Source organism: Scophthalmus maximus, chromosome 22 (genome assembly GCF_022379125.1).
Source record: "Scophthalmus maximus strain ysfricsl-2021 chromosome 22, ASM2237912v1, whole genome shotgun sequence".
In the NCBI taxonomy this organism is placed as follows: domain Eukaryota; kingdom Metazoa; phylum Chordata; class Actinopteri; order Pleuronectiformes; family Scophthalmidae; genus Scophthalmus; species Scophthalmus maximus.
Window position 1 is genome coordinate 1,436,545 of NC_061536.1, and position 144,179 is coordinate 1,580,723.

The 144,179-nt window shown below is 42.7% G+C and overlaps 3 protein-coding genes and 1 long non-coding RNA gene across 7 annotated transcripts; 2 read left to right on the top strand and 2 right to left on the bottom strand.

Annotated features, from left to right (window-relative positions):
- Nucleotides 1-2,173: 2,173 nt before the first annotated feature.
- Nucleotides 2,174-69,548, top strand: col16a1 (collagen, type XVI, alpha 1). Of its 2 annotated transcripts, XM_047330059.1 has the most exons (67): nucleotides 2,174-2,444; nucleotides 6,730-6,844; nucleotides 16,209-16,277; nucleotides 16,360-16,477; nucleotides 22,050-22,173; nucleotides 22,934-23,215; nucleotides 25,234-25,314; nucleotides 29,097-29,165; nucleotides 37,404-37,436; nucleotides 37,598-37,642; nucleotides 38,052-38,090; nucleotides 38,196-38,258; nucleotides 39,065-39,109; nucleotides 39,207-39,302; nucleotides 39,581-39,619; nucleotides 40,460-40,504; nucleotides 40,605-40,640; nucleotides 40,740-40,862; nucleotides 41,531-41,566; nucleotides 41,951-41,986; nucleotides 42,278-42,406; nucleotides 44,396-44,431; nucleotides 44,521-44,574; nucleotides 44,821-44,871; nucleotides 44,964-45,107; nucleotides 46,214-46,249; nucleotides 46,922-47,029; nucleotides 47,335-47,457; nucleotides 47,547-47,600; nucleotides 47,697-47,738; nucleotides 48,115-48,150; nucleotides 48,232-48,285; nucleotides 48,386-48,454; nucleotides 48,547-48,600; nucleotides 49,015-49,041; nucleotides 49,930-49,986; nucleotides 50,140-50,184; nucleotides 50,323-50,394; nucleotides 51,164-51,217; nucleotides 53,526-53,579; nucleotides 53,809-53,928; nucleotides 54,193-54,237; nucleotides 54,329-54,394; nucleotides 55,029-55,073; nucleotides 55,704-55,748; nucleotides 58,226-58,279; nucleotides 58,372-58,425; nucleotides 58,552-58,605; nucleotides 58,694-58,738; nucleotides 58,850-58,903; nucleotides 59,006-59,041; nucleotides 59,128-59,190; nucleotides 59,283-59,354; nucleotides 59,451-59,504; nucleotides 59,639-59,683; nucleotides 61,598-61,642; nucleotides 61,871-61,924; nucleotides 62,026-62,079; nucleotides 62,185-62,235; nucleotides 62,602-62,691; nucleotides 62,829-62,864; nucleotides 62,977-63,021; nucleotides 64,133-64,327; nucleotides 64,519-64,582; nucleotides 64,783-64,959; nucleotides 65,054-65,131; nucleotides 67,558-69,548. In XM_047330059.1, exons 2-67 carry the CDS (start codon nucleotides 6,769-6,771, stop codon nucleotides 67,749-67,751), a joined length of 4,689 nt encoding a protein of 1,562 aa, XP_047186015.1. In that variant the 5' UTR covers nucleotides 2,174-2,444; nucleotides 6,730-6,768; the 3' UTR covers nucleotides 67,752-69,548. The 2 variants fall into 2 exon arrangements, with proteins under 2 accessions (XP_047186015.1, XP_047186016.1); XM_047330060.1 differs by lacking the exon at nucleotides 51,164-51,217 and having other exon boundaries at nucleotides 2,175-2,444.
- Nucleotides 69,549-69,788: 240 nt separating this feature from the next.
- col9a2 (procollagen, type IX, alpha 2) lies at nucleotides 69,789-87,682 on the bottom strand. Its single transcript, XM_035620616.2, has 32 exons — nucleotides 87,493-87,682; nucleotides 85,975-86,049; nucleotides 85,287-85,322; nucleotides 85,117-85,179; nucleotides 82,741-82,794; nucleotides 82,326-82,361; nucleotides 80,917-80,940; nucleotides 80,736-80,789; nucleotides 80,561-80,614; nucleotides 79,236-79,286; nucleotides 79,099-79,155; nucleotides 78,934-78,987; nucleotides 77,343-77,396; nucleotides 77,126-77,179; nucleotides 76,596-76,649; nucleotides 76,447-76,500; nucleotides 76,298-76,351; nucleotides 76,152-76,205; nucleotides 76,010-76,063; nucleotides 74,039-74,083; nucleotides 73,888-73,941; nucleotides 73,737-73,790; nucleotides 73,600-73,653; nucleotides 73,429-73,500; nucleotides 73,006-73,041; nucleotides 72,816-72,860; nucleotides 72,416-72,448; nucleotides 72,110-72,256; nucleotides 71,962-72,016; nucleotides 71,621-71,809; nucleotides 71,451-71,528; nucleotides 69,789-71,083 (listed from the first exon to the last, which is right to left on the bottom strand). The coding sequence occupies exons 1-32, from the start codon at nucleotides 87,562-87,564 to the stop codon at nucleotides 70,878-70,880; spliced, it is 2,076 nt and encodes a 691-aa protein (XP_035476509.2). The 5' UTR covers nucleotides 87,565-87,682; the 3' UTR covers nucleotides 69,789-70,877.
- Nucleotides 87,683-105,079: 17,397 nt separating this feature from the next.
- Nucleotides 105,080-127,341, top strand: angpt2b (angiopoietin 2b). 3 transcript variants are annotated; one of them, XM_035621179.2, is made up of 10 exons: nucleotides 105,080-106,176; nucleotides 106,346-106,844; nucleotides 111,985-112,140; nucleotides 112,800-112,921; nucleotides 114,909-115,141; nucleotides 115,617-115,741; nucleotides 120,234-120,335; nucleotides 123,360-123,526; nucleotides 126,320-126,450; nucleotides 126,688-127,341. In XM_035621179.2, the coding sequence occupies exons 2-10, from the start codon at nucleotides 106,527-106,529 to the stop codon at nucleotides 126,846-126,848; spliced, it is 1,515 nt and encodes a 504-aa protein (XP_035477072.2). In that variant the 5' UTR covers nucleotides 105,080-106,176; nucleotides 106,346-106,526; the 3' UTR covers nucleotides 126,849-127,341. The 3 variants fall into 3 exon arrangements, with proteins under 3 accessions (XP_035477072.2, XP_035477069.2, XP_035477071.2); XM_035621176.2 differs by having other exon boundaries at nucleotides 105,080-106,141; XM_035621178.2 differs by having other exon boundaries at nucleotides 105,080-106,844.
- Nucleotides 127,342-129,804: 2,463 nt separating this feature from the next.
- LOC118292313 lies at nucleotides 129,805-136,318 on the bottom strand. The gene is made up of 2 exons (XR_004786874.1): nucleotides 136,259-136,318; nucleotides 129,805-130,560 (listed from the first exon to the last, which is right to left on the bottom strand). It is a non-coding gene; the product is annotated as an uncharacterized LOC118292313 (long non-coding RNA).
- Between the last annotated feature and the right edge of the window lie 7,861 nt (nucleotides 136,319-144,179).

The following is a 144,179-nucleotide window of genomic DNA, read 5'->3' on the forward strand; positions in this document are numbered from 1 at the left end:
AAGCAAACACCTACAAGTCGATTATGATGAAAGAGTGTTTGTAAAGCAGCAAAGACAAAGTGTACCTGAGACAATGGTTGTGTGTGAGGACATATTCTTGGGCAATCAGCAATCGATGCTTCTGACAACTGTACCTTTGACGATTTTGCAACTGACTGCATTTGAAGAACGATCGTGTCACAGCGACGTGATAAGCCAGTCCCATTGCCAAGGCACCTTCAAACGCGGCTGAGAAATGTGACCTTCAATTCCAGAGCAACAGGGGATCCAATGGGTGGATCCCTCTTGTACCAACCTATCCCAAGATTCATTGCACACCGGTGACGAGCTAGCTAGGCTGTGATAAGTGCAGCAACTCAAAGTAGCTAATGGTGCAACCTTAAGGGTGGGACAACCTGGCGACGCGAAAAGCTATCCAAACATTCATCAAGCGCAAGCAGAAGTGCATACTAAGGGATCCTCTTAGTTATTACAATACATCTTGACAGGCATGTGAATATCTGAGCCAAATTTCATGGCAATGCATCCAATAACTGTCAAGAGAGAGCTTTTCACTCTGAGCCACAAAAGTGAACCTCAAAGCTGTGCCAGATGGAAAGTCAAGAGATCATCTTGTGACCATGAATGCATGTACCAAAACTTGTCCCAATCCATTCATCAGAACGGAAAACTTGGACCCACAGGTGGCACAAGAGGAAAAGCTAGAAGTAATTAGAATACATCTTTAGGGAACCACAAGTCTGTACAAATTTCATGGCAAATCCATCCAATAGATATATGTCAGTCTCCAGACTGCAAAGGATAAGGAACCAATTGGACCCCTGTCCTATCAGGTTGTGTTTTGTCAGAAATATGATCCAGTTAAAGGCACATTCATATGATGGATTGGAGACTGCACACACTTGAATTCTCGGCACTTGACCTAATATAGAAATTCAAACCACATAATTTATAATGGATGGTTTTTAGGGCAGATTATTTCACTGCTATTAAATCAATGGTATTTAAATTTCAACATTAACAGTTAAGTTGTCGGTGAATTTAAAATAAGGTGTTTGGTTGAACATAAAAATGATAATTTACAGCCTTTCACTGCTTGCATGTAAATGTGCTACCTGCACGTATACACTCATGCACACATACACATACACACACACCCACACATGCACTGACTTGATATGTTGCACAGACAGCAGCTGAATGACCCCGTTTCCGCTAATGCTGTTAGTTCACAGAGGTCCCGTTGAGGTGAAAGTGTAGTTCAAAGGTTGCATCAGGACTGGACAGCTGCGGTGTAAAACTCTTCCTTGTTCCTTTTATAAGCGAGTCAAAGAGGCCTTGCTGGGATTCACCAAGTTGTTGTTGCACCTATACTAAATGCTCTTTACACTTTTTTTCTTTTTACAAGGTGGAAGTTAAATCTAATGAGGGCATGAAAGATAATGGCTTGACAGAGGGCCTGACCTCTCCACAGACGACAGCTATAAATATCTTGAGGATGTGAGCACTCCTCGGTATCCTATCAGGCCACAGCAGCGGTGGAGGATGTATAAATCAAACATAAGTGATATTTACTTACTGACAATGAAGGTGGAATTTATGCAGCTATTAAGACAAACGTGTCTGGATGGGTAGGAGCTGCATCCGAGGCCACTTTATGGATTGGAAGCAATAAAACCCAGTGATAAAACGATGTGTAAGCACTGGATCTCCACTTCAATCAAAGGTAAAATATGATAAGTAAGTTCATTAATTTTGATGGGGTAAATTATTCTCAATAATGAACCAGCAGGGGCCACCATAGTTCAAAGTTTTTTGTCTTGCTTCCATTCCCTTTGTCTGAGGAATGGAAGCAAGTTTGGGGGAGTGAGGAGGAGAGGTTGAGAGAGGGGTGTACAGAGTGAAGGCCCGGAAGATCTCGGTGGAGATATTGGAGATTTGCCCCAAACTAATGTCCCAGCTCTGTGGACGAGGTGATTCCACTAAACTAAAGATTGCACTGGGGGATCTCCCAGAGAGACAGAGAGAGGGAAGGGGGCAGACGGAGGGTGGGAAAGGGGAGTGGGTGTGCTGGGGAGACAGAGAGATAGACACAGGGAAGAAACAGACAGAGGGAGATAAAAAAAAGTTATAAACGACAAAAGCAAAGAAAGAGTGAGGGAGGGAGACTTGGGATTCAGATCGTGCAGCAGCGGTAGAGGGAGGGAGAGAGAGAGAGAGAGGGGAGGGGAAAAGTTGGACACGCACAATCTTGCACAAAGTTTTTTTTTTGTTCCCTTCTCCTTTTCTTTCTTCGTGGAAGAAGCCTCAAGAAATAACAGTCAAGGTGACCAAACAACCCCTACACTGGATTACATGTGATTGAGTTTTCCTTGGATACATACACGAGTTTTGTTTTAAGGATTAATGTGGTCGCAAATTTGTGGATTTATCCGGAGTTGAAGGTAAGACTTTCATGGACTCGTGTGGTCCTGCTGGCGATGCTGGACGTGAAACTGGGAAAGTTCGTTGTGTAAACGTTATGCTGAAACTGTTGCAGAGGGTTTATTGCAAAATGTTTAATCTTGCTTTGGATGGCAATTTACGCATAATAGCCAACGACCAATTGAAAACCAGGAGCTCACTGCAAATTCATCACTGAGCAGACACGCATAGTCCCTGTGGGATTATCATAGTTTGAACAACAGAGCACTGTTATTTAAAGACAATCCCACTTTCTCCCACTGGAAATCATTTAATCTTCTGAGTGGCCTCGGTAGATTATGATAGTATTGTTCTAGTTCTTCTTTGGATTTTTAAACAAAAATTTAAATATGAACAGCCGTCGAAATCATGATTTTCCTAAGACAGGCCATAATATAACACCTAATGTGGCTGCGTTGTTACTCCAAATCTGTGTGCCTTGCATTCAATCCCAGTGTCATGCAAAAGCCCCCAAGCAGCACAGTTTTTTTGTCGGTTTTCTTTTCTACATGGATTCCACTGAAGCGAAGCAATGTCTGCGCGTCACTGATCTGAAAGCTGTATCCAGAACCCCACAACTCCTTTCCTAAACCCGGGGAAGAAAAAGTAAGTGCAGAGGAGGAAACGGCTTGACTGCCATAGACACATCTGCTTTGCTCATTACTCAGCCATCCAATGTTCGCTGGCCTTTGCATCCTGTCAGTACACCCCCCTTCCTAAAAACACCCTAGGGGGTTCTTGAAAGGTCTTTGTGTTTTTACTCTCCCTGGCAAAATTTGGAACAGCTCAATTTTGCATGTATTTACAATCACCCAAGAGCTGCTTCTTGAGAGACATTTCTGATCAGCTCACCTAATTTAATGCCCCACCCCCCGCAGCAACAGGGGGAACATAGCCCAGTCGACATTACAAATGTGTGTCCTTGAATTCAACTAAACATTTAGTGTTGCTCACAACCTTCTGCAGGCTGCACACGCGGCGCGTACATCCTTGCTTCCTGCGTTTTGGGCCTGCAGCAAGTTGTATCATCCACAGTTCGCCTGCAGCAAATTGTGTCATCCACTCGACTCTTTGCTTTTTTTTTTTTTTAGTTCAGCAGTGAAGTGAGCATTGGGCTATCAGAAATTTAAAGTCAGAGAGAGGATAGATCAGCAGGTCATATACCTGCTGTAGGCTGACACAACCGTGCACAGTATTTGTCAAATCCTGGAAAACATGACAGTGTATTGCCTGATGTCAACCGTCAATCTGTCTGTTGGTCTACTAACTTGGTCCAGACTCCAGACTGAAATGTCTTGACAGGTATTGGATTCATTGCCATATAATTTGGGACAGACACTCATCTTCCACTCAAGAATAATTGTGACCTTTGGTGACCCCCTGACTTTCCTTCTAGGGCCAACATGAAAATTTTACTTTGTCCAATATGTTTGTTTGCAACTAAATACTTACTAGATACTTAGATAACTAATGACATTATTACCAGTGTCAACTGCACTTCACGTTTAGTGCTAATTAAAAAATGTCCCAATGCTAACAGGCTATGCTACGTGTTAGCATGTAGCTCAAAGCACCGCTTGGCCTTAGTACAGCCCAAGTATAGTCACTAGCATTATTATTATTGCATTCTGTATCTTTTGTAACACACATATTTGAGTTTGTATATGAATAAATGTATGCATATGTGCCTGCCCACTTATTATGCAAGCCTTCCCAGTTATAGCTGCTTTCAAGTTAAATTCTATTGGAATTCTCCACGTGACCACTAAAAGTGAGAGAGGACTTTCCCTGTTGGATCTGATGTCCCCATAGACCTATAAGGAGAATTTTTTTTCCCAGCCCGCCAAAACCACTCTGTCTGTGATTGTTTGTGTGAGATAGTGCAGGGTAAATTGGAAGCAGATACCCTGTGAGTGAAACGTCTGTCAATCATCTTGCTGCAGTGTGCTGGGAAAGACAGCTGGAAAAGCAGTGGACCCTCATATATTACATGGCTGATACGTTAATGCCAGGTTCTCCCATTTATACAGATACAAAAAAGTGTAAACCATGGGCTGCTGGCTCACTGTTATTTAATCATCCGTGTCTGGGTGGCTAATAAGCAATTCTCTTGTCAAACCATAGAGAGGACATGTTTCATTTAACTCTGTCAGAGCGGGTTCCTCTACAAGGCTTGTGTTGGTGCTGTTGCTCAGTAAGCGATGGCAATGATGATGAAATGTGTGACAGCAAAAATTGCTAAGCACAGAGCACAAATTACATCCTTTGTTATGTAGGGCAGTATCAGTGCCACTTTTGTTCATGTACTGAAGGCATATAAAGTACTGGAACTGATAGCTGTGGTGGGAACAGCTAGAAAATAGGAGATAGGTCTGGACCCAGGACCAAAATGACTCATGGAACTACTGAACAGCTTTCAATCTTAATTTGAGGGAGGTTGTCTTTAAATGAACATAAAGAGTCACAGTCTTGGTGGTCACCACTTCAGTCCGCCAGCACATGTCTGCAATCTGCAGGGATCTTGTGTTGGAAGACTTTCAAATCTGTCATTGTTTTCTCTCCTGTATTGCTCCGTACTCAGTGACCTGATCAGCCAGCTTACCGGGCTCATCGCCAGCCCATCGGCAAGGCCCGGTGGCCTAACCCTGCACTGCCTCGCCTTTATCTGCGCTAGTCAGCTGGGTGGCCATGAAGCTGTGGATGGAGTGCACAGACTAAAGCAGAAAGAGCGACATCCATAGTATTTCATATTAGGAAGCCAATTAAATTGTTTTTGGATTATTGCCAAATGATAATAATAATAATAATAATAATAATAATAATAATGAGTGGTAACTTTTCCTTGCCTGTGTTCTCTGGCCTGTGGAAAGTGTCATGTACTGTGTGAACTTACTAATTAATGTGAAGATGTGGCATGAAGCCTTTAATAATGGCATGACGCCGTCTAAAGTTTAAATTAACTTTCCACCCGTTAAACTCTTCTTGCTTTCTACTTTCACCTTAAATGTGTCCATTGTTGTGTCCAATGATTGTGCGCATGGGTAAATTGTGCCATAGAGTGATTGTACAAGATCTTGCAAAGTTCCTGCCCTTTTATCAAAATAATAACCTGGCACTTTAAGACATACGATAAAAAGAAAAGCCACGACACCTTGAGTCAGCAACCCCCCCTTAAAAAAAACTGAATGCGCAATTCACAATGTGGGGCACGCGAAGCAATCCTCATTATTTCAGAACATAATTTGAAACACTGTCCTCCACCACATTGTCTGTTGGCAGCGCTCTGCAGGCAGTGAGGTCAGTGTGGTATTCACACCATGTCCTTAGCCGGCCAGGAGCACCATATTGTGCAACCCTGGGGGAGTGTGGGGATCATTTCTCCTGGCAGACGGGACAGGTGTGTGTACATAGACACAGTCTGCTCGCCTGGCTGCCTTGAGGGCCCCGCTGTACCTGTAAACACTGCAGAGTTATGGGGTCCTCACACATGCTGAGGGCAAGACCAGGTCAGATGGGATGTGTTTATGCTAGTCGGAGTGGGCGCTGTGTGTATGTGCTTGCATTCCTGTGTGTGTTAATGAATAAGGGGTTATAGAAAAGCCAAGGGACTGTGGAGACAGAATATAATGATTATTTAGTCGTGGCGCGCATATTGATCTATGGTGAGTGTGTGTGTGTGTGGTTGTTGTTAGGCCACGTAGAAGCATCTTGTGCAATACAACCGGCTACGGTGGAATAGTCTCCAGATGTGTTTGTGTTTTTTGGCCCCACTGTCTCTTTGACTCTGGACAAACCAGTCTGCATGTAAATGACTTTACTTTCATGTGCACGTTGCTTTGTTGTCTTGCATATGCAGTATGCGATTGTTTGCAGCAGAGTGTGCTTTATTTTTTCGTGTGGGTATGCCAGCGTATGAAAGAGTACTCTACTTAACATATTCACATCTGTTTGTGTGTGTGTGTGAGTGTGTGCTGCAGCGGCCCAGTCAAAGGCCAACCAGATGGACAGGATAATGACTATGATCACACTTTATAGAGTTACACTTCCTAATGGAGGACATTCTGGTTAATTCATATGCCACTAACAAAGCCCACATCAGACCACGAAATTAACACATCTACTATGACTGACTCATAAATATGCATCAGCATCCATGCATTATGTGCAGCTGTCGTTAAGAGTTAGAGGAATGGGTGTTATGCAGACAGAACACAGCCAGGATTTGACTTTTTTGACTTTCTCTTTTGCTGTTTGTCCATCCATCAGCTGTTGGCTGAGGTGAGACGTCTACGAAGGAGTGAAACCATGTGGCTTCTCTACTCCTCTCTGACTCTGCTGGCCCTCAGCTTCACATCATGTGACACACTGACGTCGGAGCAAGGTGAGTTCGCCTGTTTCCTGCCCCAGTAGTGGCTTTGCATGGTAATTATGTGAAATTAAGAATGAGCAAGATGCCTTTCTTGAACAAAAGGAAGAAAATCAACATTTTGGCAAAGTGATTCAGGTGACAAGATAGAGACCACTCCCATTTATGGTTGTTCTATTTGAAGCCACAGCCAGCAGCTGGTTAGCTTAGCTTAGCATTACTGTAATACCAGAAAGAGATGGAAGAAGCTAGCTTAAGCACACTTAACTTTTTTTAACTTGCTTGCTCCAGTCTGCTTAGTTAAGTTAAGTAGCTGCTGGCTACTAGCTGTATATTTAATAGACAGATAAGGGAGTGGTATATATTCTCTTGGTTACTATTACCACAGAAATATGATATAAGATAAGATTGAATTTGTTCCAAAATGAATGGAATAAATTAAATTGCATAATTTTATGTTATTTAAAATTAAATAATTACATTAGCCTACTTCAGAATCCTCTGTGGAGCACTGTATGGATCAAACATTACTGCTTCCTGACACAAAAGCTTTGAATAAAATCCCAAGAAAAATGCTCGCAAACAACTTCTTCTTAGAACGGTCCTCACATCTTCATTTAATGATTAAAAAAAAATAGTAAAGCAAAATGCCTTCTGGGACTCAAGCAATACTTTTGTGAGTTGAACGTTTTTTTTGTTTGATTTTCAAGTTTTAGTATGCCTGTCCAACTCATCATGCTTTAGAAACCCATCTGCGTTTGACATAAGTGTGTCCATCTGTGTGTGTGTGTCCTGTCCGTGTGACGGAACCCAAGGTTACCATGAAAATGGAGCATAAATTATAGCCTATGTGCATGTAAATGCTGGTAGCTACTGGTGGCTGTGTGGTTAGGCTGTTGCAAGGAGGCGTGTGTGTTTACCATGTGCGGTTGTGTTCCTCTTCATGAGCCATCAATCATACAAGCCTTTATTCTTTTGCACAGCAGAAAGATTTAATTTTAGATTGTCTATGTGACACTGCAAGAAGGTTGAGACGCTACCTTATTTGTCTATTGGTGCGTTGTAGAATAGGTTATGTGTATCCAGGTGTGTGTGTGTGTGTGTGTGTGTGTGTGTGTGTGTGTGTGTGTTACAGAAACAGGCAAACCAAGAAATCAAGAGGCAGAGAGAGGTGAAAAGAAATCTCTTGTATTGTCTTATTTGATGTTTTTTGATTTTGTTGTCATTCTCCTTAATCACATAGTTAGTGTATTCTCAGGGGCCAGCTCTGCAATATGACTTGGGGGCTGAGAAATCCTCCATAGCTTGTGGAGCTCTGAAGGGAGCTTTGTCAATGAGGGGTTCCCTCTTGGGAGAGCCTTTTCAAAGCTTTTCAGATGAGACTGAGTCAGCGTGCAGCTCCCCTGAGTCCTCTAACCCGGTGGTTGGAAGAAACTGCTTTCTCAAGTGCAGCTATAACACTTTTTTTCCCGCAACCGCACGCACGCACGCACTCACACACACACACACTATCACTATTCCTCTGACTCAACCAAATCTGTACTTACTGGTAATTTGCTGACATTACAGCAGAGGAGCAGGTTTAAGTAAAACTAGTGTTGAAGAGTCGAGTTGGGCGATTGCACTGCAGTTATGCAGCGTATCAGCCACAGAGACTAGTCCCTATAGTTAAATCAAAATGGTGAAAGGCCCTGCCTTTTGTAGTGCAAGTGTTGCTGATATGGGTGTTTTTGTGGACATCAGACCCTGTAGTCTGAAGTAATGGATTTATGTATTGATTTGTTTTGACTCAGGTTTTCTACTGTCTGTATTTGAGCTGAGCTGTATGATTTCTAGTGCCAATGGTTATCAGTAAAATGCTCATTTAAACGATACAGAAGTTAGAGTATCTGTTTCTGCTGCAGGCAGCAGCAAAAACAGATACAGTGTAGTCAGAAATGATTCAGATCGATTCACTTTTTAAAAATTTTGGTATGTTGCAGCCTTTTGCTGAAGTTGTTAAGATATTTTATCCTATCCTGAAAAAGGTCAAATAAAATGTTTTAATTGTTTGAAAATTTATTCAAAAAGGAAAAAGTGAAATATCACAAGTATTCAGACCCCTTTTTAATGACACTTGAAATGTAGCTCAGGAGCCCCCCACTACTGATTATCTTTGACATGTTTTGACACCTTGGGAGTCTACCTGTGATAAATCCAATGAATTTGATATGGTTTGGAAAGAAACTCACCTGTCTTCACAAGGTCCCATTATTTGAGATCTGAAAATGCATATCAGAGCAGAAACCAAGCCATGATGTTGAAGAGTCTGCCTCCAGAGCTCAGAAACAGGATTGTGTCAAGGTACAGGAAGGTTTAATGAAGGTAAGAAAATGACTTTGCCACATTTAGGGTTCCCAAGAGCACAGTGGCCTGCATCCATCCATCCATTCATCCTTCCATTATCCATTATCCATATTCTACTAGAGGTCGTTGGGGGGGCTGAAGCCAATCCCAGTGGACACTGTGTGAGGGGTGAGGAACACTCTGGACAGGTGCCAACTAATCACAGAGCCAACATACAAAGACAAACAACCATTCACACTCACTGTCAATTTAGAGTCTCCAATTAACCTTACCCCAATCTGCATGGTTCTGGACTGTGGGAGGATGCAGGAGTACCCTGAGAGAACCCACACAGACCCATACCAGCTCCACACAGAAAGGTCCACGTTCGAACCAGGATTCGAGAACGTTCTTCCTGTGAGGCGACAGTTCTAACCTGCAGCCCACAGTGGCCTCCATGATTCTTAAATGAAATACGTTTGAAACAACCAGGGCTCTCCCAAGAGCTAGCCACCCGGTCAAACTAAGCAATCTGGTAACAGAGGTAACCAAGAACATGATGGTCACTTTGCCTGATCTCAGGGGATCCTGTTTGAAGCACCTTAAGGACTCTCAGATTGATTATCTGTGGAGAGTCTCATTCATCCAGGTCATAGTTATCCAAAGGCGTTTAATCAGCGGCAACCAAACTCGGTTGGAGATTTCTCTACCAAGAGGTGTTTTCACTAAACTGAAGAAGTAGCTCCTGATTAGACCCCTTTGGATGACTCTCACACTTTGAGAAATGACATTCTTGAGTTCTCAGAGTTTGACCTTGATTTCAAGTTTCAGCCAAGCTGTGAAGCAAGATGGTGTAAGGATCATGCTGTGGGAGTGCTTTTTAGCAGCATTGACAGGGAGACTGGTCAGTTTTGAGGGAAATCTGAATGAAGGAAAGTTATGACATATCCTTAGTCAAAACCTGGTCCAGATTAAAGTTCACCTTACAACAGGACAATGATGTTAATGTCCTAGCCATTCAATTGGAATTGTGTATATTTCCATGTGACAATATTAAATCCAATTTTGCTCTGTTTTGGTCTCACCTGCACCTGTTAAAAACATCTGGTTCTTTATATTCACCAGCTAGTCACTAACCTTGACTCTCTGCTGTTTGGTGTAGGGCGGGTAGTGTATAGTGGGTTTGTCAGAGGTATTTAGTTTATAACAGTTGCAGACTGTTGGGCCCTGAAACTGAACAAAAACACTAAAGTTACTGGTCAGAAAACCAATCACTAAAAAGCTAATGTGAAATGCAGAATCCGGTGATACTTTTGAGATTGTTACCATAAACAACCCATATCACATTAAATGAATAGTAGTGGTTTAATCAATTGTTACGAAGTATAAGAATAGCTGATATGTGAAGGAGATAATACAATGCAATTTTTGCCGTTTAGATTATTGTGACAGTTTATAGAAGGCAGTGCCTGAAAAACAATGGAAAGACATGAACTTAAGCAAAACAGTTCAACTTGTAACTTCCTCAGGGGTGCTACTTCATGAATGAACCTGTCCCATGATATCTCTACTCTCCACGGAAAAAATGCGTTTCTGGAGCAATAACTTTGAGCATTAACTCACTATTTCAGAATGTAGTCTTGATTCCTATCTCAAGAAGCATAGACAGAAAGTAGATTATCCGATCTGGTCTATTGAAGCCTCACCAACCAATATGTATATGGACAGTTTGCACACAAACACACACAGTGCCAAAAACTTTGTCAAATAGCACAATCTCTGTTTAGAAGAGTGCAGACTTCTGGATGTCCTGTCTTCATTTATTGCTATGAAAATCTTGTAAATGTGCACGTCATTAACCCAGTCTGTGCCTGTGTGCTCGTGAGAGTGTATTGAATGTGGGCCAGAGGCCTACAAGGGAAAAAATGAGTGAGCTCATCCCCCTGTCAGTGCAGCATTTTAAGTCTTTCCACTCTGTACTGCAGTTTTATCTCTGTAAAACCACCAGGAATGTGCTCTCTTGTCTGTCTCATTTGGCCAAGAGGGCAACTGAGACACACACTCTGTCCCTGTCTCCTTCTCTCCTTCCTTTAATCACCGTTTCAGTTTGGCATTCAACCCCAATCCCCAATTTAAAAACCAGATAGGTTACATTGAATCATTGCATTGAATCATCAAGCCAGCATGCCCCTCTCCTTCCCTCATGTTCCATGTATTTAACAGCTCCTGGATCTAGAAGACTTTCCTTCAAAGTCAGACTTTGTGCTGATCAGCAGACCAGTCCAATTATATTGGAATGCCGAACAACTACCACACGTGCTCTTATCACACACCACACACTCTGACACCATGAGTCCCCTTCTGACCTCTTCTCCCAAATGAAAGCACTCTGCCAAGTGTTTGCTGCCACGAAAACAGAATTAAAACTCAGAGGCAGTTGGTTTTGGTAAACTCACTGGCCACTACTAGACACTCTGAGATAGGACTATTGATTTATAAAACTTCTAAAGTTTGTCAAATATCCACTCACAATGCAAAAAGGTCACACATTACTTATTGCAGATGGGATATTTCAGTTGGTCGATTGCACATATACAGTGTGTCACAACAAATGCCTAAGTGGTGTATCGATGTGTAGTCATTGGCCTAAACTTATATATGAGTTGCCTTACTTTCTGTGTACTGAAACCTTTAATCAAATCATCCAGATGTGTCCTTGTGTGACACCATTTACTTGTTTACTATCCAAGTTAAGTGTTAGTCTGCATGCATGAATAAGTAGTGTTTTATTTCTCTAAAGACCTCAAATTTCCTGAATTTTTATGTTTGGCAAGATGGGGACTTGAGAGAGCACACACAGCAGTGTGCTGCATGGCTGCCAGTCTAGTATCATTACCTGCTTTGGCAAGACTCGAACACAACCCATCAAAGAGGAAATGAACCCAGCCAAGACCATCCAATCTCTTTACGGCTACATGCAGCTACTAGCGGGATGCTGGAGTGACAGTCATACTTTGTGCTAATTAGCTTGTCAACAAGCAAATGTGTTGCTTTGATCTCAGCTTGAGAGGAAATGGGTTCAAGTTCTGCAGCGTGTCCTCTGCCAAAGAGCATGAGTACGCAACAGTCCACTAAAATATCCATCCACTGAGCTACTGTATGTAGAAATTGCTTGGTTTACCCACAAGCATGATAAAAACCCAGATGCATTACCAAGAAGACACAGCATTAAACTTTAACTCACACATTGTTCACAAGTAGATATACCAATACTGTATGTAAACCATTATTTTTGGTGTCCATCAGAGTGTTATAACTGTTTTCAGAACAGAAGTTCAGCTTTTATTAGGTTCTGCTGTAGCTTAGCTCAACATCATCATCCTCACATCCTTTGTCATCTTCTGCTAAGTTTCGCAAACCTCATTCCTTGTTCACGCATTGGATTGAACAAGTTAAGCATGTCCATATTTCAATCAGCTCTTTTCTGATGTTGTAGTTCGCGTCAGTAGTTACCAAGTAAGTGTTTCCTGTGCATCTTTTTTTGTGATTCAAATTGCTGTTGCTTCTTAAAGCTGCATGCATCAATATATTTATTAACAAAGGTTCAAATGAAACTATGTCATGTTAGCGGGATTTGTTGTACTGATGAGGCAATGGAAGTTATTATCAGACTCTTACTCTCTGTGAAACATTTTAGCATCTTTTAGCTTATTGTTTTGGTTTTTTGGCCCACAGCTTTTGCTCTGTTGGTACTACTGTACTGGGTGGCTGTGGCTCAAGGGATAGAGATTGCGATCCCAGCTTCCATAATGTTATAGCTTGTTATGCCAAAGATTTATTTTTTGCCAACTTACTGAGGAATGTTGAGCCACACATGCCAAGTGCAGCTCAGACTGATGAAAGCTGAGCCATCTAATGTAAAACATGAGCTTGACAATCTGTCTGAAATGGCAACTTGAAAAATGACAGAATATATTTGGAATAGATGTTGCCCCTCATGACTTAATTTCTTTAGCTTTGACTAGAATGACAAAAAAAATAGCCTCAAGGGTGATAGTCTGGAAGTTGAGGGCATGTGCTTTTCCTCAAGTAACATAACTACCCATTCGATTTCTTCACGCTCTCGCCCTCTTCTGTCCTCTTTCCCTCCTCACTCCACCTTTTTCTTTCTAACATTGCTGCCCACTTGCCTCCAGCCACGATCTCTATATTCCTGACAAAGCCTTCATCTTGATTCTGTCTGATGGAAATGGGGCTGTGATGAAAAATGAAGCAGCGCTGAAAGCTAGACCTTTATGATCTCTTGACTTCATGAAAAAGAAAGATAGAAAAAATGTATGGAGATAAGCTCTGGTGTGTTTGTGTGTGTGTGTGTGTGTGTGTGATTTAAAATGCAGGCTGTCTTTGAGGCTGCACAGAGTGTATTTTGAGCAAAGTTAGGAGATAAAGTTTCAGTATGGACCAGTCCAGTTATACAGTATGTGTGAGAGTGTGTGTACTGTATGTGTGTGTGTGTGTGTGTGTGTGTGTGTGTGTGTGTGTGTGTGTGTTTGTGTGAGAGAGGGCGAGGGGTGTGTTTGAAAAGGATGTGAGACAGAATGATATCACAGTGCTCAGAAGACTATAAACTTATGATTGATATTTTCTGTTCTCTACCTTCTTCAGAAGTCACATTCAATTCAAGCCATCTATGTGACTTTTCATCCTCTCGTGTTTCTCTCAGCTTCCCACATCACTGTTTGACATCACAAAGAATTTCTCAGCAACTTCATTATGCTGAATCACAGAAGACACAAAACCGTCGTTCAAAATGCATTATTATTTTTTATTATATAAGAAAACTTTTTCTTCAGACTTGTGTCTTCTTTAAATAAATAGTAATAAGGGCGCATATCTCATTACAACTTACGGAAGGAACACAAGCATGGAATTTTCTGGACTTGACATAAAAAATATATCACCAACATATTTCAAATTATCTGAATAGACAAAGCCATCGATTTTAACTTAAAATATATATGCATGAATCACTTTTAGGGCCATCTACTATACATAATAACCAATTTTGCTGATCCACACATCCACAAATGCAGTACCATTCACTCTCTGAAAATAGGCGTAGTGGTATAATGTGCCAATCTTCAGTAACTGTGTGGCTGGCACATGATGAGCAATAATATAACTTACATAACTATTACACTGGAGGGTATTTGACCTCATTATTATTATCCATTATCCATTATGATTATCCATGAAGGCTGTAATGGTGCGTTCACACTGGATGCAAAGCGGATTTTCGGGAGTTTGGTCGATCTAATGAAGAAGTTGTTTGCTGCAACATTTTGCTTATTCGCGTCGTTGGTATGAACAACGGAAGCATTTGCCCGTTCTTCCTTTCCCTCTCCCACAAACCTTCTCTGAACAGACACAGACACACACACACGCGTCTAGTCGTGTGTTTGCATTGACTTTGTATGTAATCTAGTGGCGGCAACAATTTGTGTCGCGTCCGGTGTGAACGCACCATAAAGCTGGATTTATGCTCAAAGCGTTGCATCGGTCCGCTTGCACAGTGGCTGTGAGGTCAGCGCTGGGCAAAAAGAGTTTATACTTAGGCTGCAGGCGCGCCTGACATAGTGCAGTCTTCCCCCTAAACAAAAGGTGTCGCTGCTGACAAAAGACTATATACACTGCCAGAATCGCCACAAGAAGAAGAAGGAGGCGTCACGCACCATAGCAACAGCGACAGAGCAGATGTTGGGACTGGGATTTGTTTGTTTGCTTTCAGAAGAGCGACGTAAAAGAAAAATATGGTCTTTTTGTCCTTTGAACGACGGCAGATATGTCAGGGGCGAATTCAGTGTCCTAGTGACACCCTTCCCTCATTATCCCTGAACAACACTGTCCGGCTCTAGCTTTCTACTATCATATTAAAAGGAATACACACGTCTCTCCTGAGCACTCATTCGAGAACATTATCACCTGAACATTCCTCAGCATTCAGAACGTAATACCACCCAGAACAGGTGACATTAGCAGTCATTTACTATTCAATAGCATCAATAGGAAATTGGAACTTTGGGCCTTATATGCTTAACTCTTAAACTTCAACTGTGGCATTATGCTGTGATTTTACCATCTGTGAATCTTTCCCTTATTGACGGATCATAATTGCCTCTACAGGCGGACTGTTTGCTGAGTTTTACCTCCAGCTCGTCCATTGCGCCAATGCTCCAGACAAGTTACATTAAATTGGAGGAGCACGACCTCGAGAAACGGCACCAATGCGCACGCGGCGCCCCCGGGAGTTACGTCAATTTGACGTCAACATCGCCCGTTAGACGGACCGATGTGTCAAGCATAAATACAGCTTAAGGAGAGGGGCCTGGTTTGTGTCATCCACAGTATAGCTTCTCAATTTTTCATTATACTGGTTAGCGCGGTTTCTCCTGCTTCAGTAAAAAAAACACTTTTTGAGAAGCAGTACCCATGTACAGTATGCCTGTCCTGGGGCTGTGGTCTTTGGCCCCAAAGAGATCAATTTACTTGAGATCTGAGTGATTCACAGGGTTCCGTGTCTACCTGTACTAACCGCCCCCCCTCTCTGTATTCAGGCAGGCCGCTCTGACAGGCAGCACTTTTCTCTGTAACCTCCCTTGACAGGGTGAGAACATATCCATCAAACGTAGGCTACTGCGACAGACAAGCTTGGTGCGAGACAACCTGTTTGACGAGGCTGTGTTCCCCTCTCTCCACAGCTTTGCCCTCATTTTATCTTTCTTTTTCTGTTTTACACTTCTTCTTTTTTTTTTACTCTTTCAACTCCACTCCACTAGATCAATATTTCTGTTACTCTCAGATGTAAGTAGCCTAGTGTATGTTTGAATTTGCTGGTCCTCTCACACTATGTCCATTTCACCTGGTATTAAATGTGAAAGGTTACATGCTACATGCTGATTACCTCTTTGAAGATGTACAGGACAATTCAGGGTTTTTTACTGTTTACACACCTACTTTTTCATTAACCCCCTGTGCCATCTATTTGTCTCTGCAGATGAACAATGCCCGTCCTTACAAGTGGATGAGTGGAAGTTTCAGCAGACGACCAGGCACAACATCACTGGTGAACAGACAAACTTAAGCAGGCCCACATCCTTCTCTGAGTTTTATTTATGTGGGTGCTGATGAATGCCATTTGTTGTCAGGTTTTAATCTGGTGAGGCAGTTCTCCCTGCTCAAGAGTCCAGATGTCAAGAAGATCCGCAACCAACGAGGAACCGTCATCCTTCGCCTGGGCAAGACAGCACTCCTACGCCCCACCGAGTGAGTTTACTGTACAACTCTCCGACACCACGTGCAGTTCCTACATACAAACACATTGTTTGCAGCTTTAGGAAGTAGAGGATGGATTGCAGGAAGGGAAATAAAGTGACTCTTCTGCTGGATATCCAAGATTCCTGGAGGCTTATGTCGACAGTCTCTTTTCATGCCTTGTACAAAGAGCGCCTGAACACCCTACGGCGAAGCAGCCTCTGAACTCTCACTCTTCACTCTCACTCTTCACTCTCGTCTACTAGCTGTAAAAAGAGTACACTTGGCAAACCATACACCATGGGTCAATCTCTGATTACATTTCCAGAAATCCCACTTAATTTCTTCCACCACGGACACTCGCTTGTAAAACTGAACTGTAACAGCCTTTGGTTTTCCGGCTTTGACCGCAAATACTTGTTCTAGCTAACTTAATTAAAAGTCTGTCATATTTACTTGTGTGCAATCTCTAGGAGTGATGCCTGAATTAGTGGGCATGATGCGGTTGTTTGTATTAAAAAATGAATAAGGCAAAGAGAATGATTTTTATTGCTGCAGTTGAGAGCCCAACTTGTTCTGAACTTATTTCTGGGCGAAGCTAGATCAACAGCCGTATAACCCAGCAATGCACCACTTTCTCACTCATGGTTTTGCAGTATGACATGGTGTAATTATGCTTTACTGGATTTGCATGTTGTTATAACACAGTAGTTGGGTGTAGATTGTGTTTAGCACCGCGTGACAAGTGCTTATTAGGGTTATGTGCTGGCTGTTTTTCCAGTCCTCTTTTTGATGTCGTTTTTCTCTTTCAGCTCTTGTGAATTATAACGGGTTTTCAGGCGGCTGAGCTTCTTTCAACCCACCGATTAAGCAGTTTTTCAGAACTTGCCAATTGGGTCAGCCTGGAGTATTTTATCACTTTGTCCACTGCTGTGCGCTCCTCTCGCTTGAAGGCCCGATAAATCTGTCTACAAAACACTCTTTTTGGTAGACGTTTTGTTCTAAATGTGTCACATGTATTGTTTGTCACAGGCTCAGTGTAGTTGTTCTTAGGAAAACGGGGGGAGAAGAGGACTCTAAAAGCTGTCACTTCTCAGGAAATCACATATCTTTTGAACCAGAGAGGAATTTTTTGTTTAGCCTCTAACCGTACCGAGAGAGGACGGGAACACCATTCTCTATTTCTTCTCTGATGCTGGTTTGGGATTTTGTTAGGTGCGGTGTTTATTGAAATTTTTATACCAATGAGAGCTTTGCTGTCAGTTTTATTAGTAAATGATACCACCTGGGTGAATAATCAATGTTAGCACATCAGCCCTGCCTGTAGGCTGCCTTCCGTTTTTCTTCTGTCTATACATAGAACTCCATGTCATACAAACAAAATCAGATGAGAAGCTTACTTTTTGGCCTTTGCCTGCTCTCCGTTGCCTTCTTGCATCACCGAAAATCCAAGTGGAATGTCTATCAGCATCATTTAGTCGTAATGCTCCTATTCGCCTTAAGTGAAAAAATTGCATGTGCGGTTGTGTTTCAGGCATTTAGAAAAGAAGAGTGTAGGCGGAGAACAGATGGGGGATTAAGGGATATCCTGGTGAGGGAACAAGGGTTAAAGGTTCAAATCTAGGCAATAAGCGAATGCATCAGAACAAACCCTCAGGCTTGTTCTTTGACATTTTCTGTTTAAGTGTATGTGTGCTTGGCTTTTTATGGATGTGCGTGCTTTATTTGTGTATGTCAGCATATGCATGTACTTCTTTAGTTAAATTGGTATGCGCATGTATGTACAGAATATGTGTGTTTGCAGCAGCACTTTCTCAGTTCCAGAGTATATACTGTATATCTGAAACTGCATAATGGCTCACCCCTCCACTATGTGCTTCCTGTCACTCATGCAGCTTTTTAATTCGGCGCCAGTGAGGCTGACTGAAGTGTGATATGTGTATACAGTAATTGGAAAGCACTGTAATAGGAAAACAGTGTTTTGCTTTGTATCAGAAGCTAATCCATTCAGATAATCCAAGCTAACACAGTGACAGCAAGATGAAGCTACTTGTCCCTCGGCCTGTCTCAGTTGTCTGCGTTCTGTTATGAAGTGATCACCAGTTGTAGCTGGTCACATACATTTTCATTTCAGCAAGATATGATTTGATGGTCTGTTTCTTTCATGAAACCGCTACGGCGTGTAGAAGAGAGAGTCATGGAATGAGGCCAAAATCACGACTCTTTTGAATGGCCGAAGTAAATTGCATTACGTGAATTTAATTGTCACATAGCAATAGTGGCACAATTTAGATTTATTTTACATTGAAGCATTTTGCTGCTGCTATTCCTCTCAAATTATTGATAACCACAACTTGTATAAAAGAAAAGAATTATATAAAATATCAACAAAATTATCAGCAAATGAAGGAACACAACGGTGAAGGCTTTGGTGCCTTTAAACAACCACGGAAGAGTCATAACAAAGCAAAGGGTGAATTTTAAAAAAGCTTCAGAGATAGCAATTTTATTTTTAGAGAGAGCGTAGATAGGGGATATGACATCTAAAGAGGGTTGATTAGTAATCTGACTAATGTGGAATTTGTGGAACAGCTAGCAAGCCTGTCTAAGCTCATCAGCATCAGCTATATAAATGCTGTTTTTGGTCTGTGATTTTGTATATTTTATGTCCACCTTTATCGACATAGATGTTTTTTTTAGCATATTGCTGATGCAGCATTAATGAATGCTATAGTTTCTGATTCAAACTTTGTTTGACAATGTCTGTGGATGAGTGTTTTTGAAGATATCGGGTACTTTTATGGTGCGTTCACACCGGATGCGACGCAATTTTTTTGTGCGGGTAGATTACATACAAAGGCAATGCAAAGACGTGTCTAGATGTGGATTTTGCATCATTGAATCGTGCGATGCGAATGGCAAGCGTAGCGCGACTCAGTGCGTAGACCCGAGGTATTATTTGTGTGACGCAAGGACGCGATAGCCAATTAGCATTGAGATCCTCCCTCCGTCACTGTCGTCAGATGGCCTGTCATTGTATCAGGAATGGAGGGTCACTTGCCGCTGTGTGTAGGGAGCCGACCGGGTTGCTGTTTGTATCGTGACGGGGTGAAGTAAGGGAGTGCTCGGTTGAAAGTGAACGATGAAGTTGGACACTAGCTTTAGCCCCTGTTAACACCACCGCTTTGTGTGGCTTTTCGGCAGTTTGTCGGAGAAAATGGAAGGAAGAATGGGCAACTAATAGCGCAAATGTTGCAAATAAGCACAAATGATTGCTTGCGACCAACCTTGTGCGAGTGTCCGGTGTGACCGCGCCATTAGTCAAATGCTCGTTCATTAGCGACAGCCTTGGTTGTTTTTGCAAAAGTGCGGCAAGTTTCCTGCCGGGGAGGGAGGGGATCCAGACCGTATACAGGCAGAGCAAATTTGAATGAGTTCCCAGAATTCATCTGGGTCCCAGGCTAGTATACGGAGAACCAGTTCTAATGACTTTGGTGGGACCCTTTCAGGAGGCTATGCTTTTTGACTTGAATCGAAAGGTTTGACCTCAAGTTTGGAAACTGGCAACACTAACACTAACATTGCCTTCAGCCTAAGGTGTGCTAATTTATATCTAGTTTGCAAAAGTTAGCAGGCCAATATAGTAAACTAAGATGGTGACATAAACATGTTAGCTGCCGTACAGCATGCTGATATTAGCATGAGCTCAATCAAGCTAGAAAGGATGTTAACTCTTATTATTGGGCAATTTAGAAATTGTACTTGAAATCAGCAACTAAAGACTTTAATCAGAGGACTAAATTACAATAATTCAATACTATTTGATATAGGGTTTTTTTTAAATTTTTACAATTTTCACTTAATAGGGTGATACCCAAAGTGTATTTTTTTTTTAAGATTTTGCTGTCTGCTAAGTTCATTTTCTTTGTAAAGTTGTAACATATTGTTTAGAATACTAAAAATCAAAGATAGTTTGGGATAGACTGCCTCTTCCCTGAATCCCACACAGTGCAGGACAAGAGAACCTACACCTCTCCAGGTGCTATTCCCATCTTAACCCAGATCTGCTTTTTCAACACTAGATTTCCTCTCCTATTCTTCCTGTGCCTCTTTGGCTTGCACCGACTTTCTTCCTTCTCTCCTTGTACTTCTCCTGAAGTACAAGTGACTTTCTCTCAGAGTTGAGAGAGGCTAGATTTGAATCTGTCTGGTGAATACTGAGTGTTTCACAGTGCAGTATCTCCCCATTGTATATTTGTGTCGGTGGGGGTGGGTGTTGTAAAATGTAAAAGGGCAAGTTACTGTGAGTTACTTTCAACTTAAAAGTCAATAGTTTGTAAGTGGTTTTGTGCCCTGCAGCTCATGCCACTAATTGAAAGCACAACTCAATTTTCAAAATTGGTGTCTCTCTTTCTTTCTGTTTTTTCGCCACGTCTCTCTTTTTTGTAGAGACTTTCTCTGCATACTTTAAAATGGATGATCCATCCAGTCATAGCTAATAGCAAGCTCTCATGCATTTTTACATAATACCTACAATGTCTTGGTCCCTCTCCACACTCCCTTCTTTCTCCCGCTCTATCTTTCCTTTTATTTATCTCTCTCTCCTGGTCTACTGGTTCAATGTTTTCTCTTTCTCACCTTTTCTCTTGCTCATCCTCTCTTTGTTTTGACATCCTGTAGTTGGCTGTTTTCCCTTGGATCTTCCCTCAGTCATAAATCACTGTCACCCCACTTCTAGGGGTGGGAAACCAGCTGCCAGCATCAACAATTAGGTGTGTGTGTCTGTGTGTGCGTGTGTGTGTGTGTGTGTGTGTGTGTGTGTGTGTGCGCGCGAGGGTGCGTGTGTGTACGCGAAGAGAGAAATAAATAATTAGAGCAAGAGAGATTATTTCAAAGTGCTCTTCATCTCAGTAAGCATGCATTCCACTGGTCTTGTTTGTGAACCCTTCATCTCTCAATACATCTGCACATGCAGTGAATATCTGTGTGCTTAGATGCCCTTGACCAAAGCTGAGGGATGAGGCTTGCCGGACCGTATCTGCTATGAAAATGAATGCCAGTGGGTTACACACAGCGAGTGTTGCATTGCATTGCTGGCTGTTGTTGTCAAAAAATGTGGTGGAAAAGGGGAAATGAAAAAAAAAAATAGTAAAAGAGAAAACATATAAAGAATATAAAAATGCTCACATTGGAGTGTAGAAGCAGACAAACACACTTTAGATGACTTTGTCACTGCACTAATATGGACATAAGAAACAATAATGTGAACCTAAAATTTACCTTAAGTTGCCAAAAGCTTAATTAGTCTCTTGCTATGGTTTTCTGTTTATGTAAAGAAATACTGTAACCCACAATACACATGTGGGTGGTGTCCACATGTACGTGTCTTATGACTATAGCCTCTCTTTCTTGAGGTCTGATAATGAACTAAGAAGGTGAAAATGCTCCGTAGAGCTGAAGGGAACTGCATAGTTGGATGATAATTCTCTGTGAGTTTGTCAAAGGTAGTTATGTAATCACAAATGCTGACAATTGCTGCTTTTAATGTTTTCTTCCCTGACCATTGTGAACTTCTGTGTTGCAGTCAGGTGTTTCCACATGGCCTACCTGAGGAGTTCACCTTGATCTTCACCCTGGCTTTAAAGAAGGCTGCCCTGAGGGACACCGCCTACCTCTTCCAGATATCTGATCAGCAGGGATACCCACAGGTGCACCTCATTCTCTGTTGCCACACTGTCTGGCATCTTTTTCACTCTACCTCCCATATAGTGTTCCCACCTTCCCTCTACTCTCTTCCTTGGTCTCTCACCTTTTATTTATCACACTTTTTGTCTATTCCTTCTCGCTGCTGCCTCTCACCTCTCTTTTGCATTGTCATCCACATCCCCCTTGATTTCTTCTCACTTGTGACACCTTTTCAATGCTCTCCCCCTTTTCATCCCACGCGTCTTTTGTCCTCTCTTATTCTTCATCCGGTCTCTCGCTCGCTGTCTCGCCATCGCTCCTCCCTCAATCATCTTCTGCTCTCCTCTTTCATTCACCTTCATTGTTATTCATGTGTGTTCCATGATGAAGCACTGGAGTCCCACAGAGTCCCCATAATCACTTCAAGTCTGTGACCAGATTTAAAAACTCAATGTGTATGATGGATGGAGCCCAAGCTGCCTCATTAGGAGTGATTGATTGGCTGTTCTGTGTACGTGTGTAATTAATATGTCTCTTCCTTTACCTCATCTGTGCTGCCGTGTTCGACAGCTTTGTTAGGGGGTCGTAGCATGTACATATTACTCTTTGCTGAAGGATTAGACTTCCAGTCGGACATCTTCAGATACAGTACATTTTCATATTCACTAGCCTGAGCTAACTAACCAGCATTCTGGACATACTGTCGTTAGATTAGCATTTCTGCATATTCAAACATTTCTTTTCTCCCACCTTTTCAACCCCGAATCTCTGCACAAAATACAGCTCTCTGTAGACCTCAGTGGCCCAGATGGCACCCTGTCCCTGCGAGCCAAAGGGCTAGACCCTGATGCTGACCTGGTGAACTGCGTTTTCACTGGGGTGGGGGTGGAGGCCCTGATGGACCTGCGCTGGCACAAGGTGGCCCTCAGCGTGCAACAAGGGGCTGCCACCCTCCACGTTGACTGCAGCTCCACTGAGACCAAACCCCTGGAGCCCCGTGGAACTCTGCCCTCTGATGGACACACTCTGCTAGGCATTCGGGCCTCTGATGCTGGGCCTGTGCAGGTATTGCAGTAGTTATAATAATTATAATTATAATAATAATAATAATACATTTATTTAGAAACAAAGTTTTGAGAAACAAGTTTTAAGACGTGAAATGCCAAAAGATACTCTACATTTTCTAGTTCCTGAGATGCAAGTCAAGCCTGACATTGATGGCTTGGACCGGAGTGAAGATAATTCCCTCTACAATCTACATAATAGTCATTGATTGTTTATTGTAAAAATGAACAATCACTTTCCATCTAGTGCTTTCCCACTTTTTCAAAGGGTCTGTTTACATTGAGTAGTGGAAGGTGTAAAACATAGACCTTTAGCTGTTTTCAGACATGAACTCTGGAAAATGCCCATTTATTTGTGCCTGGACATTTCCGGAGTTTGTCATTCACATATCATGAGCGCAGCAGTAGGTCGTCTGAGTCAGACGCATTCACACCAACAGGAACATTTCTGGAACATTCAGTGGCATCTGGGCAGATCATGCAGAAGGCAGGACATGACGATAATTCCCCAACAGAAAGCAGTGTTTTGTTTACAGTCATCAAAATGCCCATTCAACGCTCACCGTGAATCTGACAGAGATTTCCCTGCCTTATACCCACATGGGATCATGGGCATTTTCCAGAAAGTTTACAAGGGGGCTGTTCAGAGGAACTTTTGAAGACATTTGTGTTCTCACATACAGCTCCTCTAGAACATTTCTGGAAAATGTCTGGACTTCAATTCATGCCTGAAAGTAGCTTTTGATGTGTGCGTTTTCAGTGCTATGAGATAGATTGGGATTTTTAGAAACGCTGTCCCTATTCACAATATAAATAATTGATTAGTTGTTTTTTCTTTTCTTTTTCTTTAAGTATTTCATAAAAAATGGAAGCTATAATTAAAACTCTTTAAGTCTATGTGTCAAAAACTTGGAAAATAAGCTACATAATTCTCTGTGATGAAATATGTTACTTGACAGTCCCTTCTTAACAATTGAAGAGCTTCTATTCAAAGTTAAGCTCTACAATTTACAATGATCAGCCACGACAATAAAACCTGTTGTGGCAGATCAGTGAAAATGTCATCTAAACTTACTCTTAGAAAAAATATGACCTTACAGCACAACTGAATTGAATGGACCAAAATCCCCTTATTGGGACCTAAACCAGAGAGAATGGCATCGCAGTGCTTTGATGCATAATGCATTTCCCTATACCCATGGCATATATAATTTTCATGATGTAGACTTTTTCCCGACCACCCTATAGAGCCATGTTTCCAGCAGAGAGGACAGAGTGAAATGTTTATCGTGAACCAGCCTCCCGTAATGGCCTTTGTACTGAAATCATTCATCCTTTCCATGTGTGGATGTGTGTGTTTATATTTTCTGTGAATGTATTCAAGCCATAGGCTTTGCCTGAGTTGCTGTTTCCTTTCAGTCAATCTCATTAGGTCCTGATTAAGAAAGCACGGGACTCCTTGGCAGAGTGGGCCTGAACTATTTAAATCTATAAGGGACTATTAACGATGAATGGACCCCGTTATCCAGGCACTTACTTTTTGATGATCAATTAACTGGCCTAGTTAGAAAGCAGGTAGGGTTTTTAGTCAGCACAGGGAGGAAGTGCAGTGTGTTATCTTTCAAGGAAACTCATTAACTTAATGCATTCCCCAGAAATTTGCCCCAACCTAAACCCAATAGTACCCATACTAGTTGTAGTAACCATAACTCAAACAGCTCTGTGAAGGTGTATGAAAGTGAGCACCAGCCGAAATGTCCTCACTCCAATCGTCTAAATTCCAACAGGTCCGTACAGTGTATAGCCACAGGACATGTGCACACACACGCACGCTTCTGACAAAGTGCATTCCAAATACTATATAATATTGAGAAGTAAACTGGCTGTCAACATTGTTTACTTTCTCATCAGCATCATTTAATCTTTATTTACATTATTTCCCCCCCAAAAATCAGAGGAGTTATTGACACTGGCCTGTGGTATATATCACAATCTCTCTCTCTCTCTCCCCCTCTTTAGATGGACATTCAGCAGCTGATGCTGTATTGTGACCCATCCCTTGCCCTGCAGGAGGCCTGCTGTGAGATACCTGGAGCTCGGGTGAGACTGTCAGCCTTAATCAACAATAATAATAAAAAAATAAAAACGTTTCTGTGTGGAACGCAGACTACTCACAGCTGACCTTCATCCTTCAGAATGGGAATTATGGTAAACCCGGAATTTACTGTAAAGCAATAATTTGACATTTTGGGAAATACCTTTATCTTATTTCTGGTGGAGAGATACCTGAAATTAAACCCCGACCAACCACAGTGAGGCCAAAACACACAAACGCCTAACGGAATGCATCAAAATGGCCACCCCTATTTTATTTGTCACGATTGGCGTGTGCACATGCGCATTGGCGCTCCACCCCAAGAGACTTCACACGACACCACTTGTGTTGGGGGCAGATGTTGACAGGCACCATATGACGACATCGGTGGCAGTGTGTTTTCAGCTTGACTTGACACTTGTTACAGATGCTCCCCAACAAAAGCCATAGCAGTTGCTGGAAGGCTACTGTGGAGCCGCTGCAGGACAGAGCTGGGTTTGCATCATTAGGACTAAACACCATAAACAACCTCTGTGGTTGCCCTGGAAACGTACTCATGTTACAATGCATCATTGGTCAGAAAGAAAAAGAAAAAACACTCGGCTCCATGCCCTTACATTTCGATATGCAGGTAGAGCCCTTACCATATAGCACTCTATCAAGTATCTGACTTAGGTTTCCATAAATATGAAAAAGCCTGTCTTATACTGTTAGGCAAGAAAATATTCTTCAGATGGTCTGTTTAACATGGATATTATGTAAACAAACTGACATGAGCTTAGAGTCAATCCATAATGAGCAATTATGTCAAATCTGCTGTGGTTCGCTAATCTTGTTTGCACTCCTCATGTGTCTAAACACCTAAATTGAACTATCACTTGCTTTTTCTTGCCACTTCAAAAATGCAGTTCTCTTCTCTTTGTTATTAATTCTCTCCCTTTGTCTCACTACCTTTAATCTGCACATTTGTCCAGTTAATGCTTGAAGGCTTCAAAAAAGAAAGCCTTATCAAATAGGAAACACATTCACTGGACATAAATACAGTACAGCATTACATATTTTTCTTTGTCAGGTAGTGCTTTTATGAAATGCAAACGACCGGTTCTAAGCTTTTCTTTTTAAGCTGAAGGTATTTTTGTGCTCAGGCAAATATTTGTCTGAATTCTCCAGGGTGTCTGTGTTTTTGTGTGTGGATACATATGTTTCTTTTTCATTATTTGATGATTGTTTTTTTTCTTTTTCCCCCCAAACAAATGATTTTATGTGAGGGATACATAATGGGAAGAAGCTCCTGAATTTTTGTGCTGTCCTCTCGAGGATGGATGAATTGCTTAAAAAAAAAAAAAAAAACCTCTTCTCCCCCGCTCACAGCACAGGTCTGCAGCTCTCCCCTCCAAGCTGCATTCAAATTTGAATTGAGGAGTGGAGGAGCGATGCGTGCCACGGCATACACATGCTCATACACCCGTGAAGGCTGCGGCATCTTATAACACAAAAACAAAACAGATTGCGTGGTCTGAGCTCTTCAGTATTCAGGAACATTTCATGTTATTGGGCATACTGTACCTTGTATTCCTAGATATTGGATGGTAAGTCATATTTCATGTTTTTTTCTAGATTGTTGAGCTCTGAGTGGTCGACAAGACTATGAAAGCTTTTTTATAAATGCAGTCCATCTACTTTTCCATTTGTTCAATATGACATTTTTTGTAAATTTGATAATCTATTTCAAATTCAGGAGGAGTACGATTTAGCCATGTTAAAAGTGCTCTCTGGACGGCAGACTTGGTTTATTGGGCATCCTGACAGAAATATCTCAGCAACTACCCAGATGGAATGGCCTACAGATTTAGTACAGATATTCTTGCTATCCCAAAATAAAGTAACAACTTTTAATCTACAGAAGTGCCATCATCACATTAGAGATTTAACGGTACGAAAATGTAACATCACAGTTATAGTGTTCAAAATTTTCACGGTTATCGGTATTATCGCGGTATTTTTAAAATGTTCTGAAAATGTTCAAAGATTACTGATACATAAACCTTTCAAAAGAACAGCTCATCGTTCTTTTTCTTCTTGAAAAAGATCCATCTTGTGCAGCGATGTGCCTGTGTAAAACTCTGCTTTACAACAAAACCACCATGAAACAATCAGATTTTAAATAAAACAAAACCAAATTATCTGTCCTCACTGACACCGCTCCCTCTCTGCATTGACTCTGTAGTTCGTTCGACCCCCGGCTCCCCATCTCTTCCGGCGTGCAGGAGAGGAAACTGAACGAGTGTAATGCGCTGAACCTCGACAACATGACGCTCTCATGACTGACTGATTCTCTCTGTTCACGTCAAGGGGAGGGATTGGATTAGGACAGTTCTTCCCAAAGAGCCGTTCAATAGGATTTGTTTTTTTTCCTGCATCTTCTGCAGACAGGATAGCCACCTTTCATCAACTCAACTGTCCCTCAGCGTTTTGTAAACGCCAACATATGCCCATACTTCTGGTGCGCTGTCGGCGAGCCTGCATCTGGGAGAGCTGGACAGTATTTACTGTGGTAATCAACCGCGGTTTCAATGATAATTCAAATTTGATAGGGTAGAACTAACCGTCAGGAATTTCACCCGTTTTACCGTGAAACCGGTAACTGTTTCATCCCTACATCACATCAAGATTTTGTCCAGTTTGAATATTTGTCCAATACTTTTGGCTCATGACCAAATATCTGTATAACTGATGTAACTATTAGCAAATTAGCACATTTTTGTTTCCCTTAAGCAAAGGTGTTTACTCATTCAAGTCCGGCCAGCTACCTTATTATTTTAATTTCTGATTCTGATTTCTGGTTTTGATTAACAAGCTGTGATTCGCTTTGTGTGTACATATTACACCATCTAGCCTCCACTTCAAAACAATATGAGCATGATGCTAGAGGAAGGTGCCTGTCTGTATCAGTCCCTGCCCCATGTGCTGTACATCAGTGTTTGTTTGTGTGCTGTGCTGAGGGATTGTGTCCTGTGGAGTGAAGAGCACAGAGCCCTCTTCACTGTTTGACAAATACAGGAAAATAAATGATGACAAAAACACATTAGGACAGACAGGGGACGTGGTCTTTAGACACGCTGACACGCTCACAACAATATGCTTCTGAAGGTGTTTAGCAGGTATTTTATAATATTATTTTAGTTGTTGTTTGTTAACATGCTAACCTGTGCTTTCCACAAGAATATGGCGTAGCCAGCCACTGGGAAAAAGTAGCCAGCTCTGGGTTCAAGTGGCACCGGAAATGTGTGGATTTCCTCACCGCAAAGTCTGGGACACATTTTCCACCAAAATACGAACGGCTCGCATTGTGCAGTCTCATTTGAATTAACCTCCCACATGCTTGCACCTCTCTCCCACCTGTGCTCTGTGTGTTTGGCACCAAAATATTACATCGATGTATGATGAATTTCAGGAAATGACCCAACTGTCACGGTATGCTTATGCTCATGGTAATTGCACTGCCACAAAAATAGAAAATGTGACTGTTTTCATCCATTCGTTCCTACAAAAAGACATGTATCCTTCAAATAATGTTCATGCATTAATATTACTATACACATAACCGTGTCAGAAGATGATGTTCAAATGACACAGTCACTTCTGATTCTTCAGGTCAGTGCCCTACGGTCTGCCACATGAGAAGTGGATTTTTACTTCCTTCCCAGAACAGAATTATACGATTCAGGTTATATATCACCTGGTCTTTTATGATGTCTTAAATTATCTGTCTGCTGCATGCTTACAGTGCCCTCCCGATGCCCCCAAGAGCCGCCGTGCTGCGGAGAACGACCTGTTGGAAAACACATTCAACCAGGTAAACCACAGACCACCAACAGACGCACACAGAAGAAAGACAATTTTTTATTCTTACAGCATAAAACAATGCAAAACATATGCGATCACAAAACCTTAAACTGAATATACTTCCAGGAACAAATGGAGGGGAGAAGAAAGTCTTAAGCAAACCGTCTCTTCCACCATGAACTATCACAACACATGGTTTCCATCAGACACAACTCGTAACAGGAAGAGACACACTCTGAAAACAGCTTTGTTTCTGGGACAGTTTGAGTTGTCTGAGATGCTCCTGCTGGCAAAGCAAACACTGGTCTGTAGGACTTTAGCCAAATGTTAGTATAAGTTGTTCCCCTTTGATGCTGTGCCTCGGAGAAGATGTTTTCTACTCTGCTGCGGTCTTTATCACTTCAGAGTTTTAGACCTTTATACGACTTCACTTCTGTTCGTTCAAAGTGCTGAGTGCTTCGCGTACAGAGCCTTATGCTACACATGGGAGCAGTTTTTTTTCAGCATATTTCCATTGGTTTTTTTTATGGTTACGTCAGTGATGATACATGAAGTTCTTCCAGTATACCATAAAAACAAATTTATTTTTGTTGCCACGTCTGTTTGTTTCTTCATATTCATATTAATGGGACCTATATCCGATTATCTATTCATTAGGGCCTGTAGTTTCTCTCTTGGAGCGCTGGTGTTAACTCCGGCAGTCTTCGGGACACAGTAATCAATCCCATAGACGCTTCCAACCAGACACAGTTATAATAACTCAGGCATGCCATCTCCCTCTCTGTTACTTTCACTCTCTCTCTCTCTCTACTGAAAACTCTCTCTTCTTATCCCTCTGCTATCGTTTATTTGCTGACCGACTGTTTTAATGTGAGTATGAAGATGTTGAGTCTCATATGGTGCCCTGTTTTAGGCCTAGTAACATCACCAGCTTCTCTGTTCCTTCTACACCACAGACGTGTAACCGGCATGAACGGGGCCTGTCCTCATTTCGTTTTTCTATCCATTTGTTCCTCATTCCCTGTTGCTCTCTACATAAACACTGGCACATGCATTACTATAAATACTAACTTGAGAACTCTCTATTTTCACCTGTGTTTGCTTTGTATAAATCAATGATGAAATCCAAAATTCCAGTGTGCAGACCAGATGTTACTGAGCCATAAAACAAGTCTTAGAGAGTGAAGGTGTATTAAACTGAGCACACGTGGAATGCGCTGTATGGAGAGTGAGCACAGGGTAAATTGAGGTCAAGTATTGATATACCCTTTCTGTGGAGGTATACTTTTACCATTTTTGTTCTTTTCTATTCAATTCTGCATCGCAACTCCATTATTTCCTTGTATTTGTATTCAGACGACACACAAATGTTTTCCACTATAAATTATGCTGAACGATTTTTAACAGATATTGCGATTGCGATTTGATTTGCAATTATAATTAGCACGCGCGCACACTGACAGAGAGCGAGATGTGTTGAAGAGGAGAAGGGGAGAGAGCTCTCTCTTTGTTAGCAGCCTGTCTCTTTAACGAGGGAATAGTCTTGGTGTTTGTCACCTCACGGTGCCACGTGAGACATTTTCATACCTAGTAACCGTCTCAAGCAACTCCCGTGTTCGTCACTACTGTCACTGATAGTTGGCCGTACACTCGTCATGTAGCTGCTGTGGCGCTGTGCCAAGCGCTGATACAGGTTGGTGGTGTTGCCCCGTGAAGTAGCAACGGTAGCACGGCATGTTCTGCACAACACCTGACGCTGCGCAGGTGTTATCTCTTCGAGATTGAAGCGTGACGGATGCTTGTTTTGGAACCGAGGGCTCCACTCGCTCGCATATCAGTGACTCGTGTAATGGCGTCCCTAGCGGTTAGAAAATCGTGTTTTATCATATCACGATATTATCGCAAATGCAATTAATCGTTCATCCCGACTATAAATACATCGGAACTCAAATCAGTCACCTCGTTCACAGCCTGTCTTGCAGATTTTAAGGTTCTGGATCTCCAGCGAAATCACCAAATCAGCCATAGGTCAAGATTAGATCATTTGCTTTAATTGGTGATTGAAGAATGCTAATTTTGTCTTTTTTTTCTTGCCATTTAGATCAATGTTAGTCATTATTTGCTGGACTGCCAATTGATTCTATGAAAACCAAAATTGTACAATCACTGCAGCACTTTTCTTACCTCATCGCACTGGTTACCAATTGTTTTCAGAATTGATTTTCACATTTTACGGCAATGCTCCATCTTACATTATCGATTTTGTCACCCCTTGCGCTCTTGCTCGTTCTCTTAAATCTGTAGCCCAGCTGTTGCTCTGGGCCCCTAGAGCGAAGCTTTAGACGGAAGCAAGTAGGCCATGTGTTGTTAGACCTATGACTGTGAAATAACCTTCCCTTGGGAATCAAGTTACCCGAGTGTCCTATTTTAAAACTTGTATCTTCGTAAAACGTATCTTCATACAATGGCCATTAACTGGAGTTTTCTTCTTTGTTGTTTTTTGTTTTGTTAAGATTTTCATTCTTTTATTCTTCTTAATTGAAGTGGAACTATTTTAGCATATAATTTCACTGTCTATTTTGTATTTTTATGTTCGTGAACTTGTTTTTTTCTAAGTTCTCCTCTGATAGTGGCAGATATTATAATGTGGCGGAAGAAGCGAAAAGAAGAGAGATTGTGGTGTCGTGCCTATTCGCCTTTTATTGCTTTAAAAGTCAGAAAATCTAAAAAAAAAAGTGAGATGTTACGTCGTCGAAATCCAGGAGACGTTACAATACGCATGCACAAGCAGTGAACCAATGAACGAGCTCAGTCTTATCGTGTTCTTGGTCACAGACATACCTCACAACGTGCCTTTGCAATTATTGGTAGAGTTTGGTTTGGTGCAGAGGTGTGTGTGTGTGTGTGTGTGTGTGTGAGTGTGAGAACCAATGTTTTCTGTCTACGTTTGGGTCACAGCAGTTGCTGCCTTCCTTTGAGTATGACAAATCTCTCCCACACTGTTTCTTATCCTCGGACACTGTAAATCCTTTTTTCTATTCCTGTTTTCGACCCGGCTCCCAACTGAAAGGTCAGCTCGTTGTCAGCAGACCCAAAGGTGGCTTTTTGTCTCATTTCCCCAGCCTCAGTGTTTCTATTGAGTTGAACAAATTGTTTACGTTCAGCTTTTCAGTCTCTCCATCTTTTTTTTGTTTCTCTTGTTTTGTTTCACTTTTTGTTGTTGTCTGATTTGTAAATCTGCACAGCGGGGTCCTATGTCTTCATTGGCCTCAGGGCTCATGAGGTGCAATACTCTCTCCACTCACCCCCTTTCATCTCTTTCCCCCCACTTAGAATAAAGTCGGGGAAATGGGCATTATGTGAAGCCATGCTGGCCCTTATATATCCTCTCACTGTTATGTATCTGATGCAATGAATTGTAATGGTAACAAGGTTCAAAGGGATGTACAATACACGCAACAGAAAAACAACAGCTTAGATGTCATGGGACATTGATGTTATGGAGACAGATGACCGATCCTGCCGTTTCTGGCACAGTAATGACAAAGCTGCCAGTGGCTGGAAATATGAATGACAATTTCAAAAAACGGTTTCACGCTATTATTTGAGTAAGAAATGGAGCTGAAACATGAAATGCTGCTAAAATGAAGTAAACAAGTCTAAATAGTATTTCTGTGAATGGCCTCTGGAACCTGTTGGATTTAATGTATCTGAATATGAACTTAGCCAGTCTTGGCCATGAAACTGATAGTATTACTTTCTACACATAGACAGAAACCAGTTGTGCACCAGTGTGAAGCCAAAAGTGGAAGTGCTATTGAAGTCATCTTCAACTATGAACGAAAGGGGCAAAAACTAGTGTTTTTTTCTGTCTCTCTATTTCTTGCTTTCCTTTTCTCTTTTTTCTACCACAGGAGATTTTTGCGTCCAAGGCTCTGACAGAGAAAGTAGGCCACACACCTCACACCCATGCATTTTGATTTTACTGAATTGAATTTCTAATGTGACTTGTGGGATGGTGGCACAGTGGCTCAGAATGAGAAAGGCCTGGCTTCAATAAGCGGGAATTGGGATTGGTGTCCTCCCATAGTCGAGGGACATTCAGGTTGGGTGAACTGGAGACCAGACGTCCTTTAACCCAGTGCATCCTGAACTAGGGTCCAGGATTAGGAAGCATATGGATAGATGGAAGAGACTTCAAACATGTTTGTAGTGCCGGGATTCAAATAGGAAAACAATATGCAGGCCTAATGTATGCATGCGCGTGCACTTGGTGTTGTGTGTATTTGTGTTATGCATGGAGTTAGAAAAAGAAATAGTCTAACTCTATTTCCTCCTCCTCCCTCCCTCACTTGCTGACTGACTGAGGGCTGATTTACACCTCATTATGCGCCGAGTCTCCGTCGGGAGTTGCTGTTGCCTATTAATTTTGTCATTCACCTACAATAGGCATGTTCTGTTCACAAATAGAATACAAAACTCCAGACGCTTCATTATGTTGCTCCTGTGCGTTCTTACTAATGCAGCTGGCCACCTCCCCTGACATCCTCAATGTAGGTTATTACCTGGGTTGGAGCACACAGCCTACCCTGCCACTGGGGGCATGAAGAGCTAAAAGGGACTTTTCTTCTGTGCTGTGAATTTAATTTGGTCAAATTACTCGGCCGGACAGTTTTTCAGGTGGAAAATCAGCATAGTGTCCGCAGAAATCCATTGATAATACAACCTGATATGATGATGTTATGCATCGCAATACCAGTATTGACAATCCTGCCGAGCAGGCCTATGTATTAATACCATTATGGTTGTAAATGATCTGACTAAGGGGTAGATTTGGTTTCTGGTGCACAATCCTAAACTCAGACAGAAATTAATTTTCATCACAGTGTTCATGTCATGCTGCTTCAGCTATTCCTTTATGGCTTGTTTCCTGCTACACCAGTGACTTCTCGGTTATGTGAGTCAAAAGGCTCATCTCCACCAATCAGCAGGAATCTATTAACAGAAGGCTAATCCAAAAATAAAACGAATTCACCTCCTATGTTTTCCATTGGATTGTTCATCACAGAAAGTTTGCCCGCATTTGAGAAAAGTGGGACCAACTGTACATTCATTACAACCCAGGAGATTGTGAATTTATGTTTATGCCGGTATTAGATTTTCATTAATATGTGCCGGGCCTTGCCCTTGTTTTGTCGAGATCTGGCAGACAGAGAGACAATGCCAAAAAAAAGGAGCCCAGTGGGGTGTTTAATACCAAAAAGCATGCCTCACTGACAGGATGTTGGCGCCAGAATTTCAGCCTTGATCTTTCTCAGTCTCTTGAGATGCTTAAAGGATGAGTAGGTGATTTCGAAAATCGCCGCTAAATCCGACTCGCTTCCTTCAGACCTCCATCCCAAGCCCCTCCCCCCTCAACACACGAACGCGCATCGCTACCTCAGTCGGAGTCTGACTGCATCGGAGGAGGAAGATACGAACGGAGCACAACATAAGCTAACTGACTGATCGTGGCTCATTCACAAGTAAGAAAACACCGGACATTATCTTAATATGAACGTAAACAATGAACATGGCTATTGTTGGTGGGCACGTTTGTCAAGCTAACATGTTTGTGTTGGGAAATCTCATTGAAAATAGAGTTCTGATGCAGTAACTTGTTGCTGGCTAGTTGGCAACAGGCTCAGCTAAAACATAAAACAGAAAATTACCTTTTCATCCTCTTCTCCTCCTGGAGTTGACGCCAGCGGTGAAGAGCCACACGGTGTTTACTCTGTTCACTCCTCCTGTAGTCTCCAACCTCTTTGAGTCCGTATCCGTCTCCACTGCTCTGTCTGTTGCGACCGGAACCTGTTGTATACACTTGCTCTGCCGTTCTGCAACTCTTTTCTTCTTTAGTTCAGTGCAGCAACTCGTCTGCCACTGGTAGCGGCGGCAGCGGCTACCGCGCAGGCAGGAGAAAGCCGGTTCAACCAATCACTCTCTCCGGTCAGAACGTTCCGATTGGTCGTATTTTTTACAGTCCTGCCGCGGCCACAGATGAGGGATTTTTTCATTTCAGTGTTGGATCATTCAATGTGTTCATCGCTATCGGGTTGTTACAAGGGTTTCAAGTAATATGAAAGAAAGTGCATGTCACAAAAAACGCCTACCCTACCTCTAAGCGAATAAGTGAGCATAGGTGTTGGCATGCACCTTGTCGAATGAGAGTCTGTCTATTGGAAGTTTGGATGGGAGAAAATGAGCCAATATTCGGATGATGAATATTTACGATCTGGGTAAAATGTAATTAAACCGAATTAAATCACACAAAAAAAGTTCATATATATATATATATGAAAATGTGTTTCAAGATGTGAAATAAAAAAGGGAACTGACTCTGGCAAGGCGTTCCAGAGACTAAGGGCCCCACATTGTTGGTACACTGTCACACTGCCCCCAAGTGGCCAAAATAAAATGAGAAATTGAGAAACGAATTCTTAAATCTAACATTATTTATTGAATCGATAAGTTCTTGAAATGAACCTGTGTGTTTCACTCTAGAGTCTATACAATATTCTGCCATGTAATAGGTAATATAGGGATTTATTATGTACACATATATATGAAGAGATCCCACTCATAATAAACCTAATCCTATCTCCCTACGTTAGCAACGAACAGCAGGACATTTGACGGTTCGATTCCAGCTTCCCCCAGTCCTCGTGTCATTGGGCAAGACATTTAACACTTAATCGCCTCTGGCTGCTCGTACGGCAGTATATGAATGTGACAGAGAAAAGCACGGTAAATAGCAACTGAATGTGAAAGTGTGTGAGTGGCTGTGAAGCGCTCTGCGTGGAACTTTTGTGTTTTATTTCGTATGGTAAGAGATGCTGTCATTACAACTGAGAGTTGTAATGAGCCCATTTCAGTGCAATTTCTTTAGAAACAACACAAGGACTATGAGGTTTTAAGTGGAACTATATGAGGACTTGACTAAACCCACAGTCATAGCTCAGAAACAGTGACTCATCACTACAGCTGGTTGAGCCAGCCACCGATAGATTTGTGGCTTGTAAATGGGAGCCGGGGGGAAAGAAAGAGGGGGGGGGGGGGGGGGGGGGGGGGGGATCTGTGCTGTTACTAGCTCTCTGTCCTCGTCTCAGCAAGTTCCAAGTTCACAGCTGAAGCATCAGTGCATGCATACTTCCTGGTGTGTGAAAAGCAACGCTCCCCGAAACACCGGGTGGGGGACTCAGCTTTAATTACTCGCTTCCGCTAAAAATGCTTCATTTATTTATAATGGTTGTCCTTATTGGGTGTGTTTGTGTGTGTGCGTGCCCTCCTGTGAGGAGCAGACCAGCTGCTCCTCACAGGAGGGCACACACACACCCACACTGCTGTGGGAATCTGACATTCCCATTGATCTCCATCTCCCATGGGAAATGTGTGTGTTTGTGTGTGTGCGTGCGTGCTTTTGTGCATGTGCGCGTGTGTGTAGGTGTGTGCATCTGTGTGCGTATGTGTGTGCGTGCCCCCACCTTTCATCCCTTTTGACTGCATACAGTAGCAACACAGCAATGGAGACGTTTACTTTTGTGTAACAGTGCCACCAACTGTTTTTTCCAGAAACTACAAGACATTTCATCTCACACAGACTCACAACTTCTTTAGTGAATATTAAACACTAAAGTAATGATTCTCTCTTTATCTTTGTCCGTCTGTAGTGTGCTGGTTGTTTGCATCTGAATAGGGAAAGAACATTTACTCACAGCTCTTTCCATTAGAACATGACGGGAGTGTGTAACTGTGTGTTCGTGTGTGATGCAGGTAGTAAATTAAGGTGGGGCTCCTGGGTTGAAAGGGGAAAAAGGTCCCCGGGTGAGTAAGAAGGACATTAGTATTTACTGTAGAGGCAATCAAACCTTTTTGTGTGTGTGTGTGTTTGTGTGTGTGTGTGTGTGTGTGTGTGTGTGTGTGTGTGTGCGTGGGCGTGTGTCTGTGGTAACACGACTATCAGTGGAATGTGAGATGTCATCATTCCAGCCCAGACATGCCTAGCACTGAACACTAATACCTAGAATTAAACACACACATACACACTCACACACACACACACAATGTGAGATGCTGCTGTACTCCACTACAGAATGATGCTGGCCATGGACCAATCCAGCTCCTTGCTGATGTGAATTCTTCAGAACCCACTTATTCTGTTCCTCACCCCCGAGCAATCATTCTTCTTTTCTGCCTCCCTCCATCTTAGGGTGATGACTGTTCTGGCACGCATTCAGGTCCAGTAAGTAACTTTGCCATTGCGTCTAATTCTCCTGCCGTTCCTCATTTTGCAGAAAAGCATTGTCTCCTTATTTGGCATGCAGCACAGTATGAGCAGTGGGTCTTTTTTTGCCAAAAAGTGGTCTGTGATCACACACGCTAACCAAGTGTCTCTAACCTCAGTGCACAGAGGGACCCAAGGGCCAGAAGGGGGAGAAAGGCGAGGCGGTGAGTGTCTAATCCTCTTCTACAGGTTACAGCACAGCATCCCAATTCCGTCAACTCCTTGGCTATTAAGTTTGACTTGCATTCAAAACCTAATTTTAGAGCATCCAGCCTCACAATTAATTATGAAGTGGGAATGTGTGTGTTTGTGTGTGCTTTTTATGTATCTTTATATTAAATGCATGCCCGTGTTTGCCAGGTGTGTGTGTGTGTGTGTGTGTGTGTGTGTGTGTGTGAGTGTGTGTGTGCATGTGTGTATGTGTGAGAGTAAAGCATATGGGTCCTGCTGGTAGCCCATGCGGGTTACAGACTGGTCACTGTGTTGTGTTCTAGACTCCGTCGGGGTGTGTATGATGTCTCTTTTGAGCCAACTCATTGATTTGGTTCATGTCTCCATTTCTGCCCTCCACAGGCGACGCCTGCCAACTGGGGCGAAGCAGCTGGGTATAAGGTGAAAGGTTTAAGGAACTATTGGTGATGAACAATGAAAATATGATCTTCTAATGACCATCAAATTCATTTCTAATCCTGTATTTTTTTCTCTGGCTCTGCCCAGGGAGAAAAGGGTCAGAAGGGAGAGAATGGTCCACAGGGTCTCACAGGCACTCCAGGGAAGGACGTAGGTGTTTTTTTTGTTTTTTTCTTTTGGTCTCTTTTACTTTGTCTTACAGAGTTTCTGTAATTAGAATCAGAATTAGAATTTCAGGCATAATTTGCTGAAAGGTTAAGACAACCATCTTAGTTTGAAACAAATATTCTCTCCTCCTGTTAATATTGCAACCCCCCCCAACCCCCTCCAATAGCGTTAAGTCAGCCTGTTAATGCCTGTTAGATTAGGCTAGAGCAACAAAGCTTGTACAATCAATGCTGCCTCATTGACTGAGCTCTGCGTCTCTCATGCAGGCAGGCGCCTATTCAGGAAGACTTAAACCTTTTAATCTTCCCTGTTCAGCGCAGTGATCCTGTAGACGCATGAAAAGTATTGAAGAACAAATTACAACGTGTGTGTGCCCTCAGATATTCCCCTGGTTTTCCGGCATCAGACGCACACACATTGAGCTATTCACCAGGCTAAGTGCTTGTCATGGACAGATGGATTTTTGAAGAGTATAGATTTTCTTAAGCCTCCCATCCATCTGACATTGAGAATATGAGTGTGTTTGTTGTTGTGACTTGAATCGGGCAGGAAGGAAATATTGCATATTCTACGCTGAAAATAAAACATCTTACAGACTCCCTCTTTCTATATGCAGTTGAAAATGTAAAACTAATGAGGGATACCAGCAAGTGTTTTTAACAAAAAGAAGATGTTTTGGAGATAGATTTCTGCTCAGCTTCCTTGATTATTCTGGTTTGACACTGATGATGTCACGGACCCATACTGATGCTGTAACTTCCCTCTCTGCCTCTGTCACAATTCCCCAGGGTCGAACAGGGTCCATCTGCGTAGTCGGCCCCAAGGGACAGAAGGTCTGCATGCATTAAGTCTGAGAGTTTTCTACCATCAACCTGCCGGTCACATACATTAAGCTCAGTTAAACAGACCCGTGTTGAACTTGTTTTCCAGGGTACCCCAGGTATGGTGGGTCCAGAGGGGTTGGCTGGGGAACCAGGGAAGCCTGGACGCCCAGGCCCACCAGGAGTTGGCAAGCCAGGCCCACCAGTAAGTGTTTTCTTTGATTTAAGAACTGTGGAGGAAAAAAAGAAGCCTATATGCACTTATTGGATGGTGTCATTTCACTGATTACCTTAATACCATCCTCTCAGAAAGGCTCTTAATTTGAACAAAAAAGTCGTTTTATTAGACAATGCTCTCAGAAGTGTAGGGCAGGACTTGGCAGGAATCCTTCTTTTGTGGAAACTTTCTTTGCCCTTCACAATAACCAAAAAAGCAACTTAAGAAAGGCATTTTAAAAAGATTGATGTCCCTTTTTTCCCCAGGGTCCTCCTGGTGAATCATTCGGTGTAAAAGGAGACACGGTAGGTTATCTTTTCGTCCCATGTGTTGCATGTGAAAGTGATCAAGACTAAAAACCAAGGGGAAATATACACCATGGGTGCTTTTGCATTTAGCAGGCGGGCATAGAATTTACTTAATTAATAGATAAATAAATGCAGTTTACAATTGGGTGTGATGTTAATCTTATTATATTTAAAATAAACTCTACACTGCCCATTGACCTGGGTCAACTGTAACACATCAACAACAATGTTATCATTTGGCGTACATGAAAAGTAGTAAGGATGTGAGCTGAGAAGTTGAAATGGGTAGCTCGCAAAATGTAATATATTAAAAGTTGACATAGTTAGCTATAAAAAATTAAGCAACACTGAAAATTGTCAGCTAAAGTATAAAAAAAGTTTAAACTGTTAACCAGGTAAAAGCAATAAAAGAGTTGGCTGAAAGAAATTGAAAAAATGAAACTAAACTTACTAAAAGCACTCAATTAACAGTTGTATACACCCCACATTTCACTTGTATGGTAAAAAATTTAACAATTAACAACTTGTATTTAATTTGGTTAATTGTATTAAGTCCATGCATTCATAAGAACATATTCACTGTGGATTAAGGGGTATTTGAGCTCAGAAACCAACAATATTAACATCATAACTCCATTTTTATTATTTTTTTTTTTTTTGCCTTAGTTGAAGGATTGCATGCTCATTTGTGGATTCAGAAATTCTTACCACCCTGAGGCCAGCAAAACCCGAAATGATAAACAAAGATGAAATGAAACAGAGATGCTTTTATGAAGCTGGTTTTCAGGGTAACTGTAACAATATTCTTTTGACGCATGCTGTGATTTGTGTTAACAGGGAGACACTGGACCTCCAGGAGGGGATGGGTTGCCAGGAGATCCAGTGAGAGACTCATTTAAACATTGAATGATGTTCCGTAATTTATGCAGGAGTTTCCAATAGACACAATCAGTATTTGACTGGGATTCTGCTCTTTTCATAGGGACCAAGAGGACCAGCAGGGTCTAAGGGAGTGAAGGTATAACACCCTGTAAATGTTGTCTTTAAACTCTGTATCTCCATGTCAATGTGCTCTCTCATCAACATACTGTGTGTCTGACTTGTCTTTGATCCTCAGGGTGACCCATGTGAGGTCTGTCCTGTGCTGGCAACAGACAGCGGCAACACAGTGGCTCTGCAAGGGAAGCCTGGTCCGAAAGGAGAGCCCGGGTCACCGGGGACAGGAGAGAGTGGAGTGCCTGTAAGTTCAACAGTTTCAAACCACTGTCAGATTGTAATGTATTCTGAACCTGTCCTGATTTTCAGATCTTACTACAGGTTTTATTAGTGAGTCGTAGACACGGTCTGAACTGTAGCTGACGATTGAACCTTGAGCACTTTTTCTTTAACTGTGGATATTTATTTTTCTTATCATTCTGGGACAAGGTTATTTCTTCCTCCGGGATGTATCTGCCCTTGTAATTCTCACAGTGTTGCAGCAGCTCAAGGAGAGAAAGTGTGATATGCCGTCAACATTTTATTCTCCCAGGCAAAAGGTCATTTTTTTGTAATGTAAACTTACCGTGTCTTTTTTTCTTTCTCTGGTGAGTCAGACCTCAACATACTGCGCATTGTGCTTCTCTTTCTCTTCATTCTACATCTTCCCACTTAACACAGCAGGTGAATGGGGAATTATTTATGGGGGGGAGGGGATATAAATCTAGAGCCTTATGAGATTCTCTGTGCAACGATTTCCAATAGTGCCAGCATCCATCTGTCATACCTGGTTATAGCAGAAGGAGAAGAAGGCAGAGCAACAGAGAGGGGGAGTGAGATACGACCTCACTCTAACAAAGCTGAACTAACAACACTCTTACCTCTGGCTCATCCCTGATCCTCTCCTCTCTTTTCTCCCCATGTATTTACCAGGGGCCTCAAGGTGCAGATGGCAAGGCGGGACAGAAGGTATAGGTTTCCCCCTCATTCATTTACTGCATATGGTTCCTTCATATTCTGCGGAAGCGTGACCTATACACACTCATCTGCATTCCCACATATTCAGATGTGCTAACATCAGCAGTGCAGAAGGCTTGCTCCGATAGCAGATGCATTTTATTGTATTTCAAATGCAATCCTAACATCTTCTTGGTGTAATATTTTAATGTGTTTCTCTATAAAGCACCCCTTGTGTCTGAACGGTGCTAGATAAAGAAACTCACCCTGTGGTTGCCTAATTGCAATGACCAGTATGTTCGCAACACCATGTAGAGACTCGAGGCAAACATGCTCGTCAGGGTGAACTGGGACTAATTTGCGGTCCTGAATGTCTGTGTTTGTATGTTTTGGCAGGGAGAACCAGGATTGGAAGGCACAAAAGGAGAAAAGGTCAGCTTCATGTCGTTATTAGGCTTGAGGTTAAACAATGTCTGGTTTAAGCCTCCTTGTCTAGCTGTCAGCAACACAGACTGGGCTAATTAGTTAACTCTGCTTTGTTTCTATAAATGTAATTGTTTACCTTAGCATGAGTTTCAGCTGTTTTACAGCATCACAATTCCTACTACTACTTCTACTACTTCTACTACTACTACTATTGATTCATCATTTGATCAAGTGCTGATATGGATTATTATTTTATTGCAATTTTTGACCCTGCTCTGACGTGTCCATGTGCTTTAGGGAGAGTCGTGTTCTATGTGCCCCACTCTCGGAGAGTTACCCGCTAACCTCCTGCCAGGTGTCATGACCCAAACCCTGCAACAGAAGGGAGAGAAGGGTGCGCCTGGCATTGGACAGAAAGGAGAGAAAGTAAGTCTGTTTCAGTGAGCATTGATGTGATTCTAGTGCTGAAGAAAAAAGATTTGAGAAATACTCAAAAACACAACCAAGGTGAAAACATCAACAGTCCTATCTTGTTGTTGTTGGAGGACTTTGGTCTCACACATAATGGTAGAAGAAATCTGATAACTGTTCTGTTTGACTTTGTCTATTTCTGATCTCTTGACCAGAAGCCACCTAAATGCCCTCTCTGTAGCCTTTATGGTGGACTTGATAGCTCACTTTTTGTTAGCTCCAGTGATGCCAAGTAAAGTGTAGAGCTTGCACAATGAGTGGACAGCGAAGCCCCTACACCCCACCTTAATGGGCTCACTTCGATCCTTCCAGCCATGACTCTGGCACTGCTCCACAAGCTTGTGGCACTTTCCCGCTCGTTAGCCTCTTCCATGTGGTCCTCCCAGGGGACAGTCAGCTCTGTTCAAAGCACCTGCTTCAAAGAGGGAGATGTTAATACCATGTCTGGTCTCAAAGATGTTGCTGTGATATGGTCCGGGGCCTTGAGCTCCCTGCCCAGGTCTACTCGCAGCTCCCAGTCCAGCGCCGAGGTCAGCAGGCCAGCTACTGATATAGGCTCAGGTTGTGGCTTCTCTCCAGCCCTGTCAAAGGTGATGTTCTGTGGCTGCAGCCTTTATTGTTGTTATTGGTCAAGGATTTAGAGTTGGCCTACACCACCGACTTCAGCACTTCGACCCTCTCCAAGGGCTGTTGGGCAGTTACTGAGGCAATACTCCAGCGATCCCCTCCTGGGGCGGAGAGGACCCAGGGCTCTGACCCCAGATGTGGAGATTCGCCAGGCTGGGTAGGACGTTATACACAGCTTGGACCATGAAGAGCCTTGTGTCTTAGCCCTCTTGGATCTGTGGAGTGGACATATGTGGACCGTTGTAGTTGGGACAGTCTTGCCGAATACCAGACTTGGACAGCGGGACTCTGCACTCAGTCTCAGCTGCCTTGACCACCATGTTCATGGCTGGGGCAAAGAGAATGGCCGCGATGGTACAACTGGTTATACTCCCTTCCAGAAGTGACTCTAAGCATGAAGTTCTCATATTAGTTCAGGATGAGGTTCTTGATCTTGCTGGGTACATGGTGGTGGTGGTCCAGGGTCTTGACCAGCTTTTGGGGTATCGAGCCATATGCGTTGGCGAGGTCATACCTAAGAACAACCAGGTCTCTCTTCCCCTCACGCGCCTCCCTGATCAACTTGTGTGACAACTCCTGTGTGTTATAAGCACCCTGGGAATGCTACCTTTCTGTACAGAGGTAACAATGTACTTGTTCTTCAGGAGAAAGTCTGTCATCCTCCTGGATAGAAATGCTGAAGAATATCTTCTCCTCCACACTGAGAAGTTGATTCTAATGACTCTGAACTGCTCCAGCTTGGTTGAATATCCTCCTTGGGTATTCAGAGTCCCTCCATCTGCCTCCACTGTTCCGCAATTGTTCCCGTTTGCCAAAATACTCGCAGCAGGTTCCAGAGGATTCTGAGGAGCTCAGCGCTTGTATACCTTGTAGGGCATTCCACTGGGGCTTGGAGCTGAACTGGATCTGGCTGTAACCACCGCTTAGACTTTTTCCAGGCTGGTTCTCTGTTGTTTAACTACACTTAGGGGGCTGGAATGTTCAAAAAGCTCTCTGGGGACCCAGCTCTTGCCCTCTGTCCGGGTCGCTCAGGGTGTTACGTAGGAAGTAATCTAACTTTTCCTTGGAGCAGGCAAGTTGGCCACTACAATTCTGCCTGTACAACTCGCTTCCTGGCTCTCTCCTGTGCCATTCAGCTCTGCGCATGGTCAAGAGATTCTTGAGAGAAAGAAACCTAAATCATTTCACATGGCTGCCTATAGGGTGCAGTTTACTATGAGATATGAATTAATAATGTATGAATTAATAAAAAAAAAATGTGTTGATCAATTTGTGAAGTTCAGATACTGAAGTGATGTCTTTTCTACTTGTCTGCAGGGTGGTTCTGGCAGCAAAGGAGCTGATGGTAAGCCGGTAAGTTCAGTTTTGGTTCATTGAAATAGACTGTCACTTCATATCCAGAATTTGTGAAAATTGTGAAATTAAATTTGTGGGTATGACAGGGAAAACCTGGACCGAAGGGACCTGGTGGCAAAGATGGACACAGTGGTGCAAAGGTAGGAGTATAGCACAACAAACTTTTACTGTGGAATGGCAGGTTGGATTCACTCTTGAGAGCTGGATCTTAGTCTAGTCTATTATTTAGTAGTATTTAGTTCCCAAATGTTTTGTTCTGTTTAGTTAAGGATCTACTGCTGCACCTTCCGTCTTGGGATGTTGAACATTTACTCTTTTGATGCTTTTAATGTCAGAAAACCAGATTTATTTCATATATGTCATATGTCATATTTATATTTTCACAGGGAGAGCAAGGGCTGCCTGGTCTTGGTCTTCCTGGCCTAAAGGGTGAGAGGGTAAGTGCCGACAAATATCTATTGCTTTGTTTTATATCCCTAAGCTTGAGTGTCAAGCAAACTAAACTTCCAGAATCCCTGCCGTCTCCTAGGGCGAGTGCGGTGTTTGTCAGCCATCTGAGGTTGGCAGCGGGCCTGCCATTATCAAAATGCCTGATGGAACAAGAGACAAGCCAGGCGAACCGGGCCCTCAAGGGCCACCCGGACCTCCAGGTCTTGGAGCTGATGGCAAACAGGTGGGATGGCTCTAGTCATCACAAGAATATATATGAACCTAAATCTATCCAAAAGTAGACAGGCAACTTTATTTTTCTTTGATTCTTTAAATGTTTGGATCATCGCCTTTTTCTGCAATGAAAGTAGAACAATAGGATTTGGGCAAAAGGTCTAAAAATATACTGATGTTATTCTTGCACACTCAACAATGCAAACAGCACAAATATACACATAGTTTAACTGTCAGGTGAGGAAAGGTCCGGGCCTAACAAGACTTTTTTGGTCCGTCCTTTAGAGAGCTGCATGTTTGCCCCTTAACTCTGCAGCATTAAAAGCAAAGACACTGACATTTCATATATTTAGTTCCTTAAGTTTTAAACCGCTATTTTTAACTGTCATTTTGTTGAAGTTTATTAAATTATTGATTTTGTGTCCGATCTAAGTGATGGTTTAAACTACACACTGTATATTTCGCCATCATTTGTTTCATTGTTCTTTAAGTTATCACATAATACAATATGGTATTGTAATTATTCTGCTTTTATTGTTTAATACACTCATTACTGTAAATTTACTCTATCAAAGCTGAAAGAGACAGAATAACTTGACTGAATTAACATGAAACAGTACTGTGACACCCCCATAACAAATAAAGATCTCATATTCATCGCTATATATTTAACTGAATTGTATTCATCAGAATTTGAAATCAGATTATACAATTCCACAAAACCAATAATCTTATTTTTTTGCCAAAGTGAATACGCCTAAGCAGCATCTGCATGAGTGCAAAGTTTGAGATACTGAAAGATGTCACCCAGAGGTAAAATAAACTGATGAAGCAGATTGTACAAATTGGATTCACGGGGATTCTCCTTTAACCGCAGAATTGTTACTAAGTGGAATATATCTCTGTTGGGTTCTGTCACCCCTCACAATTACATGCCGCGTGACTCTGTGGTTAGCTTCCAGTCAATAGTTATTTTACCTGAATGGAAAGACGCTTGCACATTAAAACTTGCACATGACTGCACATTTATTAGAGTGTGGTGGTGTGTGCATGTGTGTGTATAAGCGTGCATGTAACTGCATGTATTTGTATGTCACCTTCTACTTTCTTTCCCAGGGCCCACCAGGTCTTGCTGGTGCAAAAGGAGATAAGGTAAATGTCTACCTTACTCAATGCACTGGATAACCTGGAGGAATGAGACTATATGTAGTCACCGGTGGCCTTAAGAGACAGTCAGACTTCCTTCACTAATTTGACATCTACTGGGAGCAAGGATGTCACCAAGTTTGTCTGTTTGGAACATTCACATCATTTTATCGAGAAAACCCCCCCCACAAATAAATTTGCCTCTAACAGAGCCAGGGTTCCTTAAAATACCTTGAAGCTTTTCCACAGATATGAACTTCAAACTTCAGACAGTTAGTGAATCTGATCCTGATATCTTATCCACATATAAGTCGATACATCTTATAGTGGTATATCCAGTTGTGTAAACAAATAAGCCAGTAACATCGGTTTGCCAATTTTAGATTTTTTTTTTTTTTAACCATGCATTATTTACATCCATGTTTGCTCACTAGAAGTACAGCCACCACCTGGAAAAACTGGAATACTACGAAACTGACAGCTCGGTTGTATATTGCATGGCCTGTGTTCTCACATGATTGCACAATGCAAACGAAACAGGAACGCGATCTGTAAAAACATTGCTCCCTCGTGTTGCTAGCAAAAAAACCATCATGAGCTATCAGCTATTTTTCATGCTAGCTTTGTGACATTGAGGGAATTGTCAGGCCCCTTTTCATTGTGTTTCAATTTCATCAGGGTGAACAAGGAGACCAAGGAGATAATGGATTGGATGGAGCTCCCGGGGCCCCAGGACTGCCCGGAGAGTCTGGTCGGGATGGATTATTGGGCTTGAAGGGGGAGAAGGTACAGGAGTGCCTCAACTAATTCAGTTCAACTTTGCTGCACTTTTTCTGCATCTCCCCGCTGATTTTATTTGATTACCGGCAGGATAAAAAGCAGCAACCCTGTTTGCAGCATAGTCTTTATCACTTTCCACAGACTATGTGGTGATAGAAATGTAGTTGGGTCCATCCACTGGGGTCGCCTGATTACAGGTGAAATCTTCCATGCCATTGGTTACTATTTTGGACTAATGGTGGTTTCCAATGGTTAAAGGTGCATACTGATTGGCTAAGTGGAAGTTTCCAAAATGTGTTTTATTTTGCTAGGGTGATGCTTGTACCAGCTGTCCTTCTCTGGGCACGACAGTGGGTGATGGTGTAGCTGTGCCAGGCCCAAAAGGAGAGAGAGGAGACAATGGTCCCCCAGGAGAAGGGAAGCCTGGCAAGAATGTGAGCGATTTGGGTATTCATTCATTTCTTTTCATCTGGCTCTCAGTATTTTGAAAATTGCTGATGATCGGGTTACGTTTTCCTTTCAGGGAAATCCAGGCTTACCAGGTGTGCAGGGGCCTGCCGGTCCCAAAGGAAGAAAGGTATTTATTATTGTGTTTATAAATACATGCGGAGGCTTGTGTGTATTCATGTGACACAGACAGATTCTAATCTGTGTTGTTGTGTGCCCCCTGCAGGGAGAAGCTGGAGTTGCAGGAGTCGGCCTTCCAGGACCTCAAGTAAGGCTGATGTGTCTTTAAAAAGCACATGTGCATCAATAATGGGTTTAATGTCGACAACGGATTCAGCTCCGTCATTCACTATGGAGACAGCTCCTAGAGGGAGACAGCCCAGCTGTGCTCTCACTAATGAACTCCATAGTCTCCTGTGATATCAGGGTTGAGAGTTTTCCTGCCCCTCAGATCTAACAATAAAGTCTCGAGGTTGTAAATAACCCGCCAGAACTAATCCTCACTCAAACTCTTCGATTCATTATGGGATCTTCAAACATGGGAAAATGACTCCACTGTAAAACATCCACACAGCAGACTCTGCTCTTTGTTAGCTCACAATCTGAACCTGCTCTTTGTCTTGTCCTTTAAATTTATATCAAAGGGTGAAGAGGGGCCAAGGGGGCTGCCAGGACTTGCTGTAAGTTTCACACAAACCTCTTCAATTCAGCACTACCTATTTTAAATTTCTTAATAAGGTCAACATTTTTGTCTTGTACAGGGACCTCTTGGAGCCATTGGATGGCCTGGCCCCATTGGTCCTGCAGGGGAAAAGGTAGCATTAAATAGAGTGGTGAAAAATCAACATATCGTTGCAATATTTAAACAAATTAACCTGATGAAACATTGAGACTAACTCATTTTCTTGTTCAAAGGGCTCTAGAGGAGGTGTCGGGCTTCCAGGACCACAGGGCCCTGAGGGCGTTGGAGTAGAAGGGCCCCCGGTAGGCCATCAAATGCATATTTTTGCATTTAAGTATAATATCATACTTTCATATTGTTAAACACTTTTTCCTATTTGTTTTTTGTCCCATAGGGTAAAGATGGAGTCCCTGGCTCTGAAGGAATGCCAGGAGCTGATGGCAGACCAGTGAGTTGTCTTGTTCCTTTATTGGCTGAAGTGTGTATTTCATTTCCATTTGTTTGTTTGTTTTTTGTTACGCGCAGATCAGCAGTTTGGAGAGATGCTAGATACATTTAAGTAGCAAAACTTTTGAAATGTTCTTTTTAGCTTCTTTAGGAATTGTCCTTGATTGAGGCATCATTTGTAACCAAGGGTGTCTGCCTCGATCCATAACAGAGGCAATGTCTGCTCCCATCTCATCCCCTGTCCCCTGATCTACATTCAGGGCTTTCTCCTGGAACAACAAAGCAAGTGTAACTAGGTGTGTGTGTGCGTGTGTGTGTGTGTGTGTGTGTGTGTGTCTGTGTGTGTGTGTGTGTGTGTGTGTGTGTGTGTGTGTGTGTGTGTGTGTGTGTGTGCGCGCGCTGTCTCCTCTTGCAGGGACTTGATGGAGCTAAGGGGGACAAGGTAAGTCTACCGTTTTGTCTGGATGAAGGCATCTGTAAGGGTTTGAATATAAGGGGGTGGAACAGATGGTAATCACAAGAGATGGTTCAACAAACGCCTCTCCTTGCAACACAAAACACACACACACATGCACATATCAGCCTCGCGGCATGGAAAGAGTACCAACGGAGGTGACAAGTGTTCTGTTGCTGGCAGCCAAGAGGAGTTTCAGGGGCCTTCAGAGAGTGTGTGTGAGACTATTAATTACCACATTCATCAGAGCCACCAGCCCAGACTGTCACTGGGAGGGTGGGAGAGATGAACAAGTGGTGGAGGCAGTACGTTAGTGTTGGGAGGGGTGCAAGACGTGAGACAGGCTTAGTTAAAAGGAAGAATCAAGTTAGGAAAGAGGAACGAGTCGAGAAAACTAAGAGTGTGTGAGCAAATGAATGAGCAAAGGAGGCATCGTTTAGAGAGTCCTCGGTGTTGTAGCTATTCAGGGAGAGCTCATATACAGTATACTGTAAAAACTTAACTTGTAGGTTAGAGGAGAGTAGTGAGAGCAGGGGGGTAACTGTGGATGCCACATGGGGCTCCTCTTGTTACAGATTTTAGGTAAATTACACCTTTTTGTATCATGGTACCATACATCTTAATAAATAAGGATTTGGGGTCCATTTCATGTAATGTTAAACTTTATGTTCAAAAAGTGGTATGAAAGAAATTCACAGTCTTTTTGTAAGATGAGTGTGAGAAGGATTTACCAAAACTGAACAAAAGAGTCCTGAAAGTCTTCAACTGACTGTTAATGTTGCATGAGGACTCAGTTTTGCAGCCTTTGCCTAAAATTGTGCAAAGACTTTCACTTTAGCTTTTTCTTAATGGTCTTTTCTTTGATGTATATTTCAGGGTGAACCTGGAGAGTGCAACTGCATAATGCCAGTGCACTCGGGTGTAGGCGGACCTGTGAGTATATGCTTGCACACATACAGTACACACTGAATAAAAAGGAAAAGAATATGTAGATATACATTTATTTTAAAATTCAACACTGGACCTCTGTATCTTGTTAGTGCAGGCCTTGACACTGCTCTGATTCTGACTACTTTTGCCTTCCAGGGAGCTCCAGGAACTGCAGTAAACACGTGGCAGCCCGGGCCTCAGGTCTGATCCTTCAGCCACCAGTCCTGCCTGATAACTTGGGCTTTGTTTCTTTTCTCATCTTCTTTGTTAAAAAAAAAAAAGAATAAGAATTCTTAATTTGTGTTTGACTGTGAATATTTGGTGCCATTTGTGTTCCAGGGCCTACCAGGACCTCCCGGCCCCCCCGGCCCCCCTGGGCCTCAGGGTGTTATTGGAATCCAAGGACCAGAGGTAACAGAAAGAGAGATGTGTGTGGGAGTCTCCTCAGTTCAATTCAGCAGCTACCCCAACAGCCTGAATTGAACAAGCTGCGTATAATATAGGCTTTTAGCTTGGGCGTATTTACGTTACATGAATAAGGCTGTGACATGCTTTGCATCTTCAGGGGTCCATGACATGCATGTCGGAAATGCACGGACATTATATAAATAGTCTCTGTGCAGTTGCTTAGTCTAAAATAGGCATAGATAATAAGGGTGAAATGAAAAAAACTCACTAATAACTAATATGGTGCTTTAAGCTTTAACCCATGTGGGAATCAACTGAGCAAGCTTCGGGAATGTCTGTCAAGACATGAACAGTTATTTGGAGGTCTGGATTTAAATTTAAAAAAAAAAAAGGTAAAGTAAAGAAAAAGTATTACATATCCAATATATGATGAATTCATGAAGTTTCTAGCAGACCTTCAAATAAAGTGCTGCTGTGCTGCAGGAGAAAATGAGAGATGAGACTTGGTGATGGTAGCTGGATGGAAGAGGTCATGTCTTTGACAAGGGGGCATTTGTAATCGTTGAATGCTATATTGGATTTTTTTTTTTAAATAGTTCTAAATACAATCTGATTTTGAGGTATTTAAAGTTTCATAAGATTTGGCACGAGACAGAAATGGCTTGACCATTTTGACCCCGACACTTTGACTCTGCCTGGAGCATTGGTGGAGATGGGAGCAGCTAACCCTCGATTGGCAATAGAGAAGTTCAACCTCAGTTCCTTCTTTCAGGGTATCCCGGGAAACGACGGGATACCGGGGAAACCGGGTGTGCCTGGAAACATCGTAAGTAAAATTAGAGAGAAAAGGATGAGAGGTGACTCTTATCCACTGACAGGAGATCTGAGACCTTATGTATAAATAATGCAAAAGCACAAAATGGATGTATGCGTCAGGAACTCATATTTATTAAACAACCAAAACAAAGAAGGCACTTTTCCCACATGTGGGCTTTATTTGATTTGATATGTTTGAGGTCAGACATTATTCATTTAAGGTAGGAAATTAAATAATACATGGGTAATATCTGAAATTAAAATTGTCACAAAGACAGCTCTTTTGAATTAATATTACAGGTTTGTGAGCATTATATCATTGTTTCTTAAAACAGTCTACCCCCATCTGTAAAATGAGAATCAGATTTCCACCTGCTAAATCACACACATTGAGCACAAAGTGCTGCTTTGTGTTGTCAAAAGATGCTGCTGATGTGAGACCAAGGACAAAGTAAGTTTGGTTTGCGTCACACATTAAAATGGGGTATGTTGGTGTCTATCTATGGAAAACTGTGGAAGTGGACACAAGGAGTTGTGCATGTGCCTGCATATTTCATGATAACGGACATGGACGAAATGAAACATGCAGGAAACAGCCCATGTTAAGGGCTTTAGCTTGTTATGGATCTGGCCTCAGATCCGTTTGTAGCCTCCGACAGTCTCGTGGACAAAGGCAGTTGAGCAACGTTTGGTGCAAGGTCACATTAATGCAGGAACGGGAGCCACTGAAAATTCAGTGGAGGACTTGAAACAGATTTGAGACAAGTCTTACAGAAAGTGCAGCATTTTTGTATGCCACTGGTATAGTTCAGTGGGTTACACAGATACTTTTGGTACAGAAGGTCAGGGTCGGATTCCCTGTCAGGGCATGACCCTTAATTTTACCTGCCTACCTCTGATATGTGTCAAAATATTGATGATTGTAAGTTGCTTTGGACAAAAGCATCAGCAAAATGAATATAATGTGATGTAATCTCTATTGTCAAAGGTGAACACTCAAATGTCACGCATACAAACGACCATGATCGGCATATTGAAATACATGCATGCATCACAGGTGAAAGGTAAAGATTTGCTGAGTCACAGCTTAAATTCTTGACATATTGCTGAAAGTACTAAATGCTCTTCCCCGCCATGGCTGCCGTGGTAAAGGTGGCCCCTTCCGCGCTCTGTACCGACTTGCACACACTAGTCCAGATGTGGTTTGGCCCTTAGTTGTGGTAGATAAACCCTTCAGTGCCTCTTTCTGTTTTACCTGAGGCTCTGGAGACGTATTAGCGCCATAGTTGTCAGGACGCTGAAAAACCTGTCCTTGACACATTAACAGCATGTTGTTCAGGAAAGTTTAGCAATTTAGAGAGTGGAGAAGTGAACGTAGCGCAGTGACATAATTACTGAGAACCTCCTCTGTAGCAGGGCCATTAATGAGCAAGGCCTTGCTCCAGCCCGTATAACAGCCGTTAGCAGGCAGCTCAAACTAGCCTCCCTAGCTAATGGCCCCAGTTTGAACAATGTCAAATGGATTTGTAATGACTTTGAAACCAGGCCAGGTGCTATTGACAGACACTCAGTGGAAAAGTTGTCCCACGCCTCTGATAGGGAGCAGACCGCCTTTCACAGTAAACGTGATTGGGCATGTGGAGCGAGTAGTTTTATTTCACCATAAACAGACAGTGTGTAGCTCCGTTGTGGCGCTCACCTCTTTCTTTCACTGTTTGTCCTTGTGTGTTTGAGCTGTGTGTGTGTAGCCAGTACCAGTTAGATATGTGTCTGTTGTGCTTTCTCAATGCAACACTCTCCTGGTGCCGTTTCCCGGTGCAGACTTGAGCCCTCGACACAATTTAATTACAGCTTCACGGCAATTCGTGGAAATGGGACCTGAAGGGTCTTTTCAGTGGTTATCTGATATTGTTTTTTTCCCCCCTTTAAGCTATTTTCATTTGTTTCACTCCAATCAGGGATGAGCAAATGGTGTCCACGCTGCGCTGTTGGCTTTTCATATAGACTGCTGTTGCTTTAACCGTAAAATGTTAATTGTAATATTATCAGAAAATATAGACCAGTGTTTGTTTAGGTTGATGTGCCATCAAATTATTCGTAACTGCAGAATAAGTTCATGTTTGAGACTACTGTAGGATGTGGGAAGAAGCTTTTTTAAAATTATTTTAGGATGTAATGTCATAGTAATGTCCTTGAAAAATCTATATTTGGGGAACGTTGTTTTGGTTTCCCAAATGTGAAATAAAAAAGTTGGGGTTTGACTCATTATTTTTTAATTAATATTGATTGAATTTCCATTTCCCCGCCCCCTTTTGCAGAACCCCACTGGACCACACCAGCTTCCTCAAGACGACACTGGAGTAGATGGTGAAGTAAGTTCACCAGTAAAATGAATCATTTTGGGGGACTGTGGTTCATGTTTAGTGACTTTCTATACTTTTGCTTTGCGAGTCCTAGGGATGAAAACTGCTCAGCTTGTTTGTGGATCTTTACACAGAGTACACACTGATCAGCCGCAACATTAGAACCCATTACCTGTTAAACTCTTGTGGCTGACTGGTGTGTGTGTGTGTGTGTGTGTTTGTGTCTTCTAAAACACAGGAAGACTGCGAAGGGGGCTGCTCCGGGGGGTTGCCAGGGGTGCCAGGCATGGCTGGTGCCAAGGGTGAAAAAGGAGATGAGGGCAAGCCTGGTGTAAACCCTTCGGACAGCTGTGACGGGGTGAGACTCTGTGGGACCCGCGAGTTCCTTGTCAAAACATTTTCAGCACCACTGGATGATTCTTCGGATCCCAAATCATATGAAATCCCGCTAATAGTGCAGCCGCTGTGTTTGTTGTTTTCATTTGATGGATGCACAGTGACAATCCCTGGTTTTGATTTGATTTTTGAGTTTGCATGGCTTGGTGTGAGTCGTCAGTCTGACATGTAACAGTGCCTGCAGTGAAGCATTACTCCCATAACTCTTTCCCTTGTCTGCTTGCAGTGTTTGGAGAGACTGCAGAGGGAGCAGCAGGCGACGCAAGCAGTGGTCAGCTGAGATCGCCACACAAAACACAAACATACACAATGATCGAGAATTGCATTCGCATTTCCTGCTATTTTATTTATTTGCGTCATAGGGTGACCGCACAGGATCACCTGGAGTTCCAGGAGTGCCAGGACCCCCTGGAATAAAAGGAGATCAAGTAAGTGTTTGTTCGCATTTGTCTGTGTTTTCTTCTTATTTGTGACAAGAGACATACGGAGTGAAAGCTAACAAACAAACACTGAAAGGAAAGGCAACAAACAGACGAAAGAGATGAAAAAACAACAGGTTTGTACATTTTAGATTTGTGTCAGAGAAGGTGCAGGGCGGTCTGTTGTGCAGTATGTCTGAGTCCCTGTATAAGTGTGAGCGTGTAATAGCAGCCTAGGGGAGGGTATTTTACAACACATAAAATTAAAACGCGATAAAGGTGGTTAAATGAATAGGATAGTGAAAGGAAAAAGAAAAAAGAAAATATAATAGAACGAGAAAAACAAGGGGGAAATTGTGATTTCTCATGTAAAACCAATCAGACACAACTATAAATTGGTGTTTTTCTGGAGCCTGTTTTTTTCCATTTAGTTCATTATGAAACACCAGAAATGTGATTTAGAAAACGTATTAAGGTGTCTAAATTATGTTCCATGTTTTAATGTTTTTTTACTAATTCGAAAAATCTGAACGATCATCTACAACATTAAAACTAGTTGTGATTGTGTGTCTGCCTTTGTGCACGTATGCATATCCGAACGCTGAAATCCATTTTCAACTTTGTGTCTTTGTCTTCACTCCAGGGTGCACCAGGGGAGAGAGGCCAGGCCGGAACACCAGGACACATGGTGCGGCTTCATCTTACTATATCTAGAGAAACCCTGAACTTTTTTTTATTTCTTGTTAATGGCACCACTAGGAAGTCACAATGTGGACTAATACTCTGAAATGCTCATCCGATGTGTGGATGTGCTCACAGTGCCCATTTGCAAATTTTAAAAGAAGTTTTGCAGTACTTTGACGACATCTATTCCTAACTTACCATCCTGAAAAATAAAATCCCTTATCGACAGAAAACGTTTGAGAATGACAGTATAGAGTGCGTTCTAATCAGAGACGTACAATCCTTTTCCATTGCTTCTGTGAGGGGAAAGATGTGATTAAGATTTTAGGACAGCACCATTGGGGTTTTGGTCTCTCAAAGCCATAAATATGAAGTGACTTGAGAGGAGCTTGTGCTTGTCACTTTCGGTGAGCTCACAGAGCCCCCTGCTGGTGTCAAAGTGGCCCAACACTCGACTCCTACAATCTTTTCATTGATTTAACACATTCAAGTTTTCTTGTGATGCCTGGTGCAGTATTAACGTAATAGGAACAAGTTGAATCCTTTACCAACCAGAAGTGTAAATGGACTTTCTGATTATGTTTGTTTGTCTCAGGTGCTTTAAAGTGTTCATGTCACTGTTTTCTGTGCACAGGGGCCTCCTGGTTTCCCAGGTCCTCAGGGCCCAACTGGTTCACCTGTAAGTTCCATTCACACTTTACAACTTTACTCTCACCTTTTTCTTCTCTCCGTCTCTTTTAATCAGTGAAGGAAGAACTACTCAGATCCTTTACCTAAGTAAAAGTACTAATACACAAGAAGAAGCACTCAGTAACAAGTCCTTTGTTCAAAAGTACAGAAGTACTTTTGAACAAAGGACAAAAAAAATGCCCCTAATGTATTATTATAACATTATTTGATTTGTCAATGTGCAAATGAGTGAAGTTGCTTTTAACTACAGCACATCGCAACCTGCAATGGGTCAAAAGATGAACCTGAGGGGTGTTAAGATGACTCATATGGTGGAAGAGAAGATAAAACAAAGTTCTACTACACTCATTTGTGTTCAACATTTCTTTAATTAGGCTTCCTTTAAACCATTTATATGAATCAACCTCCATTGCCTTGATTTAAACAGAACCATCTTACAAGTTCTTAAGGAGAAACATCTCTCTGGTAACTGAAAACTGCTCCTTGTACATCTGAAATGAGACAAGAGTCCTTGACCTAACACAGATTTTTCTAAGGGGTCACAATCCAAAAAGTTTGCTTCTATTTGTCTATTTTTTTTACAAGGCATTGTGTAATGGAGGGGCTTCACGGTGGTGTAGTGGTTAGCACCTTCGCCTTACAGCAAGAAGGTTCTGGGTTCGAATCCCGGTTCAACCAGGGCCTTTCTGTGTGGAGTTTGCATGTTCTCCCCGTGTATGCGTGGGTTCTCTCCGGGTTCTCCGGCTTCCTCCCACAGTCCAAAGACATGCAGAATGGGGTTAGGTTCATTGGAGACTCTAAATTGACCGTAGGTGTGAATGTGAGAGTGAATGGTTGTCCGTCTCTGTGTGTGGCCCTGTGATAGGCTGGCGACTTGTCCAGGGTGTACCCCGCCTCTCGCCCAATGTTAGCTGGGATTGGCTTAAATGGATAAAGCGGTAGACGATGGATGGATGGATGGATGTGTAATGGAGTAGAAGTAACTAGTAACTATCCATGTAAAATAAATGTTTTGAAATAAAAGTACAACTTTTTTTTTTTCTCCAAACTTGATTGGTTTTACTACAAAGGGATCTATGAAGCCTGCGTTTAGAGAAACTAACTGATCACACTAAGTTGAAAGCAGTTAGCTGATCACAGTGAGTAACTTCACACTCGTCAATACGAGTGATGTATTCTGCAGCAAGTTCACAATTCTCTCCTTGTTTTTTCACGGTCAGTACAAACGCACACACACGGCTGCACCCCGCAGAAGTTAGCACCTGCAATTATGTGCTACTAGTCTGCAAATGGATTCCATGCAGCGCTCACACGGCACATCCGTTTACCGCCTCTGTTCTCCTAAAACAATAAAACTTTATGAGCAGGAAGTGGGGGTAGGGATGGGGTTGGGGTTGGGTGTGTGATGGGGGGGGGGGGGGGGGTCTCTGTCAGCACAGCAGTCCCACTCTCCATCACTTAGACAAGGGAGTAATTGAACAACTGGTGAAAGTGTAAATAATAATTTCCTCATCTGAAATAACTTTCATTAAAGAACCGTGGAGAGAGGCAGGGAGGAGGGAGAAAAGCCAAAATGAGAGAGAGGCGCATATTGAGATGAAGACATGATAGGCAGATGTGGAAAGTAACCAAGTACATTTACTTGAGAACTGTACTTAGGTCATTGTGTTTATGACACTATACTTCTATGCCACTAATCATACTACTACATCTCATATCTCACAGTGATATTTACTATTTTTTGTTAGTGCAGTTTCTTTCATTAATCCTAAAAAAAACTGCTCTCACAATTTTAGAACAATATAAATTATGATGAGAGTATCTTCAATTTCCCCTGATATTCTTTTATTTTTGTATTTTTCAAAACTTCTCTCCTTTCTTTTCTTCCAGCGCTCGTCGTCATCCGTCTTCCACCCGCAGCCGCTGTTGCCAGGCGACAGACGGACGCACACATGCATATTAATATTTATTTCAAATTAGCACATTGTGAAATATAGGCTGACAATATATTGCGGGATCATTTTGTGGAAACTGTGAGAACAACAACAGTAAATCCTGTGTATGGTCATAAAGAGAGAAATTACTCAGTAGTTTTCAGCCTTGTTTAGATCCGATCCTAAATGTGTTGCAGAGTAAGGAAGGAAGCAAAGCCATCCTGAAAAATCTGGATCATTTTTAAAAATTGCATAAAATTGGAGTGAGAAGGAAGTGCTGAGCCTGTGGATACAAGCATCACAGAGCTACATTACCATATGGGAGCCTCATAGAGGTGTAGAGCAAAGGGGCAAAATCAAATGCAGGCATTCCTCGAGGGAGATGATCTGAGCCATTTAGCTGCTCCCTCTCTTTGATATCGACTCACCTTGTCCTTGGTTCATTTCCACCATGGGCGGCCTCTTCTCCTGACATGCATATCACATCCTGTCCTTCATTTTCTAATCATTTTCACTTTTTTTTCTGCCTCAGGGTCAGCAGGGTGAGCGAGGGTCACCAGGCCTCGCAGGATTGAAGGGCGAGCAGGTAAATGTCTGCCAATCAATTTCCCTGAAATTATAGCATGTAGAAAAATAATTGCTTTCCCTGTTTGATTGATTGTGTGATCTTCACCTCAGGGCCCTGCGGGGACATCAGGCTACCCAGGAACCATGGGACCGCCTGGACTGCCTGTAAGTTATTCTTGACGCCTCATTATAACTGTGGGATTGACAACAAACTTGCAGCTTTCATGGATGGATAGATGGCGACACTGATATAAGAGCTGACATTGATTCACTGCCTGTTTTATTTGTCAGGGACTGAAGGCTGAACGTGGGAGCCCAGGAAGCAGTGGTCAGAAAGGAGAATCAGTGAGCCACTGCGCCAGCTCTCTTATGGAAAGAATTATGAATCTGCAGCTGATGTTTACATAAACTAACATCTCCTTCCCCTGTGCAGGGTCCTCCTGGAAACCCCGGGTATCAAGGACAGGCCGGCTCACCGGTCAGTGCGTCAACATAAATTCTGCTCAGCAATGTTTTGACCATGGCTTCTTCATTTATCATTACAAAGTTTAATAACTGCTTCATAACATGAGCCAATCTGTGTGTGTAGGGCGTTAAAGGAGAAACAGGAGCAGCAGGACCTGCTGGTGCCAACGGGGAACCGGTATTGAGATTATTGTATTACACATGTACCTGCTCTTAAAAGTGAAACATGTCTATTAGAAACACATTACACATATTTACATGGTACTCCTTCTATTTTAAGGGTTTCCGAGGACAACCAGGCTTCCCAGGACCACCTGTATGTAAATGCTCCAGCTTCCCTGTGGCATATTGCACTTTTGGAAAGTGTGCAGAGACTTAGTATGTTATTGTGTTTATCTTTAGGGTCCACCAGGTCCTGCAGGCAAGACTGGAAGGGAAGGCCAGTCTGGGCTCAAAGGTGAAAAAGTGAGTACAAAACACGTATTAAGCTGTTTCAGAGTTTTTTTTTGGCATCCAAAGTGATCCTTTCATTGTACTGAAAATTCCCACTTTCAAAGGGCAACGACGGTGCTCAAGGGTCTCAGGGATCAACAGGACCCCCAGGCTCACCAGGCACCCCGGGACTGATGGTACAAGTATTTTATATCACTGTGTATTGACCCATTTTTTAACCCACAATCCTCATATGCACTCTCTTGTCTGTTATTTTTTTTTTGCACTGAAAGGGCCCCCCCGGCATTGAAGGATTAGATGGGAAAGACGGTAAAACAGGGCTGCGGGTAAGTTACATGAGTGTCATGCTCGCATACACGGAAGAGCATCCAAACACACCATGTAGTAAACCTAAAATGAGAATAGTGAAAGAAATGCATATAATTGTTGACCTTTGACACTGGCTATTTTTTGTTGTCAGGGAGAGATGGGCCCTCCAGGCCCTGCAGGACCAAGAGGAATCCCTGTGAGTATCACCTCTGACATTGACATGGAATGATTTGCTTCTCTATCAATGCAGAATATACAACAACATGAATTAGACATGAAAAATAAACTCGATGTACTGGTATCCAAACCGGTTCTTAACACAATGTATGTTTTGTATGAATAATTATGCATCTCTTTTCATCTTGGTTATACTTTGGAATACATATTCTTAAATCTGCTGTGAGCAGGAGATCTTCACAGTGACACAGCTGCATACAAATTTCAAAATATATCTCTATTGCATTATGATTCTGAATATATATATATATATATATATATATATATATATATATATATATATATATATATATATATATATATATATATATACTGACATTTTTAGTACAGTGGCCCAGAAGTTTTGAACAGAATGTAAAAGTCAAAAGATGAATAGAAAAGTCACACCACGACTAAATAAGTCATAAGACTGATGCACAATCACAACATGAATAAATAAGTCACACAACATGAATAAATAATGTCCCAAGACTGATGCAAAAGTCACAACATGAATAAATAAGTCACAAGACTAATGCAAAAGTCCCAACATGAAAAGATAAGTCACAAGAGTGATGCAAAAGTCACAACATGAATAAATAAGTCACAAGACTGATGCAAAAGTATCAACATGAATAAATAAGTCACAAGACTAATGCAAAAGTCACAACATGAAAAGATAAGTCACAAGAGTGATGCAAAAGTATCAACATGAATAAATAAGTCACAAGACTGATGCAATAGTAACAACATGAATAAATAAGTCACAACATTATGGATGTAAGTGACAATGTAAGTGAGCGTCAAACAGGGCATTTTCCTGCGTAACGTGACAAAACTGAATGAAGTAGTGAGTAAACAGTAACGGTAAACAGACAGGAAACAGACAAGCAGCATTATTTAAGGTTAGTCAATCTATCTGATTGACTAACGTTAGGTACATGACGTGAATTTTTGGTTTGGGTTTTAAGAAAAATGTTTACATACCCTCGTGGTTCTTGCACTTTTTGGGTAATATATCTTCAGGGTTGAATGCACTTATTGTAAGAAGCTTTGGACAAAAGCATCAGCTAATGAACTACATTCATTCTTAATACACCGTGTGAAAATCAATATGTCAACAGGCAAAGCGCGAATAACTTTTGCATTCCCGTCTGAGAATTCTTGGCCACCATATTTTAGCCATGCCATCAAAAAAGCACACCCTCGGGGAGGCAAAGAAGTGGGCCATTTTTGATTTAGTATATAGGCGGCTTCTGAACAGCATTATAGCGGGACCTCTCTATTAAAGGGGCTTACAGCTCACTATAGAGAGATAGACTGACAGAGGTGCGGGAACTGTTTGTGCTCTTGATGCAGTGGCAATTGCGTACGTCAGCTGTGAGCATCTTTGTTCTTGACTGTTGTATAGTTTCACCGACAGCATCCTGTGCCAGTAAGCTCCTGATATTTTCCTCAGCTCACCCCCGTACTGGCTCACTACATTAGAATGTGAAATCACCACTGAGCCGTGTTAATGTCATAGATGTCACTGGTAGATGTGACCCCATTTGAATCTTCTGAGCTTCCTGTCTTCTTCCAAGATCATTCTAACTCTCTGTCTTGTATATCAACATGGCACAGGTGGTGATATTCTCACACGCACAGAAAGACACACACACACACACACACACACACACACACACACACAGAGAAGAGAGGACTAGCTGCCTCCCTCCTTCTCTCCTTCCATTTATTTTTTAGTCCTCTCTCCTGCCCTCTGTATCACAGTTTGTGTTCTACCCGAGAGCAGGTGTTCAGGATTTCAAAGACACGGCTGCCTGTTCTTTGGCAGCCTCGACTTTGTGAATTTTGATACCGTACCAATCTCGTGCTCTTTGATGTCTCTCCTCAGGGATTCAAAGGGAAAACTGGTCATGGTGGCTTCCCTGGACAGAAGGTCAGCCAACAACTCATTGCTTTACCATCACACCGTGTCTGCCTGTTTGTCTATTTGCTGCCGCTGCCTGTTGCTTGTTCGTTAAACAAAGCTGTTTAATCAAGAGGAGAAAAATGAAAAACTCCCGACACATGAGTCGCGTTGTTTTGGGTCTCCACTATAAGACAGCTGATGCATTCCACTCATGCCGCCTCTTTTACTTATTCAATTTCTTCCGCATTCTCTCAGGGTGAGGCTGGACCAACAGGTCCCCCTGGACCTCAAGGCAGACCCGGGCATGAGGTGAGTATTTTTGTCTTGTGTCATTTCTTTTTTCCATAGATAACAGATCAGAATCAATGTTACCCTGGAGATCTCTAAAGGTCAATATGTGACCTTTCCAGGGTGATCCTGGTACCCCCGGAGTTCAGGGCCGACCTGGACCCCCTGGCCACCTTGTAAGCTCGCTGCCCTTTTAATCTCTTACATGTCTGGTCTGTTGATATAATAATATGTAGGTGTGTTCAAACTAATATTATGTGTGTGTTTACTTTCTCCATCAGGGATCTACAGGTCCAGCTGGACCTCCAGGACCTGCTGGTGCTTCAGGAGTGGTATGAGAAATGCTGCATAACAATACTTTGATGATTAAATCAGATTAATTGAATGTTTAACTAATATCCAAAGGGGAAAATGGCTTGTTTCAGCCAGCAACTGAACAAGTCAGAGAAAGATATATAAGTGAGTGGAAGGAACAAAAGTTTATACAAACAAAAGTTATGCTTATTGTACAAAATAAAATTCAGATGCTACTTAAATAAAATAAATGAATAAGAGATAAGGATGTGGGAACTTCATTTAAAGAGTTACAACTAATGTGCCTTGGAGTGTATGTGTGTGAGTGAAAGAGAGAGAGAGACTTTGCTGCCAAAAGTGCAAACAATACAAGATAATCAAAATTCTCGACATTTTTATTCCAGGGTATAAAGGGAGATAAGGGCCAGGATGGTGAGAGGGGTCTTCCAGGGATGGGGGGACCCCCAGGACCCCCCGGGCATCCAGGGCCCATGGTGAGCACCTCTCAACATGTGTCCAAAAGAATGCCCATAGAACTAAGGAAATGTAACTAAACTTCATCCAAGCTAGCCTGTCAACATAGCTCACTTAACCTTTCTTTTATCTCTCCTGCTTTGATTTTGTCTTTCAGGGAGAGCCAGGCAACGATGGTGCTGCTGGTAAAGATGTGAGTAATGTCCAAGTGTATTGTTTGTCCTTATTAAAGGATAATGGGGAGATTGCTGTGTTGATGTGTTTATTTCCTTCCTTGATGGATATTCCTGGGTTTGTTTTGACAGGGAACGGCAGGCCTACCAGGGGACAATGGGCAGCCGGGTCAAAAGGTAAGAGCTGAAAACAATGCATAATGTCTGCGTATGTGCACGTGTGTTTGTGTGTGTGTGTGTGTGTGTGTGTGTGTGTGTGTGTGCGAGTGTGCTGACAAGCAGAGCGTTAACCATCCATTACCTGTACAGACCCTCTGAATGCAGCAAATGCCCCCTTTCCTCTCTTGCTTTTAGCTCAGGGAGACTGAGGTCGGCGCACTATGGTGCTGAACACGCCGCCTCCCTCCATTTATGTGAGCTCAGCACATGTACTTAACACAGCCATCAGTTCACAAACCCCTCCGACCCCCCCTCACGACACCCTCTTTCCTCCTCACCTCCCTTCACCCTTCTTCAAGCTGGCAGCCCTGTGCGGCTGCAAGGCCTGTTGGAAGTCTCCTTCGACACAGGCTTGCAGTACTGTAGGTGGATACAGTGATAAAGTTATTCTCCTGCCTCTGGGATAATGCTATTAAGCATGAGGGGAGATGCTAGATGAGGCTATTTGTCACGCTGACAGGACGGCATTGTCAGGGTTTTAGCTGTGCAGGAGAGGAGAACAGAGGAGAAATACAAGAACGAACTCCTCTATTCTTCGGCGTCCTCTCTATTTCAAGAGCCGCCTGTCTGTCGGTGACGTGTAAACATTATACGTCCATTATGGGGTGCTTTGTCCTCGATAAATCACTGTCACTAATGTAGCCGCACTGCTTTTTGGTGGGTTGTATTCACTACAACCTGAACGCTGGGCTCTGTCTGATGAGTGGAAAGTGATATAGATGTAGCCAAAAGGTTTCTTCACGGGCTAACCTCTCCTTAAAAATTAGTTTTTTAAAACGATCTTCCTGTGCGTGTCAAAATTAGCCCTCTCATCTAACCCTTAAATTAGCTAATTTCTCAAAATGTTGTACCATTTCTTGAAATTAAGGTGAAATGCCATCAATAAAACATAATTGCTTCAAAGTCAGTGCATAATAGTGAGTTTTAACATGCGATAAATACCTTAAATTGCTGATAATGTGCAAATAATGAATAACTATCCATTTTTAGCCAGTCTCTAAAAGAAGATAGTATGGCAGTATTAGCAACATTTGCTTTTATCCACTATCTCTGTGTGGCCGTTTCCCAGGGTGAGCCAGGGGCCCCAGGCCAGAAGGGTCCTGCAGGGGAGAGAGGCAGACCGGGGCCTCCTGGTGGTGGGGGGTACCACTCCAAGGATGCACAGCCCATGATTGGCCCAGTTGGACCCAGAGGGGAGAGAGGGAGCCCCGGCTCAGAGGGGACCCCCGGGCTCCCTGGACCTCAAGGTTCACCAGGAAATGATGTGAGATACTGTTTCGTTACACTTTCAGCACAGTAGCTCGATTTTTACTTTTAATTAGCTCAATCAGTATAGTAGCCAGAGGCGCTCACTGGCTCCATCTGCTCCTGTAAATAATGAATCTTCTGAGTATCTACTGTGATTAATGTTTGCCTTATTGTTTTTCTCCTTTTTCCCCCTCTGTCCTTTCCCAGGCTGTAGTCAATTATGATGAAATCAAAAACTTCATCCGCCAGCAGGTCATCAAGATCTTCGATGGTAAGAACGTGCTTATCTCTGGTATTGTTTTCTGAATCTATATTGTGCTTCGCGCCACAATGTCAAACCTGGAGCGATGTTTTATCTTCAGATATGTATCTCTCTTTGAAATAATTGTTTTCACTTTTTTTCCTCTGGAACACCACGGCTCTGAAAACTGAGAAAAATGTTGTTTATCTTTGCATATTTCCTCTCCCCAGAGAGAATGGGCTACTACATGTCTCGCATGCAGATGCCAGTAGAGATGGTGTCATCCCCGGGTCGGCCTGGACCCCCAGGGAAAGACGGGACTCCGGGTAGTCCCGGGTCCCAAGGCGCACCCGGCAATCCAGGACAGATCGGCAGACAAGGCCGAACAGGATCCCAAGGACCCCCAGGTGAGCCTTGCACTCATAGCCCCATTAGTGTGGCGTCTAGTGATAGTGAAAACTTTGTAACTGTCATGTGGCTAAAATGTGTGACTCTCTGTAGGACCCAGAGGACCGCATGGAGAAAAAGGAGATAAGGGTATTGGAGAGATGGGGGATGTAGGACCTCCAGGAGCACCAGGTATGTACCCCACTGGTCCATTGGTATAGTGGCAGCCATTTGGTTTGAGCTTCTCATCAGTCATATGGGACAGCTGTTTGCTGTGCATTGCATTTTGCACATTTCACTGAATGCTTCTAAAAAGAAAGTTATAGTTTCTTTATTCTTAAAGAGGTAGCAGACAACTTCCGTGCCCCTAGTGGTTCCGGGTGCTATAATTATTTGATGACTGTCGTAAAGCCGCTGCAGTGGTAAGATGGCGGTAAGGACGTAGGGACTTTTCCTCAGAGCTGCTGAGGAAGTTGTCAACACCAATTTGGAGATAACAGAGGAGAAGGAAGAAGTATGTACACTGAAGCTCATACTTTGTATTCTGGCTCCTATAGCCAATGGCATAACTAGTAACGGTGCAACCGGTGTCAAGCACCAGGGCCCATAGGCTTACAGGGGCCCATGACGGTAAGAATTTTTAAATAATACTGTTACGCGTGTCACTTCCTCAATGAGTTCCCTCGGCACAAAGCACACGCACAGTCTGGACAGGGGATGAGCACTTTATTCTTTGACACACATCCATCCATCCATCCATCCATCGTCTACCGCTTTATCGGGGGGCCTGGAGCCAATCCCAGCTAACATTGGGCGAGAGGCTCAACTGTCGCCAGCCTATCGCAGGGCCACATACAGAGACGGACAACCATTCACTCTCACATTCGCACCTACGTTCAATTTAGAGTCTCCAATTAACCTTACCCCATTCTGCATGTCTTTGGACTGTGGGAGGAAGCTGGAGAACCCGGAGAGAACATGCAAACTCCACACAGAAAGGCCCTGGTTGGTTTGAACCGGGATTCAAACCCTGAACCTTCTTGCTGTGAGGCGAAAGTGCTAACCACTACACCACCGTGCAGCCCCCCTTTGACACACACTAAACTCAAAATTAGTCACCTTTAATTCCTGTGCCCTGAGCAGTGCAGGTCAAACTCTACACGTTGCTGCTGCTGTGCTCAGTTGTGTGTCTTCTGTCCAGCCGCTAAAAGGGAGAGCATGATTAGCCAACTCACCGCAGCTAAGCCAATCATGCCGCTCCCGCTGCGCCGGCTCCTCACCGCTCTCTCCTACAGCTGAGTGCAAGAACCACGCTCACCTCCACAAATACCATGTTCATATCATATAATTAAATTCAATCAGAGCGGTAGGACACTCATTTTCTTCTGAAAATTTACGAAAGAAGGCTCGTTGGGGAAATGGCAATTTGTTTGTCCAATGACCTTGCTCCTTTTCATTTGTGATAACTCGACTGACTGAATTAATGAAGTGATTGTGTCATCAGGTGTCGTGCTTTCATTCATACTGCTAAGGCCTACATGAGTTGCTGTATTTTTATTTGTTCTATTAACGTAGCCCACATAAGATAACTTTGTGTTAATATGTTAATGAAGCTTCAGCTGTTTTGGATGTTTGTCTGCTGTGGTTCCGTATGTCCGTGCGTGTGTATGCGTCCCAAAAAGGTCCCAAGAAAAAATATTTGCATTGGGGCCAATCACAATTATGTTACGATGCTGCTAGCGTTAACTGAGGGCAGCGTTAGCATCATGGCTAACTCAATGCCAGCAGTTTCACCATTACACTGTGCAGTTTCAACATCTTAGTGACAAGTATAAGCCGAAAAGTTTTCTATTTCAACTTCGAGTTGAAACATTGAAACATCTGAATTATAATTTCAGTTAGAGTGAATCCTATTCTCTCATATGTTTTTAGGGCCTTTACATTTGCACAGGCATGGAAAATGCATCTGATGCGCCACCCTTTGCTAACATTGTAACACATAAATTATGCTAATTTCTTAAAAAGTTCGTCTTGTTGTTGATTTGTAAATTGCCCGCCTGATGTAAGTTATTCTCCACCATTGCTTAACTGTCTTAGATAAAAATAACCAGGCGTGTTATCAACCAAATCGACATCTGAAAGCCTTTATTATATCAAAGTTCAGATAGCATTTGCTAAATTAGCAAATTGGCAACTGCAATTCACACAGATTTTTTTTGTGGTTGAAAAAGCAACCAGGCTCACATGAAATGATATAGGATTTTAATTTTCCTGCATGCTCCAATGCAGGTGCAATATGAACATCATGTTTAGTTAATGCTGTGTACTCACTTTAAACTCTTTGGTCATCCCACACTTTTTCTTGGTAATTTAATCCGTCCAAACCCCAAGGGTAAAAATGTCAAGTAGATCTTAAGTCATTCTAGTCATATTTCACCATGTCAAAGACTGTTATCTATGGAAAAAACACTTGTGTAAGAGGTATATCGATCTCCTCAGCAAATTCTCAACCCAAAAAAATTATATTATTTGAATTGTTTGCCTCTTTAGTGATAACAACCAAAGCAGCGACAGTGGCACAATTATGACATTCCCTCTTTTTCCTCTTTTTCCTCCAGGTGTCCCAGGGCCACCTGGCTATGGTAAGATGGGATCCCCAGGTCCTGTTGGCCAGCAGGGTGTTCCTGGAATCCCAGGAAGTCCTGGTCATCCTGGTTCAAAGGGAAAGGATGGCCGGTGTAATCCTGGCGACTGCATGAGCCATCAAGTAGAGTACACCCCCAAGGGCCCACCCATGAAGGGCCCCTGGTAGAGGTGAAGGAGTAGAGGGGCAGGGGGAACTGAAGCAAAGAGACTACAGATAAGACGAAATGCCAAAGATCATGATCCGAAGTTATTGTATTCGATGAAATAAAGGACCAGCCATTGTTGTTGAGTTGTATAAGCTCACACACACAGATTTTCTACACTGTAGTTCTGAGCAAAAGTCCTTTATTTCCTTCTAAAGGACCCAGTGGAACTGAGGTCTGCCACGATACACCAGCAGCACATTTTTATTGCGTCGTCTATTTTCTTGTGAAAGCCAATTCATTGCTTTATTACTGCCTCTTATTTTCTCACTCTGTTTCACTCCTTTTGTACATTTCCAAACAACCCAAGGGAGGTGACAAGAATCTCAATCTCTTTTTTCTTCTCCTTGATTAATTCTGGCCTCTTTTTTCCCCCTAAATCAGTAGGAAGAGAATACACACAATTATTGTAGCACTTCGCTTCCTCCTCTCATATCTTTGTTCCTTTGTCACCGAATCCCATTTGGATAGTATCCCCTTCATTTAATTTCATATTCTGTCTCAGTGCCTGAGGTGTGATACATATTTGCAAATTTGACTTTTTGAGAATATCCCTAGAAAGGTTTTTCATTTTTTAGAAACAGAAGTCACAAACTTCCATTCCATCCTCTTTGACTGTTTTGTATATATTTATATTTATATATATATATGGTGGCTTTTGATACTTTTATCCAAGGATTTAATAAAAGGCATACGCATGGCTAAACACTCATTTTTCATTGTCAATGGTTATACGGCAACAAACTAAAAATGCCACAGGGATATTTTTCTACGGTCTTTAAGCTTTCAAAAGGGAATAATCTGTTCAGTAAAAGACAAATTATTTATGGGAGAAAATTGCCTTGCATATTGGCTTTTGTAATTATTTTGTTCTAATGCATTTTGTTCATTCTAATCCCAGTCTTTGTGGAAGAGGAGCCATTATAAAGCATCTCTTCTCATTTTGTATTCCAAAGTAGCTTTAATCACATCTGTCAGCTTCACCAGGCACTTATTTAAGAAAACGGGAGCAGTATTTGAGCCCATTCACCCCAGGTACTGTAATGCAACACATTTAGTGTGGCCAGCAGAACCCCCGACAACCACACACAACGATAAAGGAAATGTTTGGAAAAGCATGGAAAACTGCTTTTGTGTTGTTTAAATGGTGCTGTATTTTGAATATGTCATTAATATTTCTACTGTTGTTCAAGTTTCAGTTTAAACTGCGAGCCGTGGTTTCTTTCAGAAGCCAACCCACGAGAAATAATCAATGTAAAAAGTGGATGACGCTTTTTCAAGGCGGCTTGTTGTGACCATTGTCAATCTGTGTAATGTATCAAACACCATTGAGAGGCTGTTGTTCATCCTCTGACAGTTAAAGAGACAATGGGCCCCTGGGCACAGAGCATGCACCCCTCCACATTCAGACTTAAGTTACTTAGTTGCTTTGCCTCTTTGTATTGTTTTATGTAATTTTTTGTTTCTTTATGGTTGATTTGTGTCTCTTTGGAGTCAGTCTGTATCATTATGTGATCTTTCGAGTCCCTTTTTGGTCATCCTTGCCTCTTCATGGTTGATTGATTGACTCCCCCATAACACATGTCTCTTCAAACAGAGGATCTGGCCAAAGTGTCCACTGACTCCTTGTGCCGGTTCAGCAGTCTTTCTGTGTAGCCGTCAACTCTACCTGCGCATCTGTTGCTTTACTGTCATACTTACTTGTGCGTATGTTGTTTAATGAAACATTTGAGAAACAAAAAAACTGAATTTTGAAAGCAGAAACGTGCAAGTGTGTTTTTTTTTCTTTTTCTTTTCAGTGTTCATTTGAGCAATAATACTTAATAGTCTCATCAGGTTGGTTGAAAGCGTTGCCTTTGGCGCCGCAATAATGTCGACAAAAGCTGAGCATTTGCCGCTTCGGAAGCATGGCCGTTTATTTACATGCATGAAAAGGAGCTGAAGGAGGTAAGTCAGAGCAAAGACACTCATTTCCATTCCCCACAAGATACAGAAAAACATTGGATTTTAGAAAACGTTCCTTTTTATTGGTTTGGGTTTACCTGAACAGCCAGAAGAAAAAAATAACTTCTTTACAGATGATGATTATATAAAGAACAATAAATAGTTTTTGTTGATGAAAATAAATCATTCATCAACTCGCTGACACCCTGTGGAAAGTTTGGCAGTGGCATAGGAAGCACATCCGGACTGGTAACTGATTTGTTTCGAGGAAAAGTCATTATTTCTGCAGGAACTTTTTATTACTCACTGAATTCATTAACACAGGATTTTTGTTGGTGCATATCGAAAGCCATTCCTTTTTCTCTACATAATAATCAACACACATTTACAAAGATTTACAGCACTGCATTGTGGGAGATGGGGAGTGCCCATCGGGATATGCTGTTGCCAGGCAACAAGAGGAAGAGATAAAGCTAGTCGTTAGTTTTTAAAATGAGACTTGGGTATGAAAGCGGGGATTGGGGGGGGGGGGGCAATGTACACATGAGGTAAATCACTCAAGCTGTCAGATGAAAATACTACATTTTACAATACAGTACTGAGTGTGATATTAGGCTTCAATCATTTATTTTTGTACACTTTCAAGGCATCGGGGGTGATGTTGCGAGACAGACGGGGCATTTAAACGTCAAAAACAAAATATTGCATGTATAAAAACCATTTAAAGTGACCTTGGTGTAAAAAAGAAGCATCTTTCACCATGCTTGGTTTCCAGCTCCCCTCAGCTCAGATGGGAGAAAAGGAGATGGAATATAAAGCTGTTCCTCTGTCACTGCCGAAACAGGGCTGGAATATTTGGATCATCCAAAACACTAGTGAATTCAAAATGATGTGGGTGGCTATGAGCTGCTGCTGTCATGGTGGTGTAGGGGATTAAGATCAGAGTATGTCCCACCAGCCAAATACTTAACGTTGGGAGTTTCAGGAGGGGTCGCTATGCATCCAGTCACTGTTATTGTCCCCCACCCCTCTTTCTTGATGTTGTCCGACCGAGAGGAGTCGTCTCTCTCCTTCTCTTCTTCCTCTGTCCCTCTCCTCCTCTCTCCCAGGTGATGTTTGTGAGCTGCTGATGGAGAGACAGGTCTCTAAACATTGGGTCCCTTGATCCTTCCCGCCTCCTGTAGTCTCGGGGAGGTGTATGCCGACGCGGCCAGACACATCGCTGCCTCGCAGAAGCCTGGGAGACCCGGCGCGCCCGCCTTCCCGGGGTGACCAGCCTCTCCAGCTGATCCCTGGGGTCCTCTCTCGCCAGGCCTGCCGTCCCGAGCCACACCATCCACACCAGGAGGACCTGTGGATGGAGCGTGTGGAGGTCTTGAAACCCCTTTCCTCACTTTAACCACATGTGTGTACTGTATGTGTGTGTGCCTGCGTGCACAGGGGATTTTGGGAGTGTTTTTTCACAGTTTGAATACTGCTTTTCCAAACCTATTACATGCAAATTCAAGAGCATCTGTTAAATGACTATAGTTAATGATGCTTTTAAAATGTCTTTGAGCAGACTCTCCTGTGGAAGGCACAGTAATGTCAAGTCCTTCACTTTCTTTCTGTGCCCCTCCCCTTCTTAACCTTTACATATGTAGGCTGTCTTTTTAATTTCGTTAAGTGCTTAGATGATACAGATTTCCATCCAGGCTGTGGGAGGCTTCAGCTCTTACCTTGTATTCCAGGAGGTCCTGGTTGTCCTGGGTGAGGTTTACCAGGATCTCCTCTATCGCCCTTTGCCCCCCTCTTTCCTGTAAAACACATAAAGGCATCAGAAAGACTCTTTCTTTCTACTGTGTAGTCATCATATGTAAAATTATTAAACCATACTGTCGGTGTTAACCTTTAAGCCCCGTGTTTCCAATTTGTCCATGTGCTCCAATCATGCCAGGAATGCCCCGGGCGCCAGGCAAGCCATGTGGCCCCTGAGAGCCAGGTGCACCCGGAGGCCCAGGGGGCCCGGGAGGTCCCATTACACCTGCACCACCGAGCACAGCCCTCTTGGCGCTCACCGCCACCGCTGCTAGCCTCTCTGTAACCCAGGAGACAGAACCATCGGTTTGATTCAATTACCTCTGATGATGGGCAACTGATTGCTCAGGAGATGAGAGCAGTTTCGGGAAATGAGCTAATCTAATCTCCCCTGTGGACATCAAAGGTGCATATTCCGGTCTAGACGCTCACCCTGCAACATCTTCAACACCACCTCGATTATATGCTGGTCTGATGCATCGCGCCCCTGGAGGGAGGAAGAGGAGACTGAGCATCACAAATAGACTGCCATAAAGAGCTTGCATCAAACATGTTGTGACCAAGAGTAACCTGGACTTACAGATGATCCCTGAATGCCAGGCATGCCAGGTACTCCTCGCTCTCCATTGAGTCCCCTAGGACCAGGAAGCCCTGGTGGTCCCTGGTCTCCTGGCTTACCAGGGTCTCCGGTGGGTCCGTTGTGTCCGCCGTCACCCCTAATTCCTTGCTGTGAGGCGAAGCACATTAAGAAAAGGATGAATTTAGTAAATGTAGAGACTAATGACAAGAGACGATGGTAAAAGTAAAAAGAAAGACTGAAACAAATACAGGACGGAAGAACAGATCTGGCATCATCAGAGAACAGTCCACACGGTTCGATCCTCACCTGTCCTTTGGGCCCGGGTTCACCAGACAGACCCTGTCACGGCAGAGACAGACAGACAGACTTTCATCACTCCCATCCATCATTTCTGCCTCAGAGACACTCATTGAGCAATAATTCAAGAATGAATATTGTAAAAGAATGTCTAAGAAAGAGCCAACATGCATCATTGCTTCACTGTCTTGTAAATAGCTCATTCGCCATCTGGATTATTACAGGGATTTGTATGCAAATTCAAAAGCAGACTTCCTCTTCTTAACGTCTGTGTGGTGATAACTTTTGCTGTTATATATCACTGTGCTCTGCTACCTTTAAGACCAAATGTTTAAATCTCTTACTTTTCCGTGGTTCTCGACAACAAAAAGTTTGAGAGGGCTTCGGTTTGTGCTGTAATGAATTTTACCTTTTCACCTTTCTCGCCGGCCAATCCCTCAACGCCAGGGTCACCCTAGAAAGTGACAGAGAGGAAAAGATGAAGAGCGTCGAGGGAGAGGGATGACTTTAGAATAAAAAATGTTCTCAGCATGAAGCAGGTGTATAAGATAAATGAGGCTTCGGACGATCCAGTTTAAAAGAGCAAAGCTGCAACTCACAATGTCTCCCTTTGACCCGGCTTTTCCCTGGAAGCCCTGGAGAGGAAGATGGTATGAAGACATGTAAATAAATTAATAAATGTGGTCGAATGTACATTTTAATATCCTACATGTTGGTTGAAGCCAGTGACACCAGAGACCACAAAGTGAGGAAGATGAGGATGGTTCGATTGCAATGAACCACGATCAGCTATAACATGAAGACAGGTAACTGGTTTTGGGGCTGATTGTTTTTTGTTTGTAATCTCTATTGTTTGCCTCATTCACTGATTTACTCTCGACTTATGTTGGGCTTTTACTCATGGATAAACACTGCCCCCAACGGACAAGTCGGTGTAACTGAATAATTATGATGCCTGTTCAAATATCGGCAATGTTGGAAATGTCTCACAAAGCAGCCCACACGCACGCACACACACTGACCTTGTCTCCCTTGGTTCCACTAAGGCCCTGAGCCCCTGGGACACCGATGGACCCTCTCTCTCCTTTGCTCCCCTGTTAGGACGTAACAGAAATAGTATTAGAGGCGCATCCCAAAATCAGCTTAAGATGGTTTGAGCATACACAGAAAGACAAAGACACAATGCAACTTACAGGCTTGCCGACGACTCCCTGTGGCCCGACCGGTCCCCGCTGGCCTCTGTCACCCTGCACAAGTCAGCAGAAGGTGAGTAAATGGGGTTTAAAGCGGCGGCTGTTAGTGTATTAATGTTATAATTCTGGATTTGTACCTTGGGCCCAGGTACTCCCTCCATGCCGGCTTCACCAGGAACACCAGGTTCACCCTATGAGAATGCAAGAATACAAGTATTCACCCTTCTGCACAATATGGAAGCAATCATTAGTTGAAAAGGCCATATTTTGTGTACAGCATATGCTCACCAGAGGTCCAGAGGCACCAGGCATGCCGACATGACCTCGAGGTCCAGACTCACCCTGACAAGGAGAGTCGTGTTAAGAGAAGGTGAATGTTTCAATTAAGATGTGAAAACCAGTAAAAAAACATAATGTAAGATTAGAAGGTAAGGCTTGCCTTTGCTCCAGGTCCACCTTTAGTCCCAGGACTTCCAGGCAACCCCTACAGAGAGAAAACACAGGACTAAGATAAGAGGAAATCAAAGTTACATCTATATCTTGTGCATCCTGGCTGAAGCAAAGGTGAAACCCACATTGTCAGAGCCGGCTCTTCTTATACACTCACTACGCAAGTTGTCTAGGGCCCCACAAATTATGCAAGGCCCTGCCCGTTTCCCCCTCAAGCTGGTTTCAGACATGAGCTCTGGAAGAGGTTTGCTGTGCACACAAAGCTGGAGATTATCCAAGTCAGACACATTTTGTGGCGTCTGGATAGTGTAGCAGGAGGCAATGCTCAATGTGAATCCTTCAGAGATTCTCCTGCTGTATTCTCACATGGGCTCGCTGACATTCTCCAGAAATGTTACGAGGGGGCTGGCAGGAAAATGCAACAATTGCGTTCTCACCCCACCGGAGAGGTTGAGCAAAATGTCCAGACTTCAGTGCCAATGTCTGAATGCAGCATCAGTCAAAGCATGTGTTGACAACTTTGATAAAAAGATGAAGCAGGCCTTTCCTTCAGAGCCCGAGGAGAGGAAAAATAAAAACTCTACACGGGTGAATTGCGAGAACAACAGTCAGGTAAACTTTTGGTGTCTGTGAATTAAATGTCTGCAAATAACAGTCATTTTGAGACGTTGATGTGTTAGCTTGCAGTGCAGCTCTCTCCATCTTAGCTTGGGGCAATGCATCTCTCGGCCTGCCTGTCTGCGTTGCTTGCTTGCGAGCCTTTGCACCTCACAGATTTAGAGTGAAATGCAGCTATTTGTTACGTTTGGCAACCGCCGACGGGCGATAATGTTTATGAACTGCATCTCAGAAAAGATAATCGGGTCAGGCGTGAAAATGCGTTCATATTCGCAGTGCACAAAAATAAAACACTTGCCAGCTGCAACCTCTGAGGACCAGTATAGAAGATATGATGTGAGAGAACTTTTCAAAATTCATAATGTGTACATAGACATCATTTCAAAACCAGACAATAGCTAACTTTTCTTTCTTTCAGGGTTTAGACTACTGCTCTGGACTAGGATTGAAAGCCATTGATTAAAATTGACTGGCTGGACATACTGTATAATCTGGATGCACATATTTTTGGAAAATTGGATGTAAATCTATGTGTAAATAATAACCATCAAATATTCAGGTAAGCCTTAATTTAAATGATATTTTACATTTGAAAATGTATTATTGGAATTATGGTGGAGTCATTTTGATTGGGCCTAATGGTGCTGATAAAGCACAGTAAGTTAATTTAAATTTAAAAAAGAGAGGATTGTAATAAAGCTGATTCCAGAATAAAAAAATATTTACTGTATTATATTAATAATAATGACAACAGGCTACATTACTGTGTCAGCCATACACCGGCTGGTATCAGGTTTCCCTGCAGTGATTTTGTGTGTGTGTGTGTGTGTGTGTGTGTGTGTGTGTGTGTGATGGTAGATGGACAGTAGGGCATAGAGCAGGTGACGTTATGGTGTTTGAGTGTCACTGCAATGACCACACAGATAAGTGTGCATCTCATGCTCCATTACCCCTTAGTCAGAATGACACGCACAAAAAAACACATGCACGCGAGTATACACACACCCGTATGAATGTGATAAATCACTCGCAGTGAGAGGGAGAATGCTTTTTCAGGGTGCTTAAAATTCTAAAAGAGTTTGGGCCACAGGGTCACTGTTGTAACCTGGATGAGTGCCCAAGAAACAAAAGATACTCAAACGTACAGGCTGCTTTGTTTCCTCTGTCTGTCTGTGTTCTGGCTTAGTTGAATTGAGGAGGAGAAAAGACTCTGCACTTACGTGGTCTGAGTCGACAATAAGTATCTACAGACGGCCTTATTTGCATGTGCCTTTAGTGGCATTGCTGAACAATCCTCAGACAAAAAGAAACCCCCCAAGCACTACAATAAAGGATCACTCACCGCTGCCCCCTGAGGACCAGGAGGACCAGGCATGCCAGCCTGGCCAGGGCCGCCCTGCAGGAAAGAGAACAGAAGAAGAATGAATTGCCATCTTTTACTGAGATTGAAGTTACTCATTATTATCACGGCTGGCAACCCCTACCTTGATTCCAGGAGTACCAGGTGTGCCATCTTTTCCATCAATACCCGGCAGACCCTGAAAACCCAGACAGATGAGTCAGTGGACTTTATTCGGCATGCTCTCCGAACACAACTGGGTAGCACACAAATAAAAGTGTGATCACTCACATTCTCTCCCTTTTTGCCGACTGCGCCCTGTGGGCCCTGGATACCGCGGCTGCCCTGCGGATGATAGGCAAATGAGTGTGAGTTAGGTTTTTTTTCGTGCACTGTTTTGGCAATAAACTTAAAGGGACAACAGTTGGAGAACCACCTACTTTGTCTCCCTTGTCTCCTGCCTCACCGGGTGGTCCCTGAGGTCCCTCCTCACCCTGCATACAACAAAGAGAGTCTAAGTGCACTGGAGGAACCTGTTTTTTCCATTATTAGTCAAGTCAATGTGTGTGCGGTGTGTGTGTGTTCTTACAGGAGGCCCGGGAATTCCTACAGGTCCGTTGATGCCCTTGTAACCACGAGGCCCCTATGGGAAAATGAAAAAAGTGCCATCATTCACTACAGATCAGGGAGGATGCTAAGTTGAGGTAACCTACGATTACTTATGATGAAGGGCTAATGAGCACTTAACTCACTTCACTAATGGGAACGACACTGAGAGCCAGCCACTCTTGCCTTGGCACTAAGCCGGGTGCTAACTTGGCTAACGCAGCTAATGTTAACAGTGAGACGGATGGCTACAGTGGGTCATTAACTACAGATGGAGGCACCGTGGACCCAGACAACCCCAACTCATTAGAGGGAGGGGAGAGATTTGTGTTAGCATCATTTCCATATGTCCCCATTGCAGCTAATGGATGATGTTTGTATAGTGGGCACAGGTTTGGCTGTGCCTCCTTATTGGTGCTCATCTGAGAATGAGAACAGCCTTGCATCCAGAGAGAAAGAGGACAAAAAAAAAATTACATGTGATTTGGAAAAAAAAAGGAATGCAGTACTCACTGCTTCTCCTTTAGGACCCATCATTCCTGGATAACCCCGCAGACCCATCGGTCCCTTACAAAGAAGCACAGAACAGCAGGGTGAGAGACCTTGACCATGACCACCTTAAACATGTTAGAACACTGGGTCCTGTGATTTGAAGATTAAAAAAAACAATACAACATTGGCCTTTATTTCTAACTCTGCTAGGAGACTATGAGTTCACTTCTCAACGTACCGAAGGTCCTGGGATGCCCTGTTCCCCAGAGATGCCCACTTCTCCCTTGAGGCCCTGGTGGAGACGATAAAAAGAGGAGGCTGATTAGTTATTCTCATTCTGAGCTGCTCTCTGTAGCTACCAATCATGGCACATTCGAAACATTTGCATAAACTCATAGGAGGTCTTATTTTGTTTAGTTGTTTTGTCTGGGAGAGTGTGTGTATGCCTACACAGTTAAACCCCAGAAACTCTGAGCTGGAGATGCAATCCTACTGGTACCAGTCTGTGATGGTTATCGGTTGCTTTTGATATCTCCGTGATGTTGGTGTATAACCGCACTGCACAAAAAAATACTTAAGAATAACTTACAATTAGTCAAATAACCATTTTCAAGTGGTTATGTTAAAGCTTGAATGGTTTATCTGTGTTATTGTAGAAACAGTTTGACATTTTGGGAAAAACACTGAATCTGTTCCTTGCTGAGATTTATTTAACTAATAGAACATCATGTCTTTGAGTGAGGAGCTGGAGACGGTTTTGTTACAATATACTGTGGCAGAACAGTTGACTTGGTTCAAGACAAAGTTTGAGAATGTGCCTACCGTCATCGCTACAGGTCTTTAATTGCCCTTTAAAAATGACAAGTTACATAACTCCCTGAGTAACTACAATTTCAGTTTTTTTAAATTCCTGTTCATGAATATATGTTTGTATTAGTTTTGAGGGCATACTTTTGAATTGGAGAGAAGGGTTGGAATCTTTACACTATGCTTAACTAAACTAAGATAAGCTAAACTAAGCTAAGCTAAGGTAATTGCATCCTGGCTCTGTTAACCAAAAGACATTTTGAACTAATTCTTATGGGTTGACCATCATTGATGACGTCATTTCTGTCCAAATAAGGCCCGTAAAATCCACCAAAACCAACACGTTGGTCCTCAAACGGGCGGAGTTGGTCTACTTTTGCATTTCTACATTCTAGAGATGAATGTGATTCTGATCCTTCTCAATAGTCTACTGAGTCTTTGGCATCACAGAGTCATCAGTAATGTACAGCAACAGCACATTTTTCATAGATGGTAACAGCCAGTGGGGATGTAAACAGCTTGTGCATACTGGACTGTTTTCAAAATGAAGAAAAGAGACAGCGGCACCGTAGAGCAGCTTTGAGGCAGGGCAGGTCTTCTAAGATACTTTGTGCACTGACTGTTTAGAGCGTCTAAGCACTGCCAGAAGACTCCCTGTGTGGGGAGATCAGAGGCTAATTCCTGGGGCTTGGCTAGCCGCTCCCTTGGAGCCCACCGTGTGCTCATTAGCTCTGCTTAATACAGCAAGGTGAGAGGGCTGCGTGAACCCTGACTCTCTCATCCTCCCCTCTATGTACCTGGATCTTCAGCGCCCCTTTCATCTGGCTGCTGTCTGCAGGGCCAGGCCTGACTAATCACAGCCAGATTAGTGCCAGTCATGTGCCTCGGGGGGCTTCATTAGAGCTAATCCTAGCCTCTGCTGGTCCTGAATGGTGGGCGAGTGTGCAAAACTGTACAACATCTACAAGTATGGGTGTTTGACTGCATTGGGGTTTCTCTACAGCAGGAATTGCGCAGCTTACCAGTTTTCCAATGCTGCCAGGCTCTCCCAGAACACCAGCACGTCCTTTGTGTCCCTAGAGGGCAACAACAAGTCAGCATGTTGTCCTAACAATTTTGTAATATAATATAAGCATTGGTACTTAAACAATGTGATTATTCCTACATAGAAATTGCAAACTACTCACCTTGACACCCTGCAGTCCCTGAGGGCCTTTTGGTCCTGCTGGACAGTTAAGAGGACACTGTTTTCGAGAGAGGGAGATATGTGGATTATGAAATTTGAAAGCCACTTTGCAAGAAAGGAGAAGTCATTAGATCTTACCTGGAAGTCTGCACTGCCCTCCTCCCCTCCGATGAACTTCCCTGGAGGACCCTGGAAAGACACATCGACAGATAAATAGACGGATGGGTGAAGAAAGTCATCTGGTGACAGTTGCCTCTTCTGCCCAGAGATGAGCCAGCACTCTCGTTTTCTCTCTCGTTTTCTCTCTTTCGCTATTTGTCCCTCCATCTCTCCCTCTCTCTGTTTATAGATTGAGTAAGAAAGTGCAGTGTATCTCTACTGGGGCTGATGTATTCCTGCAACAGTCGGAAGAGACAGCCCAATGATCTAATGGGGGTTTATTTACCCTAGGACGGCACTAAAGCTAAACAAATACACTCCCCTGGGCTGAGACCATCACTCTCAATGAAGACACCCCCCTCCCCCTTCTTAGAACGACACCATTGGAAAATAGACATGAAAGTGTACTGCTCAAAACTGTTTGTGATATCTCACCACCACTTACTGTCGTGTCTGCTGGTACATATGTATTTTTGTTATCATATAGTTCATAAAAAAAAACTGGCAATTGCTTCTTGTTCTGTAGAAAAGATCACATGTCAGCATGGCATTAGCAGATTTGATGTTGAGTTTGTCTTAACTTCACTTTTACAATGTGACCCCATTCTATAAAATAAGTCAACTTCCATTAGATTGGTGTAACTACATGCCTGATTAAGCCCAGTGAGCTGCTGGTAGCTCATTTATCTCCCCATCTCTTTTTTTAAGCTGATCTCACCAGTTGCCATGAAAAAAGACTATCGTCAGTCACAGATATGAAATGATTTACTGCGACAGCTTTCTGTGAATGACGTTTTGGTCTATTGCAATTAGAGCTAAACGAATTAATCTGCTTGGCCAATATATCAGCTGATATTAGCTCAGTGGAGATATATTAGCAGTAGTGTATACATCAGCCAATACAACAAGAATTTACAGCACGGATATGGCAAAGATTGTGGTTAAAGTAATCAGGATAAGGGCCATGTTGTCCTCCACGGAGCACTGACTACTTCATTTTTCAACTCTTAATGTCACACTCAATCGTAGAATATGGACATCAGACGTACTTGCGCAATATTTATGTTCTTGAATGTATCCAGTGTCCTTATGTTGATGTATAGTTCGAACAGAGGATGTTCTTGTTGTTTTGTCCAACCCCATACTATGACAGTAGGACCCAGTAGCACTCCAACCACTTAATTTCAAGTGTTCCAAAGGCATCCTAGCCTTGGATCGTTGTTGTTCCATTACAAAGCAGAGAGAAATACGACATAACATAAATGAGATGCTTCCTGGTTGAATAGTCCCGATTGGGAATTTACCGGCTTGCCAGGAGGTCCAGAAAGTCCTGGAGGTCCAGGTGGTCCCATGACGCCCTAGGCACAGCAGAGGAAAGATAGATAGTGAAGATATAATACTGACACTGTGAATATTCTAGCAGCATATTGCAGGTAACATGTTTATTAGTCGTGAAAGCAGACTAATAAACTGTCCTACCTTTGCTCCAGTTGCTCCGATTTCACCTGGAAGTCCAATTGGCCCAGGAGTGCCCTAGGCAGAGAAACACAAGAGAGGCACAGTACAGCGTGTAGCAACCCACAAAATAATTTCCACACCTCAAAGTAAAGGCATTAAGTGATAATGGTGTAACTATATTAATACCAAACAAGCTACTTACAGACAGTCCTGGAAGGCCTGATCCCTGCGAGAGCGGAATGGACAAGAGGTTAATTAATGAATAACAAGTGGAACCAATCTGTCAGAGTATCAATTAACGTTTGCGAAAGTCAATTAATAATGGCATGAGTAATTCAATAATGTGAGCGTACAGTGTCAGAGTGCTGGGTAAACAGTGCTCAAGAAGAACAAATACGGAGGATGCAATTAGTTTATGTTTGCTGTGTCTTTGGCTTGGTATTAATTATGAACAGAGTATAAGCCTTGTTGAAGGAAGAACATCCCACTGGACAGGATCTCCTGTCCGGGCCACACTACACAGCGGCTTATGCTGAACAAAGGATTTAACATCTAGTGTTGCATGGGCTGACTCTGGACTCCATGTTTGACCATTCTGGGTGCTGTGATAGATAGACACAGAGCTCCACCTAGTGGTGTCACAGAGGGCTACTTTGCACTGGCAGCATTAGATGATGATAATGAACACAACATGTAGATCATGGGTGGCATGTTTTCTTCGTTGTTAAGGAACGTGCGTGGAAATAAGGCTTATGTCAGCTGTAGAAAACATATGCCCATGTGGGTGGACTTAACCCAAAAGGGGGCCCAGCTGGTCCGGGAGCCAGGCATGAAGAAAGAAAAGGACTCGGGAGGTCGCCTTATGAGACCAGCTGGATTACAATATGTTGGTAATTTGGCTGCAAACAATCCCTGATTCAGCCGGTCGTCAGTTAGTCATTAGATGCTGGTTCATAAAAATCATGTCGGCAGAGCGACACACAGTAGTGAAACGCAGGGACTGTTGCAACCATCAAGGGGAGAGCAGTTAGAGCATAATAACACATTTTTTTTTAAAATATCCTAACAATGAATGTTTTAAATGTTCTTAAAATAAAATCAGAGGAATTAGGGTTAATGGAATAATGAGTTTGAGGCCTCGGACGTCATTTGTCACGTGGCATACACAGTTTGATACAAGCTCCGTCACACTGGTTCGAGCTACAGGGCCGGGCTTCAGAAGGATCATCGCTTATGAATACAATTTTGTGTATCTGAACTTTTTTTTTTCCCCTCTTGAATGCCTGATTTATCATATCATTATATATCTTGTGATCCTTTTTAAAGGGAGTCTACCTCTAGGGTGGCAACTACTGAATTAAACTACCTTACTGTAAATTGTCTGCAGAATGAGCACTTCTGATAGTACTGTATAATCATTTTAGCAAAGTGGGAGTATGTACTGGAGTGTTTTTTACATCGCTGCACTGGTATTTTAACTTTGAGTCAAGGATCTGAGTACTTCTTCTATCAGATATTCATAAAATATGTATATACTGTATATACAGTATCCTCTCATCATACCTACTTTAAAGTGGCAAAAATGTGTAGGATGATAAACCATTTACTTACAGGAGGACCAGGCTCGCCACTTGGTCCAGGTCGACCCTGCAGACAACAGAAAACATCAATAGAACTACAAAGGTAACCTTTTAAAAGAGAACAATATCCTCAGGATAGAATATTTTGTACAGAAGGTGAAAAAGTATTTCATCACTGACGGAAGAATTTACTCAGAGACAGAGCAAATATCATAATCTTCTCTCACAAGCAAGGGGTCAGTGTCACGCTCGATATTAATAGAGCAAGATGCAGGGAAAATAACTATTCTTATAAAACTGACCCTTGTGAAATAGGAAGGTTATATTCCATCCACAATACCACCACAAGGGGAAAAATGCTAATGTTTCAGTTAGAGATTTTCAACAGAGTAGCAGTATAATGATGCTTTCTAATAATGTTTCCTGGTGGAGGTTTAGACACTTGCCTTAGGGCCAGGGCTCCCAACTGGACCTCGATCGCCCTTTGCGCCGATCAAACCCTGGAGACAGGCAGAAAGAAATGGAGGCAGGCAGATAAAGTAGACACGTGTATAGCGGTCCAACAAAAGCAAAGGAAGAACCCTGAGATAAGTTTAGGGGAAATGATCAGTTACCACTGTGCTTCCCACAGACTACACGTGACTTGAATTCACCTTTGCGACACTTGATCGAAGTTGACACTGTTCTTGTAAGTAATTAGGAAACAAATCTGAGATGGAGATTCCAGGGCGGATTACGGGATAAATCTCTGAGGAATGCATGCAAGTGTGCGTGTGTGTGTGTGTGTGTGTGTGTGTGTGTGTGTGTGTGTGTGTGTGTTTTAGCATGTGACCTTTAGGCACTGACGCACAATTCTCCTCCCCTCCAACTGTCTGAGTTCAGAAAAGCTGTATCACACTTATTATCAGATAAATCCGTAAGTGAAACTTAGCAATGCATTTCAAACCCAACTACCTGTCTTTATCTCTTCAATTCTTGTAATTACTATGAGATTTGAGTAAAATCAGTGAGGGATCGTGGATTGAATATGAAATAATTTCCACCTTTTCATTTAGTTTCAAAAACAAATTCATAATTCAAACCAAGGACTGGGCGATAAAACGATGAAGATAATTATCGCGAAATAACTTTTCCTCGATAGAAATATGAGACACGGTCAATATAACTTCAATATAAATAATTCCATCCATGTTTTGACAGACAACACAAACAGCCAATGATAATGAAAATAGCACCGTGCCGAACCAATCATGTTGCTGGAGTAGAGTTACAGCCGAGGAATTGGGTAGTGTGGAGCTCTTCAGTTCATTTGTCATGTTCAACTTCTGACAGAAAATAAATAATATTTAAACCAAAATTAACTGTTGTTTAAATGGTAGATATCGTCACATCTCACAACGTTTAAGCTTGACAGAAATAGTGATTCGATTTATATGGTGATATACTGTATATATATATATATATATATATATATTTCACCATATAAATCAAATCACTATTTCTGTCAATATATAGATAGCAATCAATTATCGTGATAAGATTTTTTTCCATATCGCCCAAACCTATTCAAAGCACATTTTCATGACTGAAACAGTGAAAATAAGGTTTAAATTGCTAAATCACCGCAATGACGAGAACTTAATTCAAGTATTAGAAAACGGTTCTAATGTTACATCAAAACAAAAGAAAGCCTAAACATTAACTTTGTGATATGCTTTTTAAATGTGTTTAAAGATGTCATTTTGTACGCATATTCTGCTGACAGTATAAGGAGTTAAAGGAACTCGGAGGGGGTTTCATTGTAAATTGTTTTTTCTTACACTTAACATTTCTCATCAAAACACATGTTGCGTGTCGCTGGGGTCTAACAAACACTCGAAATACATGTTCTGCCGAGTTGCAAAACAAGGCTGTGGGATATGGTTGGAAAAATCTAGTACGAGGACCTTGAGAGTCAACTGAGTTTGAATTGGTTGGGATTTCAAAGCAAGGTCAGGAATTGAAAAAAAAAAAAAAAAATCCTACTCCTTCTATTCAAGCAAAACAATGCTGCTGATGAGGACTTCATGATAATGTTGAAAGCTCCTGAAGAAATAATGCTATTAATCTGGCATCGCTCTCCTTCCCCAGTCAGTATGTGTATGTATATGAATCTATACATCCCTCCACGCTCATGTCCCCGTGCGTGTGGCAGTTTGACATGGGATCCGAACACGTCAGGGACTGGCTCATCAAAACAATACTCTACGGGAGCACTACAGGGGACTTTTTTTCATCTCCACATTTTTTGTCATCCAGCTGCTTCATGGCTATTTTTCACTGTCACACTACTTGTTCACTTTGATTTGACATTAAAATACTGTACATTTTAAGATTCCCTGTGGTCATGATTTGCGGCTCGCAGTAGCCTCATGAAAATGTTATTGATTTAAGCCTAGAAACTTTTGTGTGTGTGTGTGTGTGTGTGTGTGTGTCTCTCTAGTTGGGTGCTTTGGCTTTCAGAATCTTTAAAATGTATTTGGCTATTTTTTTCATAATGTGTATTCTTAAATAAGGACAGTTCTTTCACACTTTAGTAAATCCTATCACACCAGTTCGGGAATAGATTCACACTTTTTCCTCAGTTTCCTTTTTCTGCCTCTCTTTCCACATTTGGCTGTTTTCAGATCTCATTTCTCTCAGAATGTCTCTATTGGGAAGCAGTTTTGTTTTTGGTAATTTCTTATGCATTGTCATATCCATCTCACGTTCCCGTGCACTCCTCATCTCCTGCTGTCTCGCTGTCTCTCTCTTTCACTCTGCCTCATCGTCTGTTTACTTACATCGATGCCATTCTCTCCTGGCACTCCATCAGGACCTGGTTCTCCTGGCTCTCCCTTTTGCCCCTACATTGAAACAAACACGCTATTGTCAAAAACAAAACCAAGGGCACACACATAAATGATGGATTTTTGAAATATAAATTCCAATAGACAGTGAAGTACAAACTTACTGGTGGACCAGGGGGCCCAGGAGGTCCCTTTTCTCCCTGCAAGAGATATAGTGGTGATATGTATGAGAATGGTGCCCATGATGTGGTAGGCATACATAAAACACACACACACACACACACACACACAGACCTAAACAGGATGGGAACTCTTGATTTGGACTGAGCAACACTGGTCGATGTTAAAGCACCAACACAACCCAGAAGCTTTCTGGTGGCAGGCTGATGCTGTGCATACTGTAGCTGTAGGAGAGTCCTATGATGAAGGCGGTTCGTAGTTCAAACGTATAAGCTGAGCTTAACCAATCTTATGTTTAATTACATCTAATTTTGGATCATAGGATTGAAACCAAAACCCCTCCTGCAATCATGATGTTTGTATATTGCTCCAACGGCCCAGCGGCCTCCGTTTGCCACATGTTTATACAAGCCTGTGCAGAGTTAACCACAAAAATATCTCAAATGTATCACGTTACTGAGACACAAATTCAGGTCTGAGCTGAGGATCCCCTTCTCAAAGACCCCACTCTCTGCTGGGAACAGAGATCTTTTGTGCCAGTGTGTTTTCATTTGCAGTGCCCTCTGCTGGTAAGACTCCAGCCGTGCACAAGAAGCACAGGCCGAGGTATTTCTCCGGTACAATGATGGTCTTTGTGACCGACCTGTGGGGCAAACCTGTGTGAATACTCACATCAATGCCATCTGACCCAGGAGTGCCAGACGGGCCTGGTGGGCCGGGCTGGCCCTGAGGTCCAGGTGGACCCCTCTGAAACACAGAGAGATAATAAAATTTCGACTGCTGACTGACAAAAAATATATATATATCACAAAAATATTAATAGGCTCAATATCCTTTAGCAACATGAATATTAAGGTGATAATGTAGTCATAATATGAAAATGCACCATTACATTACAATAAGCTCAATCCTCTTTATTTCCTTGTAGTGACAATTTTAAATTATTTTTTATCAAGCAATGCTAATATTTGATATTATTTGAATCCACTACATTGAAATACTATGATATGTGCTAACAGTAGATCTATTAACCCAGTGATTTGACAAACACTGAAGGTTGCCAAAGCATTCAAATTGAATTAGACACTGGATACAATGTTGAGATTATGTAATATCGTATTGATTTGAAAATAAGTAGTAATGTAGAAAGAGTAAATAATGCATGAATAGTGTTCTAAATGAAATAGTAAAACAATATGCAACATATTCTGGTCCATTCTGCGCAGGTTACTACGACGTGTCCACGAGAAATTTTGAGATAATATTGAAGATAACGATGTACAGTAAGAGAAGAAGTAAAAAAACAAAGGACTGAGGAGGAATGTGGGAGGAGGGGTCATGAGACTGGCATTGTTTACTCCAGCCACCTCACCCCCTTCTCTCATCACTGTCTCCCCAGCCTTTATTGAATATCATGGCAGTGGATCAGCCGCTCCATCAGGTGATAATCCATCTTTGAATTCTAAAAAGTGCTCAAGAAAAAAAAAGTTCAAAAATGAAAAACAAATGACTAAAAATAATCCATAGGAGTGAAAACTGTTAGAAGTCCAGTAGATTACAAGTAGGTGTTTGTTTGAATAGTTTTTCACACACAGTGGACACAGTGTGTGTGTGTGTGTGTGTGTGTGTGTGTGTGTGTGTGCGTGTGTGTGTTCAATGATTTCCATCTCTGTCATGGCTTTTTATTTTGCCCCTGAAAAACTGAAAAGTCTTTGAATTTTTCTTCCACTTTATGAACAAAAAAGTCTTGTCGGGAAAAAAGGTAAGTCAGGTGAAGACAAAACCCTCAGATTGCATAGAAGCTCCTCAGTTGAGAAGAAATAATAGTCCAAACACGATAAGGATGATAATCCACAGAAGATTGTCCACTTTAATTTTGTCTCCACAGCAGCAAACACATTTCAAGCTCATCTTGTGTTTTTTTGTTGTTGTTTTTTTCATTTATTCCTTACAAGCATGCATTTTCAAGTGTCAAGTTTGGTACTCATCGTACTGCTGCAGACAACAAAAATAAAATTGTGAAATTTGGATCGGCTTAACCGGCACCTAGACGGCACACAGCACTTAACATAACCTCCAAGACATGCACATCCCGCTGGCCCTTTCCAGAGGCCCTTATCCTCACAAGACCCCAGAATAAAGAAGCAAAGCCCTCAGCAGAACGGATCTCAACCGCCCCTGTCCACTCACCACTTGGGCCAGAGCCAGGCACAAGGTCTGCAGTATAACCCAGGTCTTCAGCAAGGCAGAGAGAGCAGCCATGGTCCCTCTCCCCTGTCTGTCTCTCCTCGGTTCACCAAATCCTCTCTTCTTGCACCTCTTTCCGCTCCCTTACTCCTCTCCAGGCCGGCACAGCGCAGAACTGGTGGAGTAAAACTGTCCGAGAGGATGGGGGGTGGGGCGGGTGGGGGGGGGGTGGGTGGTGGGGCTATGTGCACAGCGCCGAAAAAAATCCACTCAGGAGAAAGGAGAGAGCTGAGAGGGGAGAGGGGTGAGAAGGGTGGGAGCAGGGTAGAAAGAGGGTTGTGTTCCTGTCCCACCGACGGCCAAGGGAAGAGGACAGGTACTCTATGCACCCATCGACGGGGCGGAACACACACACACACACACACACACACACACATAGTGTATGTACATGAATACGTAGATACACACAAACCTGAGACTTGACACAGGAGCAGACCTTTTTGAATATGCATGAAAAAGGCAGTTTCTATATGCTTTATGAATAATTAACACAACCAGTCAGGTAAAGCAGCAGTCGAGCTCCCCCCAAAGCTGGAGGGAGTGGATCAATGATTGAAACCTGATGGTAAAGCTAACCGAGTAAAGAACACAGATTGCTGAGAATCCATTCTATCTCTTTTTGTGTCTCTCTTTGCAAATTAGTCTCAGAGTGTTGTTTTTTTATCAAATCATTTTTGCCTGACACTTACATTTGGATGTTGGTGTAAATATCTCCAATCATTTCCCATTATGATTGAAGATGTTTTAATGCTCTACTACATGGGTGAGAGGACTGTAAAGCCCCTTGAAGCAAAGGGGATGTAATATTCACTTTGTCAGCACTGGCAGTGACCAGCAACTCATTTGTTACCTGCAGATATAAAGGGGTAATAGAGAGGTACCCTATTGAATCCTTTACTGACATCTGCTGGCCATTTCACACAGTGCAGGTTGGTTCCCACACTTATAAAAAAAAGTGGCCGGCTGAGGCTGAATAAACAAAACTCATGGAAATGTGAAAAATGACCTTATAGTGACCCCTATTGTACAAGCCGTACATTACACCAAATAAAGCAGTTTACATATTTCCACTAGATGGCAGCAAATACACACTATCAGATGCCCATCTGCAGAGGTGGCTGGTTGCTGTGGAGGCCTCAGCTGCACATTTGTCCTCCTCAGGGAGGATAAAGACAGTACTGAGGACGCTGAGCGGGGATGCATTTATTAGTAAATTGAGATTTATTGTACACAACAGGGATACAGCAGACCCCTATGAACAACAAATTAGGATACCAGCTCTGTGGTGGCTCATGTGCTGTATTTGTTTTGCCCAGTTTCTCTCAAAGCATTTATCACACTCTAACTCAAAAGTTGTTTTTGCCCTTTGCATACTTTACCCAAATGGATTAAATATTAACTATTACCAGGCTGGTGAACACTTATAGCCAATAGTTCTGAAATGATCTGAAGTTATTTTATCCAGTAATCTGCTTGTATCTCTGAACATCCATGCAATCAGGCCGACAATGTAAAGTGAGAGCAGTGCTGTGCATCCAAATAGAGTACACCATAGCTGTATTTAGCTGAGACCATGAACAGGCATTGTTCCAATCCTCTAATTCATTATGCTCTAGTGAACAGTGAAGTGTTTGCCTCAGTGCCACTTCTCCAACAAGTATGTTTCAAAAGTGACAATGTCAGCAACGTTCTGCAAATCCAAATGGCAAAATAGTTCTTTCTTGTAATCCTCACGAGTCGCTTCCTTTAAGCAGTTGGAAATTGCAACATCGAGCTTAGATTGTTTTAACCCTTTGATACAGTGTGTAACCGATACAAAGAAATATTAAGAGTGATTAAAAGAGAGCTGATACCTGGATTTTTGTTAGTACTTTGTATGCAGATATACTTTGTTTATATATACAACTGGTTATTTTCTTAACATTCTTAAAGCAGCAAGATTGAAGTCTCTTATGAAGAAACCCACACTCAACCAATTTGAATTTCTTTTTTCGAAAACGCTACAACAACATTCTCCATCCTTCTCATTTGGATTCAAGACAGAGGCACCTTAACCCTTCTCTGTTGTCATCCAGCTCAACCTCTCAGCAGCTTTTGACCTCACTACTGGGGTCCCTCAGGGCTCTGTTCTGGTCCCCCTCTCTCTTTATTTTACACTAGGTCATAAGGCTCTGTTATTCACTCACATGGCTTCTCCTACTGTATACAGATGACACCCAAATCATCTGGTCCTTTCCACAATCTCAAACCCAGGTGGCAGCACGGATCTCTGCATGTCTGACTGACATTTCTCTGTGGATGACGATGCACCACCTGAAGCTCAATCTGGACAAGACTGAGATGCTCTTCCTCCCAGGGAAGGCTTCTCCCACCAAATTACTTCTCCATCACCATTGAGAACTCTGTGGTGACTCCAGCTCAAACCAGCTGCAAGGCCCCTGGGTGTGACACTGGACCATCACCTGTCCTGACGACCCGATCCTGGAGATTCATCCTCCACAACATCATGAGGATACGTCCGTTCCTCACAGAGAAGGCAACGCAGGTATTGATGCAGGCTCTTGTCATCTCATGGGACTACTGCAACTAACTCCTAGCTGGTCTGCCGACATGTGCCATACAACCTCTGCAGCTCATCCAGAATGCAGTGGACCGGGTGGTCTTCATCCTACCAAAATTCTCCCACACTACAAAACTCCGCCGCACCCTGCAGTGGCTTTCCATGGCAGCTTGAATCCAATTAAAGGCACTGGTACTGGCTACCGTGCCGCGAATGGCTCAGGCCCTTCCTACATCCAGAACATGGTCAAACTTTACACCCTAGCCCGTCCACTCCACTCTGCCTCTGCCAAACGGCTTGCTACTCCCTCACTGTGAGGGGTGGGCAGCCGCCGCTCATCTAAATCCCGTATGTTTTTTGTCCTGGTTCCTCAATGCTGGAATCTTCCCATCGACATCAGGACAGCAGAATCCCTCCAATGCTTCCGTCGCAGACTGAAAAATTCTCCTTGAATCAACATGAATAAATAAAATACAATGCTCAAGGGAGCGCTTGAAGCTGTTTTTGCCTGTTTGATAAATGTACTCTCATGATTCTTGCACTTTTTCAGTAATATCTTCATGGTTGAATGCACTGATTGAAAGTTGCTTTGGACAAAAGCGTCAGCTAAATAAATGTCATGTAATATACCATACAGTTATGTGGAGTTGGTCAGGTGTAGGTGAGTTTATTCTGACTGGCTTGTAACATACCTGATAAAAAAAAAAATCACATTTAAAATTAAGGTTTATAGCGAAAGAGGAAATAGAAAAAAAGCAGATAAAATGCAGAGCTGTGAGAATTATGTCTGTTAAGACACAGTTTTATAATTTGGTAAATATGACTGATCATTTCATGTTGACAATGACACAAGAAGATTCAGACCACTCTTAAATGGGTATGTTAAACCTGAAACTACAGCCAGACTGGCTGTAGTGCCTGGCTCGGTCTTTATGCTGAGCTACGCTCACCTACTGCTGCCTGGCTCTGGCTTCTTATTGTATAGACAAATAGTAGCATGGTTGATGTCATGATGTAACTCATGGCAAAGAAGCAAGTAAGCATATTTCTAAAAATGCTGAGCTATGGCTTTTAACAATTCAGTACTATCACCGTCACAGTCTTACAGGCAACTGTCTGATTTATATCTACTTCGCTTGGCAAACCAGTGCTGCTCAGTTGTTATCTGAATATCTGCCAGAGTGGGCCAATTCTACCGTCTTTGATTTTGCATTTTCACTTCATAATCTCAAACAAAAAAACTTTAAACACAGTAAGAGCACAAGCGCATTGAAAATTTCAGAGGATCAAATGCATGGAAATCCAAAAAAGCCGCTGTGCAGATCTTCTCACGGGTGAGAACTGAAAGGAACTATCCTCCAGTTGTTGTCTTTCACATTACAAACGATTCCCCAGCCTCCTCGAACTTTGAAAACAGGCAAGGAAAACGTTGGCCCCTCTCCATTCTCTCAGTCCCCCCGCCGAAACGTTCTCGTTCCCTGCTCATGTTTAAATTCTCAGAGGGATCTGACTTAACTGTCAAGCCATCGCGTCTTGTTTCACCAGTGGATGGCATGTTTATCATAGCCTACTGAGAGAAGCATGCCGCCCGAGCTCATCCACGCCTAAAAAATATCCACCTAGTTATTATCTGGCGGCCACGTAAATGCACAAAACAGAGCAGAGCACACACACACACACACACACACACACACACACAAATGCATGATCATGCATATAAGTAACGCCTAATTGAAACATTATGAGTGACATGGGAGGCTTTGCTCCTGCACTGGTATCCAGTTTTCCTGAGAAAACTCAAGTTTCACACAGACAGGCCATGTAAAGTTCCCCCTCCTTTTGCTTGGAAGTCCTCATCAGCATCTGACTCAAAGAGAGGAGCGCGCACACAAACACACCCGTCCACCGTACGACGATGACAGACGGGGTAAATATTATTCTTGAGTGCAGGTGTGAGGAGTAGCGGCGAAGTGATAACAGGGGAGGTCATTAACAACCCAGCAGGGCTTTGACGCCGAACCCCGAAGCCCTATAGTGTGTCAGGAGAAGACACGGTTTACAGTTAGTTAGGGAGGAGAGGCTCGCACTGACAGGCTGATGATATACAGGCAGAGGATTTGAGCCTGTCTGGTGTAAAACCTATTCATTAGGGTGTTCCATGGTTACTCTCTCCGTGTGAAAATAGCTCATGTCAGCTGTAGGTTAAATCTTGTTCGACATATAAAATCAGCGCGAATTGCAGCAGGTGAAGACATTTTGCAGCGTCTTTGGGTCGTTGAATCACGGAGCTCAGTGCACTGCAGTTGAGGTTGCACTTGTGCGGTCGAGGTATAAAAATGTTCACATATGACCCATGCTTTCAGACTTTCATTCCATTTTCTTTGGTGACTTTGATCAGGAACGACTCGAGTGCAAAAAATCTTCAGCCGCGCGCCACTGTAAAAACCTCCTTTCACAGCGCTGACCTTGAAGTGAAGCGAGAGTCGCATCCGGCTTCTCACGGAACAAGCGATCTGAGCTGAACCTGATGTAGCGGCGAGACCCTGCTGCACAGTGAGAACTGGCCCAGTGTCACAGGCCGACAAAGCTATGACTGCTGTGGAGATGGGAAAAAAAAGAAATAGAAAACGTGCCGTTTAGCTGCCGCTGACCCCAATCTGGGCTAGACGAGGGCTTTCTGAGCAACAAAGCATGGCACACACCACGTGTTTGACTGAAGCCCAGAGCTGCTCTCCAACACCACCAAGATAAGGGATGAAGGGCATCAAATATATCAAACATATATTGGCCTGTGGAGGTGGTCATTGCATCAAGCCATGTGATATAGAAATCCAATTTGAGCTCTCAGTGTGAGAACTTCAAACATCATAAATCATAAAGTAAATACAAGCAATTGCAATGAATTCAGTTTCAGATGTTTCACGTGTAAACGTGAAACAGCTGTATGGTGTTTGAATAGATTATTACACTGACACATGTGTTACACATTTCTGGCAGATGCACTCTTACATGGTATGTAAGGAATAAACTGACATTTTGGGGAAAAATGTCAGATGGAAAAAGGTAATTTCCAATTTGCTTTTTTCCCCCAAGGGTTACATAAGAGTACTTTATGTTATGACACTAATTACAAACCAATAAATCAACAATTTAAATTTCAGGCTGCAGCAAAGAGCCAGCATTTCCTCCAACAACTTTTCTATCTTATAATCTCGAGTCTGCATTTAAGTCTGGAAGGTTAGAAACTGAGACTTTGGGGAATGGTGACACCCAACATCACTTCCTGTTGGGTTCTTGTCAGTCATGACTCGACTACTAGCAGTGAACAAATCATGGACAATGAACCAAAATCATTTCTAAAACTTACTTACCTCCAGCCTGCCTGCATCCTTGAAAACTTTTTTTCTACGGGAAGTAGCTAAAGAATGCTAAGCAGATGTCACATGTTAAAAAGCCAATTTGCATATCAGTGATGTCACAAAGTAACTGCCACATTCACAGAAGCTTGCCAATACTGTAAAAAAAAGTTGAGTAGTTTAATCATTAGTTATTATTATTCTTCAAGGAGCTATCAACACAACGATATGTAATATATCTTCATTAAATCTACCTCTAATTTAGAAAGCTTTTCACGTGGGCTTTTGTACAAGCTGTGGATAGAGACGATCCACACACTTGGACGAGCTCAGTCTCATAAACTAAACTATTTTGAGGAAAGACAAAACTTGAATTGATTGTTTGGTCATTTTGGTACATTTATAGCGCATTCATGCAAGTTTCTGGCTGCTGATTGGTGGACTGAAAATGTCGCTGCCCTGCCCCACTCAATGAACAAATTCATTCCAGGAGCCAGATATGAAATATTATAGCACATTCACTTAGAAATAAAAGCGTCCTTCCTCCTGGGAAATGAGTCAAAGTCTCCCCAAAAAGACAAGAGATTCATCGCTGGTTGCATTGTTGAATTAAAAAAAAAAAGTCGCTTAATGGTTCTCTAATGTCTAATGCTGCCAGATGTAAAATGTAATTTGAAATGTAAAACACAGTAACAGGTTATCTGTGCCTACGAAATGCTGTCTCGTCTTTTTTTCCTTGTGGAGAAGCGAGCTAACCTTAACTCCCCTCTGTCCCCAGCGTAACAGAGCATTAGGAGCACGACCCCCACTGTTCGCCGTCTGCAACATTTCCTACAGGTGGGCCAACAGCAGGTCCAGGTTACAGGCTGGGAGTGTTTTGGACTCGAGAAACATGTGTAAGGCTGCAATTTTTCGTTGATACAATGCAAAATAAGTCCAAATAAATCCACAATGGAGCGGTTTACAGAAACACAGGCATGAGCCAAGAGAAGCGAACAATGACCAGTCCAGCTCCATGTACACAGTGAAGTGTTGTCACGAGATAAAAGGAGACAAGACAATTTCAATTTCACTGCATCTAGACTGTGAGCATATTGCACGCACACACACACACACACACACATACACACACACATTGCACACTTCATATAAACAATGGCACAAAGTATTAAGAGCACTTTTACTTGTAGTGTTACTTGTACACAGACTCAGCAGTTCCCATTTGAGAGTCTTTTAGCTCACTCTATAAGTTTTACGCTCCTGTTCTCGTCCAGTCTCAACACTTTCATCCACCTTATTTCAACCTGTTCTCATTTCAACAAAAAGCCCTGATAAACTAATTTCTTTCACTCCCTGCCCAGCAGCAAACAGCTGACAGATAAATATTCGCAACAAGCTTGTGAACAACGTGAAGCGTTATAAGGTCCTAAGGATCCAAATATGTTTCTAACGAGTTGGTGAGGACTGTAGTAGAGATTAAAGGAAAGTATTGGACTGGCATATCTCTAAAGGCAAACTTATGTTTATTTATGTCTGCTGCCTGTCGAAATAATGACGGCACCTTATTCATGACCATATAATAAATGAAAAATAAGCTTAATTGCTGCTTAGTGCAGGTTAATAAAAACAGTCTTTGTTATTAGAATATCAGCTAATACCATTACCACCAGTATTCCCATCACAAGGGCTTAAGCAGCTCCACAACCAACCCTGGATAGTGACTAAATATAAAACAGCTGAGAGAAAACTACATGTGGCCACTGTAAGACATATATAGAGATTTATTCCCATGTATCCCAACCTGAGAGATAATGAGCGAAGAAAAAAGGCATATTTGCATATTATGTCATAGAAACAGAAATAAACAGAGGAGGAAAACAAAACATCTCAGAAGAAGATTTCCTTTTAAACAGCTTTTTCCGGCCACAGAGGGAAGGATTGGGATGCTGCACACACACACACACACACACACACACACACACACACACACACACGCACAAAATAGATTTGATTTAAGATGGAATTGCTTATGACACTGAGCTCTCTATTTTTATCCATATTTATTGCCTAATATAAAATGCCTCAAGGATTTCTTAGACTTAGGGTTATTTTTTCTGCATTAAAGCAGCAAAATATGAAGTTATTAAAAGGCAAAGACAAATCATAATTAATGTATTACATCTGGTTTGCATGCACAAATGGATGGCTAAGAAAACCACACTAAAACTGTTATGCGGAATTGTGATGAAATCTTACGGCTGCTGTGATATACGAACATCAACTCTGTATTGGATGAGGCAAAGAATAAAGTCGGTTCATTTGTACAAGCAGAGGGAACAAGCTCTTATCCACATTCTCGCGTTGATCCTCTGTCTTTTCCATGCGCCTTCCTCAGTAAAAACTAGTCCAGCGTGGTTCAGATTGGGGTCAGCTCAGTCGTACCATCGTACATCGTACACGTCCACCTGGCTGCCTGAGCCTGCAGTGACAGATATAAGTCAACGTCCTGTCATGTCATGACGTCAATTAAACGACAGAGAGCAGCTGCCAAAAAATATACATATCAACACTTCAAAACCCGCCACCACAATAAATAAAGAATCACTGGCATGTTTTTGGGCTTCCTCAGCCATTCCGCTCCACCCCCAAACAGCAACTCTGGCAAGCACGCAAATCCAACCACGTTCACTCACTATATTTCAGATAAACCTGCGCTAGGCAATATTTTTTAGCTTTAAAAATAGATCACGTAACTATGTGTAAGATAAAAGGGGTCACTCTTTGTGACGAACCCACGGGGAACTATCAACCAACCCTGACGTTCCTTTAGCTCTACAGAGCATATTAATAACTTTTTAGCTCATTCTTTTCGTTTTAAAGGCCTGAACTTCTCTTGTTAACCTCGTTTCCAGCCACAAGTGTTTTCCGCAAAACACGGCCCGATAAAGCCACTGTGCACCAAAATGCACACAGGCAAAGGTTGCGGCTATGGCGAGCAAAAAATAACATTACAACAAAAGATTAATCATGTTTATAAGAAGTAGAAAAGGTTGTTCTTTGCTATCATTTTTGCCCAAACTTTTATAATGCAGTGATAAGTCACTGTTGTGTTTATGGCCCACAGGTGTTTAAAAAGTTAATTATGAGAGGTTTAAGGCTTAAGTTAGGTAGGAGTCTAATGGTAAATTGTCAAAAGTTTTGATGGATGCCAGATAATCCACAAATACAGAGCTGATTAAAGCGTGACATCCTATTTGTGTGGTGCTGTTAATGTTTGTTGCACCTGATCATGTGTGGGACCTGTTTTTGTTATTCGTCTGAATCCAGTAGGAAAACATCGAATTAAATTAAATTGAATTCAGTCCCATCTGCACGATCGTATACATGCAGGTCGAGCCTGCCAACTGCCTTCAGTCTCCGTGAGCCCGGGATGAGGACGGGAGGTTCTGTTTTACTCATCTGGACCCGCTACAACCACTCCAGAGTTTTTTGTTCCAACTTATAAATTATAGAAACTACTACTTTGAAATGCATGGTCGAAAGCACTGCTGACAAATAGAGCACAGTTGGAGACTTTCAGGCTTGAACATAAATAATTGTTTATTCAACTCAAAAGCACCAAATCCATAAGCACTTACACACACACACACACACACACACACACTTTTGATGAGTTGCCTCAGATCCCGTGCCGACATTGTTCAACATTTAAAGTCCAAGGAGAAGCATTTAAACTGGCTAAAAACCAACATTCCCCAAACAACGCTCACACACACACACACACACACACACACACACACTCTTGAGTAACACCAGATGCTGCATGGGCGGCTTAATATAAAAAAAAAGTAGCTTTTGATCTTGACTATTCGTGGGTTGCATGGCAATAGAAGCGAGCAAATGCTCTTCACAAATTGAGCCGTGGGTAAGTTTGAGCAAGACATAACCACATCCTTTTTTCTTACTCAACCTCACCGCAGTGTTAGGAAATAAACACAACAGGAGCTGGCGTTTAACTTTGGGAGCAGTGATTGTCTGTAGGTGCTCAGGGAGGAGCGTCCAGTGAGTCATGATGAGCATATGGCTTTCTGCATTAACACTGTTTTCTCGTCACAGGTCTCTATGAAACAAACCAGCTGTATCCTCCCCCATCACCCCCACTGCTCTCCTCATCCAGACTCCACTGTGAAGGATTCTCATCCCTCAGGCAGATTTCATATGATAAGACTTGTTAGTTTCAAACTTTCAGACTTTGGATGTATGTATTGTTTTGTTTTTACACCGTGAAGTCCAAGACACTGGGATAATAAAGTCTATCCTATCCTGACCCCAACCCGTGGTTCGGTGTCCTCTCACACCCCAGCCAACTTCTTCCCCCTTTGGACCCAATGACCTCTTCAGCTCTCCATCGCTACTTGTCTTCATTTGTGTTATCACTGACCATTCCCATTTGCTGCCTCCTGTCCAGCTTCCTCCATTTCTTTATCTTCCACTCTTTCATTCCGTGTCATTCCTCCCTCTCCTCCCAATAACCTTCAACCCTCAGTGCTCCCGCACCGCGCATTTGTCACTGACATTTTGGACATGTTGAGTTGCAATGGTTGATTAAAACGCCTCTGGGACCAGTGATCCATATTGCTGACAACAATTTACTTTAATACTTACATCTGAAGTGGTATTTCCTCCGTATAAGCACAAGGGTGGTCTGGCATCACTAAATTGTGGTATACGACTTGTTTTTGTATTATTGTTGATTTACTCTTTTGCAAAGGTATAACTAAAAAGTTCTATGTGAGCAACTGGCATGAAAGTATAATTTTCTTATGCACTTGCCAGACAAAAAAAACACACAATATAGTATAAACAAAAAATTATAAGGTCCGTAAAAGTAAAATCTAGGACAGGTATGTAGTTGGTCTCATGCAAATCAATATTCAATCAACAGTAATAAGCTACAGGAGGCTCAATAACATGTTTGATTGAGGGGCCAGGGACAATTTTATGGCACAAGTCACAACACTGAGATGCCATTGTAGGACACATTTATGTGTTTTTGTGTCATTGTGTGTTTCAGTCTGTGATTACTTGCTGCCGAGACGTTCTCTCCTTCCTTAACCTACTTGGAACCTCGATTTGAATTCAGAAGCTGTGCTTTAACTGGTGTTTAAGCTCAGCGGACACTTTTCTGTAGCTCCTGTTGCAGCACAAGGAAACGAGGAGAAGAAAACAAACCCCACACAGTCCGAGCAGTCGTGAACAGTTATCAGTATCGGAGGGATCTCATCACCAACAATCTGTCTGAATGACTCCGTCTCTGCCCCATCTCTCCACCAATGCTGTGGATCGTCCACTTCGTCCACACCTCTGATCTCCCTCCGGGTCATATCAACATGTCTCCCCTAGATTTTTACTCTCTTTATTCCATTCTTTGCTCTCTCTCTCTCTCTGCCTCCCCCACTCCTTCATGTTCATCTCCCCCACCTGTCTGCCCCTTGATGAGACTACTCCATGACTAAGTGAGTGCCCCATGGTGACTGATAGAATAATTGGAATGGATGAACCATTAAAACCATAATTCACGGGGACACGACGTTTTGAAGAATTCACTGACATGCACTCGAAATGGGCCTGAATGTGTTTTTGGGTGAGAGTGAGATTATGTGTTTTTGTGCAAGTGTCTATGAATGGTGTTCAGTCAAATTTTTTTAATTTTATTTTTGGGCATAGACACACAACTGAAGCTTTGATTAAATTATTTTGTAGTTTAGTATAACAATGAGAAACTAGAGCTTTATCTAAACAGTATTTCCTCCTTTTCCCAGGTGTATTTGTGTCAAAAAAAATAATTTGGATTAACCGACACCTTAGTAATGTGGCTTGTCATCCCACATGTCTTCACGGGGCAGCAGCCACATACATGACAACAGGTAAGTGGTGCTAGCTGCTGTCCCAGCCTTTTTGGGTTTCATTTATTTAAATGATGATAACTTTTTAGGCAGTATATGAGCTTTACACAAACAATCTTAAGGTAATAGCCGAATGAGTTTTAAAATCAAGTTAAGCCTTTCTATGTCTTACACAGTTTGCTAGCTAGAGCAAAAATGTATGTAATTTTTCACAACTTCACTCTTTCTGTAGTCGACTGCTGTACAATTTGAGGACAGTATATGGGAGTTTCAAGTACAGCACAATGGCAAACAATCATCTAGATAATTAGTTTATGTTAAATATGCTGATTACTTATTTAATAAGCACACAAATTTTATGTCCATTTAGCGATATTATTCAATGTTAAGTATATATAATTACCCTATGTTAATCAAACATGACTTTTGTTAATTTGCAGCTTTTTATATGCTGAGTATATTAAATTGTTTTTTTCCTGTAAACTACATCCAGTGTTGTTCGGTCAAATCTATCAAACCTGCTCAAGTAAGTCTTACACTATTAAGTTATAAGAAGCTTTATAACGTAAAACCTACTTCGAGCAGTTATAAAAATATATTATTATTAAATTAAATTATTTCTGTGCACTGATTTCTCTGATTTAAACAAATTCATTTTGTACATTCTTCTAGGCTCACACAAGCAGCTCTGTTCTATCTAACCTAAAGGTCACACGCTAATGAGCTACAATCACTGACCACGTTACCAAATCGCAGAACCGGATGCTCTGAGCCTACGTGTACACGTGCCCACACACACACACACACACACACACATATGCTCATGTACATACACAAACACAAAGGATACCCCCTCGGGTGCAAAAATGGAAAACTGCACCCAGATGCTGGTGTCAGGAAAAGGAAATTGACAACGGAGTGTGTGAGGGGTCAAGGGTCACGATGCATGTGTTCCCGGGGAACCTAATGTAAGAAAGGGGTGACTCATGTATGGCTGTTGCTGTGCTGCAAAATACACCTTGATGCTGCCGTCGACCCTAATGAATTCACTTTCAATAATATTCAGCTAGCAGATTCAAGCATGCATACCTGTAGGTTTCGTATTTTCCTATTAGTTTGGAAGGTAGCAATGGTCGGGCTATTGTAGTGTACCTTAGCAGACTTCCTAATACTCAACACACAACAAGGGCAACACAGGAACAGCTGGGGGGAAAAGCAGCTGCTTCCAATATGGGCTTCAAACATAAAATACTTAGTATTGCCTAATCTCACTGTAGAACATGAGAGGTGCCTCCTAATCATGCACACACATACACGCACTCACCCTCTGCAGTTTCAAATCACATATGAAGCAGATTACAGGCCTTTATAGTTGAATTATGTGTGGAGCCACTGAAAGCTTTTTTCTTTCTTTTTTACCGCAGGGAGAGAGAGAATGGAAACAGACATGTTAGAGGAGCAAAGGTGACGTGAACTGGGATTGTACGAAGCAGATTACTTTCCCAATTGCCTGCAGTTTAGCCGTTGTTGTGACAGGAGCGCTGGATATATGTGTATTAGCTCATCCTCTGCCTCCGTCACAACTTCACAGAGCATCACAATCACTTCTGTTGAAATTCTGCACAAGTCATCATTTGGCAGGAAGCAACAGTGGTAAAAACACAGCACATTACACTGTTCATCTGCCTATTTGTCTAATTAATTGTGCCCAGGCTTCAAACAGGTTCTGGTGGTGTTTTTACAAGAGACTGCTTGCTATGAATAATGGTATCTGGGCTCTGTAACATGCAGCTCTCACATAGCAGACTGCATGTGTCGAGGATGTATAGCAATTTAAATTGTGAAATGTATTAAAGGGAAAGCTGCAGGAGTGAGTCAGGACGTTTTTCATTCAAGAGCAATGGATCAAATGGGGAACGGAGGAGAAAGCCGATGAGAGACAGACATGGATCTGGACCTGCTTTGCTTAATGTTCCTTTTTTTTATGAGGGCTGTTTAATTGTCTACGTAGAGTGGTTGGCCGGCCCGATCGCACACTGAGAACCACATTCTCACAACCCTTCACCTGTCTACTTTTAACATTTGGCAAAATGCTGGCTTTGAAAGTGAGAAGCTGTTATTTCCAGAGTGCTCATTTGTCAAGCCATTATTTGTTTCTGTCTCAATCAGCTTCGATAAATTACATACAACTACATTTCAATTTGTTAACTTGCAGCTACGTGACACTTAGTGACAAAAGCAGAACTTTTTCCCTGCCAGTGCAGGAATTTCCTATTTGGAATCTTTTCAATTGCTTTGAAAGGCGGGCCAGGAAAGGTAACTATCCTGTATCGGGGAAAGACAGACACCAGCCGTTCTATTTGCTTAGTCTCCATGGCAATAAATGCAGATCATTGTGTACACAATCAAAAGGGCCCATGGATTAATCACTGTCCATAGCATTGGAATTCATTCGGCAGCTCTGTATGTGGAGCTCTGTTTGTTCTGGACCTGTCAGTCTGTGATTGTGTCACTTTCAAGCACCTTTCGCCCAAGCGATTTGACCCACAAGTGAGTGAACACATCAGGAGTTTGACTCGCTGCCCCGCATGTCACACAGACTGCGGGAAGATTTCGTTTGCCAGATGTGGTTCATCCGAGTTCATCTTATTTCCAGTTAAAATTTGCGAAGCCAGACTTTTTTTTCTCTCGTCAGAACAGCTCCCATGGGCGCCCCGTTGCCTGGATGCCTTGTTCTCCCAGAAACAGCATAAGGGGAGGCAGTGAAGCTATGCTAACATGATCATTGTTATCTCAATTATTATTAACCCACTGCAGTGGACTGTCACAGGCCAGTCTGAGCTGGGCACTTCTCAAATTTCTCTCATTTGCCAGTCTGAGCAGACAGACCTTAAACAGATGGCCGTTAGGGATGAGGGTGTTAAGTGTTTCAGACAGGCTTTTAGAGGAGGAACTTTTAAGGGGATCTGGGGCAGCTCTGTTCTCTCTCTCTGCTCCTTTCACCCTGGCCAAGAGGAAGGTTTAGATGGCTGTGTGGAGTGATGGGTCCCACTGCGTGAGGCTGCAACATGGAGTGGATACTCCCAACCTCTCCACTAGAATAACAACATCAGTATGGATGGGTTCAATATAGAGAAGAGTGTCCACAAGATTGTTCTTTAAAGATAAAACAAAAACAACAAGAAAATTGAAAATGATTTGAAATAATTGTTTCTCACCCTTTCCCGATCCGCTTTAACACAAAACAATTCCTCTCTCAGTTGTTTCACAAAGTTTTGTTTCGCTCTCTGTTATAACGTTTGCCCCGGGGGACAGGGTTGGGTGACAAGTGGTGCAGATGAGGAAGAAACCCAGTCGCTATACCCAGACCAGAGGGAGGGGAGGCCCGGTGTCACCTTCAAATCCAGCAGCCGGATTGATTCAGGGCCTTTGGGGAGCAGCGGGAAAATACCTTTGCCTGACAGGAGACACTAAACTAAACAACCAGCGTTCCCCAGGGAGGTTGTTTCACTGCAGTACGCTATGAGTTATGGCCCTCAGGCAATTTCTTTTAACATCATACTTTGTTTTATATGGCAGAAAATGTGTTTGTGTTTCAAATGTACATTTCAATAAACAAAGCACTTGACCTTATATATTAGATGTTTCCTTTAAATTTCTGTGACATATTTTTAAAAACAGCACATATGACTCGCATAATTCATCATGTGAAGAACATTTCCAAGTGTCTAACAGTGACTTTCATGTTGCATTTTGATGATCATGTAGCTGAGTATGTAACAGTCATGTTTTTCTTTGGCTTCATGTCAGGATGAGATGTACTGGCCATCAGGCAAGCTGGGACCAATCCTGATGTGCTGTTAATTGGTGGGTTGGTGGACAGTCAGAAACTTTTTTCGTCCCCTCTCTGCGTGCCTGTCATTCGGGGTGTGCATGAGAGAGTGCCGCATGCCTGGGCCCACTGGCCAACCACAGCCAACTAAGATAATGTGCGTAAACACTTGTTGATAATGTTGCAGAAATGATCCATTCGGATTTTAGGGGTTCCCCCACCTGCCAAATCCCACTTTAACGCCTGCCTGCATGCACAGATATATTGTATGTGACATACTACACAGAACGAATTACAATGAGACGCTGGCCTGTTTTATGAACAGATACTTGTTTTATGAAAGAATACTGGAGAGCAGTCAAACTCCCCTCAGCACACAGCCACTTTCCCACTTTCACTCACATTCAGTTGTGTAACTGAAAGCAGACTCTGTTTAATATTTTGTTAATATTTAGCCTCATGTTGTGACTGAACCCTGGAAACAGCACAAAGGTACACAGTGTATTTCTGGACACACAACCGACCTGAGGCAGTTTGATTGTTTCAGCTCCATATATAATCATATCCATTTATCATTCTCCTTGCCACTCCAGTCCTCTGCCAAAATGATCTAATCCCATCTTCTTCTCGGTCTGTCTTTATATGAAAAACTGGGTGCAATAAAATCTGTATATGCGCTCTTTTAAATCTCCAGAAAGGGGCCACAAAGGGGGACAACATTCTCCCTCTGGATATTACAGTCAGTGAGTTTGCACAAAATCCTTACTCAGTTTCTTCCTGTTACACACCACACCCACTATACCCATCTTTCATTTCATTTAAAACAAATCTCATTTGTATATACATTTTGCATTAAAAAACAGGAGCATGCTTTTTTGTGGTAGAACTTTTTTCTTTTCAATTATCTTGAGTTGCTCATTAACAAGTTTCCAGAGTTTTGCAATTCTGGAACATCACTGAAAACGAAGTGTCATCTGATAATTATCTATGACAAGCATAATTAATACAGAATACTTCATGCTGTGAACAGTTGTTGAAAGTCATTTAATGTGATCAACACATTTCACAACCCATTTCACAGAACAAAAAACACATCATAATTCAAGGATGCAGTAAAAACATACTTTGTTTTTTTCTTTCACACATACATCTACACCATAACCTATGCAATGAAATTTGCAAAGGTGGGTGCTGTATATACAGTGCATGCATGCATGTATGCTGAGCGATGGGGCCACACACTGGGTTTTAAAGCCGCTGGGTCATTAACCGTCCACACAACAGTGGCAGCGTGGAATGCTTGGGAGATAAAGGTTACGACTCCACAGTGCATACGACTTCATACGTTAGTCCCCTAATGCCATATTAGCATTGGAACGAATGCAGCAAAGCTGAGGAGGGAAGAAAATGTTCAATTTGAAAGTATAATATGGTTCCTTCCTCTTTGGGACTAATGATCCCAGGAAGCCAACAAAGAGCCCTCACGCTGGCTGTGTGACAGGACAACTTCCTCTATTATTATCCCTGGAGAGTGTTGTTTTACTGGTTTGAGTCAGTGGTACTTGATCACTGAGACAAGAGAGTCTTGAAAAGAAGCAGGACATACTGAAAGTGCGTCTGTTGCCCTGCTGTGACTACATCCCTTCAGACTAAAAGTTGAATGGACGAACTGTGCTGTAGTGTGGACTGCATCTTATATTGAACATCAGGAGACGAGGCTGAGTGAGCCTTTGCAGTGCAATGCATCAGAAAACCGCAGCAGTTCGAATGAAACCACAATTCTGTCACGGTTCTCAGAAAAGGAACCAAATAGTGTGAATCAGGAGGTACGTGTAAAAGTCTGTACACAGAGAGAAAAAAAACAAGAACAAACAAGGATACAGATATATTTAATTAGGCAAACAAAATCCAAAGTATCTCTGGAAAGGTCCAAAACATGATCAGGATCGACACCACAGGCAAAGATGCAGGTGGAAGTGATGTTAAGACAGTTTGTAGAGGAAATGGAAAGTGATGAAGAGGCAGGTTAACCTGACAATGTTTGTGAATGAGAGAGACACACGATCAGTGTAGTACTTGTGAAGCTGGAAAAACCTATAAAGAGTAATTCCATTCTTGATCACATTGGAAATGCACTGAACCTTACTCCCTCCAAATCGGCCAACAATATTCATTCATAAAAAGGCAAACGTCATTTGTATCACACATTTCTCGACAAAGTTAAGCACAATGAAGCCAAAACCGAGAACATTTTTCTTCACACAGCTAAAATGGTTTTCTGATCAGTATAGGTGGTTGGTTTCATTAGATATTCCTGACTCACTACTTTTTTCCAGTATATCTTACAGACTTTTAGATAAAATGGTTGAAAGCGCCAAGAATTGCAATCAAAGCTCCTGGAACAGCTGGCGAGGGAACCTTTAGATTGGAATATTCTAACTACTTTCTTTCTTAATTATTACACTACAATACCATGCTTTGGCAGTCCTTCTCATGCCAATAAACCGACCGAGTGGGAGTGGGAGAGAGGGGGGAAGGGGTGGAGAATGGGAGGGAGCAAAATGTTGTCAGAGAAAGTTTCGAGGTTTGTGCTCTTGTGGTGAGCAGTGCATATTTTTGTCACTTCCTCTTGTAACCCCCGCGAACAGGACAGGAGCGCCAAAAGAAGGAGGGAGAAAGTGAAAGAGGGAAGGGTGGTTCAGTGATTATGTGCTAAGGAGGTGTGTGTGTGTGTGTGTGTGTGTGTGTGTGTGTGTGTGTAGATGAACGCCACTCTCTCTCTCTCTCTCTCTCTCTCTGTGTGTGCGTGTGTGTGTGTGTGTTTGTGTACTTTCAGAGCGTTCCCACTTCAGCCAACATCCTGAAGCGGGACACTCTCCTCTCCTCTCCTCTCTCCTCCAGACCAACACATGGACTCCAGCAGCCTGAAGAGAAGGCGGTGAGGGGAGCAACTTTTCAGAAGAGAGATAAATGGTGGGAGGGAAGTCTGCTGTCGGTTTCCTGGACTGAGCTGAGAGTGTTGGAGTTGCAATAGGAGGCAATCCTCCTTTCCTGTGTGCAATTGTGTGTCAGTGTCTATAAATATATATGCATATATATGTGTGTGTGTGTGTGTGTCTGTGTGTTTTCTGTCTGCCTGAAGATCGGGACCACAAACTGGGCTGAAAAAGACTTGCGGATGCGGCAAAGAGGAGGACCATCCAAAAGAGAAGAAGAGCAAAGTGATAAAACAGCAGTGGCCGGGATTAGACTGAGCGGAGAAGAGGAGAGCGATACATAGTACGAAGGGGGAAACTCACCTGGGCCTGACTCCTTCCCCTGTCATGGGCTGCCTGCTGGCCCTGACCCTCGCCTACCTGGCCTACCTGCTGGCCACTGCCATCGGCTCGGAGCGACAACAGCACCGCGTGCAGCACGGCCCGTGCAGCTACACCTTCGTCCTCCCCGAGGTGGAGCACTGCCATCCCCCGACGGACTTCCAGGTCACCAACGACCTCCAGAGGGACTCCCCGCCCGAGGCCGAGCCAGATTCGAGCCAAGCCAAGCAGGGCAAGGCCCAAAAGGAGAGGTCTTCCTGGCAGGAGAGAAAGCTGGAGAGTCTGGAGAGTGCCATGGAGAATAATACCCAGTGGCTGCACAAAGTAAGACCTCTGAACTTTTACCTAAAACAGCCACTTTCATCTAACAGGCTTATTCTAACTTTTCCCATCACACACTTCTTCTTAATCTTGACTCACTTTAACCTGCAGACCTTTAAACTAAATGGTACAGAAAAAGCATAGGAGTGTCCGCGTTTGTAAACTCTCCGATAACATTTGTTAACAACCCTTCGTTATTGATAAGTTCAGTGCTGCGCAGGGATTTCCTGGATGCTTTGTGTGTGCACATGTGGCTCCATGACAACGCTTGGTGTGTGAGTGTTTATCTGAATTTAAGACTACTGGGATGCCTGAACTCCCTGTTGCATGCGAGGGGGGAGAAGACAAGATGAAATAAGTTTGCTAATATGAGGTGGAGCCAGATATATCTCACAATGTTAAACCTTCTAAATGAGTGTGTCCACCCCCCCCCCACACACACACACACGCGTACACAGAAATTTCACTTTAGACTCATGTTCCAGTTGATTTATTTGCCAAAGTTGAAAAAGAAAAAACTGGACTAAGTTATTTAAAATAAAAATATTACACATTTCCTCTGTGAGAAATAAAAGTGTTTATCTGTGGGAGACACATTGCGGCATGTCTCTTTGCTGGGCTGTTGGCCTATGCATTTCCATTTAACTGGGATTATGACGGACTAAAATGAAGGGATGCGATTAAAAGTGGCTTCACAATAGTGTTTTCATTGCTAAGGTCATCAGGGCACAGAATCAGTGTGGGGCCATTGTCTGGGACAGACTGACTGACACGCCACCCCTCTCCACCCGTCCCTCTATTCTTCTCTGCATCTCTTTCAGAATATTTATGGTCGACACTAATCCTCGGGCTGATTATAAGCGTCGTGTTTAGATTGGCCGACTGAAGGCAAACATGCTGATTATATTTCAGGACTTGAAAATTGACAAATATTAACGCCAAAGCACTTCCTGTGCTCACCACAAAATCGCCTGTGTTTTTCTCGACCTCCCCGTTCCCTCTTCTCCTTTTTATTTTGACACCCTGTTCCTCTTGACCCAGCTCCTTCACTTCTGGACCGTTCTGCAGCTCTGGGATGATGCATGTGTCTCATCTCACACCTTGACTCATCGACCATCAGATCTCAAACTCTTTTGTGTGTCTTCTCGGCGCTCTCCTGACACGCAGTGTGAAACGCACATTTGAAAACACACACTCAATTCCCCTGTGCGCACTCTGTCTGAGAGATGGATACCTAGCTTCCATGGGAGGCGTCCCAGGAGGCCACACTGTATGTGTATGTGTGTTTCAGAGATGGAGAGACAGACAAATAAGAGAGAGAGAGCCCACACTTTTCCTTTTGTGCAAGGTATATCATTCATGTATACAGCCTGCAAAGTAAAGGATAAATTGATCAATACAAAAGCATCACACATTGCACTAATCTTAGCCACATTCTCCCCCTGTAGGGAGGGAGGAAAATGTATGCAATGCATGTAGCCTCTCATACTATTGTCACCAGAGATGTGATTAAAAACTCTAATGAGACACATCTTGTTCTCTCGGAATGAACACAATGATCCTACCTTTCACCACGTTACCCCCATCGAGCCAAAGTGATGCATAAATGATCTATAGGTAGGATTTCCACACAAACATAGCATGGCCTTTCTAACATTTGACCCTAGACGGCAGAGCCTTTTCAGCACCTGGTGGAACTCATTAAGCCGGTCCGCAAAACTGGGGAGACAAGGGTGATACGCATGCGGAAAAGAACTTGAGACAGGGTCACGTCGCTGAAACTTTGTCCGATCTCAGTAAGAGCTCCCCGGGGAGGTCGTGGGCACTACTCTGAGCATTCCATCCAAATGTAGGAGCAAACATTCTCATCTGCCATGTTCCACAGAGAAATCTCCAACTGGATGAGTGCAACAGGGCTGCATTAATGTTCCAGTTAATTTATTCGCTGTTTCCAAGAAGAAACTAGGATTATTTCTTTCAAAAAAAATCTAGTCCCTTCAGCCTTCTGCTGGCCCGAGTGGTTGGCAAAAGGGATGTGAGCATGTTTTAGTCAGTACTTTGAAGAGGCTGTCTAGATGATGCTAATGCAGAAGTATTGCATAGAGGTCGAGGTGCCTAGGCCCGCCTGGGTGGCCATTGTTGGTCCTCCTTTTCTTTCTTTGCCTTTAACATGTGCCAATTTTCCAGATCTTCAGTCTCAAAATGTCTTAATTACCTTTCAAGGGTCGTTAATTATTTGGTTTCATTTAACAAAGTTTTTGCCATCTATGTATCTCATACAGGGCGGGGTGGCCTTGTAATGGCTGTGCTTTCAGTGGTGCTCTTAGCTGGTGCTGCTATTCAATTCAATTCAATTAAATTATATTTGTATAGCGCCATATAACAACATACATTGTCTCAAGGCACTTTACATAGTGATATGTCTGCATGCTAAGATTTAGCTGGAATACTATTATGTTCATCATGTTAAAGATGTTAGTTTAGCATAATAGCATGCTTAAATTAGCCTAAGTAGCACTAAAAATGTTATTAGTTTGCTTATGAACACGTTTGGGCATGTATGGGGAAAAGTTACATTTTTGGTTTTTGGTGAGAGAGGAAAAGTGGGGTTGACAGAAAGCTGAGTTATTACTATTCATGATTGTCAATTCCATCCATAACCAATTGATAAATATAAACCAAACCCACAAATGTCCACCTCGTGGAGGTACTAACAACAAAATTCTTGGACCACATTGTACTTCACTTAATAAGTGAAGAATTAGGCCAACTGTTGGTGCTAGATAACACGTTACGGGATTACAAAAATGATTCTAATCCTTCTTAGAAAAATATCCGCATGTTAAAAAAAATGACCATGATCCATTCAACATTTTTCGAGTCTATTGCAAACAATGAACATGACCTTTGATGATGTCATCAGTTACATATTATGGGCCTTTTTTCCCCTCCATTGTTGCCGAGTCTTTGCTCATTGTTGGAACTGTTGGTTTTTGTAAGGTCTCAAGCTCACTGTGTAAAATGCCCAGAGATTATGAATGTTTTGAGTTGACGCTAAACAAACAATATGGAATTGTATTGAATCCTCAATCCTTGCCGTAGTAATAGCAAGTGCAATTTACAGTTACATTTTCTTGATTAAAAAGAAAAGTTGACTCAACTATACCTACAAAGTTTGTTATCGATCGGATGAGCAGTTGTTGTATAAATCGATATACAGAGAGACAGACAGAGACAAAGATTGCTCCAGTTAGAGGTGGATACTTCAGTCAGGACCAAAGCGGTGAACTGACTGACACTCTCATCCCTAGAGCCTCGCCTCTCGCATGGCTAGCAACATGACTCAAGAAACATTTTCCCGTTTACTCTGGATCACCCAGTGTAAATGCTGTCAACCTTTTCACAGAGACCAATACTTAGACAGAGTAGCAGAATGTGAATGGAATGAAAACTGTCCACTGTGACATCTGAGGATTGTCCAGAATAATTGTCTCTTTAGAGATATGTCAGTGGTGATTTTTGTAAATATCAACTTAAAAATGATTCGGGCACCACAAACAAAATTGTATCCTCCTCCACTGAATTGTATTGGGGAGAAGTTTTCATCGAAAAATACTCATTCCCGTCCCTCACGCCCATACAACCATCCTGGTGTGCCTCAGACCATCACTATCATTTGCCGATACACCCAGCAGATATGATTCCACCGTCTTCTGTGACTTTGGCTGAGAACAAGTGAGAACAAAGATATAGATATCCTGAAACCACTCCTATGATTTCTCACATCTGTCCCCTCCTCTGTCCCTCTTAGACAATAAAACAGAATCACACTACATCACAAGTGTGGTTTATCTGGCTGCATAGGGCAGTGTATGACAGCCACAATGAACTCAACTGGCAGTGGGAGACGGAGTGTATCGAGACCCCATGGATTGAGCTCTATTACAGAAGGCTGTAATGGCAACACTTTGGACAGGCAGCCGACAGTGGCTTCAATACACCAGGCTGATTATGATGCAGGGATCTTTCGCTTTTCTATCGGAGTTGGCTTTAATCCGTTTGGTAATCGCTTCATAACTTTCATAATGGAGGGATTTAATTTTTTTTTTGCTGTTTTAGTTTTACAGCCCAAGAGGGAGGAAAAGGGAGAGTTTGAAAGAACAAGGGAGTTAGTGAGAGAGATGGAGAAAGTAAACGACAAAGAGAGAAATATTACTAGCAGGAAAACAATTTATTGCTGATTAATCTCCGTGTCTTGGATCAGCATTTTATAAACTTCACAAAAATTTAAACACCCTCTTCTGTGACAGCTGATTATTATAATCCTATTCCTCTCTGAGATGGACATTTGTAATGGAAATAGAATAACAATCTTCGTCTCATTTGAATGCCCGAAGATTCCTGCGGTTAGCCACTCATTTGCTGGGTAATTTTGAATGCTTTCTCTCCAGAGACTTCATTTTCCAGCTGTGTGGTTTCACAAAATAAAGCCTGATCCCTTTTCCCCAGAAACCTCATAAATATTAATACTCTCCCTGGTTCGATATTCTACTTTGCCTTATTGCAAAGGCACAGGCCATTGACCGTTAAACATCAAACAAAATTCCATCTTTCACGGCAGGAAAAAGTCAAATTTGTCTTTCCGGTGCCATTTGCTCAAACCAGCTACATTAATAAGGAAATATATTTATTGGAGCAAGACGGATGCCAGCCTATTTTTACTCCTGCTGTAACATATGATGGGATTTCGTCAATGCTTCTTTCTGTGAGCTTGTGATTGATTACAGTGTGTAAGCGAAGTCCAGCACATGAATATAATGATGTCAAACCCCCGTCATATACCATTGAACTGCCTGTCTATTACATCACTTTCTTAATGCGAGTTCTGCATTTGCCTGAGGACGACCAGCAGGTGGATGGATAGATGGATAGATGGGTGGCAAGAAGTTGGCACTGCCCTGGGGACAATGAATTCCATGACTTTGTGACAGTACTTGAGAAGATTGAGGCGACAAATACAGATCACTATAAGGTTGCTGCAACAAGTTGTGCACCATAGGGACATTATCCCCTAAAGCATGATTATGACCCAAAATCGGACATTGCAGAGAATATTCCCAGAGTCCGTTTGTTTTCTTTACAGCTGGAGAATTTCATCCAAGAGAATGTGCGCTCTGGGATGGACGAAATAAAGAGAACTGCGGTACACACCCAGACAGCCGCCATGCTTGAGATGGGAACCAACCTCCTCAGCCAATCAGCAGAGCAGACTCGCAAACTGACGGACGTTGAGACCCAGGTGAGTAAACCTGAGGTCAAGATCTTTCAGCCAATCAAAATGCCCATCAGGTCACTTGCGAAATAACTTTGGTGAACAGCTAATCAAGTGTAACTCAGATGCAGCCTGCTGAGAAGCCTTGCCCAAAGGTGGCGGCAACTGCTTCACAGCAGCTGGTACTTGGTGCGACAGGCTCTGATTGGCACAATGGGATGAGCTCGGCATTTGACAACAAGCCAATTAAAACATGAAGCTCAGTAGCACAGCACAGATGTGTCTTCAATCGTGCCACAGAGCTGTTATTACAGACTGGGCTTGTTTTGGTCCACATGCTTTCTTTTTTGTCTCTTATCAAAGTTGGTGTAAAAACCGCAACCTGAACAAACATGTAAGCTGCTTTGTTCCACATTCTGTTTCATCTGCAGCTTCAAAACATGTCACAGGTGCCTATGAGATAATTATTGCTAAATGGGTTTATTCTAAGATCAAATATGAGCATTATGAGCCTTGTGATGTGCTGTGCAATCATTTTTATCTTCAAGGCTCCTTTTTTGTAACTTTAGCTGGCGGGCACCCTTTCTGATCCACCAGTCTCCTCATCAATATCTCTCATCCCTCCCATCGACCCTTGCCTATGCACACACTGTGAATATTTTTCTGTTTTTTGAATCAATCTGTAGGTGTTAAACCAGACAAGCCGCCTGGAAATCCAGCTGCTCGAGTACTCTCTCTTCACTAACCGGCTGGAGAAACACATTCTCCTGCAGACTCAGGAAATCTCACGCCTCAGCGATAAAAACAGGTGAGCGGCCACTTCATTTTTAAAGCCATTACTTTGTGTTAGTCCAGTAGTTGGAGCTGAAGTGGTTTTTCAGAAGGTCATTTGGCCTTCGTTTTTGAACATTCTCTGCTGTCCTTGCTTTTTTTTATGCTCCTCACTACCCACAGATCACCCATTCGTCTAGAACTGTCCGTCGTAATTGGATTTTTATCTCTGAATTTGTTAGTGAGGCTTCAGTCACTGTAGGTGGCGCTATTCTCTCTAGCCGCTGTTTTTCCTTTTCCTGATTCCAAATGAGCTGGTGTGGCTGCCGTAGGAGACGAATTTCTTCCTGTGTACCAAAGAATGTTTTCCCAGGAAAAAGCTCCTTCACACAAAATATAAAAGGCCTTCAAAAGAGTGATATACCGTATCTGCACATGGACATGCACGAAAACCAGTCCCTTCTGACACGAGCACAGGGAAACAGTTTGCTGAATGACTCCAACCGATGTGAGCAACAGGGCACTTGACGACTATATGATGCCTATTGTGTACGCATGTGTGTTTGGTGTGTCTGCAGTGCATGTTAGGAGGGGTTTCCCATTCTTCTCTCTAGGAACACAAGGTCAGATCGGGGCCAGCAGGGGTGAAGAACAGGGTGCTTGACAGCGTGGAAGGGAGTGGTTGTTTTCTATCTTTGTATGTGGTTGTTGATCATTCCGTCCGTCTGTACCAAATGGGACTTGGAGAACACAGCCCCCCAGCTCCGACACCTGTTACACATCTGGCCCTGCACGGCCTCACTGTGCCCTTTGGCCCTCCTCCTTCAAGTTGGCTACATGTGTCTGACATGAATGCGTCTTCACGAGGGTAAACACCATGACGGGACGCATGAAATTAGGAAGGTCATAGTAGATTTGCAGACAGGCAGCTGTGGAGGAAAGAGAGAATTAAGTGCTGAAGTGTTTGTAGGGGGCAACTGCTGCTGGGCCTTCAGGGCACGAAGCCTGGTTTTGAACTGCTGCCAAAACTAAAAAGAGCGAGTGACATGTTTGTTTTCATAGGCATGACATGTCTAATGGTATTTGCAGGAAGTGCTGTACATAGTGCAGAGAGACAGCCAAATAATAGCTATATCTATATTACAGTAATAATAAAAAGCAGATCATAAGCAGTTTGAACTGACCAGATTGCAATGTTATCCAAAATATCATAATTGCTCAGTCAATCCGCCTAATTGTTTAAACATTGCTGTGCTGGGTTACTGCTATTCTCTACCCCCGACCGTTCCTCAAAGTAAAATCCACACGACGGAAAAACAATTTGTAAGCTCGCTTTGCCACATATATTGAGTGCTCCCCCCGCAAAGCAAATGTGAAATGGAGGTGATGATAAAAAATGATTTGGATTGATCCAGCTTTCCTTCTGGGCCACATACCGAGTCGCTGCCTAAAGTGGGAGATTGAGGACACGCGTTTAGTGCGTGTGCATGGGCCTGAAACGTGGCTTGTTCAATCTGGGTCGCTGGATTGTTTCAATAAATAACTGCTGCAGAGTCATTAGTCAAAGCCATAAAGATCAGGCTGCGGGGATTTATGATCTTCATTTTTGAAGGTGGGGGGTGGCACACACACACACACACACACACACACACACACACACACACATTATGAGATCGTTGCCTCATGGCTATGATCAAGAGGCTTAGCATACAGGCCCATCTGTGAGTGCTGCTGCAATACAGGTGTTTATACGGCGTTAGCCCAATGAGACTGTCGTGCTGTCTATTAGTCATCCTCATGTAAATGTGCACGTCTGTGCAACCTCCACTGTGAAAGCGAAATGCTGAAAGGATAGATTCTCCACCTGCACCCTATCCACAATATCTACTTCCCCAGTACAATCCAATATTCATCTTGGCACTTGATATTATATTATGTCTTCTGATCTTTACTTTTCTCCGGTGAATTGTAAAGAAGTGAGCAGAATGTTTCATCATTTTTTTGGGTTGTTGCTGTTTTGACAGTTTTCTGGAACAGAGGCTCTTGGCTCTGGAGGCTCGGTATGGGAGAGAACTGCAGGGCCTGCAGAGCGAGAAGCAGCAGCTTCAAGAGCTTCTGGAGAGGCAGAGTCGACTGGTCGGTCAGCTCCAGGGTGAGCTGGGCAGCTCCACTCTCAACAGCACCTTACTTCAGAGACAGCAGGCCGTGCTCACAGACACTGTTCAGCAGCTGCTGGCCATGGTTAACCACTGCAATGGTAAGGCGGAGGGATCCCCCCCCCCCTCCCCACATTTTTCAGTGAGCAATTTGTGCTGCCGACATGATTTATTTCAAATAAAACAGAGCAAATATACATAAAAAGACAAATGTTGGGTATAAAAGACATTAACAAATATTGTCAACATATTTTCTATTATATTCCTGTGAATCATTACCTCCTCAGGGCAACAAAAAAAACAAGACTCATTAAGTGTATCAATAACCACCAGAAATTCATTCAGACATAAAGGAGATCAACAGTATTTCAATTCATGACCAAGGAATTTGTGATTCAAGGTTAAATAACACCTAGAGCAGCATGTAATTGTCAGGCACACTAGGTACATGCATGCATTACATACACGGCCGGCTTAAGAGAGAGCTTAACACTACGAGATAACTCACATATGGGGTTGGCATTTGTGTGCAGAAGGGCTGCCATCTGTAAACACACGCCTTTCTGTCTTTCGCAGAAATCTCCAGCATGCCCAAAGCGGAGTCTCTCCGTTTCAGGGACTGTGCAGAGATCCTGCGATCTGGAGCGTCAGAAAGTGGACTATACAGCATACGCCTCCCTAACTCCACCCAGACTGTCAAGGTAGGAAGGCTTTAAAGGTCACTGGCCTTTTCTTGCAAATATCACATAACAGACTGTGACATGTAACATTTTTTTTTCGTCACGAGACATTTAATCCATTTCTGTTGCAGCATTTAGCACCAGGATCATTTCACTTGTATTAACTTTGGGTTTTACCAGACTGCGTAATGGGAAGCTAACACACACGCACACACACACACACACACACACACACACACACACACACACACACGCACACACACACACACACGTTACATTATTATTGGGACTGCAGAAAACAAAGCAAGGACAAACTAGTCTGAGGTAACGGCAGTTTTCTCAGATTTTTGGTACAGAGATTGATGGAAATGCCATGCTGCATTATGGGGAGCTAAAATAATAAGCAACAAGAGCATTATGCCCTGCAGGCTTCATGGTGAGTGAGTGTACACTGCTGAATGCAAAGTCAGACAAGCTTAACAAGTGCCTCCTCTGACCTGAAGTAGCAAACTCAACCATGGCATGGAACAGCAGGCTCCCCTTTCTCGCTGCCAGCGTTCTTGGCTGGGATCTTCCCTCTCAGAGCTTACCAGGGAAGAAGAAAGATAACAGTTACATTACTTTCAATTGAGTTTGCTGGTTGGCAACATTTCCTGCTGCCTCTGTCGTCCCCCCCCCCCCCCCCCCCCCCCCCCCCCTTGTGCTTCCTCTTCATTTCCTTGGGGCAAGGCAGCTGTAGGTATTGGGCACTGGTGCCATGTGTTTCCTGCAAACTAGGGCTGGTGCACATTTCCCCGATGCTGATGTTAGTACTCCGCAAATCATTGCTGCTTTTAATCTATTTAATCTAATTCCAACGTGGCTGACGAGCTGGGTGGCTGCGGAAAAGTGGGGCAGATACAAATTGCCCTATTTTGAAGCAGAGAATGGGCTTCCTCAGTTGGCCCAGAGACAAAAGGCAAACATACGTCTGATCTATCTTTTGAACATTTTCAGAACCTGCTCTTTGGACTCATAAAATGAAACACATTTGGGATTTTCTCTTAGCACATATTCAGAAGTAACTATTGCATCTCTACAAAGCCCCCTATCTTTTTTAAAAATAATAATGACAATTTGATTAATATTTGTAACTGTGATATCATGGATTTGGCCTTAAATGACTCCTTGCTGGCCAATAATAAGTGAATTTGAAGTATTGCATACGAATCTGGTCTAAATCCGAGTAATGACCACATCTGGGGAAATGACGTCTATTGAGAATTCTATTGTGACACTGTTGTTGTATCCAGTGTGATGCTTTTAAGGTCATAACATTGGCTTAATGTGCCAGACGAATATCAAAGCATATTGCCAGTATGCGCGGTTTTCTGCAGTAAGAGCCAGAGTTCCATTTGACATTGATTCAGCTTAACTATTTTCGGGAAAAGCACTGGAAACTATCTTTTCTTTTAAATAGCCAGTTGAGATGTCTACACAGAGAGAGACCCCTCGGGATTCTGTGCACATAACAACATCGATACTGCACGGCTCTAGAGACGGGTCAGGGTGGTTTGATTGGTGGACGAAATTCAAGAAACCAGCCAAGCAAATCAATTCAGGTTCATCAGTAATCATTAATACGACAGGATCTATAATTTGAGGTGACAACATTATATAGACGTGAACATATAAAAGTCCAACGCTGAGGTATGCATTGTTTGATTAAAGTAGGGTCTCAGTTACAAAAAGCATCTAATCTTACTACCCACGGGAGCAAGTCACGCAGCCATTTAATCACAATACCTATGGGATGCGGGAATATGTCCAGTTAGACACTTTGAATATGTAGAACAAGTCCCTTAACAAGTCTACATTTCAAGTGCAATTCATTCCTATTTGTTCTTCCAAACATATCTACATATGGCAAAATGTGCAGCCAAGTAAGAAAGAAAACAGTGTGTTACCAAAAACGCAGATTCCTCCTCCTCAACCCCCACTCAAGGGGATAAGAGAACATGCTGATATGTTAGTTTTTCCTTTCCACCTGGGTCATATCATTACATGACACCCTGCATTCCCCCTCCATCAGTTCCCGAGGCTTCCAAGGCATCCTTCAAATAACAGAGAAACTATAGCGTGTTTTATTTCTTTAGTCAGTCCTCACCACTTTTTTTTTCTCCACTAGACCGGTCTGGTCCTGCAAAGTGTAACATCTTGAAATTGATCTCAGTTTATAGACATACACACTCAGGACTGATAAGTCGATAAATGGCTCTATTCTTAATTTTACTATACCTTAATGAAGGGAGATTAACATGTTTTAACGCTTGTTTTATTTTTCATGATAAAGCAGATTAAGCATAACTATGAGCTCTGTAAGACAGGATGGAGTCTGACTGTGAAGGGCTTTGTAGGTGAGGAGCAGGATTTTAAATTCAATTCAGAGTTTAATAGGAAGCCAATGCAGAGATGCTTTACACTGGAGAAATGTTTGTTTTTTTGACATGGGTCTGTAGTAAGCTAAGATATCTTGGTCGAGAGTTGGCTTTTTGAGCAGCTTTTCACTGCGCTTTTTTTTTCTTCTATCACATTCAAACACTGCCGGAAGAGCCGCCAGAGGCAATTTAGGTTGAAGTGTTTTGCCCAAAGACACGTCGGCATGTGGGAAGCTGGGATCGAACCAGCAACCTAGAACAGGATCTAAAACACAGGTTGATGACTTGGATGAAGTGATCAGTGAAGTCAGCTCCGACAGATCTGTGGTGGAAAAGCAATCTTTATATAAATTAGTTGGTTCTGAGGCTACTGTACTAGACATTGTGTCTGTGCTATTAGTGGGAAGTAGCTGATTAAGATTTTCTCTGATGGTAATCATTTTATTAATGAAGAAGCTCATGAAATCATTGCTACTAATAGTTGGAGGAATAGACTGTTCAGTAGAGCTTGTACTCTCTGTCGGCTGGCTACAGTGCTGAAGAGGAACCTGGGGTTGCTTTTATTTTCCTCTATTAGTGAATAATAATATGTGGTTCTAGCATTTCAGAGAGATTTCTTATATGTCATTCAACTATTTTTCCAGTCTAGGTGCGAATCATCTGGATTTTCAATTTCTATGCCAAATGTCAGAACGAGGTCGAGGGTGTGTTTAAAACAGTGGGTGGGTTCATTTACATGTTGAATAAAACCAGTTGTTTCTATTAGTGAATTAAAGGCAGAACTAAGACTGTCGTTGGCAACATCCACATGGATGTTGAAATCACCTACTATAATGACTTTATCTGTGCTAAGCACCAACTCAGATAATGATTCTTAGTAAGGGCCTGGTGGTCGATGTACAACAAGAAGAAGAACTGTTTTTGACATTTCCAGCCCTAATGTATGAGGCTAAGACTTAGGCTTTCAAATGAGTTAAAGCTATGTTTAGGTCGAGCAATAAGTCTGATTGGAAGATTGTTGCTACCCCTCCTCCTCGGCCTGTGCTTTGAAGAATATCATTATTACTGTAAGTGGGGGTGTTGATTAATTTAAACTAACATATTCTTCTGGTTTTATCCAGGTTTAAGTCATATAGAATAAATCAATGTGATGATCAGTTATCACATCATTCACTAACAGAGATTTAGATGGTAGTGATTTTAACACATTTAATCGTTCTATTTTTAGGTTCATTTATAGGAGTTTTGTTGATCTTTATGAGGTTTGTATGAATCACACCTCTCTTATTTCCTTTGGGTTTAGATAGTTGAAGTCGCCGGGGGGTAGACATAGTTTCTATGGCGTATAGTGGGGCGGACACAGTTTCTATGGGGTATTGTGGGGGTGACTGCTGTAATAGAAGCGCAGAGAAGCGTGTAAGACTGCAACTCTGCTTCCTGGTCCCAACTCTGGACCGTCTCTGGACTCTCCGCATCAGGTTTTCTCCAAAAAGTGCGGCCGTCGTCTTTAAAGCTCACACTATTATCTGGACACCACCTCGACAACCAGCGGTTTAGTGCGGCTATACATGTCATCACTGTTCAAGTTAGGCAGGGGTCCAGAGAAAACTACAGAGACCACAAAATTGTTTTTGCATAATTACTCACCGAATCCATATTCACTTTTGTGTCGTAATCAGGTTTCGTTACTGCCTACGTGAATAACAATTTTACTGCCGTATATCCTTAGCCAGCAGACTCAAATAGGATTCAATGTCACCTGCTCTGGCCCCAGGGATACATTTGACTATGGTCACTGTTTTTGCTAACTTCACGTTCTTCAAAATAGAGTCGCCACTCGAAACAAGACTACAGATTAACTCTTCTGCAGAACACGTATCATTAATATGGAAAAGGAGAAAAAAAAGAGGTTTCCTGATTCAATTCATATTTTCCTGATACATCTAATATGATAATTAACTAAATAAACAAGCCAAAGCATCAGAACAAGTATCGATGTCAACTTTCAATACGTTAACTCTTTTTGAAACAGCCACACTTTTTTCAGTACTCAAAAAAGTATTAATTTTGGTTTCCAAATTTTCCTTGTATTCCAGGTGTTCTGTGATATGAAGACTAGAGGTGGCGGATGGACGGTACTGCAGCATCGGACAAACGGCTCCGTCAACTTCCACCGTGGGTGGAGGGACTACAAAGTGGTGGGTTCTTCAGACGACAGGGCTAGGGTGCATCATTATCAGTATAAGTATATGGGTCAGTATTGTGCGACTGGACAGGAGGTTCGAATAACTATCCACGGGTGGTTCGGCACAGAGAGGCGTGGGAGGCGACTGGCCTGTGATCCCACGTGACCTGCGCTTGTTGGATTTGGCCGCCCTCATGTTCTCTACCAACCCCCGTGTTATTGCACCTGCTCTCACTCCCTCTCCCTGTTCATACTCCCACACGCACACACCATGTACTTCAGTGACCACAGAGCTCTGCTGTTTGTATGCATTCCTTTAGATCTCAGTAGCTTTCCTGCAAAGGGAAATGAGTGTGGTGATGACAATAACAACATTTCCGAATCCAAGACCTAAAGAACAAACTGGATACTGTAAATGGACAGTATTTATATGGAGCTTTATGGTCTTATCAACGACTGTACAAAGTCATATTCACAGCCGGAGTAGCTGTCAAAGGCAATTTAGGGTTAAGTTTCTTGCCCAAGGAGACTTGTCACACAAGCTGACTGAAACAGGGATCGAACCACCAACTTTCCGGCTTGTGGACAGCAGCCTGAGCCCGAGAGACAGCTCCCCTTACAGTCAAATATCACTATGAAGTTTATTCTCTGCTCTGGCCAAATCAAGCACACACCTAAGGCTTTTTCCATATGAATATTCAATATTTTGTCGAGCAACGGAGGAACACAAAAGCTTTCTGACTGTGTTTAATTACACACAGAACATGTGGGCATGGTTAGTTTAGGTTTTTGACACCGAACAAATCATTTTCCATAGTTTGGATTGTAAACGAGCTACAAATAGGACTGTGAAAGAAGGCGACAAAAAAATAAAGCTTTAAAACCTCTTTCAAGAACAATATTTTTACAAGTGGATGATAAATATTTGGCTCCAGTTTAGGGCGTGGGAGAGCAGGGGCCCCACAGATGGCAGATAACATATGTACTAAAACACCTCACTGCCCCGGACCACTCTCCATAGAGTTAGAGACTGTGGTCAGTGTTGATCGAATGTTGCCTCCAGACCTGCTGATCAAATGATAAATGCTCCAAGACTTGCACTATACATTTGCTCTCACTTTAGGTGGATGACAAAGGGAGTCTGTCAGCTCGACAAAGTGGATTACAACTAAACAAGGACAAAATGTGTCCCTCTTTTCAAATGGATAAAGATTATTTTCTGCAGATGGAGAGTTGGATTGTTCCCATTCTGCCTAGAAAACCTAATTATAGAAGTAATAACACTTAATCGTTATACACCAATTGAATGTCGGCTAATATATGCATCTCAATCCATTCAGCCTTAACACAGAAACAAGTCGACTCCTCGCGTTCGTCTGCGTCAGTCAAAATGTGGTTTTCTACATGACCACCCTCTGAGATTCAAAAATCAAAGCCATATTACGAGACCTCCTCTTAGGCTGTCTCTTGAATAGAACATTGCATGTTGTTATCATTTCCCTGGAGCGACATCATCCGCTCCCACTGCAAACCGTTCCTGTCAAAGCCATCACGTCCATGTTCCCATTGTCATCTAATACTGATGTTTTCCTTGCGAAATCATATTGGTATTACTGCATCTTCCACCTGACACAGCATTTCAAATTCCCTCCTGACTCTTCTTTGTGACATTTCCCCATCCTAGAGCTGATTCTGCATATTCTGCCTTTTCATAATGTACACGTAGTTGACAAATGAGTTGATAAATATGTGAGAACTATTAAGAGCACTAAACAATAGTATTAAAATAATAAAATAATTGGAAATAGACTCAATATGTAAAAAAAAATATATATATTATGCTATAAGCACAGGAATGCAGTGATTAGCAGTGTGTGGAGTTTGCATGTTGTGTCATGTCAGCCAAGAGACAGACTTGCAGCCTGTCCAGGGTTGACTGATGGATTGACCACTCAAATTGCTTTACAGCACAAATCACTTTCACCCATTCACACACAAATTCATACAGCGTTGCTATTTACTGCACTTTTCTGTCACATCCACACACTGCCGGTACAGTCGTCAGAGGGAATTTAGGGTTAAGTGTCTTGCCCAAGGACATTGGGGGAAGTGGGGATTGAACCCCGGACCATCTCTACTGTACCTCCTGACCCAGGTGTTCAGTTTGGTTGACATCTGGTGACTGTGAAAGCATCAGCCTGGGGTTTTCATAATTTTCATACTCTCAATTTCACGCCCTATTTGAAGCAAGTAAGTAGTAGCAGTAAGCGATTCTTAAGCGAACCACGTTTTGTAAAAATCAGCGAGCAAAGCTGTCGCTTTTGTGGGTGCGCTGAAACAAATCCGGGTTTTTCAGCGCAGCCCGAGGCTGTGTAAATCGAAAAACAAAAAAAATGATGCAGACCGCACCACACAACACTGCGAGCGCAGTTGGTAAACATCACTCATCGACATGTTAAGAGACGTGTTAAGAGACGTGTTAACGGTTTTGGCCTAGTGGTTGGTGCGTCGGACTCCCATACCGGTTCGTGGCCCGGTCAGAGCAGTAAAATCACAACAACAACAAAGAGAGAAACAAGCTTTCTCTGTTTTTCTGTTTCACCTGCCTGTATCTTTAATCAAAATACCACCAAGTATCCTCACACAATTTCCTATATTCTTTATCATGACATTTAGTGATCATTCATTGCAGTTCTCCCATCACTAAAAACGCAGCATTTCAATGTCAAGCTCTGAAGTTTAACAGTTGGTCCGTCCACAGAGACAGTTTCTATTTGACTGTAAGTGTTGTCAGTCCAGGTGGAGCATCAGTGGAATATTAGGGGAAATGAATGTCTCAATTGACCGGTCCCAGTGCTTTGGGAGAAGGATATCAGTTGACTGCCTGGGGCCATCAAAATGATGAATGTGACGTTTTAAATTGAGGTCCATTTTCGTAGCAACTCCAAAAAACACTTGGCAGGTCTCTGGTCAAATCATCCCCCTTGCTAGAATATGTTCTTGTTCTATTGTTTCTCCGTCTTTGTGTCTAATCCAGGGCTTTGGAGAGCCGTCTGGGGAACACTGGCTGGGAAATGATATCATTCACAGGCTGACTAACTCCCAGGAATACAGTCTGCACATCCAGCTAAAAGACAGAGAGGGGAACGAAGCCTTCTCACATTACGACCGCTTCTACATAGATGGAGAAGGCCACAACTACAGGTGACCACACGGCATGACATGTATTATTTTATTATTTTATTCATAATCACATTTGCAGTATTTATTCAAACTTGCAAGGCTTGGAACAAAATTTGCTTTTTTGAATTGTCAAATGAAGTAGTTTGATAATTAGCACAAGATAAGACAAAATGCTAGAGTGAAACACGTATTACACTCTCCAGTCTCCAATTCAATTCTTTTACTTTTACAGAAATCCGACATGAATAGGACTATAATGACGGTACTGTAGTTCAGTTAAGTGTTTTATGAAGAGCCTTCTATTGTGTGGTATGATTGCAATGCAGTAACACCCTTTCAGTCGTTGGCTGTAAGACTCTTAACATCACGACAATAAATCGTTATCAACATTTCAAATTCCTCTATTTCCTCTGATTCTCTAAGTATTCTTATCCCCGAGCACTGAGAGTTAAGGAACCACTTGGAACCTCTTTAATGCCTTTCAAAATGATGAGCTCGGCACGCAGCCGCTTTCGTCTGCCTCCATTTTTCTTTTCCCCATCACCCACAACTACCGCTGCCCTTGAAAAACTCCCCAAGGAGAAACGCTCTGCAATACCTGCTCCTGCCACGAACTGACAACTCAAACAAAGCCCCGCGGCAACCCTGCAATCACTAACAAGATTACGTGTGCGTGTGCTGAAAGCCGCACTTCCTTCTCGACAGACGGAAGTTAAAGCACAAGCCCAAATAGTTCAGTTTAGATTCCATGTAAACTCACAGGGATCTGCCCTTGAGACCTGATGCTCGGAGAGATGACAAATCATAATCACGCGTGGGTGTGTGCTTTCCAAGATCCCTAATAGTGCAGCAAATTGAAATTTGCCTGAGTTTGTTCCACATAATTAGCGCGGCGAAACTGAATGTTTCACAATTCTTCCGCGGGCTACACTGTGTGAGGTGAGGCACCTGAGTGAACATAATCACCTCTGTAGCTGTTACCTCTGAGATCATGTTCTGTTTAACTAGTTCAAGATGGACCGGCTTTACTAGCGCTCTCAACATGCTGCCTTCTTCCAGGGGTTTCTGTTATTAATCCCAAACCACAACTGTGGTGCCGTGAAGCCAGTCCAGCCAAAGCAATCCTGCCCCTCCGCTACATCTATTGCGTTCCCCAGAGCAACACAGAGGTCTTCACCTACAACTCATTAATATTATTCATACATTAATCATCAGCATGACAGACCGCTTTCCCCTTTGAGTTAGCCAAGAATAGCTGTTCCTGTAAAACAATGGCGAGCATTACTTTAAATGTAACAATATATTTGTTTACTAAAGGATAAAATAACAATATAAAGAGACAGTCACCTTGAAAAGTATCGGCCTGTGGTCTGCGGTGTCGGCTGGATGTAGCCGAACTAATTCATCTGGAAGTCATGGCTAATGCAAATGCTTTTGGAGAGTAGGGGGAGCACACAGTCCACAGGCCAGCCCATCCAATAGGATATCCTGTAGCCTGCGGTTGCCATCCTGTCTAGTTTGATAGCTTTTAATTTTTCTTCACATCACCGATCCATCATGAAAAGAAAAAAGAGAAAAAAGACAAAGTTCTCTAAGAAAATATCCCCTCATCTAAAATCCCCCTCTCTGCTGATGTTCCATCATTATTCCCGCTCCCCCCGGCGCGCTCTCATTTCCAGCTCCCATTTCGCTGCCCCTTCACGATGGGTCTCTCCTGCCCTGCGCACGTGCAAATTCGAGAGGAGGATTCGTCGTTTAGTCATCACAACTGCGTTCCCCGGGGCTACGGGGTGAACAGGGGGTGGGTTGTCCACATAACTCATGGGGAGAGTACAGTTCTAACCAGACAGAACGACAGGGCAGAGGAGAGGCCAGACAGCGGGGCTGACCCCCCGACTGCCACGCTCTTCAAACCCGCACTGACACACATGGTCAGACAGACGGGAACACACACGCACTCGCACAATCGCTCTGTTGCTGAGCTGCCGTATGGTAATAGTACGAGTGAAGTCATTTTACGTGGGCAGAGGTTGCCGTCAGGCGGCTTGGGGTTGTTTCACATAGCACAGCATGAGGAGAAATAATGACAGGTTTTTGAGGTTAGTTTTTTTTATTGAAGTTTGGTAACAGTGAGGAACAATGTACGGTATGTACTTTACATGTACAAAAAAATGCTATGATCTCCGTCATTGGCTTGCAGAGGATATACAACTTCTTAATCTTTGATTGTTTGTTATTTTTATTTAATAATATTTTAACCGTGAAAAAATATGCACAGGTTTTTTGGGGGGGGTTAAATGCTGCTCTAGGCAAGGGCTTTATCCAAAAGCACAACCCACTACATGACATGGTAGAAGAGAGGAGCGTTGGATCTCACCCTACCTACGATGCTGCCTATTTACTCTGCTTGCCAAACTCTAACGTTACATTTGCCCAGAGGCATTGACTAATCAGACAAAGAAGGAAACATTCAAAACGATCTACAAGCTGGTTGCCGGAGAGCAACAACTCCTCAAAGTTGGACTTCACCGACTCAGACATTTTGCCTCTCATCCCGTCAGCGTATTGGTAGACATGATGGTGCCGTGTTCAGTTTACAACACCACAAACGATGATTTCAGAGATACTGAAGTTCAAAGCGTTTTCCGGCAGTAACCAATCGCTGCTATCTGGAGCTGCCAACAAGCTGTTTCCCACCACAGCTTTGAATAATGAATAGAAGTGCCCGGGGCTGAGCTTTGCTTTCTTTTCTTTTTTTTCTTCTTTTTTTTGGGGCTGAAATTCTTTGCACTTCTTCTCCTCCCTAATAACCAGCCTTCATGCCGAGGGGTTCAGCGGCACAGCTGGACGGTCCAGCAGCCTTACCCACTCTGGCACCCAATTCAGCACCAAGGACAGAGACAACGACCACTGCACCTGCAAGTGTGCACAGCTCGCGTCAGGAGGTACGCGGCCTCCCCCCACTCACCTCAGTCTGTCTCTCCTTATAACCCATCCTGTTAAACATTTGTATCCTCCCCCCTTGTAAACGTCCCGGGATGCATTTCATTACCCCTCTGCGCCAGTGTAAAGTTGCTGCTGACCTACAGCTGTTACATTTAAGGTGTTACATTTCATGAGCTGGAATTCAATTAATTCTGTCTTTTTCCCTCGAACTCTCTGGCACATTCCCTCCTCTCCAGGTTGGTGGTTTGAGGCTTGCGGCCCGTCCAACCTGAATGGCATATATTACCCTCCCTCTTCCAGTGTGGTCCGCTACAATGGCATCAAATGGTACTACTGGAAGGGTCCAAATCTGATGGCTACTACGACAACCATGATGGTGCGCCCAGCAAACTTCTAAAGCATGGCTGATTCATGATGTCTGATAATGAAAAGAAATCCACCTCCAGCCAATGCTGCCCAGAAACTGGTTTACTTTAGGAGGAATCAGACTGTTGGACATCCTGGTTGCTGCAACAACTGCCTGGGGACAAACACAGACTCTCAGCAGATGACTGTTTAGCGAATTCCTGTGTGAGGAATTCCACTCACAAAATTTAGTCACCAAAGTGTCCAGACTATATTAAAATGAAGATTGATGCCGAGAGGCCGCAGAATCACAACTTATTATGCAGACACAAATTACCAGTTACTCCACCAAAAAACGTAATCCAATGAATAAATTGATTCATCATTAGAACCACTGTATGGCAACACCTATGTTGATGTTAACATATGAAACCTTGAGCTGTGTGTTTTGTCTATTTGCTGTATTTCTTCCCAACTGCATAGATTCACAGACAGCTATTTGTAAATTTTACAGAAAGTTCACTCATTAAAATGTTTACTATGTAGTTAAAGGGTCTTGATTTGGCACTAAATACTTTATTAATCCTGTGATATATATATGTAATGTACGTTTTCAAGCCATGATTCTCTTATGATTGTAACTTTATTCCATCTGACTGTAAAGCGTCAGTACTTCTTGAAAATTGTAGTTCAATCCGATATTGAACATTAAATAATCTTCAGTGACTCAAATGGTTTAACAATGTTTATAAAAGAGCATAAAGAACTATAACCAGCTTTGCCCTCTTCAGAAACATACTTCCTAGATTATTTAGAGTCACAAAGGGAGATTCCCCTTTCAGTGGTGTGATCCTCTTTTTAAAAATGAAACATTTGTAAAAACATCTGGCAACAAAAGCTGTAAACCCAATTTTTACTTTGATGGAATAGTGAAGAGTGTTTGATGCCTGCAACCCGCAGTGCCAGGTGCATGTTTCCATGTCAGCTACATAAACTTCCAACAAGCCACACACGCCGGACGCGACGAAGTCAGACGAGTACTGCCTTACGCCATTGATCCCATGAATCATCCAATAACCCCAGCCCCAGCGGTGCCTTTTAGAAAGTGGATGGGTTTCATCTCAACAAACAGTGACCTGCATCTGCCCGTATACGCTGGGGACGGCAGCCGCCGCCAACTGGAAGACGACACATGAGGACAACGGTTGGCGATGTGAACAACATCCATTAGGTATTGTGCTTGATTCACTGACAAATGGGCAGACGGAGCACTTCTGTCTTCACACTTCTGAAGATTTTCCTTAAATGTCACATGTCTTGCTTAGCCAAGTCAGCATCACAGATACAAAAAAACATTTGTTTTCTGATAATTTAAAAATACACACTGTGCATGGCTTCACTGAGATTGTGGAGGACTTATGCAGGCTCCTGAGATTTACTACCCTGTTAGGAAATCCGCAGTCGCTGCTCAAGACGTAGTTAAACTACTCAAAGGGATAACGGCACTGCTATTGTGGCTCTCCGTATCTTCAATGTCTATGTATAAATATATGATGCAATCATGCCACAATCTGTGAGGAAACTACAAACATCATCACAAGTGGTTTGAGTGCCAGCGGCTATGAATACACGAAGCGCTTGTCGTGACGACAGACCAGAGCCGCGAATTGTAAAAGGGACCCGCACACGCACAAACACACACACACACACACACACACACACACACATGCTTACGCACATGCTCCGCTTGCATGCAGTGACCCCACAGCTAAACAAGTTTATTACGACCTCCAAGGGCTGGACAGGCGATAGATCACAGCGGGGGAGGCCATGGGTGAATCCATCAAAGCGACTTTAATAAAGACCACTTGATTTGGCCTGCTGGCTCAACAGATGAAATGGCTGTGTTCTGGTCCAGTGAAGCAGACCGGAGTCTGGGCCGCACTGCATCTCTACTTGTCCCTGTTTATTAGATGGGGTACTTGTCCGCATGGAGGCCTGAGAGACAGAGAGATTTAGAACTGTGTTACAATATTCGCGATACTTGTGGCTGTCAGCTGTTATTAAATACCAGCTCTTGGAGTGGGGGATTCCCAGCAAAACGAGGAATAGCCCATTGAGCAACTTTTATTACTCAATAGATTATCCCAGAAACAGGGTGAGTAAAATTACTTTTGCCTCTTCTTTGGCTGGTACATAAATACAAACCCATGGTGCTTCGACAAACAATACTCAAACCCACAAGACTTCGCATTGACTGCTAATAATTTATCAAGGTTTGCAGAGATAAAAGATATGCCATTCAGGTATGAAAACCTCTTAGTGTTCAGATTTTTAACATGACTTCAGAGTTGTATGACTTAAGTAGCAATAAAACCAGCAAGTACGGAATATGCATTGTAAGCAATGGTGTCAAACAATGGAGACAATGTTTTCATTAACTCTCTAGCTACTTTAAAAGAACAGTTTGACGATTTGGGAAATATTTTTCAATGGCCCTCTCGTGACTGTACAATAAACATGTTTGGAAGATGAGGATTATAATTAGTTTAGCCTAGCCCAAAGACTGGAGACAGGGAAAGACAGCTAACTTGACACTGTCTGAAGGCAAAACAGAATACAACTGATAGCATGCCAAAGACAATTACTTGCTAACGTGCTATATCTCATCTGTTTAATATTTTTAAAAACTGAGACAATGTGAATATGTGCCTTTTGTTTATCTAGTGGTGTTGGACAGCAGTCCTTTATTACCAGGGCGACTGGTTATTTCAATTATAAGTCAAACATTTTGACAGGTCACGTGACCCTGGGGTCTGTCGACTTCAAGTCTTACTGAGCAAACAATAAAAAAATGACATGTTGCAGTTTCTGGTGGAGCTGAATGAGTGCACAGATTAAACAAAAAATATACAAGGAATTAAGTAGTAAGGCTTAGAGGCACAGGAAGGCTTATGTTACCTTTGGACATAACAGATTTTTCCAAATAAGCAAATATCCCAAAATGCTTGAATGTCTAAGGTTTTATTGATTAATTTAAGTATACGTTTGGAACTTCATGTGAGGAATTTGAAATTAGCATTCAAAATGTGCAAAATAGAAAAAACTAAAAGGAACCAGTTATCCAATGTTAATGTTCAGGATATGATGTTGTTTTGTTGCCACCATACAACCACATGACATACATGTAATATTGTTTTTCTTGTAAATAGTTGTGCCAATAAAGGATCTCAATTCAAGACGGAGAGATGTGTTTGTGGTTGGGCGGAGGGGCCGAGGAGGGGCTGGGCGTGCACGTTTCCTTGTATATGTTGATCCGCTATGTATGTTAGCTGTTGTGAACAGAGTGTAACCTGGGCAGGTCCTGCCCTGCCGATTTATCATCTGACCCAGCTAGACAGATAGATGTAGTAGAGGGGAGAGACAAATGTACAGACTGCAGGAGACAGAGAGGGACAGAGAAAGACAGAGAGAGAAAAGACAGCAGGGGAGGCGGAGCGAAGTGCTCATAAGTCCTTGTCTCGGTCTATTTGTGCTCCGGTGTCTTTGATTCATAAGGGGCGCGACGGCTGGCCAGGGCGAGCGGCAGGTATGGTGTCTTGGCAGGAGGAGGAGAAGAGGACGGGCTGGGGACTGATTTGTAATGGTCGTCCTTGCTGTGGGGTTTACTGTGTCAGCATGCGGCCCGTTTAACAGTGGTCATCGAAAAAGCGATCAGCCTGTCACGTGAGACACGCCCGCTCCTACGTCTCTTGAGTTACTCTCTACAGAAAGAGAAGAGGCAAAGCAGCAGTTGTCATGTCATGTTTGAAAAGGAGAAGACGGGAGGGGTGAAACAATGCCACTGTGGGCCACTTGGGGGCACTGGTGGCACAAATAAATCCCTCTTACCTTTCTCTCTTGCCAAGGCATGTGGTCTTTCCCTCCACCACAGGTCTGGATTATATAACTAAATATTCATTAACACACCTTCTGCCATGTGCTCCCTTCCCAGCAGTCGGTTAACTGGAGGCTTCAGAGGAATTAAAGGCTGGGGTGGGTGGGGAGGGCAACCTCAAGAAAATCACATTAGAGTCCTTTAACTTTGATTTAACCGCTGACTTTGAAAAGGCCGCAAATAGATGTTCAATAAAAGGCGTCTGTTAACTTTTAAGCTGCTCCAAAAAGGAGGAAGTGAAAGAAACGCTTGCTCTCATGAAAACTGAAGTGTAGTCGTGGGGATACAGCTGAATAACTTTGGTTGTCTTGTTTTGCTTTAAAATAAACACACTGGCTCTTATTGAGGGTAGAATCCAATTATAGCCACACAAAAAAAGACCTGACTCCAGTGGAGCTGTCTGGCTTTCCTGTTGTCATATCAGCTTGCAGGCTATCTCTCCCTCTGTTTTCCTCTCTTCATCTTTTCTCTTCTCAAAAAAACCCCCACAAAATATTCTCAATTCATTCCTCTGCTTTTATGCAAACAGCTTGCCTTCCCAGACTGAGTGATTTGTAAATAAGACATAAGGCAGGCAGACAGAGTCGAGGGGCTCGGTTTCCATTCAAGCAAATGTTGGAATGGGTAAGACGCGACACTTAAGTCACTTTGAATATGGTATGATTATTAAAGACGCGGTGGCTCCAGAATCTGACAGGCAGACGCCACACCGAGGTATTCACGCATTGTGGATGTCTAGTCAGGAGATGCACAAACAACACACACAAACAAAGACATCTTGACAGTAGTGTCAACTCCGGGGACAAAAGTGCATCGTGGATGACGGCGGTCAGGGGAGAGTGGCAAGATGTGTCCATGCTAGTTGACAGACCACAGAGTAAAACTCGCTTTGCGGAGCAGTGATGTGCAGAGGGAAGTTTCTGAACACAAAAAAAGGCACAGTAGGTTCCTCTCCCATCAGCTACAACGACAAGACAAAGCTCATGTGATCTACAGTAACTGGAAACGAGAAATAAATGCCACCTTGCTCAACAAATCCTGTCGCACGCCACCAACCGAGCATCATTTGAAATGTACTCACAGATCATTGCTGACCAAGTTCACCCATTTATTACCACACTCTACCCTCCTCCTAGTGGACGCGTCCAGCTGCATAATGTCCAATCCGATGCATTAATGCGTGCCCCGCTGAGAAATATGTGCAGGAAGTGTGTGGCGCTCTCGAGTCAGCATGGGCCAAGATCCCTGTGGAAAGTTCCCAGAATCTAGTTGAGTCAGTGCTGCAAGGAATTCGAAGTTGGTTTCGAGAAAAAAATAACAGTACTACTCTTCAAAAGGAAGAAAAAAATATATCTCACTGTTAACAAATTTGAATGCAAAGACCAAAACCAACAATGTCTGGTTAGGTATGTGATAGCCTGCTGTGCCACACAGCTCCACTGTCGTCCAGAGACACGACACTGAGCAACATATTTGCACAGGCTTCATTTTAATGACGATGAGCATTGGAGGTTGTTTTACAATTGAAAAGTAGACCCCAGCAAATGCACCGTTTACTCCTGTACTGAGTAATATTTCTTAAACTTACAATGCCAAACGGCTTTCAAAACCTATTCAGCATTAAATAAACAGACAAGCACATACGAACATTAGCCATCCATCCATTCAATTCCTTTAGAGCGCAACAGTGACCGGGCACCTTTTTTTTTACATATCCCCGTAATACGGTGGGCCTGAAGTGCAAACCACAACAGCAACTCACACAACACGATAGCAATTCACTACAACAGCAATTCACTACAACAACAACTCAGACAGTTGTGTGAATTATTGTCGTGTTGTGTGCGTTGATGTGGTGTTGTAGTGAATTGCTGTTTTGTTGTGTGAGTTGCTGTTTTGTTGTGTGAGTTGCTGTTGTGTTGTGTGAGTTGCTGTTGTGTTGTGAGAGTTGCTGTTGTGTTGTGAGAGTTGCTGTTGTGTTGTGAGAGTTGCTGTTGTGTTGTGTGAGTTGCTGTTGTGTTGTGAGAGTTGCTGTTGTGTTGTGAGAGTTGCTGCTGTGTTGTGAGAGTTGCTGTTGTGTTGTGTGAGTTGCTGTTGTGTTGTGAAAGTTGCTGTTGTGTTGTGGTGAATTGGTGTTTTGTTGTGTGAGTTGCTGTTGTGGTTTGCACTTCAGGCCCACCATACTGTTGCTTCTTTAACCTTTCAATTAAGTTTATTTTCCAAGTCATTTTCAATCCCCTCATCAGACATTCCTTCCCAGAACAGTGTGTGATTTATTAATCAAAATAGGTGCAACTGCAAAATTTAAAGGAAGGATTTCATAATTTATAAGGACTGTTGCCATTCTAATACCAATTATGCTTTATGCTCTTGGTACAACAATAAGGGCAGCTAAGAGCTGCATATGTAACTCAGGGATGACTGTAGCAAATGCATCACTGTCTGCAATGGGTCTTTCAAGTTTAGATGTATAAATATATAACTTTGTATATGTCCATACATATTATTCTGAATTGGTGCATTTGTGTGCACCTCAGTGTTCCGGTATGTGGGAATGGCAACTTGTCTCTCGGGCAGCGTGCGTCTGCCCAGGTCATCTCGTATGTGGGCAGAAAACAGACAAGCCTCTTTCTGGAGCCATCACAGCCCTGACCAAGAGAAGAGTCGCCATGGACAACATGGCATTGTGAGAAAACTGTGTGCTGACAGATACGAGCTTAATCAAAAGGTTTATTGAGATTTATTTGCTTAGTACTTGTTCTATCCTGTGTAGAGATTTGATTTTTTTTTATGATTTCATGTCCCTCACTGCTCACTACCTGGCCAGACAAATCCAAACAGGTTTCTCTCCTCATGCGGCCAAATGCCAAGAGCTCTACAATCACGGCTGTAATTGGCTTGAATTGCCCATTAGTACTCAGCATGAGTCAGAGTCCAGGACACACATCTACTGACAGATGTGAATTCAGTCAAACAGGCCCACTCCCTCACTGATGCACTGGTTAGAATTAAAATAATGTTGTTGTTGTTTTTTTTTGTGTAAAAACATCTGCAGTTTCACAAAAGTATAAGGGGTTTTCATCACTTTAACCATCACAGAGGTATGTAGCAAGACTTTAGGAGAAATGAAAATGAATGAGTTCAACATAATGCTGGGGTTACTTGTTTTCTTTTATTCTATTCATGGACACTGCCAATCATCATTATAGGTCCATGACACTCATAATATCCAATAATCAGTGTTGCTGGGCGTGTTCATCAGTTTGTCTATGGCAGTTGTTAACAGGCGTCTTAGTTAACAACTGCCAATCATAATTGAGCAGGCTATAGGAGCTAATGATCAGTTGGTGTTACTAAGGCCTTAGCTGCTCTGCCTGTGCAGCAGAAAGACTGCTCAGTTAATGAGTAACATTCCCATTATCATGATCTAAAGTACTGTGCAGCTTTGTAAAAGCTTTTGCACAGTTCAGGATATGGTGCGTGGAATCTAACAGGTTTCCGGAAAAATTAAAGTGAAACTGACTCTGTGGTTGGTCAAGGTAATGAGTCACACTTGTAAACCATCCAACCACCAATCAGTCCAGTGCCAACTGCTGTGGTCAAATAATGGGAGGTGAATTATGGATGTACAGAGTGATATGAGAGTGTACAATCCTATCAGAAACATCCGCCTCTCTGCTGGAGCCCACCCTCGGTTTAGATTCCAAGTGCTTTCCTTTTCTAATGATATTGACAAGTTGTAAAGAACAAACCACTGCACACATGGCAGCAGCTTAGTGCAATATAAGAGAGGTGGTGCAGTAGACTTGACTTGCAAGGACTTTTTATAATTTCACTGATGCAAAGCACTCACAACCAGTACCATCTAATATCATTTAATTGCAGAGCTGCAGCTCAACCAGTTTGAGACCTGGGGCCATACATGCATGAATACATCAGACAACCAGTGGTACTGGCTAACAACCTAAACAAGCAATGCTTTATTATTTATACACCATCTCCTTTTCACCCCCACCTTAGCGTTAGGCTCTAAACAGTCATGTGTCTGAGGTACACATGTTTTCACTGAATGTTTTTTTTTTGTTTCATATAAATACTAGTCAGTGTGTGGTCAGGGCTTTACACCTGGTTTTTATGCCAAGACATTTCTACATGTGGCTTCCCCAGCTGTAGTTGTGTGGACCATCTACTAGAGAGGAAATTAAAAATAGAGTTTCTGTTGTACACACATTATATTTATTTGCAGAACAAAGAAACAATTAGTCATTTAGACAAATGAGTGAAATTTTGATAAGAAATGAATTTTTTACTCATTACATTTTTCAGCAAAAAGAAAATGCTTTCAGTTTCTCAAATGTGAGAATTGGCTTCATTTTTCTTACACTATAATGAAGTAAAACTCTTCAATAAAAGAAAAAATTTAATGATATTATAATGAAAATTATTATTTTAGTTGCAGCATTATTTCTGTGTTGAACTCAGGCTTGTTATCAGTAACTTCCTACCATGAGAGTGTCTATGATAAAAGTTAGCTTGACACCAATAATCTGCAATCCATGCGAATTATTATTGGCATGACACTGGCATTTATACATTGAAGGTGATATAATAGGCCCGTGCGCCATTTGAAGTTGCATATTGACAGTAACATACTGCATGTGGTTAATTCTGGCCTCTTGTGGAAAAATCTCTTGTGCTCTTCTTTAACCTTTCTCCCCAGTTCTGATCCCACTGTTGTTGTATACTGTACATACTCAGTTGTACAGCTTTTGCGTCCATTCCACTGCCACTACACATTGTCAGTTTCCTTGTAAATTAGAAATTAAACCCATGATTGAAAATGATTCACATATTTCCATAACAGTGAGCTGTTCTCCAATACGCCGAGCGGCAGAGACACAGGACTGCAGTCTATGATTTACAAGTCCTGGAGCTGCTCCAGAGTCAGTTAATAATAGAACAAATCCTGAGACAGTATGACAGCACCCATTGTGATTTACTGGGATATGGGAACATACTCCGCTTCAGCCCTACCTTCAAATAAAACTCATTTGAATGTAATATATCTCGAGCAAAAATTCAGTAAGGCCATGGAGTCGGCCACAAATTCTGCGTCAGTGGACCAATGCCAAGAGGTGTCACCTGGTGTTATTATCACTTCAGTTTTGGCCCTTATTTCCACTTTAAGGACAAAGTATTGTGTTTGCAGATGCTGAACTTAGTTCACACAACAAAGACAAAATGTCATTTTCACTGTGGTTTTTCCTTTCGGTACTAATTTCATATTTTATATTTCAGTTAGCAGAGACAAAAGGAATAAAAAGATAAAAAAATGAAAAATGTTGAGGTGCCTCAATTTCTCAAAAGACACAGACACAGTCATTACCCCCTCCACATCGAGAAGCTTAAAAGACATCGCGTTTTTAACGTGAAGCCACATGAGCACATGCACTGTCGTTCCTTTATGCCTGCCTGTGTTTCTCCAGCCTTTTTCTCCCCTCATCTGTATGCCCCTCAGTTCTTACCATTTTCTTTCTCCGCCACACACACAGCAACACACTCCTGCGCACACGGACACCATGAATCACACACTACGCACTGGCGACTCTTCGCCGAGCTTTGTAAGGGCTTTGATCAATAATTGATCAAGGGAATCTTCGAACTGTTCAAAGAGTGTAAGGAGCATATGAATTTTCACTTTCTCCCAAGAGCCGCCTAAAAGGGGAGCCAATCCGTCAGCGCAGAGCTCCGCAGCCACCCCGAGAGGCGGCCGACACGCAAACTGGTCCGGCGATAACGTAGCACAACGTCCCCGCGTGTCTGACATCTCACGGAGCTCCAGGAGCTGCCAAGTCGAATACACCCGAGCGCAGACAGAGGGCCGCAGTGACACGTCGCCTACCGAGGTCTTAAATGTCTCGGGAGCGGAGAGCTCAAATGTCACAGCCTCGGGGTTCAACTGCATCTCTGATAGCGAGGCCTTCTCGAGAAATCTGTCCCGGTTCAACAGCTTCGCCGTGCCGCTGCCACTTGACAGCTCCATTTTTGGGCGGAGAAAAGGACACGCGAGGTTGTCTGTGGACGGTCGTTGTTTGCGCGCGTCTGTTGCGTGTGCACGGACACAGGAGTGAAACCTTTTGACTTTTTTTTTTCTTCCTTTAACTTCTGGATTCTCTTTCATCTGCCAATCTTATCAGCGGGGCTTTTCTGTGATAGGATTTAATCATCTCCGCTGTCGAATCTCTTCAAAATATTTGTCAGGCCCTTTGAACAACTGCAAAGTTACGACCAAGTTTTACAAAGGAAAAACAGTTCTGTGAGCACCGGTCAGGTTAGGTTGTGTGTTGGTTGCTGCAGCGGTGCAGCGGAGTGACCCTCTGAAGGGCCCTTTTGCATGAATGTGTGCGATGCCAGTGTGTATTCGCTCCTGTGGTCATGTGATTTTGCCAGCACTCCCCAGCAGAAAGGATTCCTCCACATCCCTATGCTCTCGCTCCACACGCTCGGCCTCGGGGGACTCGGAGAAAAAGGAGAGGGACGGAGAATTAAGAAGAAAAAAAAATAAAGAAAACAAAGTGGGGAGTACAATACCAAGCGCCATTGTCTAGGAGCTGTTTACTCTGTCTGCAGGCTACATGCTATGTTTGAGCAAGAGTGAAAGTGCATGCGTGTGTGTGTGTGTGTGTGTGTGTGTGCTTTTGTGTTTACTCCCCCTGCTTGTGCTGGCACCAGGTGTGCAATCGCAGACTAAGAGACGATACTTGTCAGTGAGAGAGAGCGAGAGAGGGTGAGTGAGAGCTGGCGGAGGGGAGTGAATGAAAAATTCATACGGCTGCAGGTCCCAAAAGCCCTTCTGTCTTTGCCAGGAGTCCTCAGCTTCAAACTGCCGGGCAGGGGCGGTGGGACTATGCCAAAGAGATGGTCGACACACTTGCACGCAGGCACGCGCGCGCGCACTAAAGAAGCAAGGGGGGCCAGCAGAGGTGAGCGAGGAATCGGGAGTAAGCTGAAAGGAGAGTGAACAGCACAGCAGTCAACATTATGGCTTCACAACAACAGGGTGTTCAGGACAGCATCCTAATAGTGCTCTGGATCCTTTTAGACTGATAGCCATTACAGCCAACCCCCAGTCACTCATGTCAGTGAGCGGCGTGATGCTTTGTGTTTGTTGTGTGCACTGAAATGAAGTGTATATTATTTCTCTTTACAATAAATACTTGGAATGAATAAAAAAAGAAAAGAAAAAGCGATTTGATGTAAATTAGGCTAAATGAGAAGCTCACTGCTGGGGAAGTCACAATGCAGGCATACTAAATAAATCAGAAGATAGGGATCTTTGTAATTATAAAGACAGCATTGAGATGCACAGCAGTGAGACAGCCTTGAGCTAAACAACTAAAAGAAAGGAAAAAAACTGAAGACAGAGAAAAAGGGTGAGAAGAAGAAGGAGCCTCCTCTTCCCTTTCTCACTGCCGCAGCGTTGCCATAGCCACTGGTGCATCCATGGGATGCCGGGGCAGAGAGAGTTGGGAGGAAGGATGGAGGGAGAACTTTTAGAGCTCTACCTCGCTCTCACTGTGTGAAAGTGGGTCAACAAATGCACACACCCACACAATGACTCACGCACACACACCAAACTCCTCAGCTTTTACTCGTCTCTGTGCCGGGACCAAGCACACGGTTAGGTGGGATATTGAAGAAATCTGCCTTTTTCTCGAAGGGCACAAGGAAAATGAGCAGAGGAGCAAAAGGCTAACAGTGTGTTTGACATGCCTGTGCATGAACAGTAAAGCCGATCAAGCTTGTCCACACACTCGGCATGAAAATACTGGATGAATTTTCCCTTTTTTTGCACTATTTAGTGCATCTGCTCTGGAAAGAAATCAATACTTCCAGGCTGCCATTTGGCGCCTCAGAGGAAAAATTCTTATTATTGACTTTATCTGATTACCTATTTTTCTTAAACCCAGATCTTAGCTGCTGTCCTTCAAATAATTTTTTCAATTAGAATTTATCAGCTTTCTTCAGCATTTTGGTCAAATCTGTAAAATGAATATGCTGTATAAGATACTGCACCTTACAGAATGTCCATTATGCAATCAAAGCAAGGCTCCATATAGAGGAAGTCCAGTGATTCAGTCATTCATCTCACTGTCCGTCTCAAACATACGGTCAAATTCGACCATCTTCGCTCAGGACGTAGAGGTTTGTGAGAAGAACACATGTAGAACTGCACCGTGGATTTTTTTTTGATTTGTTTCACATTCCATCAGGGCACTTTTTGTGCTGCACAACTGAAATTGTTTTTGTTTTTTTCCTTCTTTTTTTCCCCTCAGGGGAATGGTAGTTCCAAAAAGACAAGTCTGCAGATAGAGTTTGGGCAGAAAGAAACAGAGTACAGAGAAAGATGTGGGTGTTCAGCTACGCTGGAGCAGGGGGATAACGGATAGCAGGTTAATGACAGCGTTGAACCTACTGCAAAAGAAAATAATAGCAGATATGTTTTATATATATATATACATATATATATATACACACACACATAGTATGCGGCACATATACACAAACAAATAATATTTGAACATCTTAAGTTTAACCAATAAAACCTGGGGCTGCACCAGTTGCATATGTTCTTTGATTTCAAATTTTGACCTGCCATGCATCCTTCTCTATAATGCACTCGTGAATGCATCAGTGCACACATATACAATGTGTATAATGTATGATGTGATGAGGGGTAATGAATTGGATTAAAAGTATGGCTGAAGTAAAAAAAACAAACAGACAGTGGTGTTCCAGTGAAATGCAGAAAACCAACTGCCCATGATGTTAGGCCACTGAACTCAACTAAAACAAGAGTAAAATACTAAATAAATGAATAAGAAGAATTGCAGAATGCATGCACTTCTGAGAGAAAGAAAGGTAATGGTGGCCAAAATCTACTTAAAAGTAAGTTTTTTTTGTCATTAATTTACAGACAGGTGACAAATTAAAGGAACCATCTGAAAAACGAGGGTGAGAAACAGGCACGACAATCCATAATCCACAATCTATGGGGCATGAAAGGTAACTCAATAATTTGAATGGTATGAAAATATGGTGAATCAGAGGCTATGACCTCCCAACAGTAGTGTTCCGAGACTTATATAATCAGTATCACGGCTCATGGAGTCCGGTCCTGTGGGCATGGATACCATGTGGCCAGTGCCAGTCCCTTGTGTTTGTTCTTCTTGAATCGCTGGCAGCCAGTCTCGCCGTCAGTCAGTCTCGCCGCCCTGCATCTGGCTATCCCTTTTTCTTTTGTGTTGCACTCACAGTGTGAACCACACATCGATCACAGCACTCACTCACCTGCACACACTACTGACTCTGACTATACCACACCTCGTTGTCATTTTCGCCTTTCTTTGCTACTGATGAATTTACATTTGATTAAGTTTCTTCTGTGCACATCTTCCTCCATCGAGTCTCAGCGTTTTTCATCTTCACTGCGCGTCGTTTGCCGTTCAGTGTACAGGGGGGAGCTAGCAGCGGTTAACTGCTTGCGATCGGCCATCTGACGTCAGGATAAATTTCTGATACGCCAGAAATTTGGGTCGGCCGACGACCGCCTCTCGTACAGTTGAAGCAGAGCCACAAGTCGACCCCTTCAAACTCTGTGCCTTTTTTCCTGACTGCGCATGGTCAATTTGGCTTCGAGTAGCCTATAAGAAATCAATAGTTTATTTAAAATGATAAATAGTCAGTGTGTTGGAGCTAATCACTTGATGTAGGGGGTCCCTTTGTTGCTGAAGGGTTATTGTTGGTAATATCATAAATGTTGTTTATTGGACATATAATGCGTGCGTGAGTCCATATATGCCGGCGCCTCTTTTTTTGAGGTTTCGGCACACAGATTATGTCCAAAAGAATCATCCACCCCTAAACATAGTTTCTCCACTATTAAAACACTATTTTCCCACATTAATACATCATACATTGATTATATCGCTACCTATTCTGTAAGTTAGTCAAAATTTTTCGATTTTTGAAAGTGGAGATAGTAATTTCACTGATTTAGCCTCAATTTAGTGTGTGGCTCAATATTGGGGAAGGAGAGCTCAAAAGAGACTCATTGGGGCAGGAGTGAGTACTGCCCCAGGGCTCTACTCTGCAGCTCTCTACTCTTTTCTTGAGTTAGTCCACGGCACGCATGTTAAAACTTGCACACCTGCAGAATAGCGACCAGCAGCAACACGGCGTCTGCTGTGTCTCATACTGTAGAAATACCATGAAATACCATGTCACAGGAAAGATGCATTAACAATGCTGTTGATTGAAAAGGGACTGACACATGACATTACTGGTTTTAATAAAGCTGTGATCGGAAAATTTGCGCATCTGAAAGATCAGTGTGCCAAGTTCCAGGTGAGGTGACAGTATGAGACTGTGACAGCAGTAGGCCTACTTTATTTAATACTGTCAGCTCCACAAAACATGTCATATTTATTTTATTTTCTGTGTTGTTCGATTCAATTCAAAAAACGTTATTGTCTATCACATAGTGACAGAAAATCCACTGACTGCCATGTTTATAGTGGGTGTTCTTTTTGTCACGCAAACTGGATATAGTATTTTATCTTTACATTGTATTGAATGAATTACTATATTAATAAGTATGTGCAATTTACTTAATTATTAAAATAACAATATGAAAAGTGGGCGTGGCTAACAATTGAGTGCCCGGAGCCAGTGTCCGCTACAAAGAGTGTATGCCCAGCTTTAGTAGACTCAGTAAAGTTTGCATTAGAGCACACGTTACTCCAGTTTGGTTGGCTGTGCGTGAGGGAGGCCCATGTTAGGGATTTAAGCTCTGGTGCGAAGGTGGTTGTGCAATGTGTTTTTCTTGGTGTCTCGGGTCAATGAGACTGTTTGACTATTTTGGGCTTTAGCTGCTGCTATTAGCGGAGACGGTAGGATGTAACTGTTCATCCGTGCATTTGTGTCTTACCTGGTAGGGGCTTTTAGCGGTGTCTCTCCTCTCTTCCCTTTTACTTTTCCTCAAAATTGCTCTGGAGCACATTCTTGGTTTTTGAGGTGGTTGTCAGCTATCCGGTCGCCTCTCTGGGGCCAGCGGGCTCCAATGCGCAAGTACCCGCCGCCAGGCCTCATGAAGACTAGAGGGGAGTTATGTAGTTAGATTTCCAGTCAGATAGCAGGGAGCTCCGTTTGGAGGCAGCGTTTGCCTTTGCGCACGCTTGTGAACACTGTACATTCTCTTGTCACTGTTTAATGGTAAATTGTAAAATTTAGAAGGAGTTGTTAAGACATTCATTCAAGCGCCAGCACAAAGTGCACACAGGATCAGTTAGTTAAAATAGCAGATTTTTACAGGGTTGATGTTGGTGATAAAAGAATGAAAGAAAATGTTAAGGCACATTTGAAAGTGAATTTTTTTTTTTAAGATGGAGTTGATACAGGTGGGCGAAGGTCGCCCTATTCTCCACCAGTGTTAACGTGTCAAAGTGCGGATTTAACCTTCCAGCAGCAGAAAGAGTTGCTTGTTGTGCATGAAATTAGAAACTGAGGAAGAGGAAGCAGTAGAGAAGACGGAGAAAGTGTTGTCTGAGCAGGAAAAAATTGAGTAGCATAATGCAGACACTGATTTAGGTTATTGATAATCTTTCTCGTCCAAGTAGTTCTCCAGGGTCGGATGATTTCAGTGATTCGAAGCTTGCTCCAAGATTTGATGAGAGAGACACTGACACTTTTTTCTCATTGCTTGATGACGGACGCAAGTACGTTAATGTTGCAACTTGTGTTATCTGGCAGGGCTCAGGAGGCTTACGTCGTTACTTCCATGTACATATCGTATCATACATATTGTAGAACCAACACCTTATTACGTCACTTTTTCCTTAAATTTTTTTTTGTCTCTATATTGGTTTCTATCCATAGTCAAATAATATGTCAAGAAGCAAATGGTATTGGGACATACAATCGGAAACAGTATAAGGGTAAAGTTAAATGTTAATAGCTGACATCTTTATCCTGAAGATCTCTGATCTGTATGCAAACAGCTGACGTTTTATTTTATTTTTTGACAGTGGGCATCAGAGCGGTGTGGAATAAATAAAGCCCTGTGCACAGTCTTGACTCCCCAAGCCCCGGTTTCACAGTTGTCGGTCAGATGTAGGTCATGAGGTCCTTTCATCACCTCGAGTGTGGACATCCTTCTGTTAAGATGACTGGTTAATCCTGGTGGTCATGAGGGTAAGTTCTCTGTCCGAGAGGAATCAGGCCCTTGAGAGCCAGTGAGACCATTTACCAACATTGTCAGACATATGGCACATAAACACATGACTACTCACATGTGCAAACACATACATAAACACTCAAGCCATTTGCCAACATGACACAAACACAAGAGTGATGAGCACACACCCACCTGTCAAGGAAAAGCACATTTAAGCCGAGCGGGTACGTGTGTGTGTGTGTGGGGGGGGGGGGGGGGTGTTCTTCCTCAGTGCCCACATCTCTCTCAGTGACATGATGAGCATGTGACTGGAGCAGGGGAACACTGAACTGAGTCATGGTCTCCAGGGGGTAAGTGCAATGATCAAGAGGACCTTTGGGAGAGCGACTGAAGCTTTACCTAAACAGCCTTCCACTCGCTCCCAGAGTCATATCCTCCATACCACTCACTAACCTGGCCCCATAAATTCACAAGCCCCCTCCCCATGGACCCATACTGCTGATGGACATCAAAGAGTGAAAGTTATCATAGACAGTTTGTCTGGTGGGACTGCTGGAAGATACATGCATCTGTGATCTCAGTATGTGAGACAGAGCTGACAAAGGAATAGACATTCTCCTTTTTTTCACAATGCCTTTGTGGGCTCGCTTGGTTCTTACCACCATCACGATCGCAGAATCTTTGCCTTCCTATCCTGCTTGGCTCCCATAATCCCCCCTTCAGACTGTGATGCCCTCAGTTGCGGCCTAGAGCCCGGAGCATGGCCGGCAGGCACGAAGACAGCAGCTGTGCATGACACATGTTCACCACAAACTCCTCTCTTTGCTTCATTTCATCCTCCTCACTCTTCATTTCACTCCTCTCCTTACAATTACGCTTTCCTTTCTCCATTGGACCCTATACCAGTCCATTCGGGGCAGGTGATCCCCCAGAGGGCCAGTTTTTTCACCCTTCACTTATTCTCCATGCGGCGGCGTCCTCCAGCTCTCTCAACCCTCACCGAAACCCCGTCGTCAGTGACGACTGGAGACATCTGTCCCCAGAGCCGGCAGCAGAAGATGAGGGGGACGCTTCAAGGAAAGGTCCAAACCCGGTGAAAGACTGAAAAAAAGCCAAGGGGCGGCAGCCAAGGAGGTTTCAAGTCAACTTTTCAAATGGTAATTGTCGAACAAAAGTTTGATAGCTTTGTACAGCATGCTACCAAGTTTAAA

Bases quoted from the DNA above. Each gene is read 5' to 3' on its own strand.
- col16a1 (XM_047330059.1), top strand. From the start codon at position 6,769: ATGTGGCTTCTCTACTCCTCTCTGACTCTGCTGGCCCTCAGCTTCACA. The intron at 23,216-25,233 runs GTATTGCAGTAG...CCCCCTCTTTAG, and splicing joins CTGATGCTGGGCCTGTGCAG to ATGGACATTCAGCAGCTGAT. The intron at 44,872-44,963 runs GTAAGTGCCGAC...GCCGTCTCCTAG, and splicing joins CTGGCCTAAAGGGTGAGAGG to GGCGAGTGCGGTGTTTGTCA.
- angpt2b (XM_035621178.2), top strand. From the start codon at position 106,527: ATGGGCTGCCTGCTGGCCCTGACCCTCGCCTACCTGGCCTACCTGCTG. The intron at 120,336-123,359 runs GTGGGTTCTTCA...TGTCTAATCCAG, and splicing joins GGTGGAGGGACTACAAAGTG to GGCTTTGGAGAGCCGTCTGG. The intron at 123,527-126,319 runs GTGACCACACGG...CCTAATAACCAG, and splicing joins GGAGAAGGCCACAACTACAG to CCTTCATGCCGAGGGGTTCA.
- col9a2 (XM_035620616.2), bottom strand. From the start codon at position 87,564: ATGGCTGCTCTCTCTGCCTTGCTGAAGACCTGGGTTATACTGCAGACC. The intron at 80,790-80,916 runs GTAAGTAGCTTG...TTCTCTGCCTAG, and splicing joins CAGGCCTTCCAGGACTGTCT to GGCACTCCTGGGCCAATTGG. The intron at 72,861-73,005 runs GTGAGTTGCAGC...GTCACTTTCTAG, and splicing joins CCGGGTCAAAGGGAGACATT to GGTGACCCTGGCGTTGAGGG.